The sequence below is a fragment of the Myzus persicae genome, unplaced genomic scaffold (genome assembly GCF_001856785.1).
Source record: "Myzus persicae strain clone G006 unplaced genomic scaffold, MPER_G0061.0, whole genome shotgun sequence".
Lineage (NCBI taxonomy): Eukaryota > Metazoa > Arthropoda > Insecta > Hemiptera > Aphididae > Myzus > Myzus persicae.
In genome coordinates this window covers 73,581-217,759 of record NW_019103967.1, presented here as the reverse complement: position 1 = coordinate 217,759, position 144,179 = coordinate 73,581, and the positions used below count along the sequence as shown (strand labels likewise).

Genomic DNA, 144,179 nt, shown 5'->3' with positions numbered 1-144,179 from the left:
CTCATTACCGGTACTGCACTGCCCCGCCAGTCGACGATCGTATTTTTATTTTTTATTTGATCATACGTTCTATGCACACCACGTTATGTGCAACACACGCGGTACTTAACGTCCGCGTCGCGCAAAGGGGAAATCGAACACAATGCCGCGCCGGCGGCGTCCTTAACCTGGGGCAAGGTCGATTTCCTTGTCCCTGAGCCCCGGCAATGTCGCGCGCGCTTTTCTCTCTGTGTATATATGTGTATTTGTAAGCGCTCTTTTGAGGTCCACGACCCAGCGGCGTGCGGTGTGCTTATAAATAAAATACAAAAAGTCGTCGAAACGGCTCAGATGAGGTGAGGTAGGTCAGGTACCTAGCTGGCCCGACTTACCCATACGTTTATATACGGAGTGATCCATTTGAAGCAAGACACTCGTTGTATCAGAAAACACTAACTTTTTTTAACATTTTTCTTTTACATAATTCCAATAGTTAAAAAACTATATTCTCGAGAAAAAATTATATTTATTACTGTTTGATTATCTTTATCGTTTTCTAAGTTTGTAATCTTTTGAATGACAACATAGACATTTTTAATTTTATATTCTTTAGCAAAATTTTGTTCAGAATATTGCGATCAATAAATATCAAATTTCAGACAAGTAGGTTATTAGTTATAACTTTATAAGTGTTTGAAGTTTAGTTGGGCCTAGTAGTGGATCAAAATTGTTCGGGGTACTGCTGTTCGAAGTAAGTAGGTACTCCAATAAAACCTGTATCGAAGTACTCTGAACAACATTATTCTTCGGAATATATAACTAACAATGTACTTATGTTATCATTAAGTAAAAAATTAAATTAAATAATTTTAAAAACTTTAAATATTGTATGGGTATCTTACATTAAATGGATCACCCGGTATATGTGGCTGCTGCTTGGCCGACTCTTTTTTACAATTCCTCCTTCTTTATTATATTTTTTATTACTTATATAATTGTGTGGCCTACGTGATTCTACATATAATAATATTTTATTATTATAATATGCGTTGTATGTATCATAAGAGAAGGTTTAATAATAATAGCTCTAATAGCTGTATACTTTATGAGAATTGTGTTCCTGTGTGGCTGTGTGAGGACGAACGCGTTGCAGGGATGTATTTAGAAATGGTCCGCTATTAGGAAATAAGAAATGTTCTTCCTGTATTTTTGTGACTCAGGAAATTCTTTGATTACATTATTATAATTGTGGCGGTCAGATCACTTTTGTTGTTTAATACTGCTAAAAAAATCAATATAAATTGTGGCATAACAAATTACAATGCATAAAAATATTTGAATTATAGACATTAAGCACAATGAAATGGCTCGAGGATTAAATCAATGACAATTTTAAAAATAATAGTCGCCCACTCTAAATTAGCCAACCGGGGCCACCTATTCTCCCCCTTAAATACAACCATTGTTGTGTGTATACAACTGTATATAGTATAAAATAAATTTAGGCGAATCCTCACCTCCACTTCTTTTGAAGTATAAAATGATTTTATTAAGCATATTTACTTAATCAACTATATAATATGATATCGATAAATTATATATTATCAACTAAAAATGTTTTTTTTTATAGTTTCGTATTATTACATAATATTATAACTCAAATCTCGAAGAACTTTTCGTACACATCAAAGATCAGATGAAGGATGGAACTCTCCTCATTAAAAAAATTCTGGTTTCGCCACTGGCGTACTTATGATTATTGCGCAGTCATAAAAAAAACATATATATATATATTTATACTATAATACCGTATATACTGTGCGTACTTCGTTGCTTGAATATCTACACACTTTGACACGCGTAACGGTTATAATAATATTTTATATTATGTACGCGTGTGTACCATGTGTGTTTTGTTAATTATATATACGACTTATCTTCATTTCTTAGTCCAGTTGTCAAGTCAAACATCGTTTCTATACGTGCCTAATTGTGTTCTACGATTTTAATAAGCTTTTTAAAATTATTTTTATGGATACAATCTTGAGAGTCCACATATTTCTCGATTTTTAATACATTATTCTACAAATCGCCAATTACGACGGTCTTCAATACTATATATACTACCATGCGGACTGGTAGAGAAATTGTGTTTAAATTTAAAGTGTTAAGTATATCAATGTGTATGCTTCGTATATATATATATATATGCTGTTTAAAAACTCATGCTACGGAAAAATGGTCTAAACTTAACCATTTTACTCGGATACAACAACAATTTTCTTTTGTCCTACTTATTTTCGCTCTTGGTTATAATTTATAAATAATACCTATATTATATTGCTTTTGTTTTAGCATTTGCTCGAGTTTCTTAAGAACTGTCTCCTACCATACACGTCAGAATTTAGTAGTCTGACTAATTAGTCGCGTGTACGTGATTAATATACTTCAAAATTATGTACTTATAAGTATGATTTACACGTATACCTCTATAGTTAAAACGATGAAAACTAACCTGCAAATGATGCCAATAATATAGTAACTAGCAAGTAAACTTATACGTAAATATATGTGTCAGTTTCATTTATAATAACTATATACACTATTTCAAGATTCTGCATTTGACAGCTCAATTTAGATAGATTGCGATCCTTGATCAATATGTGTTTAATAGTTTATACACGTGTTGGCGCTTGTTGTTTTCGCCATCAGAAATATGTAAATTTATGTATAGGAAATATCATTATAAAACTTTGCGGAAAAGTCTTTCTTTTTATTTCCTTCGTAAATTTACCAAGTTAATAAAATCGGATATTTTACACCCGAGTAACTTCTACATTACTGTAGGTATATAGGTAACGTAAGTCCTAAATATAGGACATGATCAATAATAATATGTAGCTACACGTTCCTTTTAACTTTTTTTGCATGAAATAACATAATTACAAGTAATCCATGATATCCTTCATTTATTTCTCTATAACCATAACAAACAAATTATAAATTACAATCTCTCATCGTTTGTGAATATCCAAATTCGTTATTTAATACCATGCTATAAGCTTACTGTAGTTATAGCCATCACATTTTACAACACTGTTTCGTATTTCACTTTGGTTTTGCTTATATATACCTACCTACAATCTACATATTATATTGTAAAGATCAAGTGACATTCAATTTAAAACCATTGTTCCGTTTATATATAGAGAGAATAATTTGAAGAAAACAAAACTGGTCTCTCTGCATGTTTAATTGGTTTTTATGTTGAAGTGAACAAACAAAATTTTGGTGTTACCGTATTATATTTTAATAACGGTACATTTTTTTCCCACGAAAACAATTTTTTTTGTTCATAAATTGACTTAACATTAAAAATACCACTCGTTACGTATGTAATATTTTCGCGTAAAAGCGGCCTAACGTGTTTTGCTAACTCGTCTTCGCAGACTCAGCGTGCCAATCAAATTTCGTTACCTATTACCTGAAACCATCATAGTATGTTATTATACGCCCCCCGACTCTGCAGTAAACCAGAATTTATAATGTTGCATAAATCCTGCAAAGTAACTATATACTGAGGCTTTTATATACTCGTGTCAGAAACTAGTCACCAGAAAATGTATAGTGGTGCAATTTAAATTTTGAATGCACTCGAATGCATGCCTGTAAAATGTACTCCTACATTGAGTACGTTGTACGACAACGGACGAATTAAAATAATGTAGAAGACCACATTTTCATAAAAATAACGAATTTTTGATCCTTCGATAAATATTATGTGGATTTAAGAAAGTTTGTCGCTATATGATATTAACATGCATACACATTATAATACGTCTTAAATTAGTTTTGCCGAAAGACGACAGTAACCCATATGATAAGTACATAATATGATAATAAACAGCTATGAATAATTCTAAAACGATCAATTGTAATTTACGATGCCCATAAGTTGTGTATGACACCATTTTTTTATCATTTTTAAAGCGACTTGGTGAGTTAAGAATGTTCTTTTACTATTTGTGGTTGACGAAAGCATTAGTTGCTACGCTGTGCACGGGCGAGTAGCATTCATCAGAAGTGTTTGTCTAAACACTCGTAATAATTTTGTCGATCGACTGAACACACTACACCGCGATACCGTGTATGTGCTGTGTACCAATAATAATTTATTGGTATGCATGATAAAGGTAATAATACATTATAGGTAATGGATATGTTTTATATTTGTCCTATACAAGATCATTCCTATTGTGGAATAAATCCGTTCACCCAGATAACATTTTTGAAATGTTTCCAAATAATATAATAATTAAGTTTACCTCCTAATAATATACCTCTATTGAACCTATTGGCTATTGTATAGGCCGGTTTGGGTGATGCAAGACGTTTACAATAATTGATTAGAAATAAAGCCTGTTATCGCACTATATAGGTTAAGTCACTCGATTTAGACGTTCTACGCCTAGCGAGTGTATAGCAATTATTTGGGTACAATGCGTTTCTTTAACAATGAAAAAAAAATGTCATGTCATTTCAAATAATATTAACTTTTTAAAAAATGGATAGCAGATACATTATAATGAGAAAAGCGACTTGCCAACTTCACACGTCTTAACTTTAAAATTTAAACACTGTTTAATTTAATATTAATGTACAATTTATTTAGAAAATGTACTATACTTACACAATTATAAACACTTACACCGAGTATTAAACACAGGTTATTCACTATATTAATTTTAAGTAAAAAGGTGGTTTTAGTGTTTTACTTCTAGTCAGAGGTCAAGTGGTGTCATTTCAAAATGTTGTACAAAATGCGGAATATTTTACCATAAGACAACCATATAATCAGAGCTAAACGCTTCGCCTGCAATATCTTTTCAGATTTAAAAACCATTATAATTTAAATTGATGACATTAAGATTTGAAATTTTGACAATTATTAACAATCGGCTTTTCTTTAATACAACTAAAAACAAGTGCACACGTACAACAAACAGAGTATTTTGAATTTAAACTTATTTAGCAGAAAGAAATTCAGAAGATAATTTAAGGGAACTAATGTTAAAGCACAGAATAAATTTAACTGTTTACTATCAATAAATATATTGGTGAGGGGCATTTTAAATTTTATAAATAACTAAACCATCCAACCTTGAAGTATATGTATATGTGTTTGAAAAGCATCCATAGATTTCATCTTTAAAATATAAAGAAGATCCGTGTGAGTTAAACATTCACGCCACTTTTAGCGGAGACAAAAATCGTTAGAAATGTTGAAAAAAGTTCACGGTTAACCTGTCTACGTATCGGGGTGAACTGGATGAAATGGTAATGAACGCAGAGTGACAACTGTTGACCGTTAAGTTTAATGCACCTACCAGTATACATCGCCATTGAGGGGCATGTCTATACTGGAAAAAAACCGGGAAAAATTCAAGTCATTTGCAGCAATGATGATGTTTAGTGTTTAGCATTGGTAGGTACATATAAACAGCGTGTGCGTGAATTGGATGGATTGTAATTGTATATTATACAAAATATAAAATAACTAATAGGAATATATATTACACACACACATAATATGTATATATGGTTGCGCATGTTCAATACTTATAATACGCGAGTTGCAGACTGCAGTATATATACAGAGAGAGAGATGCATCGTTTTAACCGACCACAGTCGCGGTTATGCGGCTTTACATTTTTTTTTCGCACAATTTCGAAACGAGACGCGCCCCCACCACATGCACGCATAATATGCACTATGAAGCCTCCACGGTCTGAGAATGCGAAATCGTTTGGCGCGCGCACGACGCTTCGGGGGCCGGTGGTTGTTATTTCGTATTATTATTATTATTATTTCTTTCCTCGGTCCGTGGAATTATATTATATTGTATTATTATTGTATCTGATCGGGAAGAAACCAGTTACTCCTCCTCGCGTCATCTCACCGAGAAATATAAAAAAAAATACCCCGTGCTTCTTTCCTCCCCGTATACAATGTAATACGTCTCTGCTGCCGTACAATTTTTTTTCGTTATCTCTTGTTTTATGCACGTCGTAAATCCGGTAACACTGTCCCCGCGTTTTATGTAAGTATACTTTTTTGCTATTTTGTATATTATTATAATGTGTACTTATATATGATATCATTATTATATACAGTCGGATAAAAGCCAGCGCCGATGCTGCCTCATCTGCAGTTCTTATCTCCTAACTAGACTGCGTTACTGCCACATGTAACAATACCAAGTATTCTGAGTAGTAAGTATCTGTACCTAAATATCAAACTTTCCTGGTTGACGGAGGGGTGGCTTTATTTCCATTTTTTCTAAAAAGAAATACATTTTCTGCGAATCTCTGAGTTTACGATTATTGCCGCGACCGGTAACGGCGACGGATCGTCGTTTTATTTGTCGAAACGAAATCTCATCACACCGCAAACAATTCTGCGTCTAAAATAATATTATATATACATGCATTATATTATTATATTTTGCGCTCGTAAATTTTGATTATTATTTTATTCAAAACGTCTGCGGTGTCTGCAGTATAATAATATGTAATAATATGTATATGCACGATATACGCACCGCTATTTTATACTTAACAGTCATGACATGTATGTGTACATAACTGTTTTTATATTATACTCGTATGTAAGAATATGCGACTATACTCCTCCGGGTACAGAGAATTTGAGTATAATGTAACTCCGCAAAAAAAAAAAATCGTCTTCGAATAATATTATGTCAAGGGCTCTCGTGTACATAAATTCGAATGCATATACATATAATATAATATATGCGAACGGCATTCGTACACACTTGAAAATTCGCACCGTGGCCTGGAGAACTCTTCGAATCCGGGACTGGCCATCGTGTGATATTATGTTTTTTACAGTACACTGCAGCAGTGGTTCCCAACCACTGCAGGTCACGACCCGAATTAAGTGGTCTGGCGCTCCGATTATCATTTTTTTTTTTTGGCTGCACATCCCTTAAAATTATTTCAAATTGTAATCTCCATTTTCGTTTTTGATTAAATTCAAACTGTATACATAAAAATGTCTACCAGACTGCACGGATTGCACGGTTGTCAATAATTCTGATAATTTTTTGAAATTTATTAGTCAACCACTTGTTGGAAACCACTAAATATGTAATATATTCTCTACACATATACACGAATATACACACATCAATTTTATTCTGATTCAATTATTGTGTATATATTGATATATCCATGCTAAATTTTTATGAACGCAAACAAGGCGGGACTTGAAAATTGGTCCTCGCTAAATTGTCTGGTATTTGTATGACCCCACGACCCGGATTGTACCTATAATATAGTATAATGAAAGCGACGGCGTCTTCATGAATCGACCGTGTAGCTCGACGCTAAACCGCATTTAATTACCGTATCTTTTATCGCGGCTTAATGCAAATCGCAGTTTTGTTGCACCGTCCAAAATTTTAGAACGGAATAATGACTTGACGATATATTACTATAAAATAATATTTATTAAACATTCGTAAGGTCTGCTGAACGAGTTTTGAATGCACATTTTTCACACGTACCTGTTATAGTCCGTTGGACGTTGCAATAATTTTATTTTATTGCCGTTGCGCGTACGTACACAACGTAATTCAACATTCTTATTTTTTTTTTTTTTTGAAGACGCGTAAAATATTTTAAACGTGTCCTTCGGCGAATAATAATATATAATATACTGAAACAGTGAAACGACATTTTTCCGGTTAATATCAAACCGCTGTCTCATTATTGTGAATATATATAAAATAAAAATCGCGTGTGTCATTAATAAATGGTAATAATAATTATTCGTCGTCCGTCACTTGGCCTCGGTGCCTGGTCGCATAATTCGTTCGGAAGTGGAAAAATAATAAAAGTAAAATATACAACAACAACATAATATAATGTACATCGCATCAAGTATGCTTAAGTTTGAATATAGGTATACGATTTTCTAAATTCTGGTGGTTGAAGTCGTTAAAAACACAGACACGGACACACCGTGTGTCCGTACGCATGCCAACAACTTTTAGGTACTTACATGTTTTGCGAAAAGAAAAATGTATATTATATACCATTTAGGGTAGCACGCGCACAGAAGGTTTTTATTACCACTGATGAATACCGTTGAATATAGGAATGACACGACCGATTTTGCGTTTATGTAATAACTGGCGATGGCAAGTTTTTTAAAATACGTTTTAGACATAAAAACTCTGCAGCCACCGCCCCCGTCGAGTTCTCGGTATTTGTATGTATAAATATAACGCGTGTATATTTAGGAGGTGTCTATATAAATATATAATATACTCGTATATATTACATATTATATATTTATATATATATATCAGAATCAGTTCACTCGTTTGATCTCGTTGTCGTCGTCGTCGACGAGCAGAGAGGCCGTAGACGGTACGGATTTAGCAGTTCCGACCGGAAATAAACTTAGACGACCGTGTCTACACTATAATAATATATGCGTACGTAGTACGTTCCCCATAGGTATATATCTATTATTATATTATATTATTAGTGCGGCTCGACAAAGAAAAAAAATAATGTCCAATATAGGTATATATGTATAAAGCGTTCGTTCTCGACGCATACAAATCGTGAGAATATGTGTGACGTATGTGTGTGTGTGTGTACTTTCGTGGTGTATTTTTATTTTCGTTTGTTCCACCGGACAAGCATGTGTGAGCGTATTATACGAACATAATAATGTATATACATCCGTTGTTATAGTATAGGGTGATTATTATCCGGCACAGAGCGAGTGGAGATGATGATGTCGTCGATGTCGATTGATCGATCGATCCTTGTTCATCTGAAGAGAAACCAACATGAACGCGTACCTACAACGATGAGGGAATAATTGGATTTCATTAGAAGCGTTTTCGCCAATAAGTAGGATATGTCTTATATTATATTATGAATATGAGTTTGTAAAAAACGATCTTTCGAAATCGGTTTCTAATTTTTTATAATATATATAGTATACACACACACAATATCATATATTATGATAAGCTAGTCCTGGGGCGATTTAAACCTTTGGTTCTTTGATTTCTTTGCTTCCCTTCTCTTCTCCACTCTTCATCACACAGATATAATATATACCCACCTACTCAATATTAAGTGTAACGAAGAAATCCAGTGTGCGTCGTTCAACGGCGAAATATTTCACCGAATTAAATTTAAATAAATTATTACTATTTTTTTAAGAACAAAAAACTAAGCGATTAATTTGATGTGATATATATGTGCCACAGCTATATCTGTTTGTTATAAAAACACGCGTAATATATTATAAGCTTTTTTAAAAAATTTGCAAGTATAATTGCTGAATGGTAACGAAATTTCATTATATTACTATTTTAAATATAACATGCTTTACAAAAAAAGTATCTACATGCAGTTAAGAAATAGGTCAGAACATTATTCGATTCGTGACACTCGTCAGTGTTCTAGCACCTTTTGAACATAAACGAAATTGGTTTTGTATTTATGATAAATCTATTCAATCGTTTCCTTATAAAGGCTGCAGCGTCAGTTTGGATATTGTGTATCGTGCAAATATATTATTATGTAAATTGAATAATTCTGGTTCTGCGAATGCTGCTGCGACACAGTCTTGATGAATTTAAAAATAGCCTTTACTGCAGATTAACATCGTTGTTTAAATTTTAAACACGTATATTTACGCTCGGATATTTAGACGTTATATTACAAATGTATCTGGTGTAACATAACTATACATATTTTAACGGTATTATCAGAAAAAAATTGTCATTAATTACAGTTTATCATGTGATATTCATTTATTTTTTGTACATAAATGTAATAGTCTGACTTTAGAATTGCAATAATTTTAAAAAAAAGGGGGGAAAGTATTCAAGCTATACGTAAGAGGGTAGAGTTGTAGCACTCTACTGTACAATATAGGTGTCTATGAGTGTACCTCATCATTGAGGAGTAAGTCACTGTAATGTATATGTGTTACATATGAATTCAAAGATAAATCACTGCATTCGAGCATTACATTGTCAGCCTTGAACCTATATTAGGTACTATGTATATTTTATAATATATTTATATTGCTATTAAAGGAATTTATTTTACCATTAGATATACGCATGAATTAATTTTTGTCGAAAATACTGCACTGGAAAATGTTATTGTGTGTATAAAATATAATAATACACGTTCAAAGTTCCAAGTAACGAAGAACAATATTTTTAAATTATAACAAAATAACAAATCGTTGTTCTTTGTTTGAATATCTAATTTAAACTTAATTTGAACTTAACATGTTATATGTCTCTCTTAAATGTTCAAGACTTGTTAGTTACAGTATGAAGACATTAAGCACTTATAAGAAATCTTGTATTACATTTTCAAGTTTTTGCTAGATTTTATTTGCTACCAAAAACTGAAAAATTGAAAATTGAATTATTTTGCAACCCCAAAAGATGATGACATAAAAAAAACACATTGCAGAATCAATACATTAACCAATACTATCAGAATCTAAAAAAAAGATTACTGCTGCTAATGCTTATCTATTTACTTTATTATATATTTATTACGACTGTAATTATATTATATTACATTCAGTTTAACAACGTATACATTTTTTCCTCAAAGAACTTTAATCAAATTCATTCGAATTGGTTATAGGTAAGCTTATAAGGTATAACAATCTCAGCAAATCGCAAGTGAGATTTAACGTCCAATCATAACCAAAATTATTTTAAATGATATGGTCAACGTTTTATCTTTTTGACCGCATTTCTATCGGATATCTTCTCATCAATATTTTTGGCAACGTTTGAAATCAGATCACACTGGCGATTTTTTCCTAAGCTATGGAAAAATTAAGACTAATATTTTGTTGATGTTAAGCCAACCGAATAAACTAAGAGAGATTTAACATATTTAATTTTTACAATACCATGGCAGTAAGTCGTTTATGAAAATTCTAATTTTTTTCCACATTTATATGAATTATTTTCATATTTAAAAAAATCTTTATGCTTACGAATAAAAATGTAACTTGATAGTTGCGCGGGTCCTATTAAAAACGACAAGGTCAATGCATGTTTGTACCTATTCGTACATAGTGATCCGTATAAATTATAAGCTAGGAATACAAGTTCGGAGTTATGCGTTTAATTAGTCAGAATCTCTAATTTATAATATTACTATAATCATATTATTGTGGTACACATAATAATATATTGCGCTTAAATTTACTAAGGTACTTTGTCTGCCTGTGCAATAATGCGCCGCTATTTAGTTATCTCAGTGTGGTTATCGTACATTTTCACGTTGAATAATTCAAATATTTCTATCGTTATATAATTTTATTGCTTATGATACGATTTCCAGCAAATTCAGTGCGAAAAAAAACTTGTAGTTTCTCTGTGATGTATCATGTATGGTAATTTAAAAATAATATCGGCAGTTATTTATGCGCATGCGGCATGCATTATTGTGTAATGCGTTCTATATTAAATTTATGAACAATATGACGTGAGGTACTCTGGTGGGGACGTGGGGTTGAAACTCTATATATTATTATTTATTAATAAATAAACATACTATACATCCATAAAGGTATTATTTGTGTTTCAAATTTGGCGTTGTTTGGATGGAAGGAGGGAGTCCGCAAAGTGTCCAGTGACTCCAATGTGTGTATACATAATCCCTACAGCTAGGCCAAAAAAAAGTTATTTTACGTAATCCATTCGTATTTTACTCAAAAGTTATAAAATTAACATGCAAACTGAAATTTGTTTTTTATAATTTGAATTATCTTATGAAACTACTTGTTTAAGATTATATTATACTACTTTTATATATACATTTATTTATTTTTTATTTAGAAAATGTACAGTTCGTATTATAAACATAATAAGTAAAATCGATGACTGTACAAATATATACATAATAAGACAGAACACATGAAACACATGACGTGGGAGTCATCTTGCGATGGAACCCTACAAGATTTAATTTTAAAACAAATATTTCGAATTTTATTATATTTTCTGACATAATAAACAATATGTTAAATTAATTATGTTAGGTTGTGTATTATATATAAATGATTCAACTGCATTTTATGTTATTCAATAATTAATACATAAGCAATAATTGGTACTTATATAATATGTTATATTGTTATTGATAGCACACAACCAACTGCTATATTCTTAAGAAGATCTCAGATCCAGACAGGTACAACGCTTTCACTTAAAATCGTTTTTTATTAATTTGAGTAATCCTAAAGATTAAAATCACATATTACAAAAATTACAAAGGATAATATTTTTGAGGTTATGACATATTGGTTTTATAGTTTATTATTATTTAACTTTGTATTCGACTTTCAAAATAAAATAAAATGTTTGTAAATTTAAATGACGTTTAAATTTTTCTAACGCAATATTTAGATAAATCAATATGTGATACCCACAAAAATATTATTCTCTATCGCTTTTGTAATGGGTGATTTCACTCTAAGATAATTCAAACACATACTTAAAAAAAAATTCTGTTTAGGTTATGTGTTTTATCTTTGTTGCGCGTGGGCCAGATAGAGAAAACAAACAGTGCGCTGACATCCTATTAACAATAATATTTTGTCAACAAATATTTGAGCTTTTTTTTTCAATACTTTTTATATTTATTTTAACCATCGTCGTATTTTCACGTAAGTATGGAAATTACAGATAACAATTTTTCGTAACTAAATGTATCTAGACACCATTGTTAATATTATAAATAAAAATAAAACAAAACGTCAAGTGTTTATGTCCAAAACTATTTTTTTTTTACCAACTCTTTACTTTGGCACCCTACTGCGGCGTGAAGTGTGATCGAGAATTACAAGCCCATTATTGTTCGCTCCAGTTAAATGATGATCGTCACCCATCGGTACGGTGCGGTTTATAAAAATATCGATCGGAGGTGCCTGCGGGAAGCCTTGAAGGATGAGGTGGAAGTGCTTAATGCTATTATACGCATCGACCGATCGCAGAAGGGGAACGAGAAAGGTCGACATCAGCAGCAGGCAGCAGCAGTAGCATTTGTCGCACTTACGCGTCGTCGCAATAATGTGGGACAAGGTCCATTCGGTTGCATTCGATGCGTTTTCAGGGCAAGGTCCTCTACCAGCAACACTACCGTACTGTTTACCTATACCACCTACCAAAACTGCAACGCACCCCGCCCATACTCTAACCGTTTATGTGACGTTATTATTGTTATTGAATAGTGATTAAACGACTGTTTTTAACGGAAAAATTCTATGGCGGTAGGTAGTGTACATGCGCACAACAGTGCGATGCGTCATATAACGCCACTAGGCCGACCTTTATAGCTGGCAAAGGCCGTCGCTGACTGCACCGCCCACACTCATCCCTTACACTAGTCCGCCTGCCATTTTAACCTCGTCCCTCGCATGTCCCCGCTGCCCTCTATAAACGGGCACAACCAACGACTTTATAATAGGCTACACACTGTTATTGTTATAAGTTTGTAACACTCGCCCAAGCGTAGGTACACAGTGTGTCCAAAAACTGTCAGTTTACTTTCAGTTTGAGCATATTATACAACACGCACGAAATGACGTATTCAAATTTGTAATCCCATACATTGAACTGCATATTGTGTTCGAATCGAGTGCAGTAATGATGACTGATTATAGTTTTACTAGCTTCGAAAGTGACTATTTTACTTGCGATTCCCGTTGCGAGATAATAGGTTTTCCAAACTTTCACTACACACTGTGTACATCGTAAATTATATATGAACTGTGCGAGTGTGTTGGACCATACCGTTTTTCGGTTTTTCCGACCTTATATTGCGCGGTGGTTCCCTTTTTACCACCCTAAATGTCACCATAAATGTACCTTGTTTTTAAGTAATCATTTTACTTTTCTTTCATATTTCGTAGCCGGTAGATATCGTTTACCTGGTTTTCTCCAATAACGCGCAAACCGTCGTAAAATGTTTTTAAGTACTCGCACACACGCCATCGATTGCAATATTTTCCCGTGTCATCGTTACCTACCGGTTCGCTATTCTTGTTTTATAAATGAATACATTTATTCCTATATTCAATATTTAAATACTCATACGTAAACATCACGTATAGTGGTTTTACTTGTTAGTTGCCAGGACATAAATGTCAGTGATACCTTTCAATACAATTTCCATTACGAAATTTCGTACCTAATATGTATATTATTATTTTTATATTTTTCTGTTCGGCGCACATTGGTATGTGTAAGCATATTATCCATATACAACCGACTGAACGAAGTATTGTAATCGAAACTTTGTTGATTATAATATTATGTTCTATACTTTTCGCGCTCCACATGCGCCATTTCATCTAATCGCAATTACTGTTTAGTGATTTGACAAAAATGAAAAAAAATGTATACAATGTGTATCGTATAGTCATTCCACTCGCATCAATGTGCATAGAATTATTAGTTATTCTAAGACTCCTCTTTCGGTATTCTTCTATAAATTCTACTTTTCTAGGCTTTTCATTTAATAACACACAAATATTGTTCTTTGTTCGCCAGCGAATAAAACTACACCGGCCTGAGGCTACGAGGAAAACACCAGCGATGCTATAATTTTATTTTATATTCTCAATTCTCACTGACAAATGACAATTGACAACAATGGCAAATGTAATTATTCTTTTAGGTGATTACGATGACGCGTCACACTATTGTTTGTCATCATACTACTCCTCCGAACCAGTTGCTTCCAAACTTTGGCATGTTATGTAATTTTCTGAAGGTATTTTTCTCTACGTCGGTTAATTTTTATGTCAATTCGCCATTTGGTACTACTTATAGCAAGTAAACAATGTGATGGATCGTTATAGCAATTCTATATCGATCACAGAGAAGCTTATGCCTACAAAATACAAAAAAATAATATTTTTGTATGATTAATTATAGTCGCGTCCACGCGGCTGCACAAACTAAAATACTGAATACGGGTCAAATCAATATAGTTAAATATGTAAATAGGCATACGATATTCAACTATGGCATTCTATATTTATAAAACGAGACTTCCATTAAAAGAAAATATGTTTTTGAGAACTACGACCAATTTAGAACCAAATTTATGTAATTTTATTATATTTAACAATTTGCTCAATAATACGATTTATTTTTGTTACTTTTGAGGACTTTGTAATATCAATGCAGTTTTGCTGAATATTACATTTCAATGATAGCATATAATAAATAAATAAATAATCTGTGATAATTATCATAATAATAATTAACGTAAGATAGTTAAATAATAGTAAATACCATGATGGCATAATACATTAATGTTTAATACATATTATAATATTTTTCGTTTAATCTAGTTCTAGTACTTTAATTAATAAATATTGATGCGCAGTTATTTTTTGCTTTCAAAAAATGTCAAATATCATAACTATTAGTAGTTGTTCCATAAAATATTTTCCTGGATACACCGTTTTGTTATTATTTTTAAAATTTAATTATTTATAAAAACGTTGCTGTCGGAAGTGCCTGTATAATGGGTGTCTTAATATTTTATTTTAAGAATAAGCTCGTTAAATTCTCGAAGGAAGTAAAACGGATGTGTATAATATGAAACGCTATATAAACACCTCCCCAAACGGCCAAACCTATACATAGGGTTTTCTTAATTAAATATTTTTCTCGGCGGGGAATCGTCTATAATATAGCAGATAAATTAAGCTATTAAAGACGTCATTATCCATTTTCCATGATCATGTATTTTTAATTCTTAGTCTGTACAATTAAGGATGCACATATTATTAATAATTAATATTTATTATTATGTATAATTATGTTATATGTACACCTATTATTTATAATTTATTAGCAGCATTAGTTGCAATTAATTTGTTTGCTGGCGAATGATCTCAAAAAATGATGATTTACACACAACAATTATAAAAGATTTTCGGGCCGTTTCGTTTTCCATTGTCCTGGGAAAACGTACACGATTTAGTGTGCAATGAAATTTATTATGCCACTAGGTCGATTACTGCCAACGCCGTATGTGCCGTGGTGGATATATAATTCTGTTGGAAATTTATACAACGATCGCGTGAGACTCGCCGAACACGGGTTTTTTTCGAAACCCACGTTAAAAAATAATAAAAATGCTCACAGCACATAAAAATAATACCGAGTACTACAGTCGCTCACCCATACAGTACTTTTGTAATTTGGCCATGCCCGAGTACATTGTTATTTTAGATTTTGAGCCATTCGTAAATTCGTTGATATTGTGTTTTATAGCGTATGTTTGCAATTATCGGGGACTGACTTGATAATTTTGACGGTCAAGTACGGTTCACGGTCGCACGTCAGGCGCGAGCAAATGGGGTTCGACGTCTGGAATTTCGGATTTATGTCGATCGCGTGGTAATTTTAAATATTATAATCGTTATTTGCCGACGTCTTCCAAATTACAATCGCGTGTTAGTTTTCACCTAGTACGTATAATAATTACGGTAAGAAGTAATAATATGTAATGACGACTATAGAAATAAATCCAAATTTAGTAAATCATATTATGTTTTTCTCGTATTGTATTACCATATAATTTTATTATACCAAACGATTACGAAACTAATGAGTGATGAGTAATAAATAATAATAAACCACCTAGACATTAATAATGTATAGGAAAACGATGTTATTGTGGAGCACTGGACAACAATAATAATTTAATATGCGGTGACGAAAATCCATCTTGTGTTAGTACTATTATTGTTGTTTATTAAAAATAACGAGATGGGAACGTCCTGTATTATATCGAATTGATATAAATCGCCGAAGCAGAGTATGTAATAATTAAATAATAATATAAAGTTATAATCGAAATGAAAAGCATCGAGCGTCGTCCGCACTCGTCGGCCCGCATTTTTGTATAATAATATCCCGGCGTGTTACCCCTGTGTAGTACGCACGTCGTTCGTCGTAAGTTATGCCCACTCGTTTACGCGTACGTTCGTGTGTGCTCTCGTTATCATCATAGTGTCATATTTTGTGACCTAAATTCTTGGCTCTATTTTCGTGATGTACTATGTCTGAAAATACGGATCAGTATATATTGTATATTAAAATGTTCGATGAAATCGACGACGCCCACGTAATATAAAATCGAGGTAAAGAAATAGTTTAATAATTCCTATTGAAATGTCTCTTCGCCGAAGCCCACGATGACGGACGATATCATGTCTACACCGTAAATCTTTCATTTCGCGTCGTGATAGTGTGATACAATGCACTTACTCTTGAGGATTTTATATTTATTCAAAAACAAAGTTATAGGGGGACAATACGGTTTTACTTTAATGCTCGTTGTACAATAATTGCGATGTAAACGCCGTCGGAAAGAAAAATACTGTGTACCTACGCATAATAGGATATCAGTACATCGCACAAAAATGTACACTATCATTATTGTTCGAAAAAAAATCGCTGAGAATGGGTACAACGTTGTTTTTCGTCGTTACGTCTAAACAGGTACCTACATTTGATTATTCGAGTTAATTGAATCGAAAAACAATTGTAATTCGGTGTCACACGATTATCGATTATTCATTTCAAACCCCTCCTATACCGGCGTATATATTATCATACGTATTGAACATTGAGTATATTAGTAATATAAATTAGTGATTACCCATATACCTACCGATCAACGCTATTATGTTATCAATGTATATTCTCTTCCTACTAGATATTAATGTTACGGCAAATGCGGAGTGAACTATAAGCAAAGACCTTATACTATAAGACAAATAGGCAATGGGTGTATAGAAAGCGTAACAATATGGAATGCGCTTTTTGATTACTCGATTACTCGTGTGCGCGGTAGTGCGAGCCTTGGGATAGCTGGGTAAGTTATATAGATTTATAGATTATTGTATTTTTTCGTAAAAACAGCCTACATCACTACGAGATGTTACGCAGCCCGCATGCTGTTTTTATACACAGTTCTTGTCTAGTAGTATAAGGACTATGACTATAAGGTATATAACATACTAACATTATTGTTTCAACTTGTCTCTTCCTGATGCTGGACGCTGGTAGATAATATTTTTTTAAGTAGACCGTAGACGTCATAGCCCAACGAATAAATCCAAAACAAAAACCCCTCGACCGATTTGAACTATTTATGTTTCACAAAACATTGTATTCGCACGTGTTATCTGTTGACTGTTGCCTTTATCATCGTGTGGGAATAACATATTGACTATTGTTATATTATCGACGTTTGTATATTGAAAATAAAATAATATTCATCTAAGTAATTTCCTCAAGTTAATATCTGAAAATAGATGTTTACAGTTTCGGTCATCCAGACAATTTCACTGGTCTTGACGAGTATGCATGCTACATCGCACTTACTCGATTACTGTGCAAATCGTCGTTTTGATTGTTTTGAAATTCTATTGTTGGCCTTGGCATAAACTAGAAACTCTGGTACTATGTTTATTTTATGGTAAAATCATTAAATATGCAACCACGATATTAAAACTCTGCCAACTGGTTACTGGTCATCTTTCTAGTCGTTGCCGACTGTTTTCTCCACGCTTCTGATTTTCCGTTTTTATTAAATATTTCTCTATCCAGTTCTACCTATTATCATTGTATACCTAGTACCTACTACCCAGTCTATTTTCGATCTAACCGTTTTCGCGTCACGGTCCGCGAGTGTGCAGTACTGCGATTTAATTTCGGCAAAACGATTCTATATTATAATAGTAGGTACGTAAATAATTTTGGTACGCGAGCCTCGTTGAGTTTGTAGCTCGTATCACCTGAGGATTACTTAACGACTACAGTCAAGGTAAGACGAATTCGGTCCGCCTGGCACTTACTAATATTTTATATTTACAGGTTCCTCGTAGGAATATAATGTATCAGATTAAACTTTATTTATTCGGCTGCATTATATCTATTCTGTATTTCTATAGTAAAACCGTTACCCATAATTTATTGGATTTACACGGATAGTAATATAATGTTGATTAGGTATGAAACATAAGTTTAGAAAATGCAAGTAAAACCTTGGTATAAAATAGTAGCTTATAATAAATTAATAGACATTCACTGTAAAAAATCAATGGATCATAATAATATTACGTTTAGCGTATAGTGGTAGCCGACCACGGAATTGGTAAATAAATTGAGTAATAACTAATATTGGGTATATGGCGATTGGCGGCCAAACTTTTGACGGTAAAATAGCAAAATTTCGCGGTGCCTTTAAACCAATAATTTGCTTTTTGTGCTGAAACCACTAGAAAACATACTTACCTATTATTGTATATTTGTGAATATTTTATGTCGTCACATACATAAATCATAAACATCAGGTTTTCGGTTTTCGAATGACGCATTCACTATGCACTATTGCACCTTACAGCCGTATCGTTATCGTTTTCTATCTGCAGGAGTGCGTTTACTAGTTATTTCCAACTATAATCTTTACGTTAAAATTATTGGAATGCATTTATGGTTGTCTCATATAAGTAATTAAATAACGCAATATCAAATTTAATGTATGTATCCTAGTTAAATTGTTTACGATTATAATAATATATGCGTTTACGTATGTGATTACTAATTGTAGCCGTCGTTGTAGCTTTATCAAACGACATAATAATATAGTGTAAAATAAAAAAAAAACCATAAACGGCAACCTTGATCAACAAGCACCCGCAAAATCGACCGTGTCCGTTTGGTCGTCCATACTCGTACACCACAAACCCACGTAAATAAATAATTATTTTGTAAAGCGCCGCCCCCCAAGTTTTGTATATTTGTTATAGTTACATGCCATCAGTTTTCGCGATCATTATCGTTTCCCTTCTCCTTTGCCGTAAACAGTCGTCACATTCAGCAAAGCCGATGAATTTTTCCCTGTTGACTGGGGACAAACAACTGTCGGCTGTAGGTCATATGAAATGTTTCACCTTGACCGTCCAATTAAATAATTATGTCGTCTGAATGTCCGACGTAAATTATTGCGAACGTGTTCACTGTTTAGTCGTTCAGAGTGATGACGTACCTACATTACTATTATAGTAAAATGGCATGCCTTAATATTATTTATGTCTGTTCCCGATCAAAGAAATCGGTATAATTATTGTGAAATGAAGACTGCGCCGAGTGTCGGTATACTCAACTTACTATGGTGTATCATAGCACTTAAAATTCGTTAGTTTTTAGTAAATTAGTTTAATTTTTAATTTTTACCCCGATGATAAAAATATTGGCGATTAGCCACCGGAATTTACAATAATTCATGGGCCTGTTGGCTGAGTGTAAAAGGAAACTGTAAAAAACAAAGTGTTTTACTTAAGTCATCAAACTGTACAAAAAAAATTAGTAAAATGCATTAGATATACGTTGTTATGGCCTCTATGGGTGAAGTATGGATTTGTTTGCACTATAAAGAGTATCACAAATCACAATAATAAAAAAAAATTAGGTTATGGTAAAAATAATGTACACAATTACATCGAGTGCCAGTAAAAATAGTCAAAAAAATAACCACGAAAGTCAAAACCGCAATAATACAGCGAAATGTTTTAATAGAGATAAGTAGGAAATTCTTCTCAAAGATATATTATATTAATATAACTATTGTAAGAAAACGACGTGCGTACTGTTAATTTCACCTAGAATTATCACAATTTTATGTTATTTTGTATATTTGTAGGTCTCAAACCGAGTAATAAAGATAAGCGGTTGAGCCATTGCCGAAATTGTATAGTCGTCCATAGTCTGAGTCCTATGTTATTATAATCAGTGTTGCTTTTGTAATATCCAAATATGTATAATATCCAAATATGTATACTCCGTCATATGTTAACATTTTGTTATTATTGTAGAGTTTATTTAAACTCAAAAGAACAACAATATTAATTTAAATATTGTAGTAATTTTTATATAATATGTTATATTGAATAAACAATTTATTGTTTTATTTGTATTTGGTATTGATTTCACGAAAATAGGTATGAACTAGGAGACATATTAAGGAAGATTGTCTATAGTTTATAGTAAATTTGTACGTGTACTCATTATTTTTATTATTATTTTTTTCTTTAATGTTAGCATGCAACTCTGCAATTCTAAGGTTCAATATATTGTAAAAAAAATATTATTTTGAAAAAAGGATTAGCTATTATTATTTTTACTATTTATTCATGGCGATTTTCACATAGACTCCTAAAGTCCTAGGACAGCGGTTATATTTTTAAAAATGTTGCATACAAACCGTAACTCGTAAGTTTTAAATTTCGTTAGTATAGTTTGAAAGTTTTATCTGGATCATATTATAAACTATGATCATATTATTATGAATTATGATTGGTAATCAACTTATGACACCAAATTAAATGTACAGGATACATGTGTCTTAAACAATACGTCATAATATTTTGTAATTGTATTCGATTATTTACTTTTTACTTATTTATTATTTAGCTTATTCATATAACATATTGACATGGATGAACTCTTCACAGGTCGCACAAGTCTCATCAGCCTATCCATTCACCATCACTTTCGCTTATTAAAAAAAAAAAATAGCTGATTGTGAAATGTATATTTATTTCAAAAAACATACACACACACCATTGTAAATGTAAAACCAATACACCGATCGTTGTGTTCATAATCTATAATGAAAGTTATGGTTTATAAGTATTGAAATATAAAATGCATTTTATAGTATTAAAAACCTATGGGATTGGATAAATATAGGCAATTTGACGAGTGTATAGCGATTAGGGGTAAAACACTCTTAGTTTTCTGTAAAATTTGACAAATTAACCTGATGTTAAATTAAAAGATACATTTTCCATTATTAAATTATTGGAAGGTATTGTAGGAACACAAATAAATTATAACTATGTCATTAAACATGTTCTGTAATATGTAATTAGTATTTAGTAATTATGTTTATTGGTGTGATTAAATAATAATAATAACCATGATCACTACATGTCTACATAATTTATAATAATTACTATTTATAAGTCATGTAACATTAATATTTAAAATTATTATGAAGTTTAACAAATTAAATAGTTTTTTCATATAATTAACTTTAAAAATTTTCTTTTTTCCTTATTATTATGTCGAGGAAAATATTATTCTCCCTTCGTTTTTAAGTAACTAGAATAGTTTCTATCCGGCCTTGAACTGGCTGTACACAACAGTCACAACACGATAAGAGAGTGATAAGTGATAACCTTCTTTTCTATTTAGTTTCCATTTAGAATAAAAACATAGTAATATGACCCATCCAATATAAATTTAAACGATCAAATGAATTGTGCGTCTGTACTGCAGCAATGCCAACAGTGGTTCACCTATTTTCCACCGGTCTCTGTTCATTTTATTTTTGGCTACCAGTTTTATCAAAACTATAAAAATATTTAAAATACTAGTTTTAAACCAACCTAAAATTTTAAATTGATATTCTGTAGTTATTTTTTGTATTTTTTTTTTTTTTGAATTGTTAGTATATTATTCTTCTTAACTTAGTAATGGATAAAACTTCCGTGATTTATTGCGATTGTAAATTAAAATCAACCAGTATGTAATATTTATTTGTATTTTTAGAATTTCATTAAATCACAATTCTACAATTCTGCAATATTTTGTTTCTTTAAAATAAATTGTGTTTTTTTTGTGAAACCCACTCAACTTTTATTATTTCAATACCACTCATATTACACTTTTCAATATTTAATTATTCACTTTTTTTAATACGCTACAACATTTTATAAAAATGTATTCTGATAAAAATTGTTAAGAACTCTACGTCAAATTATAAGTTATTATGAGTAGATATAATAAATGTTATAACCATGTTATTTTTAATAACTATATTAGGTATATCGAGTAATGATTGCCGCCTAGAATAAATTATACTTTACTTTCGTTATTATTATATTGTAACCTAAAGAATCATTTTTTTCCCTGATTTAAAAATAAATTTACAATATACTAATAATTACAGATATTGGCTTTTAAGACTCAATCGTGTTAAATAATTAATGAATAAATAAACAATCGGGTTCCAATCTATTGTGAGCCTTTAAATATGACCAAAAACTAATTACCGCTATTACACGTATATTCCATTTCAGCATTTAATATTATTAATTCACAAATTATATCATATTATTTTATATTAAGCTGTTTTAAATTGAACAACTTCAATAGGAATAAAATTTCATTATTTTGATATTTACATAATACACGCATTACCTATAACCAATTAGTTTCAGTAGTAATAATTAAAATTTAAAACTGATAAAAGTATTTAACCCCGGTATTACACAATAGATAATACATTAATATTGTGCTTGGGTGTAATGTTTTGGCAATGAACCTGATGATACTTCATACTGTGTTAAATCTTTTCGGTACATTACTAACACTAATACATTTAACTAAGGAGTATCAATATACTCATAAATCTTGCACAATAAAATTTATATTGCGAAAAAGAATATCCATTTCGAAATATTATTTTGTGTAATATAGCGTATCGTGTATAAACTACATGTACAAATAATCAATATAATATGTAAACTAATATAAATAAGGTTGTTGAGTTTGAACGTAGTTCAAACCATTTTCAAAACTATTAATTATTAAATGTCATTAGATTTTGTGTTTTTATTTAGTATTGTCATAAATCATAATGCTCATTCCGTTATAAAAATATAATTAAATATATTGTAGCCATTAATAGAAGTGCGTCTATTTGCATTGCTTGACCAATGTGGGTCGGCAAATTTATAAATCTTAAAATTATATTTTTATTATTAAATTGTGATTTTTATTTTAACGTACATCCAATAAAATATTAAATTATACATTACATTTCTCCTATAAGCCAAATTTAGTACGTAGATCTTATACAGAGGTGTGTTTGGACTTTTGGAGAATACAATGTGTGATACAATACCTACCTATAAAAACTTTAAATTGTATTATTTTTCCATCTATTATTATGTGTACCTATATTTATATCACTATATATACAGGGAGGAGGAATAGATTAAAATAGATTGTCCAGTAAATACTAAATACACAATATTCGTGTCTAGATTTACACGATTTATCGGTGGATATTTACATAAAATAACAGTTGCGGTGCTAAATAATTACAAAGATTAAAGCGCACGCGCTTGTAAGAGCATAACAAAATGAGTTGTAAAAGGTGCGTCCCGAAGTAAGTATACTTATCGGCGAGCCCAAAAGAACAACATTTATATCATAGTAGTCATCGAGAAATTGTCGAGGTACAACATGAGCACCCCGAGATACGAGCAACCATTTTATTATAAATATATGTCTATATAATAATATAAAAACTATACCTACTGACTACTACCAACTGACATAAATGATGAGTGGAAAAAAATGAAGTTTTGTTGAAGTACTCGACATAAACCGTTATTGAATACATATATATAATATTTTATAACCTACATATACCCTTTTTGAGGTCGAGACAAAATTGAAGTTTTGTAGTTTTCTAATTGACTATCATTTTCGGAAGGCATATAAATTATTGAAAAATATGCATAATAATACATATTACTAACACATTTTTGACGTAGGTCGTTGGAAATGTCGCGGTGGCCGTGGTGTTATTATTATGTTTCCTCGGGAACGGTAATAATAATAATATTGTCGCTTGCACAATTAAACCTTTACCACCCATCTCAGAGACATTGCTTCAGTGTAGTCGATGCAAGAGTACCTTCATTTAGGAAAGGCCAAATAGCACTCGGACTGACACATTTCTATTTTCGCTCCTATTATTTTCAAGTATAAAATATTGTGTACGTCGCGTACACTGCTGTTGTTGTATTATAAATTATAACACTAGTATACATTCTGTTATTCTGTTCCTGATACACAATGGCATTTTTCGTGGTTCCCCGTTATAGAACTAGATGATTATTGAAATGTATAAATTTGTTGTTTACAGTCTTATTAATAGTACATTAGATAATAGATATCTCTAAATAATTAGTATGTTAGTAAACACTCGTCTTTCGGAAACAAATACCATAAGAACAGATCCAGTTGACTGAAAAACGGCCAATTTCATTCAACACCAAAGGTTTCTTTTAATATTGAGGCACGTAGTTTATTTTTAATACGAGTGAAAAGCGAATAATATAAAGAAGTGTGGAGATTAAATAAGTGTATGTATATAATAATATACATAATATATTAATATGATTAATGAGTAATAATTATAATTAATTTTAAGATTGTGACTACAAGTGCTTATGTTATTATTTATTTTATTGTGATGTATAGTTATAACTTATAAGTGACATATTCGTTAACACAACACACGTTTAGGTACCTACGTTAAAATTTAAGAATGAATATTTTGGTTTTCACGAGCAGCTTGACGGGGATAAAAAATGTGGAAGATTTGTCGATCCCAGAATTACTATTCGTTTAAATTTTGAAGAATAGATAATATTAATTGATCTTTTTTTCATATTTCAGAATATGTCTTAGGAAATAATAAAACCACGTATTTATTTGTATACATTCCCAGTAAAATGATTTTCAGACTACTTATACGAGTAATAACTTCTTAATTATATATGAGTAATATATAATATGTATTATTATACATGATTTCATCATATTTGACGAGTACCGAATATTTTCACGTCGAAACATAATTTCTAGTATATATTTCACCAGTGTGTTGAACATAATTCATCTGCAATAGAAATCTTCATATCTGGTTAGTGTGTGTCTGTGTGATAACATCATATAATGATATTATACTGAACTTGCCTTTTGACAAATCTAAAAATCAGCCGTCTATTAAAGTATGGCCATGGTAGAAAGTCAACCGGTGCAGTTGGCAGAGTCCACGGCCGGTAGCCGTGTGTAGGTACCTATTATGTGATGATAGTCGTCGAAACTACAGACGTTTCGAGCACCGATTCCATCGCCCACGCCGTCTCACCGCGTAATATCGTGTGTGTATAATTGTTATTGTTGCGTGTGTGCACACGTAACGTCCAGGTTTATCTCTCTCACTAATTAACGGCCGACCGACCGGCGCGTGCGATTAATTCACACACCGGCCTCGCACGGATTGGGGGGGGGGGGCGGAAGAGTCGGATATTGTGTGTTATATTATTATTATTATGCGTATCATTATAATCATCATTACTGCCGCGATACACGCTAAGAGAACGCGTCATATGTGCAGTATAATATATTATTAATTATTATGTTGTTGTTGTTACTTCGTTCTATAGTGAATTTTGCATCGTCGCCGGAATGACGTTCGACGGAGGAGACCAGAGGGACGAAAGTGAGCGAGCGACTGCTGCAGATATATGCGTGTGAGCTAGTGTGTGTGTGTGTGTGTGCAGCGCGAAGGGAAAATCGATACCACCGGGTCCCATACTCCTATATTATTATATCGTGTGCATGGTAGTTCTCCGGCTGTATACATACAATATATAACTTCGTATATCGACGCCATGGCCGGGTGGAGATACGAGGTTTATCCCTATGTACCTACGCTTGTATCGCCGTTGTTGTCGTGATGCGATGATGGTTTTGAATGTAATAGGTATTATTATACTGTACATAATATATAGGTTTAATCGGCTCAAAAACGAATTCGTTGGCATAGCGCTGCTGCAGTCGTCCCGCCAAATCGCACCAGTGCAACGGACACAGATAGAATGTTTATCGCATAATATATTTCATGTAGGTACCCATATAAAATTTAAATATTATTATAGTGTCGTCGTGTTTAACACCGCATCGAGCACAGTGTCCCCCTGCACGAGTTTGTTGCATTTTGATTGGTCCGAAAAATATAACCGTAAAAAAATTCAAATTGCTCGTCCCTGTACTCCATATAATAAAATAACTCGTTCAAGACACACCGACTGTATTGGCTATAAAACTATATTTTTGACATTTTCAATACATCTATAGGTATTTTGTTTTGATTCAATTTTCTTAAAGTGTCCAAGTATATGATGTAAGTCACGAGATTCATCAACCAAAATGGAAATGCTTTCGTAAAACGTAAATAGGTAGGTATACCTAATAATCCGAAATCCAGGCTATACATACATTCAAACAATATACGAACGATTTCCATCTCGATTTTAAAAACTCTGTTTTGAACAGCGTGGCTGCTCATAAATATTATAATAACACAAAAAGATTAATGACACGAATTATCGTCGTCTTTATACACTGACACGACTGATTGTAATATTTAAAGAGGATCAACGATGTATTTTCGCGGTACACAGATTAGCAGCCACCAACCGGTATTCAGCTCGTAGCTTTATGATCAATTATAATTTATAATATGGTTTTATTATTGTAGGAAGTCTACACGTGGACGCCGGTCGTGAAAATGGCGAATTTTCGCTCGTCGGTTTTTAGTTAAAGCACGCGCGGGCGTTACGACTTTGTGGCTATGGCGTCGCAGGCGGTGGAGGGTTGTTGTACACACGCGCGTATACGTATCGGTCGGCGGTCTTGTGTGATTTTTCTCAAGGCAAACGAGTATGGAGAAAAAAATAATAATAAAATAACAACCGATACGGTCGTGTTTGCGGGTTAGGTTAGGTTTTTTTCCGTGCTCCCGCGGGGATATACCTATATACTATTATTTATACATGCATAAAACATATATGTATATATTATGTGTTTGTACGCGACTGAATTCAGAGACTCGGTCGAATATAAAAACATTTATTCGTTTTTTACATGAAATACGTGAAAATGGTATGCACGTAAAATACCGGTCGCCGCCGCTGCAATGGCGAGATCGACGTGCGCACACGACAGCGAGTGAGATTAAAGCGAGGGGGGCGTTGACGGTCATATTAGAGGTGAGCCGTCACGAGGAACGTATAATTATTAGCTTTCCCCGAAATACGTTCGATATGATAACATTATGATTATTATATGGGCCTGTCGATCGGTTTTTTCGTCAAACCGAATTTATTTTTAGTCTTCAAGTGTCTGCAAACCATTCCTAAGCGGCTACGCTGCACAGAAGGTATATAATGATATGGCCGTCGCGGGTCATATTGGTTATATTTATATGCATATTATGGCCTGATTGTCCGTATAGAATTTCCCTACTGGAGTGTCCGCGCGGGTTCAAATTATGGCTTTCGTCCATCACGGTAGAGATACCTTTCAAAGGTCCTCCTCGGCACCCTCTTCTACACACACCGGCGGCGCGATGTACATCAAAAATGCTCCCGCCGCCGCCGCCGCGCGCCCCGTAGTTTGTATGCCGCGTGTGACCTATACAATGTGTGCCAAAACCGGTTTCGGTCGTCGGAACATAAAAATAAATAATAATGCACTCTCGGCCGGGGGTGGTGGCGGTGGTTGTGGCGGCCGAGGTGGTGGCGGTGGTGCCGGCGGCGTCATAGTTGCTGCGCTCGGCGGTGTGACTGACCCCGTCGTCGTCGTCGTCGTCCGTCGACGCCACTGCCGCATTTGTATTATAGGACGTGATACACATCGTACCTAACATTATTATCATTCGTTATTTTATTCCTCATCCCACTTTGCTGCCGTCTGCCGGTTAAGTAACAACGTCGTGGTCGCTATTTGTATGATATTAATAATAAATAATACATATATATATATATAAGCATGACCGCTGCAGCCGTGGTTTTGAGAGAAAAACTCCGTTACGGTTTCGTTCACATCATCATCATCATCATCGTCATCACCGTCACCGTCAAATCGTATAATCGTCCTCGTCGCCGTCGTTGTTGTTACTTAAGACTCTTCCATGTGCACCTACCAATTCGTTTTCTTTTTTACTCGTCGTCGGTTTCACTTGTTCGCGACTTGCAGCTCGTCGAGAGCGTGCGCGCGCACGATTGATAAATGGTTTTTTCGACAAAACTAAAGTATTATAATTTGAATAACAAGTCCTCTGAGATGCTAATCGTCGCTCTTGCGTCTATAAATGGCCCACCTTAACTCGATATGATAAACAATAATAATATACGGTGTCCGACGCAGCACACCGGAAAGGTCGCCGCTGCACAATAATATTATATACCTATACAGTATACACAAGCGGATCCGCGGAAAATCTAAAGCCTATAAACAATTGGAACAATATAAATATCGAGCACACAATACGACCACCGCTTTTTTATAGGAAATCAACATCATCTGTTTTGCAGGTTCTGTGTGTTAAGGTGTCAATATGCATTCCGCGGCGATGGATGTCGAAACAAAAGTCGTTTTCTCCCAAGAATGCCTCATTTTGCGTACATCTACGTTATACTATTATTTATTTAAAAAGAATTAATGCCATACGGATTTTTATAACAAAATATTTACAGTTAAAACTGGTTTGACAGATCTTACGAATAAATTACGATTGAAAACAAAGTATAGGTATAGGTACCTACACGCTATACAATTAAAAATAATTTAACAGATGATACGAATACATATAAATTGTTATACGCATGAAAGTTGGCCAGTGTACGAAAAGTTACTAAAATTATCATTGGCTATCGACGTAGTCTTTATTAATGGATAATTATTTGAAAATATGTTTAACTCACCGGTAGATAAAACCATATAAAAAAGCTTAAGGCTTAATTTTACCAGGAACGCGAATGCTGAGTTGTTCTTACAAACGGGGTTCGTCAACAGTTCTCTAGTTTTTTTCCAAATAAAACGATGGCTGGTAGGAGACGTTACCATAAAGCTTTGTTGTAATCATGCGAGGTGGATGATCAATATTTAAGCTGTAAATTGTAAGACCCAGATATCTTGTCGCCGCATGTCACCTATATAGTTTACTAAAGCACCGCATTCTAATCTTTGTCTTCATTGACGCACTTTATAGTTTATAGAACTGAAAAACATTTGGGAAAATTCGATGAATGTTGCTGTTGCTTAATAAAACCTAGTATAGGTTTACGTATAGTTTTATTTAAAGGTAATGCTGTGATTTCCGAAGGATTGTTATTATACGAGTATGTAATATTGTACAAACGTTTGATAATTCAAAAGAGATAGCGAGGATACATTATACATTCTGACTATTTCGAAATATCGTGTCATTCGCGTGCAACAATATAAAATATAGTTATGTAGGTACACATGATACGCGCTCAGAATTACGAATTCACATTGACCTTGCGTCGCATACAAATAATGTAGTCTAGAGACTAGAGTATTGGCTTCTGTGTATAATATTATGAATTATAATGCGTATATTAGGTAGGTAGTATAATTTTATATTTTCTTCTTTTTATCATTATTATTATATATGTGATCGTGTTCGTTTGTCCCCCTCAATAAATCGTACGTATAATTTCAGTAGAAACTATAACCACGAACACTATGGCAGTGCAATATAATATTATGCTCTACTGATGTCTGTAAATATTACGTCAAATCGACCGCGGTAGACTCGAAACCGTAAAAGTGAAACAATTAGGCCAATGCGGATATCAATTAATTTGCACATTGCACGGTATCCAACTGTACGTAATTGTTGTAAATGAGATACTGCAACGGTTGTTGTACATACTTGTAATAATGTACCAATATATATACTGCACCGATAAACCGAATAGAAATATTAAGACCAGCCTATAAAGTATTATGTACCTACCTGCGACCTCCTACTTATTAATTACGATTTTACTATTATATATTAATTGTATCTATGTCGTTTATTTTGCGTTACACGCTGCACCTGTTGGAAAAATAATCGAATCCATGTTTTTTTCAGTTATATTTACGGTGTTTACGTATTGCACGCAACTCACTTTACCGGCTGTATTTACATAATTGCAATGCACATCTTATAAGAAAGGTTATAACCTTTGAACAGATCAAACAAAATGGTATACTCTTTTTTTAACAACCCATATGTAACAACCAACATCATATACTGTGTGTCCGTGTTATGAACTCAGCAGACGGTGGTTATAATAATATAGTTAAGCACTCTGAGTAATTATTAGTGTGGTAAACCATGTAGAACTATACATGTACGAAAAATCATTGTTAATATTATACGTACTTAAAATATAATTAAAAGCATGGAATTGTATTGTGTTATATACTTATATACCATAATAATGTAACGTACATAGAGCGGATTTCATTCGCGTTGGTTGATAATGTTTAAACGTTAAATATTATTTAATAGCAACTATAATACCGTGCCCCGAACAACATTCAGCGTACTGTTTATCGGTAAAAAACAATTTCATTGCTATATTGTGTACAACACAAATTACAATATTTCCCGGAAATACTTTTACGATCCGTACTGTGTAAAAGTCGAGATTATAAAAAATATACCGCACGGGGCAGAATTTTTTTATTATCACTTATCGGGTTCTTTATTATTCTGTGTTTTCGATGGCGAGCAGTGGCGTGTTTTGAATTTTTTTCGAGCGACGTGAGGTATTCCGCTCGAAATTTGCATTATAAAATATTATCATATCTATACTGCCATTGCAATTTGGTTTAAATTGTTCATAATATTTCAATATTAAAGCACATAAATAAATGTTTTGTTTTCATCAACTATTGAGCCACGTCGTAATCCACGCTGAGCACTGAAAATTGAAAATATATGATGATTTATAGACTAAAAGAGATTTTTTGTATTTGCGAGAAATCGAAACGAAACGAAAAAATGAATGGCTTATCTCGCTCTTCTTCGCCCGAAAGCGAATACGCACGCACGCTTAAGCAGACGTACTTTCATCATGTCGTCCACGTGGCTGCCGCAGACGACCAGGTATAAGGTAACAAGCATTTCACAACTTTACCGTAGGCGTGTGCGGCAGATTATTATTGTACATTAACCGTGTGTTGAGTAAGTATTTAAAATTATGAGATTTCGTAATCAGACTCGTGTGCGATTATTCATTAATGTTGATAATGCTCGTTACATAGAAACTAGTGCAGTTTTATTTGATGCGTCGTGTCGTGGGGCCATGGTTCACGTCATCGTCTCGTCGCCGCGGCCGTGACCAGCAGTCGACGAGAGTGAGTGGTCAGAAATCAGGATCTCTGATCACCGTTGAGTCGCAGGATCTCCTTGTACCGGTTTTTCCGACCGACACCTCTTACCGTATTTTTCCTTTCGCGCACTGCCGCACGCGCAAGCTCGGTTCACGTTGGGAATCGCTCGCGCACGTTTCCACGTCCGTCCGAACGAACGATCGGGCGGCGGCGGTCGCCACTGATTCCCCCCCGCCGCACTGTAACCTAACCCATCCGTCCGTCGACCGTTCACCCATTCGAGCGGAGAGCGCGCACGGGAAACGCCCGGCGCTCCCCTCCGTCCTACCGACACCGGCGTCGCGTCCCCGACCCCCGGACGACCGACTTGCACCGGAGCCCCCACTCAACCCCACCAACGCAGTGTGAAAGACGTCGGCGACCGACCGCTAACGACGAGCCCCGACCATGCGCGGCGGCCGGGCGGCGTGCGGTTCGCGTTACCCCGTCGCGGCGTCGCCGGAGCAGTACGCGCCGTCCGTTAAGTACTGTCTGTTGGTCTACGCGCGCGTGTGCCGTCGACGACTTGGACTACGATCTATTCGATCCGCAGTGACGCGAGTGAAAATCGCCAGTGCATGTTATATTATTATTGTTTTGTTTTAACGTCCGATTTTTCGCGTGCCGTTACAAGTGTTGTGTCAACTGTGCGTGTGTCGTGGTTTCGCGTTCGAGCCGCTTTCCGTGAACGGACGTGGTTAGTTTTGCCTACTACATATTAATATTACAAACATCGTATTATTAATATTGAATACATTATAATTTAATATAATATTTTCTCTCCCAATAGCACAGAACAATGTAACTTTTCGTTAACAGTTTTGTATACTAGTAATTTTCGCATCAGTCTCTGTAGATGGTTTGTAGGTGTTCGTGTTTTCCTTCGCTCGATAACCGGATACGCGTTTCCACAGGTCATAATACTGAGATCTGATCAGCCCGCGTCGTTGAGGTGTTGGTCGGTGTGTGGGTCTGTAGATTTGGGTCATTTTGGCTTTTTACATTAGTTACCCTAACACCGGCCACACGTTTATCATGTACCTATTATTATTAAATATTATTGGTTGTTAATAAATAACAACAACAAGAAACCCTGTCTGAAAATCATTAACCACCCTCCCTCCGTCGCGGTTACAGCGTTTTGAGACTTGAAACGCGTAAAGGATCGTACGAGGATTCATGGGACGCGGCACTCTGTGTTCGACATGCGGCAGGCATCTTTCGCGGGTGTTGTGTTCCACCACCGCCGTGACGAAACTTCCGCCCGCGAGCTCAGTGGTGGTGACACACATCTGCACGACAGGACGTGGAATTCGTGTCGTCATCATCGTCGCGTTTTCGTAAACATTCATAAACTGCCGTTACCGCGTCGTCGTTGTTTACACGTCACGGACAGCACCTCCAACACCCCCCTCCCCACCTTAGTCACCAGTTCCGTTTGAAGTGCGTGCCTGCCGATTCTGGTGCATGAGGTGCTCCCCCTCCTATGCATCTAAAACTTGATAGGGTTGGGTTAGGTTATTTTTCTATCCTAATATTATGTCGTTCGAAGACGTGATCTCGAAATCTATTTCAATGAAGCCCCCCCCCCCCCTAGAGAGTGTACAATCATATTATCCATGTGCGATGATAGTAAAAAAATAAGTCTCCGTTTCCAGACAAGTAGACACGAGTGCGGTGCCCCTTCGTCATTGGCTATCGTTTTAAGACGTTTGAATGCGAATTGTAATCATTGTTCGATCGACTATAAAAAAAAACGTAACCAATTCGTTTCAACTGGATTTATTAATGAGCTGTGTTGATTGTCGCTGAACGCGGGTTTTTGTTTTTTTTTCGGTACCAATTATTATAGTTTTATTTTAATTTAAAAAAAAAATACATTAAATGCTTGTTGTACTGCCTTCATTTCCAAAATAAACCCGTATCGATAAGCTTTGGTTTTATTTTAGTCCCCATAAACTATATTATAGTGCATTTTGTGTGTGTGTGTTATTTATAGCGGTAATTCAATTTAAACGAAATTATATGTGTATTTGAGATTCGCGTTATTTACTCGAATTACTCGTCGTTGGTAAAAATCTTAATTGGCTCGAATACACATGTTTTTTAAAATTAAAAACGCACATGCCAAATAATTAGTTCGCTTCTTGTCCATTGTTAACGACGACAATATTTTTTTTCGCTTTCCAGGAACGGCTCTGTTATTATAATTTCTGCGGACCAAACTAAATATGTCTATAGTGCATAAATCGTTATGAATGTAACGGATCGAGTCCGGCGAAATGAATCGACGGTGGCGCCGATAACGAAACCCAAAAACCGCCCTGCAAGGGTGAATGTTTTCCTAATTGAAATTGTATTGTGATGCAAAGATATCATTTTTAACTCTTTTTAAATCGGTTGAATTTTAGAACACTTTGTTTTGTTTTTTTCAAACATGACTGAGCTCTTTGTGTTATATGTATTTACTACTTAGTAATTAAAATATTTTTTATTTTATTAAAAAGGTGCACTTAAACTCTTTCTCATTAAAATATAGATATTACCAAGGCGGACTTGGTAGTAAACTGCCAAGTACTCTATAACGGCCCCCAACCAGTTTTATTCCGGGCTTTTTATCTATTGATTTTCCAAAGATATATTTTTTTTCTGAATACTTACGTTTTTAGGTAGCTTATCAAATACATAATATAGTTTATTGCGATTACAATAGTTATTATACCATAAACCCAACATGTTGGTTGTTATATTTAGTATATGTTTACGAAAAAAATAAAAACTATATTAACAATTAAGTACCCTAACCCTTGTTATATTGAATAAATAATTCTAAAATCTTTATTACTTACTATGGTTTATACGAACACACTTAAATATACAGATTGTAAACTGGGCAATAATCATATTTAATTACTTAAGAGGAGGCTACACCCGAATGTGCTGTCTCCGTCTTACAAATGCGTACAGCACAGGAAAAACTGTTATGCGTGGGACAACTACTCTCTCTGTATTTATAGTAAAATTACCAAAATTCCACAACTCATGGGGAAGAATTTTATTTGTGTTGAAGTTAAAGGTTTTTGATCGCTCTAAAAGCCACTAACCAATAATTTTTAATAATTATAAGGAAAAAACCTAATGTTTTTAAACTGATAACTTTATTTGTATTTATGTTATCCAAATAATAGAAACGCAGTTACACAGATAAATATTTTCCCAGTGCGTTGTGGAATTTTGGTAATTCTACTATAAATACAGAGGGAGTATAGTTGTCCCGAGCAAAACAGTTTTGTCATGTACATTTGTAAGACAGAGACAACATATGCGGGTGCAGTGAGTCCTCTTAATAAGCACTATTTTCGCTAAATCTAAAGTCCGCACTGGTGCATATTTTTATTACATTACTATTATCATTTATCCACTTATTTTTAATACTTAAATAATGGTAAGAAGTTTAGGAGTATTTTCATTTATTGGGTCACTATAAAAGTTTGTCTTGGGCACTTCTATATAGTGCCTTAAAATTGATCACGAATCAATTAAAACACGAATGATGGACGTATCTTTGATTTATATATAATACATATGCATATTAAAAACTATACTGTTTGATCGTATAATTATGGTATTTAATTTTTCCTAATGGCTCAATATTTGTGGTTTAAAACTGTTCATTATTTATTATTTATTAGTATTTACTATTTAGTAATATCGTCCAAGTCTCAGCGCCCCCGGAACAGTACACTAGCTTACCTGGCAAATGCGCTCCTAATTTAATTTTTACTAATTTTACAATTCTTCACAACTTCAGAGTTCAGGGAATGCTTTATAATATGTTTATGTAAGTGTTAAAATATTCAATATTGTACAGATGTATTATTGCTTAAAATATATTTAATATCTTTCGTCTGAAAATTATTTCTCGTTACACCACTGCATTAACTATTATTACAGTACAAATTCATACGTGTGATTTTAAGTGATTTCTGGTTTGTTCGAAACGAAGCACTACTCCCAGATTTCAAATAACGTAATAATCAAAAATCACGTCAGGGAACTATCAATACGCTTCTTCTGTCATCTATCCAATAACTGACTGAATGACTGTCCTAACAGCCTCGAATTGTTATGTGGTCGTCTCCACGGTGTTTAAAATTAAAGTTAATTATACTTCATTTGTTATTGTAAAAATAAAATTAAAAAATAAATAAAATGATGTGTTTGTAAAAAATTATAAAAATGTTTTTGTATGATTGTAATCTGTTAAATTTTAAAACCTAGTAATCTAACTTTCTACGTATCTTTGAACTGCGTAACCATTGCTTGCTATATCTGATTTACAAACTCTGCAATTGTAATTGATATAGGCATCTTTATAAGTTTAGTTGATTTAAGTCGGGACAACTTTTCAATAATAAATGAAAATATAGAAGTATTAGGTGTATTATTATCACACGACTTGGTGTTCGGCAAAATCACATGGTTTCCGAAAAGCGTCCATTTTTTTTTAATACATAATTTTGTTCATGAGTATTATAGCATGTGTGAAGAACAAATTTGAAATCCGTTTTTCTAACTCTACTCTACGTTTTTGTTCGCAGGTCTGGAAACAGTCACAAGTAGCAGTAACAAAAAGTGACAGGCAACCGTGTCGCGTGTACATACAAAGTGTCGTGTAGATGACGTGCTTGGTGTATCGCGTGAAGTGTCGTATCGATTTTTATAATAATAAATTATAGTGAAATCAAATAAGTGGTGATATCGCGTCGGTGTGAGTGCGGTACGCGTCTCGACGACGACGACGAAAGTGCGCGGCGCGTGTGTAGGCTGCGGGACATGCACCAACGTGGCGACGTTCAAGCGGACGACGAGCAGGCGACCATCGCGGTGTGGAGCGCGTAGCGGCCGAACCGCGGCGGCGAGCAGCACGCCGTGCCGGGCCGCAACAGTCCATGCGTGATAACGCGCGACCTGCACGCGGCTGCAATGATGGACCAGAAATGTGACGTCGGCGGTGGTGGTGTCGCTGCTGCCGCCGCCGGTATCGGTGGCGGCGGTGTCGGCGGCCTCATGTCGTACAACCGTGGCCGTGGCGGCACCGAGGTCATCATCAAACCCCGTAGTCCTGCCGTGGTGCAGGTGGCCACCGGTGGCAGTTACCACGGCCTGCCGGCGGCCTCCGACGCCGTCATCGTGCGCAGCCCGCCAGGCGGCCACTTGCCCGGGCCGCAGCAGCAAGTGCCGCCGTCCCGCAACGGCTGTTCCACCCTGTTTAGCGACATCGCTGGCGTCAAGCGACTCAGGCCCGACGATTGGTTGGCCGTCAACTCGCCGCCCGCCTCTTCGCCCGGCACGTCGCACATATCCTACACAGTCATATCGAACGGCGGCGGCGGTGGCGGCGGTGGCGGCGGTGGTTACAACACGTCTCCAATGTCGACCAACAGCTACGACCCGTACAGTCCGATGAGTGGAAAAATCGGTGAGTGCTTTTATAGCAATTTAAAAAAAAAAATGATTTTAGGTCATACCTATTATAATATTATAATATGTTGAGTAACACGTCTCTTGGGCCATCCAACCCTCCACCCACACACACACACACTAACGCCGCAGCGAGTGTCCGTCTAACGGTGCCAAATTGAAATCGATCGCATTTCACCGCCCCTTGTGGACAAAACCCCCCCACACGTTCTTCTTTAATCGTGTGCATACGTGTGAGGCTATTGTAAAAATACAATTATTACAAACCTATAGATTTGTTTTTATGATTTTATCGTCAAAAAGGATTTTCATATTTCGGTCGAACGCGTTCGTAGCCATAGCGATAAAGTTATTTTAATGTCGTCACAGTTTTTCGACGTGTGGTCTATTAAGTTCGATATGTGTAATAATACAACAAATATTATGTGCGTCCGTATTTACTTGGCCTAGTTAGCAAATCAAACACTCGAAACGTCGCGGCTACCGGTCTATTATTATTACTATTATACGTTTTTATAATTGTAATAATAATATCATATGGTCGGCAAATAACGCGCGAGGAGAAAAACAAACCGAATGACCGCGGTGTACCTACCTGTTTAGAAATGAAAAAAAACGGAAAGCCTTGCAATTATTATTAGGTAGGCGTTCCTGCACATAGCGTCTCGATACGATTTTCGCTTTTTATTGCCGGCGTCAATATTTTCACGAAAATTATTATAGTAATCATTTTTTTATACGCGGCTCGGATATGAATAATAAGAAAAATGAAAAAATGAATTTGTTACTCGTTGAATTGGCTACGCGAGTTATACATGCAACTATAGGCATACGTTTGTTGTATCTCTCCGACTACACTTATATATTACAATTACATTATGTGCACGTACATATTAACGACCTTGGTGGAACTAGGAATATTCACGTCGTCGATTGCGTAATAACCGAACGTTTATGTGTGTAAATGCAGCAAGAAATAATAATTATCTCTAAATTATAATAATAAAAAAACTTATTTAAACGATTACTTAGTGTACGTATATTATATATAATATATTATTATGTGTACTATATATACGCACATACATAATATTGTTGTATTATGGTACACGCTGTATGTACTATTATATAGTATAAGCTATATACATATTATAATATTATTATTATATACGATGTGTACACTCAACGGGATATCAATCACGTAATTGGGTTACGGAAATTTATTCAAAGTTCGACGGTTGACCTCTGCGGACCTCTGAGTGCCAAAATGTTTTTTTTTTATTTTTACTCTTACAAAAGAAAACATTATTTCGTTACAAATGGCAAAAGAAATAAAGTAGTATCGGGAGCCATTATACGTCGTCGTTGTCGTCACCGTTCCCGTCGCCACCGCTGCCGTTTTGTTGACGTGAAGGTGGGGATTATTAATTTTGGGATAGACCTTGTGTGTTTATACACTACACAGTATATATAATGTACATATATCTATACACCACACTCCCGTGGACTGATACGAAAACAAATATGTAGGTCATTGAGCCTCGCGTGTCTGTATATCTCTTTCTTTTCCCCTCCCCGCTGCTGCAGTCTCCCACCGCCCCTCAATAATATATATATATACTTCACTCGCTCTCCGAGCCAACGGTACAATATATATTTTTTAGTTGTGGTCTTTCATTTTTTCTCGAAAATAAAAATCATAAACATAATATTAGAAACCGGCTGTGTGTGTTCGAGACAGAAAATAAAAACCTCCTAAAACAATCCTAACAACACGGGTAAAAATAAAAAAATAAAAAATAATGAGTTACATCAAACCCAGAAAGGGGAATATATTACATTATTATACAGCGAGTTCGTCGCCTGCTGGTGTATTTTCTTTTATTCTCTCGCATCCCATCATCATCAGATAATGATAATAATAATAATAATACTAAAGCATATTTCGAACGTAAAAAATACCTAACGGTACCTACAATAACGACTATGTACTCTGTAGTTTTCTTCTTCGCATCCGTTGCGGTGTGTGCTCGTCGGAGAACAATATCGCCCTTGGGTAGCTTAACCTTGGGCGGCCGCGGAACGGTGGTACATTAATATAATATAATAATGTTATATACGAGGGAGAAAGAGAGGAGGCCTTTCTCTTTGTCCATACATAGTAAAAGAACGTTTCATGTAGACCGTCCGCTGTGACAATCACCATAGTATGCGTTATAAGGTATAACGGATCACTGCATCGAACTTTTTATCAATTTTTAATTATTTAACATACCGCGGTGTGCCCGATGAGTGTAACATACGCGCCGTCGTCGTCGAGGTGATTGGCTCGTTATTACATACATTATTATTACTATTAATACTATGTTAATCTGTATATAATGGTTTACGCTCGTTTTTTTTATCCACGACAATAACTCCTTGACCTTGCAAACTACGGCGGAGGGTTAAAACACTCGACTGATAGTAATATGTAGGCCAAACTTTAACGAGGAATAGAATTTTTCGAGGTGTCCATGATAATGTAATCTCGGGCGTACTATATATTATTGTACAATATAGGTACCTACTGCATAGTATGGTACTATCTACTATACAAACGAATACACATGACTTTGTATAATATTTCTTTCGAAATACATCGAAAATTGTTACACATTTTAGTAGTGTAATGACATGCAGTATAGGTAACGTTTCTATTTTATTAATTGTGGTTAGCTAGTTATACGTAGCGTTGTAGTGATGTACAACATGGTGACTGTTCGGCTGCAATTTATAGTGTGCTGTATAGTTTTGTTCTCCCGTTAAAATTGAATCAATTAAATCAATTAAGTCGATTGGTTTACGTTAAACTAAAAATCGTGTCTATATAAAAATCGCATCCAAGTGTATACACATCTAATTGAGCGTGTTTTTGAAAGTTAATGATAAAAAAGTTGATTTATCTTTAATTGAACGCACGTTCGTCTGCGAGAGAGAACAACTCAAATGCGGGTTGATGTGGTCTGTTTTTTATATTGTGTTTGTTATGTATACGCTACCCGTATGTGCATGACACATTAATTGGTTGAATTTGTACAGCTTATAACGTTGTGTGTTATAATATATTATGCCTCTCACACACGAGCGTCGTTGTATTAAAATTCATAATAATATTATTTTTCAATTCTTTTCGGCGTCCTAACCCCCCCCCCCCCCCCCGACTTATGCGTGTGTGTTGGCACATACCAGTGTAGGCGTCTATTCGTTCAAAGGGTTGTGCGAGTCAAGGACTTTCTATCGCGAACAGTCTGATCGTGACACGACAATAATATTATTGTTGTTGTTGCGTTGTTTAGTGATAATTATTTATCATTATAAAGGGAAATTGACGAGGATTTCATGAATCGAAAGAACGCGCGGTGAATGGACCGAAACGAAACGCCGACGACGATAATAATCGGACCAAGGTCGTCGGACGATGTATTTTCTCTGCGGGTCGATGATTTCAGGAAACGCTCGTTGTCTAAAGGGATCGTGGCAATCGGTTTTACGAGTTTCGTGTCTCTCAGTAATGTACCTCAAAGGTACATTTTTTATCGTGCACGCATTACCTAATACGTAACGGAGCATCGTAACGCAGGAGGTCGGTAGTAGATAAATCATTTTTTTCCTACGACGGTGACGAATATTATGCACGGCTGTTCTGTATTGTCACCCGGTAATGAACCGTGTGTGCTCGGTCGCGGGATCGAAAGAAAAAAAAATAAACGTTTACCACATACAACGACGACTGAGATGAACGAACGACGGTGCGTACGGGTTAGATAACTGCAGTGGCCGACGGACGTGACTACTTTTATTCGAGTAGGTATACAAAATGGTGAAACATCGTCGGTTTTGGGATATTATTATACACCGCGAGCCGGTATACCGCATATGTGGGTCATTCGCAGTTTAATATATTATATTATTATTATTATTATTATAGAAAGGGAACCGACATTTGACCTACACCCCGGAGCCGGTTAACCAGTCGGATTTTTCGTCGTCGTCGTCGTCGTCTATGCGACTGAATTTTTTCTCTTAGTCATCACAATATAGTATTATATTTGCTGGAAATAATCAAAGTGAAATCTCTGTATTTTTTTTTTTTTTTTCATCCGTTCGTCAACGAAGTTTATTTAATATTGTCGTTACTATTGTCATTACTACCGATATCCGGTCCGCTGCAACAGCCCACCGACTTTTTTTTGTTCACGAGTAAAACCGTACCGGCTTCTGTGTACCATATGTAATATACATCATCACGGGAGTTGTGTTCATTTATGTTTATACTTGGGTCGTTCCCAGCGATCGAACTGGACTTGTCTTATGTTAATAGTAATATTATATAATGGTCGGGAACTCAATATAATAACCTATTGCCTGGCGAAATTCTACATCCACCACCACCAATTTTCTTCTGGATAAAATATAGTCTTAAACGCGATCGAATAACCAATATTATTCACTCACCATACTAACCTACCGACTTTTGCATATTTAAACGGCTCGTTCGACTATACCTATCTGTCGGCTGTTGTAAATAAATAAGTCTAATACCATATCACAATAATATTATACAAAAGCGTTTTGCTTCGCTGCACGCACACATATTTTCATATTATACATGATATTATATACGTATATAGGTCCGTCTATTATAGAGCGGGTCCGGCGTTTTCTAAAATTAAAATTTCTACGACCCGACTAAAAATACACACACACACGTCGTACGCGTACGTGCCGAGCGGGCGGTAGGTTCCAGTCTACCGGTACTATCGTGTTATGGTGTTGTGGCGTGGGGAAATGCTATCAGGAGGGGGAGAGATGGATCTTTCACTTTTCGAATGGGGACACGGCGGCACTGAAACCAACAGTCGCCGCCGCGGTGGCGTGAACAGCGTTTTTAATACTTTCACTATATATAATAATGTAAAATAATATAATATACGAGTTCCAATAATGTCGCTAGTCTTTTATAACAATAATATACTCTCCACCGTGTAGTTCGTAATTGATACGCGTACCCGTCAAAAGCATCGACGGAATAGCGATTATTACAAAAAATTAAAAATTAAACCGTTTACCAGAGCAGTTGATTGTATTTATTGCCGAAATTCGTTAAAAAGAGGATGTCTGCCCATCATTTGTTTTTCTTTCTCTGACCCACGCTCAACATATCAAATGTTCGATCAGCACAACCACCTCTGTGTTGTTATAGCTTTAATAACGTTAGGGTGTTGGAGTTCAGAACATTATCTGTGTTTTACGTTAGCTTATTTTTAGAATTTTTAAATATTTATGCAAAATAAGGGCACTTTGACATTGTAATATTTTACCTACTCATAACAAGCTTAGAATATTTAAATATCATAAAAAAATTAACTCACAAACGCAGATGATGTTCTTAACTTTAAGTTTAATAATTGGTCAATTCACTGTAACAATAAAGCTAACAACACAAGGCTGATTATGCTGAACGCAAATTTGCCATGTTTCAGGTGGGAGAGAAAACTGCAAATAGACAATAGTGCGCTGTAATCCTCTCAATAATATTGTACGCTACACATTAATGGCCTGGAAACGGGGCTGGGCGCAGAGAGTTTGTTTTGTTTTTTTTTACTTTTTAGCAACCGTTGGTCGCGTGCTTACAGAAAACGCATTATCTCATCAAATTTGTTGTATTAATTAATTTTGTTCATGACTGTGGCACAGACAAACAGACAGTGTGCGGTGTTAAAATATGCATACCCCGAGAGAAGACTCGCCGTCGTTGTGTTCCTTTCGTTTGTTCGCGTAAATTAGTAATCGTCTTTCGATTAAAAAATAAGAATCTCGACGAGATTACGCGTTTTGTTGTTTTCACTGGTGCCGGTCTGTTCACATACTATAATATTATGTATGTATGGCGTATACCGTAACGACAACGAACTAACAAAAGAGAAATTAATTTCGGGAATCAATTGTTTTTCTATTGATTTCTAGTCTGCATTATTGTTCTCCGCGCCAGTGTATTTTTTATTTGACTTAAACAAACCAAAGCGTTACAACCGTTTTGTATCAACCTCGTGTGTTTAACCGAATTAAGCGTAAATCGTTAAATTAAAAAAATTAAAATCGTTCAAGCCCCTATTCAATATTACATGTTATTATGCAGATGCGTCCATTATGATGCAAGGTTACTTAGTATATTAAATAGGATATTACCCGTGTGGAAATTGTTTTGGGTTGCGAATATTAATTTAAACTTACACTACAAATACAATAATAATAATACCAGTGGCGTACCTGTGGGGGGGGGGCAACAGGGGCATTTGCCCCCCCCCCCCCGAGAAGTTTTTTGATGTCATAATGCAAATTCATTGTCCAGCTTAAATAATGTAAATAATAAATATTTTTAATTTTCACTGATTTTAATCGTGTTTGATATCAAAAGTTTTTGATATCACTTATCAATGTATTATAAAATAATGATAGTATATTATCTATGTATAAAATGTCAATATTCGACTAAATTGGGATTAGGAGTAATGTTATGGTCACAATATATAGTCACTTAGTTGGGTTAGCTCTGCTTAATATTCATAGACACAGAACAGTTGAAGTTGACGAAGTTATTGATTTATTTGCTGGCAGTAAAAAAAGAAATTTAGATTTTGTTATATAATTCATATTTTGTTTCAGATTATATTATAATTTATAACCATAAAAAATTGTGCAATTAATTTATGCCCCCCCCAAAAATGTTTCACAGGTACGCCACTGAATAATACAATAAAAATACAATTTTAAAAAAACATGTCTTAAATAATACTATTTTTTTAAGTGTCTGTAGTCTCTTTACGACTGTACGCGTATAAAATTATATGCAATTTTATCCACTAGAACAATTTACAAACTGTACTCATTTGTATCATAAATATTGAACAAATACCTTGTACGATGCCAGACGTGTCGGCGTGAGAGTAGTCCAGTGTGTCACCTTTAAAGATTTTTGTTTGGGAGTCTAATATTTTAATTTTAACGTATTTTAACTTGTATTTGACCGATAATCGCATATAAAGTGGAACCTGATGTATCGTGCATTTCAATATTTTTGTTTTCGTTTCTATGTAATTTATTGAGTCGATTCAAAACTCATTTTTATGGTTTTTTTTTCTCGTATCATACACGTTTGTGTTTTATGGTGATTGTTGCTTACAGTTTTCCATCGACGACGCGGGAAAACACATTGTACCTATATAGATTTCAACCATAATATAATCATACTACGCGTTTTGCGGCTATAAAGTCGTTTTATCATCCGATCAAATGCTTTATAAATGTTATAGGCAGCAATATTAGTTATTAGTCGTTATTACCTACCATAACATGCGTGTATCGGCCCTTATCCCACGATCCATCGAAATTCTTCTCCATAGTCCATGGACGCGTACACCATTAATTTTCCTTAATAACTAGGTATTATCCGGTACCCAACCCTCCCATGATACCTAATTAAGTATATAAACAATATATTTACCAGTATAATAAATAATAATACGAGATTCGATTGTAAGAATAATAATCAAACGCCTTTAAACACGTTTCAAACTTTAAAAATAACAAATTATTTACTCTTAAACACGTGGGGGTTACATTCCTATACATCAATATAATATTATGTTGGTTATATAGTACTATTATAGACTTAATTGTCCTTAGTTGGTTTTATGTTGGATAAAACACACCAGAAAAATAATGTGCACGAGACTCCAAATTTCGATTCAGTCACATCCATACAATAATTATTTAAACTTTGTTCACAAGGTGTCTAGGTATTTATGTATAAACATTAATATACAGTCATCCAAATATTAAGGTTCTGTTATTGTTTATTTGGCTTTTTTTTTCATTGATAATTTCTATTGATCCATAATCGTATTGATATAGGTGTTATAAAATATTATGTTGTTTGCGTTAACCTTGGCAATAATTCTATATTTGTATGATAATTTATCGTGCTATCATCGACGGTTACATTTTTTATTTTTTTAATAATTGAGTTTGTTCCGTGGAGTATAATTTTTAATTCTTTGGAAATCGATGTCAATCTCTTCTGAGCTAATTAAGCGGTGCACATGTTTTATGTGTTCGGCCTAAAATCCTTGTACACGTCACACACACGTGTTTCACACGGAAGAAAAAATTTTAAAAAAGCTGTTCGTTTTGCAATAAATCGATGTATTGGTTCTACAGTTTTTGAAAATCGATGTGTATTTCATCTGAGAGAATCTCCCCACACTCCGGCCCTAAGGAGGGGGGGGGGGGTCGAGAAAAATAAGAAGTATCGACGTTGTGCTGGTGATGTTATTGTTGTTTTTGTCGTCTGTTGTTGACGTTAAGATTTTTTTTGTTTTGGGTGGTTCCGACGAGCTCTAGTCTGCTATCTAGCGGACGGACGACACGTCGACATCGTTCGGCTTGTGGTTCGGCCGACAGATAGCGCCGGATGGTATGCTCGTTCTGTCCCGACGACACAGAAACTCGTCAGTCTGTATTCTGCAACGTGATGTCGGGATTTCGTATTACCCACCCGGTTCTTCGTCACAGACAAAATTAATCGAAATATAAAGGTCGAGAAGACGAGAACAGTTGGTATTTCCATATCTGGTTCTCGGGACATTAAATGTTGGTGATACTAAAATTGTGGAGTGCTCGACGAGTTCGTATAAAGTTGCAATTTTAGTTGCGCAATTGAAGGAAATATCGTGCGTTGCGATACTTTTAGATATTATGCACTTCGTAGTTACTATTTTGGAGATAGGAGAGTGCTGAGTACTACAACAGCGATTCGATCACTTGTAAAGCGTTTTCAATGACATCAATATTATAATCACAATTTCATAGCTACAACCTCATATTAATATTAATTAACAAACATATCTTCTATCAATAAACGTTTTTATTTTTTGATGGTGGTTAGGTCTGTTTTACTCGGGCGTTCAAGTTCCCCCATCTGCACTCCCCCATAGTCCCCCAGCTATACTCAAACAAAATATATACAATATAACGACCGTGTGGCGCGATAAACGACAACGGACGAAAATATCCTATTCCATTGCACCCCCATCGGTATATTATTTTATTATGCGTAAGCTAGCTCGAACTATAGGTGCCGACTACCTATATATATTATTATGTGCATGTGTTTTTTTTGTAAACGATTTATTATTTTCAACGACCCGGCCCAAAGGTCAATAATATGTTTACGATTAAACGCACCGGTCCCCCACCCCCCACCCGGACATCAACACCGACGTACTCGCGCATACTCATTGTAGGTCAGCAGCAGCTGCCTGCCAACGCCACCGCGTTTCCCGCATTGTATAATATATAATAATATATATAATATAATATCATTACTATTATTATTATTATTTCGTTTCATTGTCGTCGTAACGTAACCGTGTACCTATAATATCATAGCTGTGCAGCGTATTACCATTATTGTAATGCGCTCCGCTCGACGTTCGTCGTCGTCGTAGTCTATAAATGGTTAAGTTTTTTTTCCTCTCCTATTGAGGTACCTACCGCTGGCGTCGCATATATAATATTTATACACATACATGACAATATTGTATTATCATGTACCTCGTACGTGTACGTTGTCTCTGTCTTATTATACTATTTATATAGGTAGAATATTATACTTGTTACACTGTAGCTCGCAGTCTGTACGTTCGACCGATTAGATTGCGTTCGGCCGATTATCAACACCGTATATACCACCGGCTATGCAGTGTACAAAATTATTACACGCGCCGCCTTATTTTCGATGGTATTATATTATTTAAAAAACCATGTACCCACCGCCTAGCGTATTACAATAGTGGCGATATACACAATATATGTCGGTTTGGGCCGAGTCCAATCAACCTGTCAACCCGTGACAACCGAAACTGATTTTTTTTTTTCCGTTCTGACGAAATTCCCCTGCTTCACCCGCCTCCACAGACTGCTGCAGTAGTCACGAAATTATCACCTCCACCAATCCACCGTCATCATCATCGACTTCGTCGTCGTCATCATCACGGTTATATAAATTATATTATGTGCGAGTACACACACACGACGACATTGATTTTTCATCGAATCGTTTATTTTTCCACGATCATTTTCCCGGTCTCTGTTTTTTGGGGGTTTTTTTTATGCCAACTCAAGGACACCTTTTTCACGAGAAAAATCAACCATCATCGCTTTTACTGCTCCCCGCAGATCCACTCGCAGGCATTGAAACAGCAGCGTCGACCAACCGTCAGTATAATGTTATTGCTCATTATATATGGGTGTACATATACAGTACTTTTGTATACATATTTTTCAAAACTATGGAGCGTTCCTCATGTTCCGTACGTGTAAGTGTTATTGTGTTGCTGTCGCATATCGTGTGTGGGGAGACTATAGGAACAAAAATATATTGCGCCAACGCTTACCGATAATAAAATATTTTGTATACGTAAATAATTATTAACTCACGCGCGTACCTATATCTCTGTACCGAACTACCGAATAATACAAATAAAAAAGTGCTATCGAGGCGGTTTGTTAATAACGCTCTTACAATGCGTATTGTTTTGCTGGTTTTTCGGGCGGACCTACCCACGGCAGCCGTAAGGTACATACACGTAATATTATACATCGCGCGGGCGATATTTTATGATATTGCAATTGCACAGCCGTGTTTACCGGCCGTGACGGTCGACACTGCAGCAGTAGCCGTGTGAAATGGCGGTCAATAGACAACGGAGGTAGAAGAGTGGCTACGGTAACAAATGACCAAGTAGTAAAAGAGAAGAGAGAAAAAAAATGAGAGGAGAGTCGAAAAGCGGACGGAGCTATCACCAAAAGCACGGGCGAACGACGAAATAACAGCCAACTGTGCAGCTGTGGTCGTTCTTATATTATTATTACTATTATACGCGTATACGTCGAGAATCACGGAGCGTGTGATAATACCTGCAGCCTGGCCTAATAATGCGTAATAATATTTTTCCGTTTAGTCATCGCCGACTCACTCTCTACATAAGACATTTATTATGTAGGCATATATATGTGTCCTGCAATATGTTTACGCGTTGTTATTATTATCGCGTGTGCGGTTGTCCTTGGAACGGACACGCGCTCGTTCGGGGTGTGTGTTATGAACGTATTATTTATTATTATTATTATGATTATTAGTTTGTGCCGATCTCTCTTGCCGGGACGCGTATTTTTAACGCGTCGGTGATTTGAACGTCGGCGTTGTGTGCACACAGCATACTACAGCTGCTGCAGCCGTCGGTAAATCGCTAATAATATTTTTCATATCTGACGTAAGCAGCCCAACCAGGTAACCCGCGTGACCCGGTTAATAACTGTGGCGATTTGCGTTCGACGACTTCGGAGCGACCGAGATGTCATGTTTTGCTCGACGAACAATTCGGCACGTGCGAAGTTCGTCTTCGATATTAGACGATAGATACCTACTACCAGGTATATTATATTATTACACCGTCGATCGGCGCAGCAGGTCGGACGAAAAGTTCATCCGGAGGCGGGCGGACAAATACCTCCGGTCGTATGCGTCGTTTCTTTACAATAAACACAATAATAGTATAATATTACAGTTTCTCGGGACCAAACACACTCGCCGCACAATGGCGCCGAGGCCCAGGGCACAGATATCGCGCATTGTTGAGACGCTCCAGTCGTACAATATAATATCATTACGGCGTTTCGTTCGTTCGATATGACTGACGTGGACCGACAAAAACGTTAAACACAACCGACCGCGAAAAAATATATGTTCTATGCGCGTGCGACGTGTTGCTGTGGTATGATGTAAAAAAAAATTGTTTTTGACAAATTTTAATGGATAATAAATAATAATAATTTCATGGGAATACCTACGCCGCTTAATGGTCGTGCAGGTGGGCGCACATGCTGCAATTTTCTGAAGGTTACCGCGTTCGGATTTGACGCCGAGAGGAGAACGTTTGACGTCGTCGATATTTGGCGGAGGCCGAGAAAAGATTTGAACGCATAAAAAACGCCACGTTATCGATCGAAATATCTCGTGTTATAACAATGCCAGCGGGAGTTGCGCTTATATTATATTATTGTTATTATTACGACGTTAACGCATCCGTGACAAGCAAACAGAAAAAAAAATAATCATGGCGGCGGCGCAAAAACCTATCGACGCTTGTGAAACGTTGCCAAAGAATAATATATATATAATAATATGTGCATATTTACGAGTTCGAAATAAGAAAAGAAAATCTCATTTTCAATCGATCGAACGAAGATCCACTGCTCAATATCTCGAGTCTTTTCTTGGTGGAAAACGCGGTCAAATTACCTGCGGTGTTCGATGTTCGTTTTTGTTATGATACGATAGAGACGATAAAGCATCTAAATCCGACGGTCGTGATTACACCCGGTGAATTAATTGGCTGCCTGCACATTATGCTTTTTTATTGTGCAATTTATTGTCACGTTAATTACTTTATATTTTTTTTTATCTTCGTTCGATCGCTATCCGTTCGTGTTTTTGTGACGTGGGCGTTTTGTCACAACACGATCGTTGCAATATACTTCGTTGTCCTCCATATACATCGATTTCGAGTTTTAGTAAAGGTGTGCACACGAAAACACGCATATATTCAACTCGTATTTATAGTCTGTATAAACCATAAATGTGGAGGAAAAAAACGTAATTGTTTTTTTCGTGCCCGAGCTTTTAAATAAATTTCATTAGAAACAGTCATCACAATTTGGGTAATTTTTAATATGAGTAGAAATAATTCTTCTGAAACCATCTTCATCTAGCGGGCATCTAGATTGTTCACGAGGGGAACAATGTTTTGAATGAAATTGTTGTTAATGACAGCGCGGCCGTGTTGCGCTGTTGTGTTGCCTATGTTTGCGTTTTTTAGGCGCATTTTCTGATTTCCTTGGCTCGAATTACTTGGCTGATACCGGAATATCGTTTTAAGATTTAGGATAACAATTATAGGTGTCTTATCCTGTTCTATTTCGATTTTATTTTGAACTTTTTGGCACACAATATGCGTTAAAATTGTATAAGCCACATGGTTATAGTTGTTTTTCTTTTACGGCTTTACTCCAGCTGTATATTATGTATAATATAAACGTTTCCATTACATAAGTACATGCCACGTATCACGATTTAAGATAGTATGATTGCCCAACGGTCTGTTATAAATATGCATACGACATACGACTGTATACTGACGATATGAATTCAAAAGTCTCGTGATTTGGTGATCTTTTTTTATCTACAGCGCTATCGGCGGTAGGGTAAAATTTGTTAAAATGCTATTTTTATTAAATAGTAATTAATAATTATGGTTTTTTTTGTTATTTACTTAAAATATTTGGTAATTAGAAAACAGACCTTAATAATATGTTTGCATGAATATAAAAAAAAAAAGTCCACTAAGAACGCTGGAACCTGCAGGAATCATTGCTCGTTGGGCAACCATACTATCTTAAATCGTGGTACATACCTATATTATATACGTGTTAGAATTTGGACGTATTTTACTGATTTGTCTGAGGCTCGACATCATATATTAGCAAAAGTTAATATAATGTAGACTGAGTATTAAACGCATTGCGTAATCAGATGTCAAATTCTTATTTAAACCACAATGTTCGAGCAATGCAAAGAGAATTGGTTCGTAGTCTTATAAAAAAATAATGATATACCTACTTTTCCTATAACTATTATTTTTTTTTATTACAATTCCATTTTGAAGTCATTATTTTTGTTGCGGTTTAAATTTAAGAGTAAAATATTAACTGGATGAAATTACCATTGAATTCATATTAATGGCTTTATTCTGTATAGTGTGGCATACGTATGTAGGTATATTATATGATCTATAATAAGTAGAAGCGAATTAATAATGTTATAATTAGGGCTTAGATTTTAAATCCATACATTTTTTCTAAAATATGCATTTATGACCCAAAAAAAATGCAAGTATACATTGGAATCTGAGCCTTAGTTGTGATACATACAGATATTCTGGTATACTAATATAATAAATACTACAGTATTTAACGCGTTACCTCATCAGTCATCACGTACAAATAGTATTATAGTTTAAACGGGTATATTTTTATTTTTCGAGCAATAAGCATGTAATTAGACCTTAAAGTATCTCGGACTCAGCGTACAATAAATGTGTGCATTCGCAGAATATTTTTTTCTATTTCATTTCCACATTTATAAACGCAGATATTCCCTTTTACGATCGTAAGGTACGCGCAATCTCCAGATGGTTTGACCAAGCTCGTAAATTGAAATCGTTAATATATAAAAAAAAAACCAACTCGGGGAAACGTAGGTCGTGCGCAGACGGCGTATACAGCCGTTGTGCTGCAGTATAGAGGACCTACTATATATTAATATCCCTCCTGATAACTATAATAATCTTTTTTTTAAAACCTGCAAGAAGAGACGCAAAATCAACAGATGAAACTGGTTCTTCTCTCTCTCTCTCTCTCCCTATCTATACCTGTTGTACATACACATACTCACGCAACGCGTATTGCTTAACGAGTTTTATTCACCGCATGTGTCTTATATTACAAGCACGTCGTAAAGAATGTCTAAGGGTTGAGAATACCGAGAGAGGGTTGTATAATGTATAACACCTGCTGTACCTAGTGGGGGTTGCTGGAGTTCGGCTTTTAACCCCGCGCACTGCAAGGTGTGCATTGAAACCCGCTTTTAAGAAACCCACCGCCGCGGCCCGCGGCCATCCCTTGCCGCTGCTGTTGTTTGGGTTTGTCTTTATTTGACCGAAACGCATAATATATTATACAGAAGAAACGAAAACCGTTTCGATAAAACTCTATAGGTAAACTATAGAAACTACCGCTACCAACATGTCTCTTCCCGTCCTATCCAATAATATTAATATTAAAAAAAATCCTGAAGGAGAACCGTTTGTGATGTAGAGAAGAGGACCGTGTGCGTTAGTCACGGGTTTTCTAGTATGAGATAATATCCATTAATCATTCTCGTATGATACGAACAAAATTAATATTAACCCCTTTAGACATTAAAATGTATGACCACGTTTGAAAAATCTCCCGACAATCGGCCACGTGATCCGATTATGTTATAACTTTTTACGTACCCACACGTCGTATATTATATTCTGTAATATAGAAGTTTATATTATGCGTTTTGCTTTTTCGTAAGACATGTTTATCATATAATATAAAAACCATGATTACTACCTATTTGGCGTTTCGCCGAATAAAAAATATAAACTATATCATCGCGTTCTATACGATATATCGTTGAGAAATATTGTCAAAAACGAAGATCGTTACTTGGAACCGATTTTTATTTTAATCGTGTAAAAAATAAAACAACGATTTTCCTGTACGACAATGGTCGTGCTGCGGCTTGGTAGGTAGTAAATTATTCTCTCCACATACGTCGAGTATAATAACCGTATCGTAAAATACGGTGTCACGGGTAGAACGGACGGATAATGCGTGTATAGGGTAACTAGTAAGAATTTGAAGTGCATCTCAATAATATAATAAATAATAATATACTATAACGGGTTACCTATCGGACGTAGGTATATTAAATATATTTTGAGATTGTGTACTACGCGTACTGTTCAGTGTTGTGATGACGGCGATCACCCGAAGGTACTATATATATAATACTACAACTACGGGTTCACCGGTTTCGGGTATATACAAACGATAAATAAAAAAAAACATTTTTAAACGTCGTAGTCGTCGTTGCTGACGCCGCCGCGGAGAGAGTAGTACTTTCACTTGAAAACGTCGTGGCCGAGAGAGTGTGTAATCTCGCTTGTGCCGTAATATCAACATAAGACGTTAAGACACGTATAACGTTAAATGTAGGGGCATTTTGTATTTTCTTGATTTTCGGTCGATTCGCTCGCCGTATTTTTTTTTGAATCATTACGATTTTACGATTTTACGATTTTACGATTTTACGACATTATAATGCTATATTATTGTGCTTTATACATAGTCGACCGCGGTCGCGGTATAATAATAATACAGTCTTGGTATAGTCGTCATCGTTCGTATAGTGGTAGTGGGGGCGGGCGGAGGTGTATCGAGCGGGCGGGCGGGCGCAAAGTGTTGGCCCTGAACTTATCCCCACCCGGCGGTCGTGACTACGGCGGCGGCAGCACTCGCGTGTTGTGTTGATATCGGAGGCCAATGCCGCCGCCGCCCGGACGTCGCACTCTCTCTCACCTGCAGCCGCCAGTTCAAGTTCATCGTTCCGGCAGTGTCATCCCGTCGCGCGTTCAAGTCTCCTCTCGTCGTCGTAGTCTCGGCCGCCGCGTGTGTCATTTTTTCCTCTCCGACGCTTTTTGTTTGTTTTATACTTTCCGATATTATATCATAGTTAATCGTTTTTAAGACGTGTGCGTGTGATTAAATATTTTTATTACGTTTGTGTTCGTATGCGTCAATAGTTTACAAAACTTTTTGTGTTTCGGTTCGGTGTTGATTTTATTTCTGTTTCGATACATGTCGTCTCGCTCGCGGACGGCTAGCTGTATGAGGTACGAGAATATTATTTATATAATTATGGTTTACGAAATGGGTGTCGTGGTGATATGTTATACATACCAGATTGTATGCGACTAAAGACAAAATTCTAATAACGACCGAGCTGAGATACGTCACAACGATTAGGAAAAACACGGGTTACATTTTTGGATTTCTATAATTAACATTATTTCGGAGTTTTTCTAAACGAATGTTCATAATAACCCTCAATCTAGTCAATGCACCTGTGTTTATATTGCGATCATAAAGTGTGTTTTTTAAAGTCAAGTTGTGCCCTTACAATAATTTATTACTGCACTTGTAATTATTTTGCTTGTCGATTATGTATACCTACTGATAGTGTGTTAGTATCGGTTGATTAAACAAAAATCTCGAAGATGATAAAAAAATCGATGATAGTAGAAATATTATTATATCTCAGCGCCCGGCTCAAATCCTACTACGTTTGCAGTGGAAAATCTAATATAACATATCGAAACGACAACCCGAGATTACCTGTATCAAAAACAACATGTTTCAAAGCCGTTTTCGGATATTCGTTCCCAGAAACATCGGAAATCAGGCGCAGCACATTATCTCCACGTCAAAAACTTTTGACGACTCGAACGGTGGGAGGAAAAAACAAAATAAGACCTTCCGTCGCATAAATCGAACACTAATTAAAAGCGGGTAAATGTATACGTTAATGCATTATACATATTATGTATATAGGCTTACATTATACACATATATGTCGTAGTGGGTACCATATTATAGATTTCTATAAAGATGACATTGTAGACGACGTCGCTCGTATCGCACCTGTATATATAACGTGCGTGGAATGTGGTTTTTTTAATGGACTTTTTTGAACAGTCGTCGCGATGTGACACACAGACGGGCTCAACATTAACGACCCTACGCCTATAGTTTAATATTATACATACATACATACGCGTGTTACAGATAAACAAATAATCGCTTAGCGGCTAGAGCGCTTAATGGGTCTGTGAAAAAAAAAAACATTTATAGATTAATATTATCAACTTCGTTTTCAGCAATACGAAGTACGTCTCGTATAATATTTCACATTTACATATACTATATTGAATTGCTATCTTCGCGCGTTTTCGAATAGGTTCTTGTCTCTGATTTTAGAAACGAAAACAATTTCGCGGCGTAACTGTCGATCGTTCGTATACGAACGTACTTTCCCATACTTAGGAATTTTAGAATATCGCGTGTGCTTAACGTCTGCTGAGATATGTACGGACAATTGTCCTGACATCTGCATAACATAATAATGTTATTATGTTACATCGCGGTGTACGGAGAAAAATAAAAACCGTATTTGATGGGCCAGCGTCGGAGCACAAAAGATTCTATTGTGCGCGCGCAATGACGTCACTTTATTATTAAATCGCTGCTGGTCCCTCGCGTACATAATATTATAATAATGTATAATGTAATGATATAGTATAGTATAGTATAAGAAACACATTCACGTGACGTTACTGCTGCTGCTGCGTCGTAGCGACGTCGTAGAATAAATAATAATAATAAAAAAAAAAAAAATCAACTAAATATCATCTTTACTCGCCGTCCGGGGATGGACAAAACTGGAGGGTGGCTACGGATGCCATTCGCTCTCCAGATGGGCTTAAGGTTTTATTTCCGGTACAGAATTCTCCTCCTCCCTGTTTGGAAGTCATAATTATAATAATAATATAATTTCATGACAAGTCTTAGTTGGGTGAAGTTATTGGTATAAAACTGAAAAACGGTGGCGAAACACGTTGACGGGTCTTATCACATATACGATATACACATAAACAAACACACACATATGTATATATAGTGGACGTTTCCGAACCCGTTTCAGAAGTACAGCTACTACTACCCTGGTTATTTGGTCGTACGCCCGCGGTCGACCGCGCAGCCCCGATCGACGGCCACAAGTTGGCCGCGCCTCCGCTGCTATTCACATGTAAGCCAGCCGACCCGGCGACATGTTGCGACTCGCATCGCAGAACGACGGGGCCATGACTTCGTCGTCCGAAGTCACCTCGTCGTCATCTTCCTCGTCGTCGGCAGCAGCCTCAACCGGGTTCTCGGCCACCAGCATGTTCATAAACGCTTTCTTCAGCACCAACATCAATAGCCCGATGACTCGGGAGAGCTTTGAGTTCCTGCAGGACCTCGATGACAGCTTCGGAGAACAGCCCACCTACACCAACCATCAGCAGCGGTACCACCAGGACACCATCATGAACCGGTTCATGACACAGCACAACAACAATTCGTCCACCGTCCCCGTGATAACAACAGGTATATGATGGCGGTCACCTGTGTTTATGTACCAATGGAATAATTGTCGAGTCGTCAAGTGGTCGAGGTTTATTTATTTATTTTTATAGATATCGTGTGCTCTCAAAGTACGATGACTAGCAGGGTTAGTTGTTCATTACCGACTGGTGGGGGTTATATGTATTGTAATTATATTATGTTCGTTCGTCATGTATTTATTATCGTCGTCCATGATGTCGACATGTCCACTGTTGCTCCAGTATTACCGGTTTGGTTCTGTTAATAGAAATGTTCGTTTCGATTCGTATATAATATATATAATATCTTGACTCTAAACATGGTTAAACGGTTCGGTAAATTTGACGAAAAAAAATCTGTAGGTGTACTGCATAATATACGATATGGCTGAGTGTGCAATACTCAACGAAACTCCATCAGCTCAAGTTTCCCCTCAGGTCTGTCATCTGTACTCCAGGAATATAACCACCCCACCGATGCAATATATAGTTTTTTTTAGTGTTGCTGAAAAAATAACTCGTCCTATTGTAAATGTATGTACAATTAATCTTCCATTGAGTTTTTTTAAGTACATAAACACCGCCCCTGCGAGTCGTCACCAAATTACAGAAAGAGACTGCTATATTCTGTGTAAAAAAAAACCGAAAAAAAGTTGAATCTTATTTGCTACATACTGCAGACGTATATAATAAATGGTGAAGTTGTTGGAATATCTCGAGAAGGATCGTACAACAAACTCGTTGTGAACATACATTATACAGCTAGTACGCCTACGTTTTGGCCCACAGACACAATAAACGCACACACGAATAAATCCGCTTGAATTCTTCGCGTGTTTTATTATATTTTTTATTTTACCTTTTTTTCGTATATAATATATATATTAAAAACACACTCGTGATCCGAAATGTCCCGTTTCTCCCCGTACCAGACAACAAATTTTTTTCCTGTGTCCGAACAATTATTGAGAAACGACTAGTACTACTATACATGGTGCCAAATTACTTGGCTAATGAATGCACAGCCAGATCATACGAACGGATTATACAGCAGTGTTATAATATTTTGGCGGTTATTTGTCCAGGTATTTTAGTATTTTGTGTTCAGATTTACCAAATAAAATAAAAAAGGTAGACAAGTAGGTACTAACTTTTTTCATCAAAATTCTAACTTTGAGACGCCCATAAATAATGATTGTGAATTTACCATCAGATTTTTTTTATTTACATTAATAACAAATTATATAAGAACCTCGTATTAAATTTTCTAGTTTTTTGAACGAGTGAAAAATAATTTATAATGTTCTAAATAGCTAGGTTATTTGGGTGACACCAAAAATCAAAATCGATTTTTCGAAAACTGGTTTTCCTTGATTTTCGTTTTATGTTTTTCCATAAGCTTTTGAAAACTATCGAGAGATTTTACTCCTCATAGTACCATCTAGGTTCACTATCCTGCCAGAAAAGATGCTAAGTAGGAAATTGAATCATTTTTACTATTCCAGAAGGTGATTACGGACACATAAAAATAACATACATCGTTGTATAATCAATACTTATCTATCGCTTTAAAACTGATAAATTATATAATATGATATTCTGGTATTCTGCTCATTTTGTGTGGTGTAGTCAGTAGACTTACTTTATTACTTACCTGAGTGCATTGGAATCTTCTACTCACAGTAAAAATAAAATATTGTATTTTATTGGTATAGCTGTCGACTGTCATTCATTTTAAGGCGTAATATTCCCGCGTGTGTTTTATTTATCGTGGGTTTTATCTAAACAATCGCTGTTACGTTAGCGAGTTATGATCATTAGCACCAGATTATTTTTAATGTTTGTTGTGGAATTATAAATTCGTTATGAATTACGTTAACATTTTTATGTCCCGAGGATGTTATACGTCCTACAGGCTATAGTAATTAATATGTTCGAAAAAAATTGTTTACTAAAATAAATCACAATTCGTGTCAATGACTGATATAATTTATTATATGCTATTATGGTTATTAATTTTGTATCTATTTTTAATGCACCTGAAAAAATATTTTAGTTTAATCTATTGTTTTTTTTTTTGTAAAAGAATACCTAATAAACCGGTTCCGATAATTTCAGTTAAATCGCACTTATGAGCTGTGAGTCACAAATCACAAGTGCATTGGTTGTGCGCCAATACGCGACAAAATTTCTTAACACGTTCGTGCAACTTCCTTCCGCTCGGGCAATTTGTTAAATCCTACAATATGTTTACCGTTATGTCACGATAGGTTTTCCGATCAATTGTTAATTTGTTTCCAATTATTCATTATGCTCATCCGGTTGAGTACTTTGAAATACTACATTATTAATTAACAATTGTATTATTTTTTACGATTGTATTTTTCTCTAAAACTCAAATATTTTTTAGGCTACGGCTCATCACTTATATAATTTGCATTTTTGTTTTGAGACTTCTCAGAGTCACCTATATACAATGTTATACTGAAGTATAAATTTGTATCAGTTCACCATGAAGTAAAACGGGACATTTTTGTTGTGTATCTGTGTCTATAGGAGTTTTTATGGTATTAAACTGTCTTAGTGATTTTAGCGATATTAGACTCTTTTATGAACATTCCATAAAAGTTTAAGCGATTACAAATTTACAGAAAATGATACAGACTTATAGGCATATAAACAGAAAATTAAATATTTATAAATTTAAAGATTTTTTATGGTCGGTCTTAATTAGCATCGTCAATAATGGCCATTAGTTACAATTTTTTTTTTTGTTTTAAATTGAATTATATAATTAGTTTTGTCTAGGAATTTCAACTTATTTTGAGTTTTTCACAGTAAATAGGTACACCATACTTGTCTATTTTTTCAACATTTTTGTTGCATATTAAAGCGCTCCAATAAATATTTTTAATTAGGTATCTAAGTATAAACTTCTTTTAATATTTATCGAATTACAAGTCAATTACAAGCCCTGTTTATTACTTTTAGAAGAGTATAAAATTATCTTATTATGTAATAAAATGTATAATTAACTATGTACCTTATAATGTACTGCCTATATATTTTAGTGTTAAATTAATGTGTATGAGTTAATATTATTATAGCGTTCAATAGCCCCGAGTCTGCATACACATTTTACGTTGATATACTGTTTAATACGACTTAATACGAGAGTTAAAATTCGAATATTAATTTTGTTCAACCTTGTACTCGCAAAAAAAAAAAATGAATAAATGCCATTTAAAGTACTTACAAATTCATATTGTTAACACCACACGTTAGAATCGATAAATGATTGTCAGTCATGCGTATTCGGGTGATAGTAATAATATATTACTTTATCAAACTGAAAAAAATCGACGGTGAATACGGGTCGTGCGAATACAGCCAATCGTTATATCAACATTAGTCAACGACGTAAGACTTAAAATTGTTTTTTAAAAACCTACTGATCCGAAAAGTGAATTTAATGAATTAGTTAATAGTTTATATTATCATACTTTTTATATTAATATTAATATGTATTATATAGGTACTTACATTGTTTGGCGCCTGTTGAAATCCTAAACCGAAATAATTGTATAATTTATTTTTTATAATATATATTGCGTATATTGTCGAGTTTATAAAAAAGGCTAAAGCTTATAATTGCTGAGAGTGCCCTGTAGATACGCCGTTCATACGGATACGTTTACGTAAGCATTGTTCTTACTCGCACCGCCGATTTTACCTGCACGTTAATTATTTTTCTGTTCATTATTTCTATATGTTATTGCGAATAATATATTATACTTTATACACATTCGGAAGTTTTTTTTTTTACGTTTCTGAAGATTCTCACCATGGCGAGCAACATGACATCACCAGCAGCAACAACAACAACAATAATAATAATAATAATCAGTGTTCACTTGACCGTGGCAGTAGGAATGAACCTTAGTCGTCTTTCAGTTCTGCCGAATGCACGTGCCTTTAGTATTAATACGCGTGTACACGTTTAAAACGGATATTATTATCACCGCCGTCCAACTGAGAAAATATACTTATAGACGGCAATAATTATAACGATTAACATATTATTATTATTTTTTTTCATTGGTCTACGTATGGATATCTCCCACAAAGTGCAGAGTCTTAGTGTGTATCACAGTGTGTGTACTTTTGCGTGTATAACTCTTACTACCTTTGGCCGTGTGCCCTCCACAAAACCGCAGTTTAGCGATTACTTTGATTTTCACTATTAAAATCCTCCGCCGCCACTACATCCAGCACCTTTGTAGCCGCGTGACCATTAAAACCTATTATTTTGAAAATTGTCACCTCATTTTCCACACTATCTCCCTGTTGAATTCCAGACGAAGCTCTGTCTGAAAAAAACTCGTTTACTACTACCCGGTAAGCCCGAGCACGTTTTCAAAAAAAAATCCAAAAATAGAAATGATTTAATTCACAAAATTAAAAATTTATTTATATAATGATATTATGTGATAATATTGTGATTAATAAATAATAATATTTATTACCTATAGTTTATTCAATCAAAGTATAATATTGTATAAGAAAATTAAATACCAGGTATATATTTTAATTATACCCATTTTAAAATAGTGATTGTGTGAACTAAATAATTTGTATTTTTAGATTTTTAGACTCTCCCAGTTCCACCCGTATATTATTGTAGTTAAAACTTCTGCTGGTAAATGTACAAGTACTGAAAATGTGTTATTACTTGTTATACGTGTGCCGAGTACTGCCGACTGCCGAGAATATTATATTGAGAGAAAAAAAACTTATTATGACGGAAAACTATGTAATAACAACAATGATAAAAGAAAAAACCAATCTTGTTTTCCATTTTTGTCTTTCGTTCTGGTTGTTATCTAGACCGCAGATCTTCGCGGTTTTCTGATTCTACGGCCTTCACGGGCTTCGAGTCTGTTTTTTACTCACTTCATACGTCGTCATCTGTTCCGCTTGCCGACCGCACAGATTACCCGGCGAACGAATAATGTAATGTGCGCACAACCGTTTCCGTCGTCAATGTCATGTATACGTAAAATGTAAAACACTAGCACGTAACTGCGAGTCGAATTTCCGTCAAAAGCTTTCGATTTTTTCCCTTCGTTTTTGTCGACGTTGTTTCGTATCGGTTATAACGACGGCGGTGACGTTAGTTTTCCACTTTTTCTCGCTTCCCTCAACACCGTAAACACTATCGTAAAAATGTTTTATTTTTTTATTTTAACGAGCGCATTACTACTTTCAGCTTTTCATTCTTTGCGCGCACACAATACACAATCGTCGTCGTCGTTGTCGTTAACCGGTTTCAGTTCCTCGAATTCTTCTTCGCCGCCGCAGTGCCGCACTCCATCACCGAGCACATATTATTACTATTATTATTATTACCTCTGCAACTGCTGTGCATCGCGCGCGTACTTGGGACTCAATATATTATTATACACACAATATGATACGAAATAATAGCGTTTCGTTCCTGTGGCGTTCGAGATCGATTTTTTTCATACAATAGGCCGCCGACGATGCTGTATTATTTTATCATTATTATCGTGTGTGAGTGTATATAATATATATATGCTTTAAATATTATAATATGTGCGTACAGAGATAGAGAGATTTACACTCGATAAACCGGTCTAAAAAGATTGTCTTCTCCCTGCTGCAGTTGTAGTCGAGCCGAGTCGCAGAAATTTAAATATCGTTTTCGCGCATCGGAAACCCAAAAATCGAGCGTCGTCGACGTTTGCGTACTCTGTGGCGACGCCTCCGCCGCGGTCATGCTTACGTACCGCGGTGGTTCCGGTAATTAGTGCGAAATATATTCCATTTGCCACCGGTGCACCGGTGTGTGGAGAGCTGCGCGTTTGATGAATATTCATTTGGTTTTAACGTCGAATAATTAACATCTGTCCCAGTACCTCTACGGAGTACGTCCGGTGTGCGCGAAAACCGTGAACGAAATATGTGAGTAGCTATACGCGAATTTTATTTCAAATTCATGTTCGCTCCTTAGCTCCTCCGACATCATCGGTGGCGGTGGTCGTTTCTCGGGTTGGTTGTTTTGTATACAATCCACACGCTCGTACATGCGACTTATCCGATCGATTTATCATCGGAATGCGCTCGTTTTTATTTATTTTTATGTAAATGTGTGTGTGCGTGTCGTGTGCGAGGTCTCTCGAGAATTTCTGTTGGGCTAGGTCGTGGGGGGAAGAAAAAAATGCGCATCTCGCCAGACGTTTAAAAACAACGCACACACGAAAGCAATTAATCTCTCAGGATTTATATTTTTTTTTCCTACTAACCATACAACAATAAGGCAGAAATGCTGTGTGTACGCTCGCGATATCTATTCGTTTCTATTTCTATATATAATATTATATATTATTATACTTATTACTATTGCGAGAGTGCGTCCGTCGTGTCGGCGACTGTTGCGAAACGCGGACGGCCTTGAACATCGTCGTCGTCGTCGAGCGATTTTTCTTTGGAATAATAATAATAATAAAAAAAAAAACTCGTATATTATATATTATTATTACTATTTACTCATCCGGTCAGTTTTGACGTCGCCTTGTATAGGCTTGATCATGTCCGTTTTCAGATTTCGGTTGAATGAGAAAAATAGCAATAAGGTATAAAGATACAAAAAATGTACATTATAGTAGCCAAATGGTGTTAATCGTAGATTTTAAACAATTTCTCGTTGATTTCACTAGAAATGTTTTATTTTTAACCAGGAATATAACAAAACAAAATCATATATGATGGTAAAACGAAAAAGATGTTTTTTGGCGGTTTTTTAAACGTAGTTTACCGCTGATTACAACATCGCCCGCATTATTATACGGGCCCCGTGTAAACGAGTCAACCAGGCCTTCCTCGTCAGCGGTGGTTCCTCTGCTGCGGGTTACTTGGGCCCACGTCTCGGCTGTGCAGGTCGCAGTCGTCATTCTAATAAATAATATTATTATGATGGACACCGTTCGAAAACGCACTGCTCAGCGACAAAACATTTACAACGACACGATACTATCCGATTCGAGGGGCATTAACCCCGCGTGACGCAATGCCGCACATGGTATTATTATGTTATTATATTGTATACAACAAATATATATATATATATTATAATAACATAATATAGGTATTCGAAAAGATTTTTGGAGGGAAAAGATTTGTGTATAATAATAATAATAATATATAGGTATATTTCGTTCTCGATCACAAGGTCACTGGGTTCGTCCACTCCACGACGGTGTCGGTCGTTCCCAAACTGGTTTTCGGGTTCTGTTTACTTCCTCTTCTCCCACACCCCGGCCCCTTTCCACCACTCGCCCGAGACGAAAGTAAAACATATAATATTATATAGGTACCTACAAATTATACTGTAATAATATACCATGTTTATGCGTTATATCGTATTATATTGGTATATGCAATAATGTTTTCGTTTTTGTTTAACCGTTGTTGTTTCTTCTTCTTCCATGTGCAGTCAAAGAAGAGTTGTCTCCGCCAAACAGCCTGTCGGGAGTCAGCAGCCATTCGGATGGGTTGAAGAAGAAGAAACTCAACCACACGCCCTCGACCGGTGTCGTCAACACCTCGGCATCGGGCCCCGGGGGTGGCGTTGGTGGCAATGTGCTGAACAACCGACCTCCCGAAGAGCTGTGCCTGGTGTGTGGCGACCGGTCGTCCGGTTACCATTACAACGCTCTCACATGCGAAGGATGCAAGGGGTTCTTCCGGAGGAGCATCACCAAGAACGCCGTGTACCAGTGCAAGTACGGCAACAATTGCGAAATCGACATGTACATGAGGCGGAAGTGCCAGGAGTGCCGGCTGAAAAAATGCCTGACCGTCGGCATGAGGCCTGAATGTAAGCGTTACACTATTCGTGTATTTATAATAAAATAGGAAACTGATAAACTTATACAGAAAAACAAAATATGTCGAATTTTTCCAGACTGCTTGAGTATACCTAACATAAAACAAGTCTATAATATAGGTACACTCGCTGGTATTAAATGTATGTAGATTAAAATGTAGTAATAGTTTGGTTTCCTGGATTTCACAGGAAATACGCAATTTTGGTCCTCAATTTCACGTTAATTTTATGTTATGGCATGTTTAGGCACTGGTTTTAAATTTGTATTTATATTATCAAAATCTTAATTTATATGTATCACACAAGATCATAACTAATACAATAAATCTGACCAATAAGTACAAAATCGGTATTTGCTAGTTGCATGATCCCATCACCCATTTTTGAGTTTTTTTTAGATTTGTTCTTGGTGTTTGCATTGAATCTAGAATCATACTCTGCAAAAGTGCCACTTGAAATATATTTTTTCTCCTGAAATCTACTATTGTGAATTAGTATGACGTTATTAAAAATATATGGAATTTTAAACGATAACTTTACGTTGATTATTTATAAATAATATTTAGAGATTTATTCAAAAGATCTAAAATTAAATTATATTTTTGATTTCTCACGAAATTTCGACATCGATACTTTTTTAGTAGAGTTCACCGTTATTTAGTACAAAAATAATTATAACCCGCAATTTGAATGCATATTGACAATCTATTGATAATCATATTATATTTTACTAAAATAAATTATATACCACGAATATTTGAACCAAAATTTTATAATAATACATTATTATTACAAAAATACAATTCCTTCTTCGGTGGCCATTGCGTTACTTGAATTGTTTTTTCTAATTATAATATTATGTTATGTTTGGAAAATGTGTTAGGAATGTTGAGTTAAGGGCGTGACAAACTACGTAGCCCAGAATAAATACTGAAAATAAGTTCTGAATTAAATAATTTTACAAACGTTTATTTAATAAAATATATTATTATTATTAATTTCTACATAATTAATGGCCATACAATCAAGTACATTGTCTCGTTAAATATGGTACCTATTCATATAGGTATTAGGTATAGTACAACTTCACAGTCGAATAACCATAACATAACATAACTCATAATAACACGGAGTCACGGACATTTAACTATAAAAAATATTACATACTTTCATGAAAACACGTATATATACTATACAGTATACATATTACATAGTATTGTATAGCCGCGATTAGTTTAAAGAGATAATTAATGGATCATTTTATAAGTTTTAATTGTGTGTATAGAACAAACATTTTTATATTTTGAGTGGGGCCAAGAAATGAGGAAATTACCACAAGACCATATTGTATTTATCAATATTATGTACAATTAGTGACTTTTATTTTTAGAACATATTTCTTAGGTGACATTGAAAAAACTAAAAATGTTTTGGGCACTTTTGAGAATGGAACAGGTTGTATATTAAAAACTTTTTATTATTTTTAAATTTGAAACTTCAATCAACATTTTTTAATAAAATTCGTTGGACAAATTGTGTACAGACATAGTCACCCAAAATCTTGATCATACAATTTCGGTAATATTTGTTTAACAAAATAATAGTTTTCGTCGAATTCCATGAGACTTGAATGGAGGTCAGCAGCCTTATAGGTTGGTGTATTGTTATCTTACACAAAGCAGCAATGTCTGCAGCAACGTGGACGATCAGAAGTTTTCTTTTTTTCCTGTGGTACTTATAGGCATAATAAGATTTCCACATATCGTCGATTTGTTCGATTTTTGTCCGTCGACTATTGATTGTTGTGTAAGTGTGTATGCGTGTGTGTTTGTGTGGGGGAGAGGGGGAATGGCCAAGACTGTGTGGTGATTTGGCGAGTTCGGTTCTAACCGCAATAAACATAGAGATCACCAGTTACCACTATTAGAACACCAATACTCGTATAATTTACAATCGAAAAATATTACTAGCTACGATTGCTGCATAAAATATTATGACGCCAAGTCCTCGTGGCATGCGTGTTCGGACGGCACGTATCCGCAATACCGAGGATTTGAATATTCACTCGGTAAACGATGACAGAAAATCGAACTTGACCAAATCCCCGCGCCCTCGTTATAATAGGTAGTCGTGTAAGCAACCTTGACCGGCTGTGGTAGTTATGGCACTATAGCGAGCTTTTTTTTTTTTGATGGTAGGTACGTTGACCTTTTTACGCCGTTATTATACTATATTATTACACTGATATCGATCGACTCGCTCAGCATTTTTACTCGCGATTTCACACCGCATACTAAATTACGGTGGGTCTTGAATTATTGTATCTTGAATAATAAATGAATTTCAAAGGCAAAACACGTAGAGGTTCACAAAACGCGTTTCGTGTTGCCATACTACTACTACCTGGCGCGTGCTTGATTAATTTGTGCATTTTACCGTGTCCGACGACGGTACTAAATAAATGCTCTTCACTAGTCCGGTGTGGTATGCATGCGACCTATCTGCCGTTTTCGACATGGCCGCACACGCACAGACACTCATCTGTCGCCATTTAATGCGTGTTATCGGAGCGACTTCAACTTTATTGATTTCGTGACTCCCTAGTGTTATACGAAAATGTTATTTTTATTTCGAAACGTTCACTGGGGTGAATGGTTAAAACCAAATCGTCTTTTACGATTTTTCACGTACTCCGTGTAATAATAATCATACATTTTTCGATTAATTGGTCATTTTAGAACATATTTCTAACGTTTAACAAATAATATTTTTTATTAATTTTTATGAGCTTTTTCTCTAAATGTTGACGAGTTTACACTAATTATCATAGTCGACACACTCAGCACACCTTAGAAGTTAGATCGTATACATTATAATGTTTATGTTTAGGTATTATTTGAATGTGTTGCACTGCTATTAATAGTATCTTAAAATTAAATGTTATGTAATACAAATCTTGTTCGACTTTTATTAGGTCCTGCTATAATACAAGTATTTTTTTTTACTCATTTAATTGTAAATGTTGTTTTTATAGTTTTTTTTTTAATGATTATACTAGATAATGCAGGAGTGTGTTTTAACGTTTTGAAGCGTTTGCACGTTATAATAATCATTAATTAGACATTATGCCTTCGAGTGAAGTCCATTATTTTAATGGGCAATTCGGTATTTATATAAATATTTATCAAATAAATCTTTTAAAGTTGTTACAATATTTTCATTCATTGTTTCAAGGTAATATTAACATATTACATCTATAAATTGCGCATTGAATAAATGTAATAGGTCATTAATATTCTATTAAAATGTATACTAATAACTAATAAGTAATAAACATACAATTTTAATTGTTTTGAATTGTAGTGTGCCACAACATGTTGTTTTTTGACCCACGAATATTTGTTTAGTTATACCTTAAAATGAAATCAAATAATTACCATCTTACTTCAGATATTTATGCATAGTTTTTAAATATGATATTGTTTTTAGGTGTTGTACCTGAAGTTCAATGCGCAGTAAAAAGAAAGGAGAAAAAAGCTCAACGAGAAAAAGATAAACCAAATTCTACTACAGACATTTCTCCTGAAATAATAAAAATAGAACCTACAGAGATGAAGGTAATTATTATCATAATCACTTCTATAAAATTATTTCATAATTGTATCTATAATTTTTGTTTTTCTCTTAGATTGAATGTGGTGAACCAATGATAATGGGCACACCTATGCCGACTGTACCTTACGTGAAACCTTTGAGTTCTGAACAAAAAGAACTGATCCACCGACTTGTCTATTTCCAGGATCAATATGAAGCTCCTAGTGAAAAAGACATGAAACGTTTAACAATAAATAATGTAATTACTTGATTAAAAAATATATCCACAATCCACATCAATAATTGTTACTAATTATTTAATTAATTTTCATAGCAAAATATGGATGAATATGATGAAGAAAAACAAAGTGACACCACATATCGAATCATCACTGAGATGACAATACTCACAGTTCAACTGATTGTTGAGTTTGCCAAACGATTACCAGGTTTCGATAAACTTGTAAGAGAAGATCAAATCACTTTACTCAAGGTAATTATTTTACATGATGAATACATTTTTTCTGTATGATTGTCTTCGTGTTATTAATTTATTTTGTAAAAATAGGCTTGCTCAAGTGAAGCTATGATGTTCAGGGTAGCAAGGAAGTATGACATCACCACTGACTCAATAGTGTTTGCTAACAACCAGCCATTTTCAGCTGATTCATATAACAAAGCTGGATTGGGAGATGCCATTGAAAACCAACTGTCATTCAGTCGGTTTATGTACAATATGAAGGTGGATAACGCAGAATATGCCTTATTGACCGCCATCGTCATATTTTCGAGTAATTATATTTTAATAATTTATAAATTATAATTAACCTATAGCATAATATTTTCAGTGTAATTATAGATTTTTATTAATTTTTTTTTTTAACAAATTTTTAGGTAGGCCAAATTTACTAGATGGTTGGAAAGTGGAGAAAATCCAAGAAATCTACCTAGAGTCCTTAAAAGCTTATGTAGATAATCGAGACCGTGACACAGCAACTGTACGATATGCGCGACTTCTCTCAGTACTTACAGAATTGCGCACATTAGGCAATGAAAACTCTGAGCTATGTATGACACTGAAACTGAAAAACAGAGTAGTACCCCCATTCTTGGCCGAAATATGGGATGTCATGCCATAGTAAATTGCTTCAGCTAGTTACCTTGTACCTGGTCACACCATTAGTGTCACTTGGTATTATTTTGAAGACTGTCAATATTTTTTGTTCGTTCAGACTCCTGACAACCACTTGGCAAATATGTGTAGCTTTGAACATCAATTTGCTATTGTTCTACTTCTTGGATGACTATTTAATTACAGTTTACTAATCTTAAAAAATAGACATATTTAAAATTAACTATCTGTCTAGCATGTCAGGTAATAATATTAGTTTATGTGTTGTCTTAAATGTGCTTAAAAATAGCTAAATATTTAAAGTTTGAAACTGTAGGTAAATTAGGAGTTGTTTTTAAACACAAGGATAGGAAAATGTTAGCACTCTTTGATTTTGTATTAGTATGTTTGAATTCACTCCTAAATTAAGACAGTACTGTTAATCAGAATTTGTTTTTAACTAAGAATTTTTAACTATGAGGGTGCTATATTGTTTCTCTGTTATCCTCGTGTGGTTTTTGAGACTGTATGTTTTGTACCTGCGTGTTGGATTTTTTCTTTTTAAAATTATATGTTTATAAATATATATATATTTATATATATATATTTATTTATAAATGTTTATCAATAAGCCAATTAATTTTATTATAACAAATTTATATAAATATATTTTTTTTTTTATATGAAATGTAAGAAACATCATTTCTATTCGCGAAACTGTGATATTAGTTTATAATAAATTGTATAATATGATAAAAAATATATTGTGTATACTAACATCTATTAGTTAATAATCATAGGACGTTTGATGTAAACGTGTACAAACATAGGTTCAGGGCTTTAGGTAAATGTGGCACTCTTTTATGTACATAATTATAATATTATTATTTTTTTTTTATTACTTATTATTGTTATGCTTTCAAAACCTAAATAAACAATTCTGTTAATGGAAAGTATTTTATAGCAAGTGTATTTAATTACAAAATATTAGAAACAGTTTTAATTAGATGAAATTCTATATATTTTAAGTACAAAAACAAAATTATAAATAGGAAATTAAAATAGCTATTATTAATGTGTGTTTGTGTGTGTATTGAGATGAAGACTGTAAACATCAACGTTTAGATATTTATATTATTTTATTATTATTAATATTTTAGACCAATTGTCTTCTAATTGCTTTACTGATTTCTTTCTTAATGATCAATAACTTTTAGGCCGGTTATCGTTTTCCTTTTTTATTTATTTTTTTTTGTTTTCATTTAATATTAATTCAGAACATTTTTGGTTTGGTTCAATAGCTTTAATGATAGCTTTTAAAATTACAATTTCAGTATGATAGATACTCATACATTTTTCTTTACTCTTATAACCATATATTATATTCTTTTTTTTATGTTGTTTTTTGTTATTGTCAGTAAAACCAAATTGATGTATCCTACCAGTGCAATAGTTATCAAGTTTATTAAATGTTGTCCATAGTTTTGTTTTCATGGAAAAGGAATTATCTGGTGGTATATAATTTTATATAAATTGATTAAATACCATAATTTCTTGGGTCATAAGTGTAATTGATTGTTTTTAAGTAGATGGAATAATTAAAATATTTATAAATTAGTGTGTACTTGGTGTTGTTTTCTATATTATTACTCCCTACTAGATATCAGTTATTTATCACAAAATATATAGTGAACATTTTTAAGATCAGATACATTTTTTTTTAAACAATGTAATATGTATTTTAACAACTCAAGTTAATTTTGTTTTGTTTTTCCTCTCTTTATGTCTGTCTGTATCAAGATTTGTTTTGTTTGAAATAGCATTCAAGTACACTCTAAGACATAATCTACTAGTTGAAGGTACCCACTGTTATATTTCCTTAATATTGTAATTTATTTTAACAACACAAAGAAAAAATTAGATTACTGAGAGGAATAGTTAAATGTGTTAATAAAAAGCTCTTTACCGACCCATTCAATTTGGAAATTCCTACCTGATATTATAATATTTTTAAGAGATAAATAGTTTATATAATTTGTAGATGAAATGATGTTTTTTACATTCTATTTATTTGAGTTGATATCTTTAGTAAAAACAATTTCACTTGTAAACGCAGAAAAAAACCGCCACTTGTCAGTTTTAATACAATTATATATTTATAATGTTATGTACATTTTTATGATTACGTTTGTGCAAATGTTAATTCTTAGAAAATTGAGTGTAATTTTAATATTTTTTTTTGTAAACAATTTTTTTTTTTAAAAATACCATTGAAAAATGATCTTGTTCTTTTTTTATAGATATAAGATTGTGAATTGTCATAAAAATATTAATTTGACCATAGAAAATATAAGAATCCAATGTTAAAAATTATGTGTTACGTACAACAGCCTCACGTTTGGTTCCAAATCTTCGGTATTCTATTTTTTTTATAAAATAACAATGATTTCAAATATTGTATTCCATCAGAATATGTTTATTTTATGCAAGTTAAAAAAGTGGCCTTAATTTGTAGCAAGTACCTAAAGGTCAAACATTAAACTCCTATATTTAAGAATCTCTTAATGACCACTGTTGTGAACTGCATTCTGCACCAATGACACAGTTTATGTTTAAAATGTAACTCGTTTGATTTTGTGCGTACTGGTAACTTTGGGGTGTACCGTTTAATTTTATCATATCTGTATAAAAGTAAATATAAAATATTTAAATGAGTTAATTTTAACTTAGACGTTTTATCACGCATAGGATTTCTAAATTCACTGCCCTTCGAAACGATTATGCCGTATTTCAGCGCACTTGTGCAGTTAAATCTCACATGTCACTGCCATTTTTCTTTTTATACTTAAAAAAATTTGTATAAAAAAATTTGTTTATATTACAAAGGTTTGATATTGTCTCAAGTAACACGTTAATACTCTCAACTGTGTATCATTGTATGTAACCTGTGTAGTTTTTTTAGAATGCTAATATTCTGGATAAAAAAAAAATCGTTCTATACAAGTATCAGCGGTATTTAGAATTTTTTTGTACTTTTTTGTTACTATATTATATTTTTTACATGTATATAAATACGTCAAGTACATTCTTTAGTTGCGCTTTTTTTTTTACGAAATTTTGATATTAGCTACAATTCGGGTTTATAGTAATAAAATATAGTTATAATACTACTACTACTACTACTACTACTACTACTACTACTATTACTATTACTAATAATAATAATATTAATAATTATAGTAGGTACTCGAAAAAAAATTTGTACTTTTGTAGATCACGATTATAATATATTTACTTATTTTTGAATGTATATTCTAGCGTGACGCATTTGTAAAATATTGTGTAGACAGTTTAGAGTGTTTAGACGATAATAATTTTATTGTAGTAGGTATACAGTCGTTAACGTTTGCCGAGTATGATATAAGAATGCAGAAAGCTGCTGTAATCTTGATAGTGAATACCCACGACATGTTAAGGTCTTTAATATATTAATTGGAACTACTATAGTAATAATGTTGCTAGATGCACAGTAAATTGCAACAATGATGGTATTTTTAAAATTTTTTTTTTTCAATTGGGTGCGCATTAACTCCTCAATGAGACTGAAGCGATGAGAATTATATAAAAGGCGGATGAAAATATATTAAATTAATATATTATCACATTCGTTGCAGCGGTGAATTAAAAACCGATGTCCATCGATTGTACACAGGAAAAAAAATTCTTAACATTATGTTTTTTTTTTTTCAAACACCTATTCAATTATGATGTTCTACGACATAAATAAAATATTGTTTTTTTTTCTACATATGACCGCGTTGTTGTGTCTAGACGTTACACTAGATAATTTGTTTTGATATGTAATCAAAGACGAGAAAACCTATTGGCGCGTGCGTGCAAAAAAAAAAAATGTATACTCGTACAGAAGATTTTGAAATATTATAATACGGAAAAAAACTGTTCTACGAAAACTATTAATTAACATTATCTATTTTCTATATATAAATAATGAACATATATTATATTATATTAGTACTGAAGTACGGAAGAGCTGTTGTTAAAATGTACGCGGAACGAACCTTGAACACATTTTGTAAAAAAAGAAACATGATAAAAAAATAAAGGACTATAATATATAATAATACTATTTGTTATTTTTTTGATGATATTATTATCACAGATTATATAAAATGTAAATAAGTAAATACATTTTTACTAGAACTAATATATCAAACATAAAACTAGTTGTGTTTTAAATGTATCTTGTCATACTCATCATTGGTGTACAAAGATGTCATTCATTTAGAGTTAGGGGGATGCTGGTCGCTATGCTATATTGACTCTTAAAGTGTTTTGCACCTAGTGAACTACTTCCCTGAGGCCGTCCCTGGATCCATAAATTATAGGTTAAAAATAACCACTTTTTAATTTAAAGCATTTAATAAAGGATACATGTATAATGAAATATAATTGATGCAACAATAGTTTATAATCTTAATTCTTCAAAAATATTCTAATATGCAATTATACAATGCAAAATAAAAGACCCCTACAAGAAAATTATAGTATTGAATAGAAAAAAGTTGGTTTGTATCAGGTGAGTTTTTTAAAATGCAAAAGCACAAATACAATTAATACAATTAAAAATCGAAACTCCATAATTCGTTACATAGGTGCTCAAAAAATAAAAATAAAAAATTCTATAGTTAATTAATTTTTTTTTAAAACATAAACTTTAATATCTTAAAAAATTTTAAGTCAAATTTTTAATATCATGAAGTTCTTACCAAATCCATTAGATTCCATACTTATTGCAAAGTTGTAGTAAATTTATCATCGATGCCTAACTGATTATGAAAATAGTTAATATGATACCACAATTTATTACAAAAATTGATTAGAACTATACTTTCTTACCAGTCTTCTACTAAAATTTATCTTTGGATATTTGTACAAGAAGTACATAGTTAACTTAAGTTCATCACAAGATTTGACTGAATATGAAAACAAATGTTGAGAAACAAAACAAATAATGATGTTGAAAATAAAAATTGTACATATATTTATACCAGTGCAGTAGGTACCCAGTAGATAGGCTCTACAATTCTTTTAACGTGAATCTGCCAAAATTAAAATATGTAAATACATGTAATTGTAATCTATTTCATGTATAAGGAAATTAATATTTTTGTCTACAAAATAAGTTACTAGTATACTAATACTATTGTAAGTATATCACAATTGGGTCGGTCCACGTATAAACCTGGAAATTAAAAACCTGGACGTTTCAAATTGGACGGTACAATTCTGGAACGTGCAAAACTGGATTTAATATTATCAAATAAACCTCATTCATTACCTATGTTAATTATTTGAATATAATTTTAAACATATGAAACTTATAATTATATGTTATCTTATATAAAATAGAGATATTTTTTTTTGAAAAATACTCAAATAGTCAAGCAGTGGCGTAGGCAAGATTTTCTTAGGGGTTGTTTTTTCTGCTATAAAATGTAACTTGTGAAGGATTTCACACTCCCCACAATGTGGTCATAAATTGTCTTAATAAATTATAATATGCTTTTAACTTCTAAATATTTATTTAAAATAAATTGTTTTACTTTTTCAAAAAAAATTTTGTTATGCAAATATTAACAATAGTATTTATATCAATGTTATTCGGCGATTCTTTCTAGCCATATTTTCTATAACTTCCTCAACAGTCACTTCTATGTCACGGTGAATGTTCAATAATGTTAACCCGTTACGTCGATTTTCATTTATAGTATTTATTCGCCGGATACGTTTTCAACCGTCTAAGCGTCGAAAATAATCTTTCACGAGTGTAAATAGACAATAGTAACTGGCAAAGAAGCTAAAATAATGAAAAATCTTATATTGAAGTACCTATATATGGTTTGCATTACATTCAGCTAAACCAGTTTCAACATATTTTGTGGGTTTTGTTTTTATTTGTTCTTTCTGTAATGTAAATTCTCCCAAAGCCGAAAAGTCATCAGCTTCAATGTCAATTACGCAGTGTTTCAAAAGTGATTTGAAACATTCATCATAATTTTCTTTGTATTCTTAACAGAATACTTATTAGTTATTACCATGATCAAATGATTAAGTGATTAACACCGTGGCACCCAACATGTTAATAAAACATTCGTAATTACGTACGCACCTATCACGGGGTGGATTTCTAATCCATAAATATACTGCTCACATAATCACAAGCGTGTCTCGCCAGGAATGCTAAGCGGGATGGCTATAATGTAATTATAGTATGATATTGAACGTATATGATAACTGATCAACGTAGAGCCTAAATAATGATAGGTCGAGCCTTGTTATTTTCGCGGTACCTTCGTACCATGATGTAAATGTGTTCTAACTGTTCTAAGAAATCTTTCAAGATGATCTATTACATTTTTTATGTTTTGATCACTACCTATATTACACTGAATATTAAATAACGAATTAAACAAAGTTGATTTCATATGAAGTTGGTATTTTAAACAGGCGACCGTAGTCCGTAAATCCTTGGCATGGGCAACGCCGAGCTGGACAGATAGAATTATTAATAATATTGAAACTGTATTTATTATTTGATGGATTTTAAAGTTAAATATTGAACAGTGTTATTATACTTAAACATTAAGTGTTGAAGGAGTTTTCTATACTAAATTTGCAAATTCAATATTAGATTACTTGATTGATGCTTATCTTACTATACATTATTTAGTAGATAGATTTAGACAATATAAATATAAAAATATTCTATTTTCATTAAACAAATAAATGTAATTCATTTTTCATTTGTTATGTAGATATTGGTTAAGAAATGTAGGAGCTGAAGTACTTTCTGTGTATAAAAAAGTTTTTAGGACAGATAATAATATTGAGTCTTTCCTCAACAAATTAAGGCTTACTTTTCAAGTAACACATCCTACAATTTGGGCATTTTTAGGTAATATGTACTGAAATAACTGAAAAATTATATTTTTTTGAACACACATAAACTACATTATTAGTTAACCACAATATATTTATTAAGGAAATGTGTGTAAAACAAACTACTCGATTTTCTATTTCGGTATCTTTTTCCGGTAAGAAAGTGAATCTGGTACTTTGATATAGCAAAAGTGAAGAATTTCCAGTAGATTTTAAAAGGTTCCGGAAAAAGGAGGGTGTGTGAGTAACTCTTTGCTATGCTTTGAGCGTCGTGCGAGTCGTGGGATGTGGGTCACTGTAAATGACTGTGTTAGATTTGAACTCAATGCTCAATGATATAAAATAATTGTATGCGAAAAACGGTTCTGGACAGAGACTGTATATTTTTAAATAACAAAAAATACTAAAACCATTATTATTCTCCGTTTAAATATTTAATTTCCAAATTTGAACTTAAAATATATTTATTAAAGAAGACTGTTTTTATAATTTTTAGATTTTTTGGCTACACTATGAAACATTTATGATGAGTTTTGAGAAATCTTGCTTTCGAGTTCCAATCCCTAGTTATAAGAATTCAACATAAAAAAAATATGGAACTATAAAATAGTTTTCAAATTTTTGTGATTTTTATGAATTAAGTCGAAATTTAAACTTTAAAAGCTTATAAAAAAATCATGGTTATATGTATCTTTAATAATATTGAATTACTATTATAGCAACTTATGACGAATATCGCATTACATTTTCAAGCTTTTTGACCTATAGTGAAAACTTTTTATTGTGATTTATAGAAAACTAAAATAAATTGAAAATTTCAAAAAAAATCAAAATATTTTGACAGTTGTCTCAAATATGGAAAATGATAAAATTAACATTTGTCGAAAATTTCAAGTATCTAATGTTATTTTTTTGAATAACAACAAAATAAGAAAATCATTACATGAGAAATCGTTAATTTATGGGTGAATGTCCAATGTCGTACAATTTGAAATGTTCATAAAAAATGAATTTTACTTTCCAATAAATTTTTTCTGTGTAACGGGTTTCGTCATGAAGCTGAATAAAAAATTAAAATATGGAATTCGTCAGTCAATCAAGAAGAGAAATATCGCATATTTATCTATGTGAATTAATACAATATAAATATAAATCAATCAGCGACCAACACCTACATACAGGTAAGATATGCGACGGTTCGCTTAATTCATGCGCACATGAAGCATTTCAGCCGGATATAAAATCACATATTGTGTGCTTCAAATTATTTACAAGGCCGAGATAGACACGTCGGGAATCATAGTATATCATCTAAGGATTAATCCAATCAAATTATTAAATTATTTATTAAAATCTGAATATGTGACACATTTTGTTGGCTGTTTGTTTTTTTAAATTGTAGTTCTAATCGATTACCATCGAAATTGTGGTAGCTTACGTTTAGTTTCAGTTATTTTGTTTCGAGTTAATTAACAAATTATACAATTTAAAGGTGATAACATTATAAGTGCTCTCTCAGAAGTCAGAGGATATTTTCAATAGTTTAATTTTGAAACGATTGATGATCATTTTTACACTGTAATATCTTTCAAACGCATAACTAACGTATCTTTAAAATTCAAATAATATCGGAAGAAAACCTCAGAAAAAACACAAAAATGTCAAGTATCTAGAAAATTGGAAGTTAAAAATATATAGTTTGAGTTATAATCATTGAACGGCAAAAGAAATATTTACTCCCTCCGATTTTTATTTCACCGCTGGGGAATGTGTTTTTATATTTTAGAGAGGTTTTCCGCTATTCACATCTTGTTAAATTGTTATCATTATTTGTATAAAAATCATAATATTAAAATACTTTAAAACATGGAATGTCTGATATTAAAAAAATAAATATGATCTACTGTAACTTTATTGCCAAGAATGTACTATGTAGGTGTATAGTAAAGTATTGGCGAATTGCATACACCTAAATCGTATGATTATTAAATATTTTAAACTACTACAATGAATTACGGTTGCAATTCAAAATACCATAATAATAGGCCTATTTTATTATTTCAATAGGTACTTGTTCTAGTCATTTTTTTTAAACATATTCTGAGTTATCAATAACTAATGATACATTCGCCTTCTCGATCATTACACCATTCTGGAGTTATTCTATCTGGGCCGATTCCCAGTGATACAAGTCGTTCGCGGTGTTGCAATAGTCTAAAATGTTAAAAATATTTATTATTATAGTTTCGTATTATTTGTTATTTTGGTTGTAACGTAATTATAAATTATCCGTTACCTATACTCGGCTTCCAAAGCTTTAGTGGACGGATCCGCCCATAATCTCTCGGCTAAAGCTGCAGCTCTTGGCCAAACTTTAACATCCAAATTAAAATCATCAGCGAATTCGGAAAACATACAGGTCTAGAAAAATCGGTCGAATTAATACATTAATGAAAGATGAATTATATTTTAATACTATTGGCTATTACGTACTTCTGCCCCCAAAATGAGATTAGGGTTATTGGTTATCGGCATTTGGTTGTTGTAAATAACCTTCCACGAATGGTAAGTGGTCGGTGGCCGCAATCCGTGATCCAGATAATAGACGTCTTCTACAGCCACAATTACTTTATAACCCAAGTTTAATAAATTTACGGCATCTGTGTTTCCTTCCCAAACTTCAATAGTATATCGGTTTTTGTCGAGATGCTTTTCTATGATATTTGGATCAGTCAATCCACTAGACCAAACAATTATGTCCGAATTTGAATTGCCTACTTCGTTGTCGTATACAGTTAATGCTTTATTATGGAATTCGGACCATAATTCCATATACGCGCTTTCAGTTAAGCTTCGATTATTGGACTTCATCCAATCAACAATTTCGGCTGTTGTGTTCCAACACCTAACAGCAACCTATGTAAGGAGCCGGATTTTAAAATCTAAGTGTAAGTTATTTTTATTTAATTAAACGAATTTGATGATGGTAAAAAATATAATAAATTACCTCATCGCCACCCATGTGAAATGCTTCTCCTTCGGGAAATACGTTGACCAAATCTTTGTATATTTTTCCTAACCACGTGTATGTATGATTGTTTAATGGATTAAGTTGTCCACACGGAGGCTGTACACAATAATCCCACCATGGGTGGTTACCCAGACAAATCACCATGTCTCCGTAACCGGAATCTTTGCCCCATTGCCATCCATACCCAGCGTGCGCTGGTGAATCGATTTCCATAATAATTCTAACACCTCTAACTAATGCATACCTCAGAAGATCTTTGATTTCTGCGTACGAGTATATTTTTTCGGGACTATATGCACCATATCTATAACATACACAACGCAATTGTCTCTTTATATATTTTTCATAACACATAAAGTTGATTTTTGATCTCAGCTGAATCCCCAAATCACTGCTTTATTATCTTTAAATTTATTTATTCATATATTGTATTGGTATTCAATTATTGTACTCTGCTATAAATATATTAAGATTACTGTCCCCATCGGGCTTACAAATAAATAATAATAATACAATAAATCGTATTACCATTGATTTAGTTGTGACTAGTGTTGTACCGTTATGTTTTAAATATTTTAAAAGCGCGTATGAAATAATATTTGTTATTATACCTGTTAATAATAATTTACTTAGGGACATTAATCTTATTTCATTCTTTACCCGCATGTTCCTTTTTTTAATCTAAATATTGAGTTAAGGATTTTTAGTGTTTAACTATTTTAATATTATGATATCCTACAATGATGTTGTTCGGGTTCTACATACGTCTTTCACGATACGCGTCGATACCATTTCATTAACTTTACAGTTATAGCATCAATAAATAAAATATAGTATATTATACAACATTCATTCGGTATAGCTATACGCCGACAGATATAGTTGTAAAATATTATAATCACGTCTCACCTAGCCATTTGTGGAGCACTAGGCAAATCTAATGGAAAACTGTGAGAGTCGGTGGCGTGCCAATGGAATACGTTGAGTTTGGAATGACCCATAGCATCGATTGTCCTTTTGATGGCCGAAAGTGGGAAATAATTCCTCGAGGTATCCAGCATGAATCCTCTATATGCGTATACTGGCTCATCGACTATTTGTACCTCTCCAGCTATCACCAGTGTCTTGCCGTCAAATTTAGGCTTGCCGTACGCTGTTATTAGCTGTCGTAATGTTTCCAACCCGTTCCTAGCACCATACACGGTTTGTGCTGTAATATTTGCCGTTATTTGGTCCACTAGAAAAAAAAACATATTTTGCATTGTGAGAGTTATCATCAGAACCGAAACAATTATTATTACATAACACATTCTCGTCTTACAATAGGTGAAAATGTTTAATTCATAACTTTCGTCCGTCGACAACTTAATATTAGTAAAAGGAGTGTCCGTGGTTATGAATACAGTCAGGTTGTTGTCGTTTGGAATACATCGTGGCTCGCAAATTTTTCTTAACGATGACATTAAAACTTGAGATACTTCAACCATGTATTGTTTTCCTAATTCGTCGGCCACGGACGTTAAGTTAAACTCAACTTTGTCAAGTCCAAATTTAAAAACTGAATCTCTAAAATTGTTTATTCAAATAAGTACATTAATACAATACTAATTTGTTTACATTTAACTGTTTGTTCATTTTAGTAATATGAAATTTAGTTTTACTTTATACTAGTCATTTTAGTCGGCCTCGGCCATAGTGAACCATATTGCCCGCAGGTTAACCGGCAAACGTCCATTGACTCATTGACTTCATTGATTTCCTTCTTTTCGTCTTGAAATTCGCTAATTATACACTTATTGTCCACGCATTTGTAAATTTTGCTTTAAATAAAAAGAAATATATAAGTAGGTACTCTAGGTACATAATACTATGTGTCTATGTATATGATATTAGTATTGCTATATAAAAAAATGAAAATTGAAAATGTCCGCAACAGCTTAACACGAGCAGAAAATATTTTGAAAATGTGATCAAGTATATGAATTGATGAAATGAACATTTTTTGTAAATTTCAAGTGTCTACAGTAATTTGTTTTTGAATTACAAGTTACAACAAAATAAGAAAATCGCTACAAGAGAAATCAAGTGAATATCCAATATTGTAAAAATGCCAACTTCAAACTCTCATAAAAATTTAATTATTTGACTTTCCGGTAGAAACTTTTTTTTATATTAAGGTAGGCAAACTTGTAAGGAATCTTGTATCAAATTTATAAATCTTAGATATAAATAGAACATTTTTTTATGAATATCTAACTAAATATAAAACGCTAATTTTTGTTTTTTTTACGAATTTTGTAAAAATTCTAAGTTTAAACTCTCATATAAAGTTACTGTGGATTTACGTTTGATTTATTTTTAATTTCAAACTAACAAGGAATCTTGTATTACATATACAGGTTTTTTGACCGAGCAAAAAATTTTTTATCGACTAGTTAAAAAAAGCAAATAATAATCGAACATTTCATATGCCTATAAATAGTTCAACACAAATCAAAATATTTTGAAAATTTTATGGTGTATAGAAAATGCGTATACAAATATTCAGTGAAAATTTCATCTACCTACGGTCATTTTTGTAAGAGTTACACTAAAAACCAAAATCATTTTTTTCCGTAAAAATTTCCGCTTTTCCTCAATTTTTTATTTGTTTTTCCTGTTGCTTTTGAAAAATATGAGGAATTCTAAATTTTGACCTACCGATGTAATTAATTCTCACTATTGAATATAGTTTAAAATTTTGTCTTTAAAGTATAAGATCATACGTATAAAGCGTTATGATTATCTTCATTCAAAGTTCCATTATAATGCCTATATATAGGTCGGTACCCACCTATTTGTTACCAATTAGTAATTACTATTGTTTCTAGTAGTTTATGTATGGTTGTTAGGTAATTAATAGGTATTTTGAGTTTTAAATTACCTGATGAATGGTAAATTGTTTTCAGCTGTAGCTTCATCAGTGGCAATGAAGTGAAATATAAGTAGCGCACATGTAATATAATATGCACAGCTTCCCATGTTTTGTATTCTATTTAAATATAAAAAATCTGTATATTAAAAATAACAGTAGATGCAAATGAGTATTGACATATGGAATTCCTTGTAAATGTAAATACTCGCATATTGCAATTTTTAAAAATGATAAAATGTTGAAAGCTATTTAATTAAAAACTAAAATATTATTTTAATATTTTATAAAAATAATTGTGTGCTCGTCACTCGGAAACTGTATTGAGTCCTATATCTTATAGAACTATAACCAGTAAAAATAAAATATTAAAAACGATTTACAGTGCTACTCAAAAATCAACATAATATAATAAACTCATTGTTTACATGTATAAGAAGTCATCGATATAGGATATAGGTATTGGGTTGTCGAGGATAGTTATATAAGCAATGAATATCTACTTTTTGGAGAATATCATATTTCAATTAGAATTTAAAAACAATAGTAGTTCTTAATAAGTAATGTAGAATTTAGCTTCATTGTTTTGATTAATATATTTAATAAGAATTTTCAAAGAGTAATAACACAACATTTTACTGTTTAGTAATTATTTAATTATTGTTGTAGTGATACAGGAACAAAATAAAAATAATAATAAAATAAATGAATATATATTTTACCATTTTACTTACGTTTAATGGTACGTTTTCCATAAACTATATTAACCGGCTTCTTCTTCTGTTCATACTAGCTGGTATACTACCTAGGTGCATGGTTTAATGTGAGACGATTTCAGATTGGAACCAGTATGTTATCATACATTAGAAGGTGATTTGTCCACAACCATCTATCTCCCACTTCTACATGTAGCCCACAGGTATCGATTTATCGTATAGTATACAATTAATATTATCATAATAGGTACTATCATTACAAATTATTGCTGTTTGAGAATGTGGTATTGTGGTGTACTTTACAATATGACTAATGGTGGTACATCATAAGCTAATAACTAATGTTCATTTGTTCGTTCAGTTAAGGTTTCTATTCTGTCACTGAATTATTGAACTATGGGTATAGCAAAAAAATTATTTGTAGTATTTAGTAGCTGATGTTATGGAAATATTTATTTCGGCTTATTCAATGAAAACATCTTTGTAAATATGGAAATGACGCACGTTGATCAATAATTATGTGTCAGGCAACAGAGTTGCAGGAATGTTATTATTACAATATTATTCGACATATTTTTAGCTGTTATACTTTTAGTGCATATGCATTTAAAAGAACTGTTTTTAAACCATTGACTCATTGTTATGTAATTCGAAATTTGATTTATTTAAAAGGTAAGTATACCAAAGTAATTAAGTACTTAATTCTTACGCAATTAAAGTGACTAACAAATATTGATTATGAGTTACTACATAGTAGACTTACCCATCAATGATGGACGGGGCATCAAGTAATAGGTGATAAGTAGGTATTCCAGCATTACAAAAACTAAACGAAAAAAATGTGTCCTTCCACAAAAAAAAAATTCTTAGCCTACAGCACTTCCACCATTAGCTTATTTATATATTCTATAACTGAATTTAATATTTACATTTTAATATTAGTGATATAAGAAGTTGTGAAACACATATACGTTACTTCATCAGTTGTAAAAGTAAATGCAAATTATGTACCTACTCAGATGTATAGGTAATATTTATTATGTAAACGAAAATTAATTATTTGTAAAGCGTTTGAATTAATTTATGCCAGGTATCCATTCAACCTCTAAACGCAATCGAAATAAATTATCTAATACAATAGTTCGTTATTTTATACACACTAATAAAGAATTGTGCCAGTAACAACAATAAATTCACATATTTATCCAATTTAATCCCTTGAATTATAAATGTATAATTAAATCCACTATATAATTACATTTTACAAAAATACATTTACTGACTTATCTATTATGTATTGATAATTAGTATTCAAAAGATCTATATAGTCCATTCAATAGTCTGATTCAAAGACGATTGATGATTAGATTATGAAAACGTATTCGAAAACGTTTTCTTCAATATGTATTCCTAGATGACAGTTTTCTCGAAAGATAGATTCACGAAAACCAAAATAGAGAATTAATTTTCTCAAAAAAACAATTCCACGAAAACAAAAATGTACTAAAATTTTTTTTTGTATATCTGCAGGAATGTTTACTTTTATAAAATGCCAAAATGTTCACGGGTCGGGTGGAATAATTATACTTCTGTGGGCCGTAGGTTGGGCACTTCTGGTGTATAGTATAGGTCAATACTAGTGAATACCACTCATTTTCACTAAAAACATTAATTCGTTTTATGCGTAGCTAAAAAGAAGGTATGTTCGTTCTTTGCTTCCTTAAACATTTTACAATTAAGACTTAGTTTAATTCATATATTTTAAAGACACGACAAATGTTAAAATTTGAATTTAATAAAATAAAAAATATCAATCAAAATAAACCAGTGTATTAAATTTTGCATGATAATAATTATTTATTTTTAACATTATCATAGTTACAAATTTTTTTTTCAAATCATATTGCAATATCTAATACGATTTAAAAAAAAATAATAATCAGTATTACAAATCGTTTTTTAAATTATAGGTTATAATAGATAATAGTACATATTTTTATAAACTATAATAAACTAATATATTTTTTTTCAAATAATAATTAATTCTAAAATTTGTTTAATCTGTCTAGGCAATGATATACAAAACCTCAAAATCTATAGACTTACAAACATAACTTTATTATAAATTATAACGTATGTTGCGTCTTTAAATATTTATAAAAAAATATTGTAAAATGTTAACGAAGGTAATTTTGGTGCAAATGATCTGTACCCAAAACTGCTAAAACGAATTAATTTTTTTTGACTCAAACGAGTAATTCCCATCACGGAAGACTACTGTAAAAGCATACCAGCGGCGTCGTCGGTTAAGAAATTTAAATAATTTTTGAAAAAGTAAGTGTATAGAATAGTGGATACCTACATTGTAATGTTTAAATTACATACCTAGTTTATTTGATTTTATTTCCTACACTTGTCATGTGAATATTGGACCACGCTACTCCGTAATGACACCTATGAGTAGATAACAATAATTAATCGACTAGACTTTAGCAAACAAAAGCATGTCCTACTTGAGTTTTACTAAATTTAAATCATGTTTTTTCAAACATTTAACAAAAACGATGTAACAAGTATAACAAATAACTAAAGTAGGTAGGTAATATAAATATTACGTAGGTACCTATCGGCTATCAGCTACATTTTTGTGTATACCTAGACGTCTATAAATTATAATAACGAAATATTTTTATATAAAGACAAATTTTGGATTATTGTTTTTGAGAAACGTTTTTCGGGAAAACGTCCGGGTGACCGGGTACCGCGAATCGTGATTAATGATTACAATAATATATAGGTAGCTAAGTTGTAGAATGTAGATATTATATAGCTTAGAATACATTTCTTTGTGCAAGTATAATTTTTTGTTTATATTTTACAAACAAATAAGTAATTACAATTACTTTGAATCTAATTCAGATGACGTACATCTGTATTTTAGATGTAAAATAAAAGTTTATTAAGTAAGTAACTATATATCTTCTTACATGATTTTTGGATACCCATTTAAAGTTTAATTACTAAATACCAATTATCTATTACATTATTGTAGTATAACGATTCGTCTATAATAGTATATAAAATTGATGAAAATGAATATTATAATAACGAATCATAAGCAGTAGATTATAATGAACTGTATCTTATGATTTTATGATCAGTCATTGTTTACAATATTTAAGTTATAATAGGAGTAGACTCACTAGTTAATAGAGTTAAGAGATATTTACATTTATTCGTAAAAATAAAAAGAAACAAATAATATTTATCAATTCTGATATTGCAGGTGCACAAGTAATTTGCATAAAACATATTATTAATTAAGTCTCTTTTGTAAAAACCATTACCTATATAAATAAAAATATATTAAGATAATATTACAATTTAAAAGGATTACTTATATAATACATACATATATATATATATATATATATTATATATATATACTTATATAAGTAAGTGAATGATTTTGTCTAAACATAACTCACTTATTTGTTTAATATGTATTTATAACATATACATTTACATTTTAAGTATAATAATTTATGATAATAAAGAGTGAAATACTATGAATAATTTATATTTTTTAAGTATATAATTAATTACTTATTAGAAATTATTATTATTTAAATTGTACATAATATTTTTAACTAGAACTTAAATTTAAAGTAAATTGCATTTTGTCGTTCTTAACTATTTAGTCTGATTAAAACGTATTTAATCATTTACATTTATGTCGTTTTCCTCTTCGGGACTGGTAGACCGAGATTTTGAGCATGTTAAATCCACAGAGCCTACCATCAAAGATAGGTTTCCGTTCATGTCCGACCTAGTGTCCTGGTGATGAGCTGAACGTCTATTTGAAATTTCATTTTCTAAAAAAGTACAATATAAAATAAATAAATATATATAGTAATGCTAGACATAGGTATCTTATTTTATCGCCATTTAAAAAAAAAAAATAATAAACAGAGGACAATAAGTGTATTATGAGTATACACTTATAGGCTTTAGTTTATAATAATATCTATTTAGGTTGGTTATAATCAAGGTATAATATTTCTTAAAAAGAATGCGGATTTAAATGATTTAGTAGCTATTAACTTTATAGCGTATAAAATAAAATTATATCATCAGTAGTTGTATGTAAATACATATTACTATACGCTGTAAAATTGATACATATTGATAGATAATGATTGTATAGCACTATAATAAATTGTAATATTAGCATAGTAGTATTGTATAGTTCTTGTGTGTTCAGATTAAAAGCTATTAATAATTGATCAAGTGGGTGCATTATCAAGTGTCATATTGCAGTTGTTGAACTATAACCAACATTAATTCGAAGTTGTACTAAAGATGTATTAGACAAAATAAATTTTTTTTTTTATTTAAACTTTGTAATTACAATTAGTTTGAACAATTAAAAAAAAAAAAAATTAATTATTATGTTTTAATTTTTAAGTTTTAGAAACGCAGTTTTATTACGTTCTTTACCATATATATATATTTTTATTATTCAATTAGGCATAGTAAATTATTTAATCAACAATCTTACCATTAGAAGAATACGGGCAGAACAATTTGGTGGTAACTGTATTTGTCGGAGGTCCAACTAATGGTGGTCTTTCTGTTACTTGAAAACTAAAAATGCTCGTGTTAATATATTTTCAAATTATTTATTCTTGGCTGATTTATAAGTTATAACCATACTTTTGAAGCATTCGGTAACTTCCCGGTACATGGGTGGGTGACGAGACTACAGTTGATTGGGTTGGAGGCGTTGGCGGAGATTCTTTATCGTCCGCCAAACGAGTTGTTCCCTCTGGTGCTTGACGACCTGAGAAACAATTTTGCTCATTGAACAAAATTAGCTTATAATTGTTAAGTTTTTCAAAAATTAACTTACCCAATAAAAGCGATTGTGTATTCAAACCCATGCAGCGAATTCTCCACGCATCTTGAATTATTTGAAGCCGTGCGTGTTTGCGCCACTTAGCTCTGCGGTTCTGAAACCATACCTATAACAAAAATAATTAACTTAAATTAATTAATACCCATGGTATTAAAGACATAGGCGTGCTCAGACATAGGTCCCAGGGTATGCGACTTATACAAAGTGTCCTCCTAAATAAATGCTCATACTATTTCCTTAAAAATATGTATAATTATTAAGTTCTTATAAGAAAATAACATTTTCAAGTTTTTTTTTCGTTTAAAAATTAAAACATATATAATGAAGATGTGCTTGTTGAAAAGGATATAATTTTATAATTCTTGTCCCATAATATACCTATACCTTTGTCTGCCCTCAGCCTGGAGGGAATACAAGACGGTACCCTATATACCCCGTAAGCACACCTATGGGCTATGAGTGGAAACGTAGGGTAAATAAGTTGAATTAAAACACTATAGGTTTTTCATAAAAAACATACAAATTTTTAAGTTTACTTTACATATTTTTAAAAATGCCGCAATATTTTATTTCAACTAATTAATGCTTGGTGTACATAGTTTTTAAAAATATTTAGCGTTATTTGAAATATTTTGAATAGATTAAATAAATAGAATAATATCCTTAATATTTCAAATACCATTATTTATGATAATTTATAAAAAATTAAAATATCTTCCTAAGTACCTATGCCAAATATTCGATGAATGAAGTTTTCAAAACAATTAATAAAACTTTAAATAATTACTAATAAAAAATATATTATAAATGATTGTATGAAAAAAATAAGTACCTACAGTATACTCGTATATATTATACTAAACATGTTATTTGAAATTCAGAGTCACGATTTGTAAGGGAAAGAAACAAAAAAATTGATAATAATTTAAACGATTGCTGTGAAAGAACACTATAATACTATTTGTATTTGAGTAGATGGTACTATGGTAGTATAAAAAAAAATATTTGATATTGACCTGTACACGAGCTTCGGAAAGATTAATTCGTAGAGCTACTTCTTCTCTCAAAAACACGTCTGGATAATGAGTTTTCTGGAAAAGGCTTTCGAGTTCTTGTAGCTGTTGTGGCGTAAACGTCGTCCGGTTTCTTCTCTATTTATAACAATAATAATTTATTTCTTAATAAATTTAACAATATGATAAGTGAATGTAAAGCAGACTACTCGTAATTTTTAGTATGTAAAAAAACATTTTTCTTTAGTGATTGATGCGAACTTGCCTGTCTTCGTCTACCAAACATGTATTCCGATAAAAGGTCGCCGGGTAACGGCGATAAGTAAGGTCCTCCAGCCATAGCGCACAACGATAGGGATGATTATGATTTCGAAATTTAACTGACAGTGCAAACATCCCTCCGGAAAATACGGACCGACGAAAACCACCCCATTGGATGCGGCCTTCGGCCAATGGCTGCGTTTGTTACGGTCGCGCCCCGTGTTCCCCTCTTGAATGATAATTGCATTGTAAGCGCATATAATAACAGTAAAATACTTATTATTATATACAACTTAAAAGTCGGACGGCTACTAGTATTTTCGTGTAATTTCGTCTGGATGCACATGAATGCACCTCAATGTTCATACATTTTACGTATTAAAGGCCTAACATACATAGTTGATGATACACATAAGACATAATAGTATAATATTATGTATATGTATTTATTAAATACTGTACTTTTGTAAGTACCTATAAATATGATGATAGTTTTAAATTAATTTCTAGTGAAAATAAATTAATGTTAATATAGTTTTGAAATTAAGAATTTAGAAAAATATCTATTGATTGTTTATTTATTATTCTTGTTATGTATAGGCTGATTAAGGTTTTTTTTACTTGTAAATTAATTTTATAAAATGAATATGAGAGAAGGATTCGTAAAATGAATACAACCAAAATTAAAAATAATGTTTAGACATAGCAATATGTTAAGATTATTAAAATTGCTGATAGCAATTTATATCTAAAACTAGGTACCTATGTATTTCAAAAATAAATGTACAACGTATATAGGTACTAGGTAGCCTAAAATGTCTATAATAATTATGTCACAAGCTCACAATCGAACATTTTACATCGTTTTCTGAAAGTAGTGTTTAAAAAATAAGTGTTCAATAAAGTTTGGAAGACTTTCCGATAGCTTTAATCTAATACATTAGAATTCAAATGTGAATTTGATGTCCAATTATTTGTAGTTAATAAAATATTCAATTTAATCATTCCACAAAAGAAAATCATTTGCTTGGAATCGTTCAAAGATGATTAACATATTATGCTATATACACAGAATATAACAATTGTATTAGAATTATTATAACCTATGAGCATAATCTATGCTAAAATGTTACTGTGAAGTATAGAGTAGGTATAATGTTGGGTAGGTACCTAATACAGTGTACAAAGGTAAAATAAAACTTTATTTTGTTCAGCTGTAAGATAATTTAATTGTTGAGCTAAATTTTTTATAAAAGTTAATAAAAAAAAAGGTAAAATAAAAATTTTGATACTCGAGTAAAAATATGAATGTGAGTATTGATTTGGTACTTTTATATTTATCAACGATTGACAAGTTTAATATAATACGCCACACATCGTGTATTCGTAGGCATCTGATACTTAAAAAACATAATGAGTGCATACAGGCGGGTATATGCCTACCTAAACATTTCGCAAAACAATATTATTTTTAATTATTATTCAATTAGTTTAAAAGATAAAATGTTAAATTAAATGGTGAGTTTATTTGATTAAATCAAAATGTACTTTTATAAGTTCCAGTGATTCGCCTTGTGCAGCTATACCCTATTAGTTACAACTGTTGTTTTATACATGTATATGCTATAATACGACGTGGGTAGGTACGTATATAATGCATATTGTATATATATATATCACGTTCAAGTGACCAATTGATTTATTTTTGTACCCAATTCTATTATTACGTTGAGGGTTTCCAGCGCTGCACAGTGCGCATACATGCATTATACTTCTCTATTAAAAAGAGATGAGTAAACGAAATATAGGCGTGTCCTTTGAAAATGTCCACAATGGTCGAAGGGTTGTGGAGTTCTGGTTTTGTTGTCCAAAATTAATAAAATTCAAATAAGGGTGACGCGAAGGAGGGACAGAAACAAAATGTTCAACAAGTAATAATTACATGTTCCGTGATTTTAATCAATCCGTTTTTATAATTCACTCCGTTCTTTAACTCATACTGCTGCAGTTTTCAAATCTGTCGAGGGTGAAGTGGGTATCACGTGGAGTTCTTTGTAAGTAATATTCATAACAAAACAACTCTATTGACAAAAGGCAATGGACATCTGTTGTGTTAGTACGATAGTCATCGACTGACAAAATGTTCTCTGTTATACAACTGTTATGAACGATTTACATACGCGTACGCGCTTCAATAAAATAAACATACTTCTATTAACTATATCATTGAGCTGTTGAACTCGTTAAAAATAAGTTTAAACACTATTAAATGTAAATTATATATTTCATTTACTTTAAATCGATTATAGTTCTACACCTCTACATATTATTATTAAAAGTTATGACATGTGCCGTGTGGGTACTCTCGCGATTTCGTTTGAATAAAAATTTATAATAAATTGTCAACTACTAATACAATATGTTGCCGTGGAATATTCTTATGGAACTCCAATACCATAATACAGCTGGTTAATTTATGATCACAGGAGATCTAGAAATCTATAATGTATTAAAGATGGACATTGAAGATAGATCTGTTTAATTCATTCGTTACTATAATATGATTAAAGTATGGTTATTAATAGTGTTAAACTTAAATTATATAAAACTGATACAGAAATAAAAATTAAATGAAAAGAAAAGTAAATCCCATTTACTCAAATTAATTAATTTAATGTACGTCTAAGGGTTTCTGACGAATTATGTTCTTTGTTAAGTTTATGATTAATTTTTCAATAATATTTCATTTATACCTAAATAATGTCTACAATTTCTATATAAACACAGGAGGCAAATAAACTATTTGTAAACAAAGAATATGATTTTCCGAGTAGGTACAGACATAAAAGAAAATTATCATCAAAAAGGATTTGAGTTAACATGATTAGATATTTTTCAATAGATATTACAAGGGCTCTTAAAAATGTGATTATAGTACGTCTACCACTAAATCTCTTTCTATAAAGAGTTCTTTTATGTGTATGTTAATAATATTATTTAACTAATGAATACAAAATATTAAACGCAAAAAAATGATTAAAATTGTGTAATCTGTGCATTTACTTACTACTGAGTTATGAGTTCTTTATTCTTTTAAAATATTTTTATTTTTTCTCATAATTATTTATAACTACCCTATTGGAAAAAAACAAAAGTAAAATTATAAATTACCCTTTTTATAATTAATTCATGATTAATTTTGTAAAAACTAATTAGAATATTATACATCATAGGTAGTATTACTTTTGCACCTAATTATTAACTAGGTATATAAGTTGTTTAAATTATATAAAAATACAAAAATTATCGGAGGTTTATAAATATTCTGGCTAGTTTAAATAATATCATATTATTCTATACATTTATGGTTAGCTGAAAAATTTTAGGCAGATTTTGTTAAGAATCTTGGTATCTTAAATAAACAGGTAATAATAATAAATAGTTAGTTGCATTTTGTTAAGGTACCTTTACTTTCGCCGTAGATTTCTTTAATTTGATTGTTTGTATATATTTCTGTCGTTAATCTGGAGGTCTAAAATCATTATGTTTTGCACTTCATAGTTTATTATTGTTTACTAACCACTAATCAAAATCACTTTTTAAATTATTTTTTTGTTTTAAATTGTTTTATAACCAACAATATAAATCGATCATCCTTTCAGTCGTTTTGAAGATTAAAAATTATCGTTTTAATCAATACGATACTCTTGAATTTATCACATTACTATACCCACATAATATTAAATTTAGTTATCAGTTATCACCATTATTCATTACTAGCAGTGGCTTCCCCAGGATTTTTCAATGGGTGGGGGGGGGGGGGCTAAGCAAAGAAAATCAGAAGTTAATATCCATTACCTTTTACTAGGTCGTTATTACTATATTCCGTAACCAGCGTTATCGTACATCGTCATAATATGATCCACAAATAATTGATAATACGCAAAATATTTTTCCAAAATCGTTTTCAAAACTATTACGGTTCGTGTATTGCCTTTTATTATATGAGATTTATACCATTGAATTCTCAATAGAGGCGTTGGGGGTTGAAGCTCCCTTAGTCTCCTCATGTGTACGCCACTGATTACTAGTGTCTAATACTATAGTTATATGTTACACTATAAGATTAGGATTTCAAAAAATAATATATTTTTAGTTTTTATTTGTAAGCTATTATCATATTCTATATTATAATATACATTGAATATTCAAGCCAGAAATATTGAGATTGGTGTTTATTTTGTCAATGACTGCATATTTTTAATCATGCTTAAAGCATAGGTATAAGGGATATTATACTGAAAATAGAAAAAAAAACGATTGAAAAAAATTAAGTACCTACCTAGGAATAAAGAAAGTTTTAGGTCAATTAATACTAGGGTATAATATATTCAAATACACGCATTCAAGTGTAATTTTCAGAAGTGTACAAATAGCGTGTATACTGACGAGAATCACAATGTGACTCTTTAACCCCATTCGAAGTATAATCCGTAAAAATGTAACATATTATTATGACACATATTATTGTGACAACAGCGTCATTATTACAAATAATAATATCGCTGTGTCAATGCGTATTGAAGTGTTGTATTTGGATTTACATTACGCTCACGTATATTATATATTAATGCGTACATGTCGTCGCGAATACCCTGCAGAAGGGAGAGTTGTTATCATCTTTAGAGCACGATAAACTCGCGTATTTGGTTATACGAAGGAACTACTTAGCGCAGAAATACTCAGGGTAACTAAAAAAAAACCGCGACGAAAATTAGCGAAATTCCCGGAGGAGGACGTGACGCTTTTATTATGAAATTTTTTTTTTCCCATTTTTCTTTTCTTCTTTTTAGTTATTGTTCGCGCGTCCTATTCGCAGCAGTCTGATGAAACAGTGTTTTACCCGCGCGGGGACTAGACAAACATGCCTTTTGTCTACGCGAGGCTCTTCCCATTAGGCTAATAGACTGGCGCTCCGGAGTTTGCGGTAAGAAATCCGTTTCATATCTTTTTTTTTTTTTTTTTGATTAAACGCGCTCTTACGCCAAAGGGGTGGTGCCTCGGCCGTGGCGGTATGGCTGTGATGGGCGATGGCGTCGGCGGTGGTGGCGTTGGTGTGTTTCGGAGACGGACGGAAATCGTCCGGGGGCTTCATCAAGTCTCCGATGTATATTACGGGGGGAGGTGGCGGCGGTGGCGGCGGCGGCGGCGGAGTGCGAGAAACGTGAAATCATAATCATAATAATCATAATCGTAATAATCGTAATGATAATAAACGAACGAACAACAACGAACAGAGCCGCACAGAGAAAACAACAATGGGAGTTATTGCAGACAAAGACTTTTGACTGACTGACTACGATGAAGTGAATGAGAATATTCGGTTCATGATGTTTTCATAATCTTCTGGCCAAGCCCTTTAACAATGGGCCGCGCGCGCCACCGCCACCGCAGCCGTTTTTAATCATAAAACCCTAAAAACCGATCCCGCCCAACCATTGTACGTATAATATAACAACGTATACACCACCACCACCTCCACCACTACCTCCACCACCTCCACCACCTCCACCACCTCCACCACCTCAACCACCGACACCGCCACCGTTGACGCGTATTTACATATTATATTGTGCACTACGAACGGAACACAATAATAGTAATAATAATAATATGCAAACAGATGTTTACGGGTAGTTTTAAAATAATAATTATCGTTTGTCCGTAAAAAAAGAAGTGAAAAATCGAGTATTTTTATCATTATATTTTTATTATACGCTTTATCTTACTTTTACAATACCCATATTACTATAATACTACGCTGAATTGTTCATCGATTCTATGATTAGAAACCTGTGCGGCTGTGCCTGGACTTCAATTTATTTGCACTGTTGTCGAATATAAATACCTACGTACATTGGCTGGAGATTTAGGGTGGGAGGATTTATCTAGTTGCTGAGAAAGTTTTCCTAACTTAACTTCAATCTTGATTTGCATTTATGTTTATTATCATACTATTAGTTCTTTTCGTGTTTTCTTCCATTGACAATTGCATTATACTTTGAAAAGAACTCGACGTTTTGGACAATTGGTGCCAAAAATAGGGGAATAAAAAATTCATACATTTATTTAAATGTTACTCTATGAGTTGTCATAAAATTCATTATCCAATAAAATGTATTTATACTATCGATAATAACACACATAAGTCTCCATTCATCAATCATAACTAATTTGGCATAATTTTCTCACACAATCTAAGTTTCCGTAAATACATCGAATGCCCAGTACATATAGAGTGTAGCAAAAGTCGGTTCCTAAATGTATGAATAAAATGATACGCAGTTTTTCGATAACAAGACAGAGGGAACCGACGTATGCAGCTCTCTGTATATATACATAGTATGATAGCCGATAGGTAAATAGGTAAACCTTAGATAGATGTTTTGAAGCTTTTGACTCGGCTTTAGTTGGACATATTTTGGGGTTTCATTATTAGGAGCCCTTATTCTAATTCTGAATACAATTCAATTGAACTAGACAAAAATCGCCCCCTGAAATTTGTAGCCTTTAAATTGAATGTTTTTTAGAAACCAGCACCTTTGTCATTACTTTACCACCAATTTAATATAAAATTGAATTTTTCCACTGTGGCCACAAATCGTGAAGCGGTGGTTATATCATTCCTTTACAATCTTATCAATGGCTATATCCACTCTCCGTTTTTTTAGATTATAGCCAGTTTAAAGTCGTTATTAATCGTTACAGATCTCCCATGCTTTTCCATATATTATTTCATAATACTAATTTCATAAAAATTCACCAATGCTGCTTAAAGTTATAGTATGTTCCTCTATCGGCTATCTCTATATGCAATTATTCACCCGACGTTGCTCTTTTTCAATTATATATTCATATCTAAATATAATATACTAGCTGTCCTGTCTGGCGTTGCTCTTGTCAAAGATTTTTTTTTAAAAATATACTAGTAAAAAAGGCGGACAAGTGGGTACTACTCTGTTGCACAACAGTTGTCAAGCATATTGCTGTAATAGATCTGTTTTATTTGAATTTAATGATAAATATTGTGGTATACGAAAAGCGATTCTGAATGGAGGGTTATGTGTCGTCCTAATATCCTATCATACTTGTATAAATAACCAAATTTAACTGTTAAACAATAAAAGTCGAAAATATCGCATGGCTATAAATAGCGTACATTTTAGGTGAACTTTTTTTTGTTGAATGTAAAAAAGCTTTTATGAATTTCTAACAGCAAAATAATTTGAAAATGTGAGTGATTGTAAAGAATTTCGTCAACATTTGAACTTTAAATTGCATATAAAATATAACCATGCGTCTATGTATTTTAATATTTTTGAACTTCCATTCGAGAAACTTGTGAGGAACCTTGCATTCCAAATTTCAAGTTTTTTTTTAATTGAAAATTATCTAAGTTTTATTAAGAATAATTTAAAAAAAAATTTGCAAAATTTGAAATATTTCTCAATAGTTCAAAAAGTCAAAATATTTCGAAAATGTTAACATAGGTATATGCTCTTGTAAATATTTGGTGAAAATTTCAAGTTTTTGAGTCGCACCAAAAAAAAAAATCGATTGTTTCAAAATTTGGTTACGTGTAGTAATGTACTAGTGTGTGTATATTTTTTCACTTTTTGTTTGTTTTTAAAGACACTTTCAAGAATATTATCTATTTGAGTTTTTACCTTTCGAAAGTAACAACTAGATTCAATTTTGTATCAGAAAAGTGCTGGTGTCAAGAATCAGGGCATTTTTACTATGCCTAAAGTTGTGATAGACAGAAAAAAAAATGATCGCAACACTCAAAAATCGCGCGATCTAAAAATGTGTATGCCATATCCACTGATTATATTACCCAGTATTAAATGCAACCATCGAAATAAACAAAAAGAGGTACCTTTTAACTACCTATAATAGCCAATAGGGATTGAAAAATAAGCTATAAGAAACCTACAAGCGGTACATAGGTGTATCTTAGTTTCAATGTACCTCAGTTCAGGGATAAATCAACGTCGGTACTCTTTGTGCTTTGCTTTGTAAACTAATTCGGTCGAGATAGATAATTCTCCTATGAAAGATTGGATGCAGATATATAATATTAGGATTGGTATAAATTGAAAGTGGTTCAAACACTTCAAACTACTCTCTATATTTTCCTAATATACCTCTGAGAAATGAATTTGAAATGTTCACAAAAATCAGTCATGTAGTTTTCGAATATATAACATACAAACATACATACCCTGATAATTGTTTTAAAACATAATTTCTTTATTAGAAGTAACAAAGAAACGATTTGATACATGAATTTACCTCATCTATTCGGGTAAACAATAACAACCGTCTGTAAACAAAAAAATGTTCGATTTCTATCGTACATTTCAAAATATTTGTGTGAACACTTCTTCCGTTCAATTTTTTCAAATTTTCTTTCCACAAAATCCTTATTCCGACAATTAAGAACGTATAATAAAATTAACGAAATCGGTCCAGCCGTTTTTATATGACATCTAACGAATAGCATTTAATTTTAAATTAATTTTATTATATTTAACTAATGGTAATCTAGATTTATGTGAACTAAATTCGACATCGTGACGATGTTGTGTAACTCGCCATGCACAGTTCGGCTGTAACCAATGGTGGAAAAAAAATTATCCTTTCTCGTGAGGCGAAATTTATATTAATCCTTCGTCTACCTATAGGGGTAGAAAAATATTCTATAAACACCTACCAAATATCGAGGAAACTATTGATAAACTTTTTAACTAAATGGCCAATCGGCCAAGGCGTTCAAAAGTTACATGGCAGATAACAGAATGCAGAAAAATTATGTTTTTTATGAAAATTTGGGTACTAGTAAACTAGTTTGTTATAGCCCCGCCATCCATATAACAATATATACAATATACATAGTATAATAAATAAAAAATAATGAGTTTATTTATTGATATTAATTTAATAATTCGCTGATAGGTATAAATTGATATAATATTTAAAAAATTAAAATTGGAAAATGGAATAATAATGTTTATAATGTTAAAAATTATGGTTTTTGTGATTTCCAAAATGCTGCTACATCGTTCATAATGGTGTCAAACGGATCACTATTGTTTAGTTTTGATCGCTTCATAAATTTCGCCATGTAAGAGTTGTCAGTACTCTCGACATTTTGTGTGTGAGCTCCTGAGTTAGGGTCCACAAAATTATACCTATGATTTGATTATGTTGAAATCCATGTTGTATCAAATCATAAGCTTTCCAGCTGTCAGAACAAATTGAAGAACCATGTCTAATACATCGGTTCATGATAGATATCAATGTAACTTCCGAATATAAACTCATTATTTTATATTTATACTATGTATTTATTGTTATATGGATGGCGGGGCTATAACAAAAATTAGTGGCGGGGCTCTAAAGTTTTCACTTGCCACGGCGGGGCTATAACAAACTAGTACCAAATTTTGTTTTATTTAACCCGTTCTACTTCAATGAAATGTTAAAGTAAATTTATCTGTTCAATTGGGTTTAATTCTGCTTTATTCAGATGAATGAATATTAAATTTATCATAATCATTGTATAGGTATAGGATGTAAATATATAATATACGTATATTGTAGATATTGATGTTTGTATATTCTGATGTATTCGCTTATAATTAATTTCATAACTTATGCGCGTTTACTGAACGTTCAAATTAATCCTCAGCTTTAAGAGAATGGTCCACTGATACAGCTTTAAAAAATAGTACAATTATATGATAGTTTACAGATTATAGATATATACTGATAAAACAAATGTTTGAGTAGGGCACGTAACAATATATAGGATGTGTCATGTGTAGCCGTATAGGTGTCAGATACATTATAATATTACCTTATAGATTTAGTGCAATGGATGAATTATTTAACAATTCAGTAGAAATTAATTCATGTACTTACGTTTTCGTGGTACCTGCATAGACTCCGTGTGTATAGTTATAAATTTATAATCCATAGGACCATAGTGCTATGCTTGTGTCATATATCATTATTTACTGATTATAATTAATAATTATCAATAAATAATAATTAATCAGTACTGGTTGTATGGGTCCTTAGGAAACAAAATATTTTTTTAAATACAGAATAATAATATTTTAATAATTTTATTACTGGCATACAATAATATTTAGGTTCTAATGGTTCTATAAACAAACTGAAACTTAAGTTCATTGAAGAAATTCAAGCATTTATTAAGGCGCTAAAGATTTAAAGAAATCAAATGTGTTTTACTTTGTTATAATAATAATAATATGTAGATATTAGATACAATGATACATACTTGTATTTTTTCAATCAATTAAAAAAACTTAACTAAAAAAAGCGTTTACCTTTACACATATTAATTTATTGTGTCAAGGATATAATATTATAACAGTATTATAAACGACCAAAATATTCATAAATATACTATCATTAATGCCAATTGAAAAGTCATTAACATGACAATACATGAATGATATTATTGTTTACATCCATCATGTGAAATAAATATTTAATATACAAGTCCTACTACACTATTCAAAGTGGTGAATTATATGAAATTATACAGACATAACTTTTTCTTAATTGCATTATCCTTGTTCCTTAGTTCCAGAAAAACTTGGTGCATCATGTAGATCTAGCTGCGTTGGTATTATGATTTGAATGCATAATGGACCGTATTGACCAGGTATATGGACTTCATTCTATCCATATAAAACTGTAGTCCCATTATTTTTATTAATTGATTATCAATTAGATACTACGAATGCTATGAACCGTAAAATCTTAAATATTTGTTTTATAAAGGTGTAAATAGGGTTCAAAACCCCTATTGTTCCCAATTTTATTATCAACTTAAATTAACCATTATAATTTATTTCTCGTATAAAACAAAATTAATATAGATCCATTATAATACACATAAAGGTTTAAAAAAGCTTGCTGGTTTTATACTAACAGTTACCTAGTTGGTGCCCTTAAAAAAATTTAGTCATTTAGTTCGATGTTTTGAAAGTATTTCAATTGTTTTAAATGTATTAAAATAAAATAATTAGCTATACTACATTGATTACATAATTTTTATATTGATACATATTACATTCTTATATAATACGTCTGTCGTACACCTACTTATATAGTTTATATACATAAAGGAGCTTTAATTTTACAATAATATAAGAAGAAAATTAATCGTTGATTTATGTATTACATAATATTAATAATGAGCTAATCTTATCGATAACGTTGGCTTAGTGTTTATATAAAATATAAGTATGTTTAAATAATGCTTTACAATCCGTAACCTTGTAAAAATAAATAATAATAATATCCTAATATTATATTAATACTTATAAATATATACGAATTGATGTACAATTCATAAAATACCCAAATGATAAATGCCATAACGGTGTAATAAATCAATGACAATGTAAAATATTGTGTCTATATATCAATGTTAATTTAAATGTGTTGTAATTCTTCTTAACTCCCTTCACAAAAACATCAAATACACATATTATATTGTAGATGATAATTTCAGAACCAGTGGTATAATTTGGTACCTATATTTGGCCAAATCGTCCTTACCCCGACCACATTTTATATTCATTTATACCGAATACTACAGCTAATTGTTTTTGTGTACATTCAAATTAACGGAATTCATATTTTGATAATATTTATAAAATGTATAATTCAAATCTATGTATTATTTCAAGTGAATGCCGATCCGCAAAGTTTTTGGATTCATTAATTGACGCCGTACTAAACGATTTCGACTGTAGAAATATGAAGTTGTTGCGGGCTTTGGAATCAATACAAATTATGTTTTATAGTGTAAGATTATGTATGCGGTTTTGATGATTTGATTTATTATGGAAAAATTATTATTACAATTTCATATAATATATTATGACTTAATATCTTATTATTTATTTCTAATTATAAGTCTTACTCATACCCTTTTTTCAAGTATAACTTATGGAAATCATTATTTTTATATTGTTTATTTGGCTTACATAATACATTATAATACAAATTACAATAATAGTGTCCGCGTCAATGCGTTATAATAATTATGCTTATTTATTTTGTGTCAGGGATATTTTGAATTATTAATAACATTATAATAGTAAAATAAACAGAATATTATAAAATATGTATACAGTTACCTACCGTTTCAGAGTATCTAAGTAAAATATTATATTTTTCAACACTATTTTTAATTTTTATATTTGAACACAATATTATAGTAAGATAAATAATGCATTTTACCTATGTTATGAACAGTATAAGTATACACACTTAATGTTTTTTTTAATAATTTTTGAGTGAATTTATTATAAAATTCAAACTTCCGTTTTGCCCATCCACTAATGTAACTTTTATAAGTAATGAATTAAATACTGTTTGTGTTTCTATTGTTACATGACTCACGCCATCCGTTTATTCTCTCCATCTACAGTGGAAGAAGGTTCATCGTGAAAATACAATCACCTCTTTTTTCTTTTTTTTTTTTTAATTTGGAATCGCCGACATTTTAATCCGAGTAAGTTTTTAAAATCCGTTGGTTTATTTGTGAAAGGAGTGCAATAATTTTCATTAAAACATTTCCAACCCGCCTTCGTTCTCTCACACATCCCTCTCTCTCCATCCAAGAACCATTTTTTTCTTTCTATTCACTAGAAGTAAAATGTTTAATGCAAATTGAAATATCGTTTGTTTCGCCAGTGTCACTTCCATCCCATCCCACCCGATCTAAACTATTTCTGCGCTATTATCACGTGTATTGTGCAAACTGTTATTGTCATCGTTTATTTATTCTCCCACGGAAAGCAAAACAAAGTCTCTCGAATCCGCTGTTATTTTAATTAATATTTTTGTTTTAAGAAAAAGTGTGTAAAAAAAAAAATATCTAATTTCACCTAAGTAACATAAAAGACTACGGTATACCTATTCATAATACAATATCTTAAGCGCTAATTATTGTGAAATAAGCAATGGTGAAATTAAGTGAAATGCTGGTGGTAGTAGTTCAAAGACTCGATGGACCACGTATATAAAATATAAGATCTTTTGATGATGCCAGTAATGGTGGTTACTGGTTGTAGTTAATTAATACAGTTTCGTGTTTAATTAGCTCTGCAAAAATGGACAAGCATTTTCCGAGTTTATACCGATACACACAAAGTCACAAAAATGTATGGAAAGCTGAATGACTTAAGTCCAAACAAAACTTTCTTCGTTTTTCATATTTTTTTTGTTTGTAGATTTTGGTTTTGAACCAATCCAACACTTATCACTTATGGACTGAGGGTTCGTATTCAATTGTAAAAAACAAGAAACCAACCATGGGTAAGTCTGCATGGTTACATACTTGTATACCTACATCTGACATCTAAAAATATTTTAAAAGCACTAGCCATGTAGGTAATATATTATGTACGCATACATTTTATTGTGGCCACGAAATTGAATATATTTACATATTATGGTGGCCTGCGAGGGTTCGTAAAAAGAACAAAAGTCTAGTCTTTTCACTTTTGAAACATTCAAACTTTTTCTCTATTGAAAGGGTTTAATTTACAAAACCAAATATATATAGGTAGGTACATGAGGTAGAAACTAAACCCAATATTCTGGTTTTTGTTTATCACAAAAGGACGTCAACAAACATTTTTATTTTGTAAGAATTTTTACAACGAATCATCAGCGGGTGATCCATGGTCTATCCAAACATATCATATGTTTCTATTACGATAATACGAGTAATTGTAAGTTTATTTTTTTTAAATACTTTTTGTTAAATAATCGTACAGATTTTATTTTATTAAGTAGGCAACTATACATATAAAAGCAAGGAAGTCGTTCTGCTGTATAGTAGATGTCAATGGAGCACTTAGTCATTGTAAGTCTCTGTATTATATTTTCTATTAGTGTTATATTTGAATTTAATGATAATCTTTGTTCAAAAAAACATATTTATGAGCCATGGAGACTACAATATATTTATATTTCTGCTATTAATTAATTTTGCTTTTATGAATTCAGTAGTTTGAACTAAATTATTTAACTAAAAACAATAATAATTATAACATAACGATTTTAACTAACTGTTATTAATTATAAGTCAATACCTACTCATAATAATAATAATAATAATAATATTATTATATAATAGGTCCGTAGTATAAATAGCTTAAGATTAATGTGAATATTTTTAACATTTAATTGCGTTTATAAAAAAATAATAATATACTAAATTGTTCAAACTTTCAATGATTAATTTTTTTTAAGTAAAAATCATTATTTTTTAGTGAAATATCTAATTTCATAAAACTTTGAACTTTGCATATTATTTGTTTTTGATATGTTTCAGTAACATTAGAACACCATATAAAAAACTTATGAGGATTTTGTATTAATCTGAAGACTTAGATATTAAAATTAACATTTTTATAAATGTTTACATCTAATCCTTAGGTAATAACTTTTCGTGATTTGTATAAAATAGTTGATATCAACATTTGAACTTCTAACATTTACAAAAAAATTTAATTCATAACTTTATTTCATACAGAAAATTTATATCATGTCTAAAAGATGCTAAAATTAATATTTGGTGAAAATGTCAAGTATCTATACCTCCAAAATATAAATTAGACACACAAATAATTTTTATTACCCAATACCCATGTTATTATGTTTTATTATAAATAGTGACAAATGCAACGCTCTTTATATTTTTCTACATAAAGAATGCGTTTATGTTTATATAACAATAGTTTTAGAAAGGTATGAAATGAAAATTGTTTTGGTCCAACAAAAGATTATATTTTCGTCAAATCTTAAGACTTGTCATTTATATTAAACTTATGAATTATTCATCAATGTTTAGGATTTTATAGTAACAAATAAGGATTCAATACTTGGTAGCAGGTGTTTAATTCTACAAAATAAATAAAATATAGCTTTAGTGATTAAAATATAAATAAAAGTAATGTCTCGTGAATTTTAAAAGTGTTATAAAGAAAAATAGTTATTTATAACAGTATTGTATATTGATACTTTAATTTATTTAATTATTTTAGATATTATCAATCAATTTTTAAGCGATTATTCGTTGAATATTATATGTATTGTATAAAATATCTACTTAAAAGATTTTCTTTGCACCTCAGTAACGAAAAATATTTTAAATGTACTGTTGATGTTTTTGTATTAACTATTAAGAGTTTGTATTCACTTTACAAGTGCGCTAGCTAACTTTGCTGCAAGTTAAAAAGTTAAGTTACTTATGTAACCTATAGGCTATAACGAGTTACTTTTTTTTTAGAAGTGAGTTAAATTTGTTACAATCGCTTGACATCAAACATTTATATCTAACAGCATATCTTTGATGTTATATTGATTCCAAAGCCGATGTTACACTTGTTCGATTTCGGTTGATTGACACCTTTTGTCGATCGACAAACAATTCCATACGTACGACAACAAGTTGGAAAACATCAAATTAATGTATTAAATTTGTCAATCGACCGATGATGAACATGAATGTAGATGCCGACTTAATATCACACGCTTTAAAACTATTTATAATTTTTGAATTCTTTTTCGATAACATTATACAGGGTGATTCACCGAACACGCTATTCCCCATTTTTTACTTTAATAATGAAATTATTCAAATTTTGGTTTTCAGATTTCTATTTTGAAATGAGAACCCTCTCTTTTACTGTCAATTATTTATAGCGGATAATAAAGAGGAGTTTTTCAGTTATCAAAATGTTTGAACTATAAGGATAATTGACCTGCAAAATGATTTTACAAAAATATAAAATCGTTGTAATATTGGATATAGTAATTACTAATTACTATACTTTGATCATTTTTAAAAATTATAAGAATTGAAGTATTATTCACTATAATTTTCAAATCACTAGAGCCCCTCATCTTACGAAGTCTTAAGCATGGACCTATTATCTACTATCCGTAGTATACAAAGTTATATATAATAAATCAAAAACTACTCGTACGAATTTTGATTCTGATACATAAAAATGTTCAGATAAATTATTCACTAAACCAGCGGTTCTCAAACTTTTTTTTCTTTAATCTGTCACGTACCACTTATGTATATTTCGATGTGATCATGTTTAAACACAATTTGAAATATTAATTAATTTACTCTCCGTTCTATCATTTACTATATTTTAAACATGAAAGTTCATTAAATCCATAACCATAAAATCTAAAAAATATTTAAAAACTACATGGTAAACTTAATTTTTCAAATGTTTTGATACTTTTGAAAAAAATCATGTTGTATGTTTCAGTTGTTTAAATACTTGAATTAACAATTATTTAGTTTGTTTTATAATAACATACGTATAATGCTTTGACATTTAGAACAATAAAACGGTATTTCACATTAGTGTTGACATTTTTAATAGATAGAATTCAATTGAAATTTAAAAAGTTGACATAAAATTAGTTAATTTAACTGTTATTCAAACCTTTAAGTTAAAATGCTTTATCAGACATTTTTTAAGTTATAAATTCTTACTGAAAATAACTTTTTAAAATATCATTATCGAAATTATTGACTAATGTACATACAAATTACAAATATATGTCAGATGAATAATAAACAATTTCTATTATAAATAACTAAATAAGAAAGTTCGGTTGATAACTCAATAAATATAGGTAACAACTGTAAAAAAATCTCAAATTCCCACACTTGCTACTTCTCCATGTTATACAATCATAGGTAGTTACTACCATTTATTTCGCTACACCTGCAATGTGTTGTCTCAGTCTTATTACATTTCATAATAAGTCAATTCATTTTAATTTTAAAAATAACAAAGTAAAATAGATTATTGTGTAAAAAAATGTTGCCTTGTTGTGCGGTTGTATGACGGAGACAACGCATCCATTGTGTGTAGCGTCTTCTCAATCCTATCCCCATGACTCTGTGTATCAACTTTAAATATGATCTCAAGTTATGTTTATTTTTGTCATAGTAATATTATATCAAGTTTTGTTAAAAGTCATTGTAATCTATACTATTTTATAAAGAGGTCATGGTTGTGACGTTGTTAGTGGTCAAGTAAGGATCTACTGAACCGATTTTGATAATTTTTGTATCAATAGAAACCCACATTCTTTGTGAGTGTCATAGGCATATTAGTCCCATCAAATAAATAAATAATTAGTAACTATTAATAATAATTAAAATAAACGTGTAAATTGTATATACCTATATATACGCACTACGCACGAATAACGTTGCCATGAAACATTCGTAAATTTTTAATCACATTCAACATACACGCGTTAATTTAACTATGTCATTATTATTATTATATGATAACATCACATAATCTAATATAGTATACAGAGAAGTTTTGAACAATAAAAATAAAAATAATTTATTCAATCATAAGCATTTCATTCAAACATTTGAAACCCAGTAATATAGCCCAATTGGCACGCAAATACATAATTTACATATGCAGTAAAAGTACAAAATAAATCATCACACGAACATGCACAATCGTTCTACTAAAGTCTAAAAGGGACAATCCCATATCACCATAGAAATATAAATTTTAAATTGGTCCTTTCACGAGTATTTTGAAATTCGTGAAAGCCGATAAATTTTCCAATGAACATCATTCAAATACATATTCTAATAAATTGAACAAAGTTTGAATCATATAGAGTTGCATTTAACGGAACGAAGTGCACGGGTTCAGCTAGTTCTATATTTAAAAAAAAACTTCAATATAATGTTTTGCACGATATGTACATAATATTATAGTACTTTTACTTTTTAGTACCTAATTATGTTGTTATTGTCCTAAAACAAAAATGGTACATTATAGTGTATCTATATTCTATATGATTGATTAATAAACTTACAGATTTTAATGGTTAAATTTCTCCTAAAATGTATAAAATAAGCCTTAAATAGTTACAAACAATATTGGGTTTTAACAATTCATGATTTTTTAAGTAATGTACATAAACATTGTTATTTTATCCAGAAATAAATATAAACACACATATGAACCAAGACATCAAGTTCATAAAGTGTGCAATTGACAATATCTGTATAAGCAGTCACTACATTATTTGTATAGATATTAGCTTAATAATTATTAAACTACAATTTTAGTTTTGAACTAATAGTAGTTTTTTAAACTAGAGTTCCAATTTTATTATAAACTCTAATATGTAATACAATATACATAATACCAATGTATTGATTGCTCAGCTATAATTTGGTTGTATTAATATTGTATTATCCAATCACTAAATTAATTCGTTTGTCATCAAAATACAGTCGAAATAGAATATTAGTTTGGGTTAAGTTATAACTTATAATAATTGGGACATGTTTGAAATAAATAATAATGTACCTATGGGACAATAATTATATGCCTGATTATATGTCTACATATTTGACTAATTATTGAGAATGTAGTATAATATAATATATAATGGAAGTTCAAAATTTATTATATTAACATGTATTTTTAATAATTAATATTATATTAATTCAAACCGAATGTTTATGATAATCGTTATGATTTTAAGCTTTTAGAATATCTTTGCAAAGCTTAATATTCCGCAATTATTGTATAATAGAAATTACAAAAGTTAAATATTATTATATAACGACAATTTTTGTAAATTATTAAATGTCGTTACATTCAAGGGCATGAAGGAGATATTACTCATTTAGTTATAACTTATAAATTGATACAATTAATAGATATTAATAGTCTAAATATCTTACACAAACCACAATTCATATTTAAGTTGATGAAAGTTATTTATAATTGTTGAATAATTTATAGTAGTAACTGAAATATAATAATTCAAGTTTAATTAAGTCATACATTTAATTTTAATACTTTGATGTATCCAACAAATTAGTTTTTTTAAATATATATAATTTTTATGATAAATAAAATACATTTTGTAAACGATGTAATTGTATACATATTTATATGAATAAATGAAAATACTACTTCAGTAGGTATCTATAATACCACTTACTACCTATAATAACACTTTTCAACAGAGAGATTAAACTTGGAAGATAATTTGTCGTTGACTGTTATGTTCAGGTATTCCTATATTTTTTCTAATTTGCAATTATCGACCATCAAGATTTTAAATTTATAAAGTATTTTTATGCTAATATCATAAAAAGGTTCCTAATAAAACTTAAATTAATAATTACTGAACAAATAAATAAATGTATAAAGTGATATGTTTTTTGACAATAATATTTATAGGTAAGTATCGTTCTTGTTATTTTTAAATAAAATAAATTTAAACACTATAATAGTAAACACGTATCTATTACAATTCAAAAATAATGCTATTTAAATACATTTTGAATAGGTAGTTTATTATGTTAACTGTATTTTTTATTTTTACAACCATTGAACCATGAACATTATAAATATGAATTAACTTATATAAATATGTGTATTGTGTATACATTGTGTAGATAAGTACATGGGTTAAATCAATTTTTAATTTATGTGAATGTAACACAAAATATTCGGGAAGGAACTTTTACTCTACTATACACGGCGCACCATTACAAATAACAATCAATCATGTGTGTTATAAAAATAAAATATACAAAAATCAGTTTACATCGTGGTTTCTATGCCGTGATGTATACATAGGTACATTATGATTTTGTGTTTATAAAAAATAGCGTTATCTAGCAGTTAATTTTTGATTTTAAAATATTTTTTTAAAAAACCTGTACTGTTGAATTTGTGTTAATAAATTTGTGTTACAATACAATATCAGTATGATATTCATATATTTTGGATATAACTATGAATTATAATATGTAAGACTTTTTTTTGTTATTTTCTTAAACATTGCTTACATTGACTACATTGCTTACCAAAAAATAAATACAAACATAAGTGTTGACGCATCGCACACAAATCTGTTATAAAATATAAACCAATATCCAATTTTATGCAAATAACAAACCACAGCCTTTAATTAAATTATATAAAATATTCATACCACATCATAAAAAATATTAACATTTATTTAGATCAATATTAATTAAAATAAACTTAATAAATAATGTATTACTAATAAAGTAGGATAACATAATATTATTAAAATTATATTTATTTAGATTTGTATAATATATTATATTATTATGAATAATTGGACTGTATAATATTATAATAATGGTTATTCGTATAGTTAAAAAGTGGTTACATAAGATGTATTTGTGTCATACGTTGCATGCTTAATAAATAAATATTATTTTTCTTTGAAATGTCGTATGATAATGATAAAAAAATAAAAATAATCGATATCAAGGGCAAACAGTGATTCTTCAAATATAATGCTATTACCGCAAATACATATGGCGAAGATCGGAGATTCCATAAACTCTTTCATCTGTTTATTATTATTATTATTATTATTAAAAAATATAAATACATTTTGCTTATACATATATCAAGGAAAGAATATAATTTTTGTTTGAAGAACAATGTCCAGTGGAACAATTCGATACCATCATACAACATTACCATGCACAAATATAACTTACTGATATTGTTGATAAGTAGTACATTTATAAGTTAAAAAATATTCCTAACAACATTAAACTCTGTGTGGAATAACGAAAAATGAAATGTTGCATCTAAATATAGGACGCTGCCATTCCGTTTACCTAATGTACGACACATAGGTGCAAATTTTGGGAGGGGGGTCTGTAGGGCTTACTCTGTTAGCCACCCTTAAATCACCTATAGCCCACCCAAAAATTATGGACAAATAATTCCTAAAACTGTATAGGATTATGTTTATAGGTGTTATTTGTTAATAGAATAATAATAATAATAATAATAATGATAATAATTTCTTTTAAACATTTACATAATATAAGTAGGTATATTATTATTATTAGAACTGTGAATTTAATTTGTAGGAAAATGCGTTATTTTTTGGTTGCTGTAAAACATACCTTATTTATCACCGAGCATGAATTAGGTTAAATTTTTTAAAACTAATAACTAATTAATCAATTAAATTTTTGAATTTTTGATTTATGTCTTTTTTTTTAAACATTTTGTCGCTGTTTTTATTAATTTTTTTGATATTATTTTAATTTCAGTCTATTAAGCCTTACACACATTTTATGAATAATTCATCTATTTAATTTTAAATGTTATTTTTTAGCTGAAAATATTGTACATCTAATAGGTAGATATTTTTTGAAATAATGATTTTGAATTATACATACCGTAAATATTTTTATAAGGGATTTGTTGAGATTTACTGTGCGTTTTATACTGTATTTTTCAAGATTTAAAATTATTTCAGCATTACATTTTTTCAGTCTTAATTATTACAAACCATCAATATACATAATGTTCCTACAATATTTGTAATCCTATCGCCTATGTTACGATTTTGGTTGTTTACAAAATATATATTATGTCTGAAATTCTGAAAATATAAATACGCAGTAACTAGTAGCAATAATAAGGTCATATTTCTTATGAAACCAGACACTAGACGGAGGCGGTATACATTATATAAGTGTTGTTATAACTGCAGACTCTAAATCTGTTTTGTTTATATTATTATTTCGTAATTACATGTTGAAAATATGTTTGGTTTTGAAGAACAACATTTAAACAATGGATGGGAGGACTAGTCTCTTAGGATTCGCTTAAAATTTTTTTGCAGCCTCTCAAATTTAAAACTGAATTTGCACCTATGGCTAATTGTTATAACCGTACCTTACTTTGAGAGAGGAGATACATGCCGAAAATTCAGCAAAATGCTACTACAAAACTAACCTTTGATCTCAAATATGTATGCTAGACATACTCTTCCTATCTTTTTTTCCAAATTTTCCGAGTTTTAAGAGCATATCAAGTTGAATATTTCAAGTTTTTTTTTGTACATGTAGCAGAAGGTTTTTAAGTACATAAAATATTATATACTCTACTAATAATTGTCAAAATAATAATAATAATAATAATAACGACAATATCTATACTACAACAGTAGGTGTCTACTTAAGGACTCTACACAGCCATTTGTTGTCCCCGCCTTACAAGTGCGTAACATATCAAATTTGAACACTCAGAAGATCATGTTTAACTCCGTTAGTTTAAAAATTAGAGTTAATCGACCTATTACAAAACTTGATGGTAAAAAAATTATCTGTGTTATTACTTATTTGTACATTTGTTTTTTACGATAGTTCAATTTGTTAGTAAGTGTTGCGTATAAAATACAGCGTAAATTAAAAATGATCACTTAAAAATTGAACCATCGTAAAAAAACCCACATACAAACATAGATAAAATTCTTACCATCAAGTTTCACAATAAGTCGATTCAATGTAATTTTTAAACTAACAGAGCTAACGGTGATCTGCTGTTCATAAATTTGCTATGTTATACGCACTTGTAATACGGATGCAACAACTTATGTCCATGTACCGTCTCAGGGGCGTCCTTTTGTTGTGGTGGGGGGAGGGTGAAGGGGCTGGAGACGCCCCTGTACCATCCTCTTAATATACCATTCACGGAACAATACATTACGATTCATTGTTGAATGGAAAAACACTGACTGGCACTTGTGAAAATTAAGTTGTAGCCAGATTATAGCGTATAATATATGATATAGCATAATATACCGGTAATATAACATATTCAATAATATTGCGTTTTAAAATTGCATAATATAGTCTTTCAACTGTTGTCGGCGAACTGGAGCTTTATAGCCGCCGGGTCGGGCTGTACATTCTCCAACGTGCCCGTGATGGGTATTCGGACGGTTTGCACCTTGGACATCGGCGACGGTCGTTCTTCGTCGGCCCGCCGCAGTTTCTCAGCCACCCGATCTTCGCCATTGCCACTGACGCCACTGCCGCCCCTTATCATGGACGCCCAAAACCGGACGACGGTGAACACGAAGCCGACGGCGAACACCACCGAACCGATGTAACGGCAGGAGGCCAAGTGATCGTTGAACGAGACAGCCCTTCGGTCGATCACCTCCATGTGGACGGACCGGCCGACCACCGGGTCTTTGGCCGGTATCAGGTGACCGGCGGCCATTGCTATTGCTCCCAAGGCCATGACGGCCAGCCCGAGTACCGCGTACGCGCCACTGCAGTGGTGATACCAACGGATTTCAGGTTCCACAAAGTATTTGAAGTCGTCATCCTGCACAACAAATAATATTATATAGGTATCGTAAATACGGTCAGTTGATGATAGCCGACACCGCGTGACGGTCCTAAAACAATACGTCCCATACGTTTTTGATTTATTTTCATTCTTTTGGAAACTATCAATATCATTAATATCTTCGATTTTTATCGTTTCCACAGCTATGGGTGGGGGGAGGGGAGGAGTTCTCGAGACATTCTTCGGAATTTGGCTTTATTTTAGTTACTTAAGTCACAATTTTCAGAAAACTTTTGATATTATAATATAGTTTTTTGTAATTTTGTTATTGACAATATACAATTTTTTAGAAATACGGGCTTGAGGTGGGCGGGAACCTTAATAATATGTTCTAAGGTCCTAAAATTATTTGTTAATATTTACGAAAAAATGTGTTTTATAGTTTTTCAATGTCAGCTGATTTTCTCTTTTAAATATTTTTTTCGCAAACGCGTTAGCAGTATCAAAAAAAAGTAGGTAGTGTGTATATTATCTGAGAAGTACAATATAGTTTAATCCGTGATGTAGTTCTCGTGGATTCAAATTTTTGTGTTCATACTTTCTTTGATCTGATCATTTACAAGAAGGGACAATATTTTAGTTCGAAAGAAATAGGTTGTTTGTATATCTTGTTTTTTAATCGTTGTATATTGAAGTTTATTATACTCAGTATGTGTATGTAATTCCAGAGAAAATCTTAAAAGTACTTCAGAAGTCAAATATTAAGCGACAAAATTCGAACATTTAAGTAAATAATAAAAGGATGAATAATCAACATTTATTAAAATGCAAAACGCATACATTTTTCATAAAGGCTAAGAGAAGTTTTGTTGTATAAAAAGATATGGCTAATCTCAAAACGTTTGTAATTAAAGTTAAATATAGTTTACGATAAAACTTGTTTCATTATAATACAGGAAATGGTTTTAAAAAAAGTAAGAGTTAAATGGAACACATTATAGTATAGCTTCACTGAACCACTTAATAAATTATAATATTTATCCATAGACATAACAACAACTAGATAGTCGTCTTTATACTATATAGTTGTGACCGGTGTTGAGTCGGCTGCCATTTATAAAATAGCCGACAGGCAATGACGCAATGTTCACATTTATTTTGCATTTATACTGTGATAACATTGTTTTGTAAACATTGACATTTGACTGCTTTGTAAATGGTGGCTGACTTCATTGATAAGGAGACGGCTAGACGGCCATCTAGTTGTATTGTAAATGTTACGGGCAAAGTGGGGTAGTCGGGTATTGTGCACAGTGCCCATTAGTTTCGGACTGTTTCGGTTAAAGTAATCAGTTGGTAATAATTGTTTACTATAACCGGTCATTCTATAACAATGCCTGGACAATTTCGATTGCCCGACATACTTTTGGTAATTTTTTTGTAAAAATGTACTGTAAAATGAGTGTAGAATTGTTGATACTCAATGACGAGGTACACTCGACACCTGTTATACAGCTGAGCGAGTTTATCTGTATGCTGTAAACTCCCTCTATTTACTATCATAGGTATATATATTTTATTTTTTGGCACAAAAATAGTATCATGTTCGTTGTTCACATAACCCACTATGAAATTGATGTGGAGTAAGGAGTTGTAATACAAGTTCTCCTGTAGTTATCTAGTCTATCAATATTATTTTTATTACTCTGATATTATGATTCCGAAAGCTTTGGTTATGATGTGGGTACTTGTCATATAGACATATAAAACAACTAGATAGCCGACTACAGGATAATATTAAAGTCGGAAGCCATATGCCAACAGGGCAAAATTGCATGATTGATAATATACATATATTTGTAATATATATACCATATAAATATGTATAGGTATCTTATCTATTGAGTTATTTTTTAAACATTACCCTGTTGACATATGGCCGCACGGCTTCAACGTTCCTGTGGGAATATAATATGCAGTCCTCTATCTAGTTGTTGTTTTATACATCTATGGTACTTATCTACAATTATCTGAACAATACTCCAATACTGCAGGTTTTAATACTGTGTTCAGACTGTTTGTTGACGTTTGTAATATTTTATTACATTTTTTTCGAATCTTATAGGTACTATGAAAAACGAATTTAATAGACGTTTAAAGTTCTTGTACAATAAAAAAAATCAGGGGTAGGTTGCTTTCAAGGAAAGAAAAATCGAATGTAAAGTCGTGACCAATTTAAGTTATGCATGAAGTCTTTTATTACGACCGACGAAGCACCTGAAAACATAATTCCATTAACAGAAGTAGTTTGACACAATTCTGATTTAGGTGGTTAAGAATATGATATATGTGGTTGCACGCAGAAGAGTGAAACAAAAAAGTAAAGCAGCAGTTAAACTGTGTAAATTTAAGTGCCCCAGTAGCAATCCCAGCTCAAATAAATAAATATAGCGACTTTCTAATGTTATTGTACTAAAAAAATAAATTACGATTACTATGCAATATGCATACCAATATGTTTCTAATCAATAATAATAAATAAATAAATATAATAGTTATAGTTTTATACATGATAGCATACATTACCCTTCGCGCATTGAGGCATTCGGCCATCGCGATTTCACATAATGTCCGAGCAATGTGTTTTATTTTCACTTTAACCTCTAAAATTAGGCATTGTGCACAACGCTAGACTACCCCACTTTGCCCGTAACATATATATCTATCATCATATCCTTTTGTTTATGGTTTTACAAAATTACACTCCAAATAATAATAATAATAATAATGATATATTATGTATAATCCCTAAGGACGTCGAACTAACAATTACGATCGATCAACAGTATAATCGACAGATCTCCTAGTTTCTACGGCCGGGGGGAATTTATGATACCTAAAACAAATATCACAACATAGGTAATATTAGGTACATATTGTATATTATATTCGGGTAATATGTAGGTAGAGGTACTATTATTACGAATGCGGTTTTTTTTTAACAACAAGGAAGGTTTTTTTAGTGCTAGCACTCACCGCTACCGTCGCCAATATAATATCCGCTATTATTATACATATTAATTTATTATTGTGTTTGAAATGACACCCCATACAAAAACGTTTTATGTACACAAAAAATAACGGTTCGTAATTTCGTATTTTCGGCGTTCTTTGACGTTTTTAAAGTTTGATTCCATGATACCCGTAATACACTTATTTTCAAATTAAAAGTAAAGTAAAAACTAAGTAGGTATATGAAAATAAAATGTATATAGATATAATATGAAGTAGGCTATAAAAAGAAATACACTTTCATTTATACCCTTGTTCAACATAACTTAATTACCTACATTGTATTTTTCATGAAGTGTTTTTTTATTTGTTTTTACGATATAACATTATAACACATTACACTTATATTTTATTTCAATTAAATATGTATTTATGTGCAATGTATCCACTACCTATATTTATAGTGAAATTTTAATGTAGATATCACAGTGAGCTGGTTTATTCATTTTGGGGTACCTACTTATCCAAGTAATGCTTATTTTATCAAAAATGTATAAAAGTACTTACATCAATAGGTTAGTATAGTCAGTAAAGATACGGTTTTATTCACGTACCAGTATAATAATATATTATTTTAACAGCTTTTTTTTGAAGTTTATAACACAAACAGATATTGCAGTAGGTAAACTTACCTAGACCTTCAACCACAAGATACCAGAAAAAATAAATGAAATTCAAAAATATATTAACTTGTATGATAAAAATCAAATACCAGATAAGAATTTTGAACTCAGTCTCTTATAATTACTACAAAAAACAATTAAAAATAATAGATAGTAATAGTTGTATAACTTTAAATAACGCTTTGAAAAAATATTATGTCTTATTTATAACATATTACACAGGGTGTAACAGAAAGAAATGACTAATGCAATAACTTTTGTTATGGTCAATAATAAATTTTGTTTTTCTTTTAAAAAATTCATAAATTATAAAATTTATATTTATAGAATAATTTTTTTAATTTATATTTCTTGAAACTGAAAATGAAAATTCAAAAAATTTGGTTGGTATTTTTTTTTGAAAATATGATATTACTGTATATAATTATATATTTTAATGGCAAAAACATTGATAAGTTATAAAGTATATTATTTTTTAGAATTTTTAAAATATTACATTTTTTTGGAATAAATTTAATCAAGACATAATAGTTTTTTCAAAATATTAGTCTTGAGAAACTTAATTTTTAAATTATTTATTACCTATCGACATAATTTTCACAATTGTTGTCATACTTTTAACTAGCATCAATTTTTTTTTGGTCAGATCTTTTTGTTACTGTTTATTTATATAAGTCATATTAATATAAGTAATTAATGATTAATGATTAATAATAATATTAACAATAATATATAATTATTATTAATAATTTATTTTTAATTTTTAATTATATATAGGTAGATACAAACTCTTAAAATAATTATTAAAATCATTGTCTGTCCTAAGCCTGTAAATGGGAAGGGAACGAGTGTTTTCAAAATGTTTAACCCCTATTCATGCATGACGTTATTGTTGGAACAGCTATGGGTACAACTAAATCAAGTGCAATGAGACTAAAATAAGTGCAATTCGACTTTAGCCGTGTTGAGTGTACCTCGTCATTGAGTAAGTCACTGTTATGTATGTGATATATTTAAATTCAAATTCAATGACAAATCATTGCATACGAAAAACGATACTCAACGAAGATCGTGTCTGTCAGCATATTTTACTAAGTATATTCTCAGATATATTTATGCTTTTATCATAGTATTTTGCTATCAGTAATGCGGTAGGTTGAATTAATTGTTTCAGGAAATATTGCATTTATTATATTATTAATATTTAATTATTTTAAAAGTATGTATTTATATTATGTATTATTGTTATTAATTTTTAAGTCAGTGCCGACATACGGTAAAACGGTGTGGATATAGGTTTGCAGTACAAAATACAGGCAATTAATACCTAGCATAAAACTTAACTAAACGTTTCGAAAATGTCATTGTATATAATATTATAGAATATAATAATTTATGTAAAAGTTTCAAATATTTTAACATTACAACAAAATAATAAAAACCGTTATCCTCCTTTTAAATACTTAATTTCATCAAATTTTTAACTTAAAATGTCAAAAAAAAAAAACAAACACATACCCGAAATGTAATCTTTGTAAAGTCAGTAAATTTGTCGTTCTGCTCAGAATCTAAAATTTAAATTAAAAAAGAATCCTCCATGATATTTTTCAATGTATTTTACTAAGTAATGTCACTAATATCTATTGCGATTCAACATTCAAAATCGCATTAATGATATTTTAATGGTCAAATGCTTTTGGTATAGTATGTAGTTGGTAGGTATCTATATACTATTTATTATAGAAGACGTTTTATTTTTCTATGTCGTTAAAAATTGTACCATCACATATTTTTATCGCAGAGTTTTACTTTTATGTTAAGCTTCTGCAGTCATATATTTTGTTTGAAATTTAATTGGCTATTAACAGTACTGTATTGTTGTCCTGGTTCTGATGTCCAAATGAATCAAACTATGTTTCCACACCATGGGATCGAGATCCACAATCTCCGGACTTTATTCTCATTTAACGACCTCACCCCGATCTTTGACTTTGACAGCATTTCTCAGTCATGTCTCGAGAACGGTTTTAAGACCTGATAATAAGGATCGAAAAAACCACCGGTTCTATAGCAAAAATTCACAATAAACATCGTTAATGCCGTACATAAACGTTTTTTATGCCCTAACAACTATGACCGAAAGATGATTAATGGCGTTTCGATCAAGTGAGTAGTGACCAACCACAAAAGCTATTATCAAGAGTTCCCGTCGTCGCTTATGGTCAAAAAGTATCTATAAAAGAAACTTTACATTTGCAAAAATAACGAGTATAACTATTGTATGAAAAATACAAACCTCATTTAGAAAGAGGACGCGTAGAGTTTGCTCTATACTGTATACACAAACATAATATTATAGAGAATAATAAGAATTATACATGAAGTTTGATGTTCAATGTTCCATGTAAATTGAACAGAAACTTCTCAAACTGTGTAATAATATTCATAGCATTATATTTTGGGAAAGATTTTCCAAATTTGCCTTATAATAATATAATATTAACAAGAGCTTTTGTTCGTTGACCCACAAATGAATTTGCACCTATTTAGAAATGACGTAATCATTAGGTATAACTATTAACTATTAACTCATAATGGATGTATGTAGTTACAAATCATATGCATTTATGTTGAACATTTATTATAGTTATTAAATTTTGAAACATTTTTTTTATGTGTAAACTTCTATAAGCATTAAGCACCCCCTTGCAGAAAATGTATTTCTGTAGCCTGTAGTCATTTCACCCAAACTAACGAAAATGCGTTACCGTTTGGTTACTAGCGGCTAATCACAGAAACTACTTGACCGACTCAATAAAAGTTGTGTCAGTAATAGACTCCTCGAAACCCAGAGATTGTTTCTACTTAATTTTTTTTTCATCCAATATAGGCTACTTTTAAGAAGGATCATAACATAAGTTTCGTTTTGATTCACGAAAATTGAAAATTGTTTTATTAATTTAAATGGTTACGACGTACGGCTTAAAGCTATGTGGTAACGCAAAAATATCAAATCTAAATAAATTTCAACGATTCCAAAATAAAATACTAAGAAAAATTACCAACTCTCCACTATATGTCTCAAATCACTCCCTGCATAAAGACCTACATATGAAAACAATTCAGGAAGAAGCTAAAAATTATTACAAACGATTCCACCTACGCCTTAACTCTCATCCAAACGGACCAAACGTACTTGTAAAAAATCTGGCTTCATTAACCATTCCTGGTAATCCTCCTCGTCGCCTTAAGCGTAAATGGTGTACAGACCTACTTAATCCCTAAATCCCTAACAATAAAAAAAAAAAAAATAATAACAATTAAGTTAAAACAAATAATTTAAAAAACATAAGTGTCATCGGTGGGTGGCTTCTTAGGTCATAATTTCATGTTTTTTATTGTGTCTCAGCTCATACTCTTATTGTGCCGATTGTGTATTACTAATAAAGAAAAAAAAATGGTTGGCCATTTCAGGTTACAGATTATATTACCGTTATGATTATAGTACCTATACCTATAAATATGGCATTTAAATATTTGCCGTTCTACGTGGTCATACAGAAAAAACTATTTGAGTAAATCATTATTATTATGTTGTCTTTGTGTATTATGTTTGCATTTTGTTTTTCATGTGGTTCAAATTCATTTCTACCAATAGTTTCACTCGACGTCTAAAAGTTGTTACTTTAAAGTAACATACAACCATTTTGTATCAAAAATACATACCAGTTTTTATATTTGTCTTACATTTCGTTTCAATTGTTATTTTTTTTACAGTTTTATCATGCATATAATTTAAATGTAATAATATGTAAAAAAGAAAATCTAGTATTGGCCAACATAGATGAGGAACAAATAGACATTTCGGGAGAAATTTATATAGATTCATATATCTCCCTACATGCGTTTATATGATGTTTATGCATAAAACAATATCCAGTACTGACTAGGTCATTACATTGATCTTTTTTTTTTATTTAGAATAAATACAATGTAATTCAAAATCGAATACTCATAAATTGTATGGCCAATGTTTAGTATACGTAGGTAGGCCTGTTACTTATATACCATTATAGAGCGGTATATATTAGGTCATAGTATTGTTACTGCAGTAAGTACCTAACCAATAAAGTCTTTCGGTCAAGTTCTTTCCATTGTTAAACAATACACATACTTTTCAAATAGTTTGGAAAACCTTCGAAGTAGGTATCTTATATAACGATTTATCAAACTATTTCAGAAGTGTAGTGCTACCAAAAGTGACAGTTTTAAAATTGCTTCTCTTATACCTACTATTATTTTATACGAACACAAATACATTTACGCATGTTAACCAGAATAATATTATTTTTGTATCTCGTAAATGGGTTATCCATTTTATTGTGGCTTGGTTCCTATTTACCTATAACGCTTCAGCAGTCTAAATGTAATTCTTCTTTGCATGACTGCTATTGGATGGTTTGGTATTTTTTTTATCAAAAACCTCCATGTACAAACAAAATTACGATTTCAAATTCAATTGTGACTATGTTTTAAAATGTTTATTGTTTTTAAAAAAATATACTTTCAAAATCATATTATTCGTTTTAAAATTATATTTATGTATACGAATAAATGATGATAAATTAGTTTTCAGCTCCAATTCATATTGGCGTATTTATATAACATAATAATACATATTTAAGGGATGCTTTCCAAGAGTCATTATTTTTTTTGATACAATGTATTACTTTAACGAATTTTGTGATGATAGCTGTGAATGAACAGTGAAATAAAGTCTGCAAATTGCTATGAATGTCAGTACAAAATTACAAAGTGAAATCTCTTGTTGAAATTATTCTGATAAGAAATTGTTGGTCTTATATATTATCATACGTTAAAGGTTAAACACTTGTTTTACTTGAAGAAAATGTGAGATTTGATACTTAGGAAAAATATTTACATAGGAGTTGACTTTTAAGTCCGAAATAAAATGTAATCATTTCTTAATCAAATAAGATTATTTTTTATTCCAATACAACTATCCAGAATAACCATAATATTATAGTTATAAATGATTAGAAACTATAAGGCTCTAAAATTAATTGGAAGTGATTTTTTTTTAGATTCTGTGCGGAGCTATGAATGTATTGATTTTACAATGATGTGTGTTTTTATATTTATTTGTGTTTGTCATCATGGTTTCTTGCAGTAAAAGTGCTTCAATTTTCTTCAACAGGTCAAAATTTAAAATTCCCTATAGTTTTTAAAAGCAACAGGTATAACAAACAAAAAATTAAGTAAAAACTGGATTTTTTAAGCAAAACCATTTTTCGAAAAAATTGATTTTGGTTTTTTGTGTAACTAACAAAAATGACCGTAGATACATGATATTTTCACTGAATTTTTGTGTTAGTAATTTCTACACCTCATAATATTTTCAAAATATTTTTTTTTTTTTTTTATTTTTTTTTTGTTTTTTTTATTTTTTTTTTTTTTTTTTTTTTTTTTTAAACTCAAGTTGCTAAAAAAATTTTCGCTCGGTCAAAAAACTTGTAAATATAATACAATATCCCTTGTAAGTTGTTGTTAATGGAAATTAAAAAAGTTGAGTGTAAATCCACAATAATTTTTTATGAGCGCTTAAACTTAGAATTTTGACAAAATTCATAAAAATCAAATTATATTAAGTTAGAAATTTATAAAAAAATTTTCTTTTTATATTTAAGATTTAAAAATGTTATACACGATTTCTTACAAGTTTGCCTACATTTATATAAAAAAAAATTTCTACCAGAAAGTCAAATTAAATTTTATATGAGAGACAGAAATTGTTGACTGAAATATTTATCATATTGAAAATGGAAATGATTGTCTAGTTAAAAATGTATACAATTTTCAATTTTTAAAGCTAAGGATTGAAAATTTAAAACAAGGTTTTACTTAAGTAGGTTTTTCTGTAACTAAAAAATCTAAAAAATATTTAAATATAGTTATTTTTTACAGACATTTTAAGTTAATATATTTTGGACAAAATTGCATATTACACAAAGAATAACGTTTATCATTTTGTTGCAATTCGGTTTCAAAACAGCCCAATTTTACATAAATATATTTAATATTTTTCCAGCATCACTGATAATTTAAGAAAAATATTAATTCAACTTACCTGCTACCATATTAATAATAAATAATAACAATATCAAATATCCTAAACTAACATGCCGCCTCCTCTCAGAATCGTTTTTCGTATATAATGATTTGATATCATTGAATTCAAATTTAAGGCCATCCATTACAGCGATTTCTTAGACACCTAATGTACAGCAAAGCGACATCCACTTACTCACTTTTTTAAATGTCCTTTTACATAAAAATTGGTAGATAAATATAAATATTAAGGTTTTAATCATTACAAGAACACTATATAAAACATTATTCAATACACTCTAAACAAAACGTTAAAAATGACTAGGTAATGAGTTAAAATAATCATCAAAATAAAATACTTGAAAACCTGATATTTTGTTTGTATTTAAAATACAATAAAAACAACTAATTTAATTTTGAAAAACATCAATTTATATTTAGTTTTAATAATGTACTTGAATAAAAATTACTTTATTCCGTTTGTGTCTTGAAATCGTTTCATGGTATTTTTTTTTAGCTTTTACTACATACCTACATTTTACAACCACACATGGAACGTACCTTTTATCAGAAAAAATGATACGAAATACCGATACTATGGGTATATTATATATCATGTACACGTGCATCTGGGAAAAAAAATGTACGCAATAAACACTGAACACCAAGAGACGAAAAAATCGACACCATCGCAGTCCATTGATCACAACTGTCCGATTATCACGGATAAAATACAGTAGAAGTGTTCTCGGTATAATAGGTATATATATATCATGATTGTGTGGTAGCTTGAACTAAAAAAGTTCAGGTCCTTAATATGAACAACGAAAATAAAATTTAATTTCACACTCTTGTTGTAGAATTTTACATTTTACACTTTAACATCTTGGCGTATGTAATTTAATAATTAAATTGCATACGCCAAGATGACAATTATTGTATTAGAGTTACCTGCCTGTAAGCCCATCAAAATCTTAACAAGCCTTCTAATACAATACACAAGCGAAAAACTATATTAATACATTTATAAGTTATTAATACGTTTTTCCCGAGTCCTGATTTTCTATATATATATTATAATGAAGAAATGCACAATAATTTACCATATCATTTATTTTTGTATTAATTCGATTATGTTTTGAACTTTTGAAGGTGTCTAAAAACATAAGACAAATACACCCAATAGTTCTTGAATCGTTTTACAACTTAAAAAGATTATTCAGCATAAATATTTATTTAATAATGTAATGATTTTTAAATTTCTTAATGTCATAGATCATGACTTAATCATGACTCGGATTTTAAAACACATGAAAAGAACTACAATATATGCACTATCTATCTATATAAATCTTGAAAAATGTGACATAGTAACTAATAACTACCTTTGTTCTAACGAATATAATTTTAAAAAATGTGTTTTTTATATTTATTACTTACTAGTCATAATACCCACATGTTACATTTATATTGGAAAAAAATGCTAATAAATAATTTAACAAACGATCTTAAATTGAATTGTTTTTCAATAGAGTACTATTTAAAATTCCTAAATACGGTATTTATCTTAAAAATAAAAACAGGTATATTTCTAATGCTATATTTGTTGTATTAATGTGTCCATTAACTTTTTTTTCTACGTGACTTCTTTCATTAAACTAAAATTTTGAAAAACGCAAAATAAATCTAATTTTAAATGCTAATATTAATACAAATTACAATATAAAATTCTAAAAATATACAATATAATATTTCATATTTGGAATCCTTAAGTGTTAACAAATTATTATTTGTTTATTCTGTTATTTTTATATGAACTCTAAAATAATTAATAATATTAGCAAATGCAATAGAATCTAGGCTCTGGTTATGGCACCAATCAATAATTATAGGTACGATATTATATTTGAATTTAATTGAAATAACCTCAAAAATAAAAAAATTACATTTTTTAAAAATGTACAAATTAGTGCATAGTTGATACTATGTAGGTAGGTTACCTACAGTATTAATATTTTGTGCGATCAAGTACATTTAACACTTATTTTTTAATGGTTTATAAAATAACACCTGTGTAATCATAACATTATTTTGTATAATATTCTTTAATCACGTATAGCGTCCTACGCATTTGCGTTTCCGACACAACCCTAGTTATGGTATGTATTATGTATATTGTAGGTATTATGATTTATGTTTAATATTATTATTTAAAATTAATACATTTATATTAAAAAATGTGTGGTTGCGAAATCCTCTTTGTTTATAACATATTTTAAATAGTGTTCTATATTTATCCTCAAAAGATTCAAGGTTCGGATTACAAAATATATAAGTTCTAAAAAATTACTTATATTTTATAGAAAAATTAAAATGTAACTTTATCTTATAAAACTGTACAAAATAAAAGTTAGTAAATTTATACGACTATATTTATGATCAAGTTAATGACTAGGTAATATGTTACTGATGTCAATATATAGTTTTAGTAATAAATAAAATTATTATTTTTAAATTTATCAATCGATTTTATATGCCCAAGTTGACAACATATGACTTACTACATGAAAAATGACGATAAGCACATCTTAGCCAATGTCATAAACTTATTAAACTTAAATACCATCCCCTAATTTATATATATAATAATTATTTATAGCATGAACTAAGTATATAGACATCAAAAGTGAAAATTATGCATAATATACTATACACTGTTAACTTCAATAGATAGTGGACTCGTTTTTTTAATTTATTTTTGAACGTTGAAGCCGTTGAAGGTAATTATCACAACTAATTAAAATAAGTACAAAACCCCACAATAAAATAAATTTTTGTTTATTAAAATTTAAAGAACTTTTCTATAAATATATATAGAATTTTATATAGCTTAGAGCTGTTGTTCTTAATTTTCTGAAGATGAATAAGAATGGCTGTACTACAGATGTGTATAACATATTCAATCAGTAAATCACCATAACAAAATAATTTTTTTTTCATTATTTTACTCTTATTCTCACATCACTTGTTTGTTCTAATTTTTAGTCATTTAATGTGTTTTTTGTTGTAAAATATGTTTACAATTAATATATCTACATATAATGATGATCTTATATTTTATATTTATATCGTATAACGAGTATAATATAGATCTCTAAACAATTAGAAACCTTTTTTAACAATACTTAGTTTTAGCTAAATACTCTTATTATTTTTAAAATAGTTATTACTATTTGAATAATTTTATTGAGCTGTAAAATCCTATAAAATCCAAATAAGTACATAATTCATAAACCAACATAGATGGGAAGTGGGTACACATAAAATATTATTCTGATGTCAGTAAAAATGATTTTAATTACATTTAAATATAGCTTTTATTTAAATAATTCCTCAATTTTTATTGTAAATTAGTTTAAATAAAATGGTTGAAATTATGTTTGTACTGAAATGGCTCTAAACCAGAATTTTAATTTTTAATTTTATCTATCTACCTTATTTAATATACACTTGTGGAGCATTAGTTGGGGCTGTCATTGTTTTATGTAAATTTACTGTGGTCATTGTTTAAGCTAATGTTTATTATCGCAAATAAATATATTATTTATAAAACGTAAACAGTCATTTAGTAGTGGATAATTTATATAGAACGTCAGTGCCACAGTTAATGGACGATAGTTCTAAATAACATTTTTAAATAAAATATTAAAAATAATTATTATAATAGTTTCAATATTTAAGGACCATTCATTTACAGTTTTAACTGACATAGGTAATAGATTATCTAACCTGTTATCTATAATAACTAAGTTAAGAAAATATTTTTTTAATGCAAATTATTCCAACAAATAAAACAAAATAAAACTTAAAATAATTTATATCTATCAAAGTTGTATATGCAGTTTAAAATCATAGATAATTATTTACAATTTTTTTTGCTCCCATAAACATAACATTAATTAAAGTTTCAAAATTGTTGACCTAATAACTCAAGAAACAGTTAAGAATTATAAGTAAAATTGTAAACAAAATAAAATTAAAGTGATCACAGAGGTCAGTTTTTGAGAAGTCCTGTTTACCTAAATGTATTTAATTATTTTAGTTATATACAGAAATATTAAATTGGGAATGAGTTTTTATAAACGTTCCATTTTAAAGAGAATATTATTTTATACTACAAACAGAGTTTAAACTTTAAACTAATAAATTATTTTTTCTTCAACTCATTTAATATTTTATTTTCTTACTAGTTAATCTTTTTCTTTAGTTCTGGCATCAAAAAAGACATTCTCTCTAGGATAACATAAAATCCTATGAAAAATAAAACATGAATGTCAAGAGACCGTTAAAAACTCATTCATTGTGTGTTTATACTACCATAACAACTTGTATTACGAATTTCAAATAAGACGATTTTATGTTATTATTGCTGTATCGGTTTATAAAAATAATATTTTTTAAATCAACAATAATTGTTACCTTGAAAAAAGTGTCTTATAAAATCAATATCAACTCAAAAATAGTCACAACATCTAATAATAACGTATTATATGTATACAAGTAGTCAATGCCGTGCTAACTTTCATTGGCAGCACAGAGCGATAATATTTGCCGCCCCTATTAAATATACATATTTAAACATTTGCCGTCCTTTCAAATGTTACAACTTTTGTCACCCTAAGACACTTGCCCCATTATTTGCCAAGGCTTTGCAAGTAATTGCATGTATTTATTATTATTATTTTGTAATTATTTTATTTAAGAATTAATGCGTGCATAAGATCCTGTGTTATCGTTATGATTATAGGTAACAACGGTCTAGTATGGTCTGCGCAACTCATATAGTAATTTGTACGTTTAATTATGAGGGAGACGCCAAGCGAGCATTTGTTGTCTCTGTCTTAAAAAAGTGCAACACTGCAAATCCCCCCTCCCATTCCCTCTGAGTAGTATAACAATACTTGTAAATGGTTATTTGTTTTTAACACGGTTATTACTATTGTAGATCGTGGTTTTCAAAATTTTTTTGAATTTTTTTTCATGAAGCCTAGTTAATGATATGATGCCATGGTCAATCCTGTGGCGGTACTCAACGCTACGGTTTTTATTTATTATCATTTATTATTATATTGTTTTTAGTATTAGTAATAATTATTTGCAAAATTAGTTGTGTGATAAACCGAATTACCACAATCCTATTGATATTAAAATATTTTTGTTATCTATTGTCGAATCCGGTCAAAACATAAACTCTTACTCTATGTGGAGTTATCATTTCTTTTTGACGGTTCAGCTGTTGTCTCCTCTCGTTGGTTTATAGTTGCAAAATAAAAGTGCCTACCTAAAGTGTAAAATTGTAGTCGACATTCAACACGTTATTTTTTCTCTAGCAAAAATATATCCCCCCCCCTCCTGTAATAAAGTCCCAGATACACCACTGCGTTCAATTCGTTCACTGTTTCTAAAAATATTAACCAAAATCGTTTAACAGTTGTCGTTACATTTTCCATGGAGCCTTGTTCATTATTGTCACTGTGACGAAAAATAAGTATTCGTGTGATAAAATGCTAACCTGAAACGATTCGAGTCCATCGGGATCGTCATAGAACTCGTGCAAGTAACTCTTGACGCCGAAACCCGTCAGCCGCCTGCCAGTCTTGGCGTGGTAGGCCAACCGGGCGTCGGCAACCTCTTCGTCCGATCGCCGTGGCTGGTTATGTTTTTTCTTTGGCCGCTCGGCCGGCGGCAAAGGAGCCGGTGACGGAGACGTCGACGAGTGCGTAACGAAACTCACACGATTCGTGTTGGCCGATTTCTTGTTGTTGTGCACCAGTATCCCCTTGGCCGCGGTGGTGGCGGGCACACGACCCCTCTTGGCGCCGGGCACTGGACTTGGGCGACCACTGCAGCCCGATGACACCACCACGGAATCACCATCGTTATCGGACGTCATGTGAACGGTCAACACCGGTCGGCCACTGAAACACGCCCTTGGTCATAAATAATATAGCTACCACGATGGAAAAAAAAGAGACCATAAATAATAATGAGTTCTAATAATATGTAGGTATGCTTGTGCATTATGTATAAGCTACTATACAGAAGTGGCACGATATGGAGGTACTTCAGTGCCTCAGAGTTCAAAAATGATGTCTCTAGTTCTTAAATATAATAATTCAAAAAAAAAACTAAAAACTAAAAATAAAAGCTTTTATAATTTTATAAATAATCCACGTAAACCTCCAATTGCAAATAACTGTACCTGTACCAATGGCCACAGCTACCTATATTTTTTTTTTTTTTGATCAACAGAAAAATAAAATAAAAATATTTATATGTTTGACTTTATAAAAATAATAATTGATTGGAATATTGATTTTTGTTAGTATAGGACATGTACATTGTACCTACCTAATTACCACTCTTATAATAGTATAAGACATAACAACTATCGACGTCTTATGGAATACAGGTATGTTTATGCTTATATATAGCTTATTTGTGTATTTTTCTCATATCTATAGAATACATAATTTTTTTCTAAAGGGCTCATCCCACTGGTACCTCAATATTATATTGTTGTAATATTATGGGAATCGATATTTCTGGCTTATTCTAAATAACCTTAAACACTTAATAAAAGTTTGAAATTATCACCGCGAAATGGATGTCCAATCGATTCGACCTATCGTCATTACAATAATATTATATTGCTCTCCGAACATAATAACACGATTGTCCGATCACAAGTACCTGTATAAAATATATGCTTATAACATGAATATATAGCTACCTACCAATATTATAGTATTTAGATATTAGTTTATTTAAATTTACTCGATCACCGTCGTTTAAAGGATAAGGCCAACTGCCAAGTATGGTTATTAGCTATATTTGCATAGAAAAACTTACCCTCACAAACTACTTTACAATTTTGGTGTTCACCCACACAACTTCAATAAACGATATTATAATAAATCAAAAGCAATTTGTTTTGAACTATCATACAGGCACAATCTTCGGCACCTGCCATTGATCTTTTTATTCCAGTTATACGGCATAATATGTGTTGAACCGTTTTAGCCTCTTTTATTCTGTCGTTATATTTTCTTTTTGACAGATTTTACAGATCAATGAGTACAGATTTACAATAATTGAAAACCAAATTAAACGCAAATTGATTTTGTAGTTTGTACTTATTGGAAACGATTCGAAGAAAACTCGACGACGTCGATTCGTGTTATACTAATGTACTCTAGGTATGGTAAGTCGTAGGTGACCTACATATTTGGAATGTATCTGTTGAATTAACATCGTTGAAAATAAATAACCACACATTTACACGTTTGTGAAACTTTCGGGAGGACTCAAAATAATATTATTTACCGAATTCATCCATTCGTAACCGCACATAACATATCACCGGAATATTTAAGCAACGTACGTCGTATAACGTTATAATGTACTATAATTATGGTCTATTGAAGAGTTCATTACACGAAGTAACGAGAAAATCATTTTCTCAAATACCAAGTAAATAAAGAAGCATATAAAAGGCATTCTATTCAAATCTATTCTAGTTATTGGCGAGAGGGGACAGAAGAGTGAGATATGCATCCTGTACATTAATATAGCCAGAAATCAGCAATCCACCATAGATATACTTAAAATAGTGATATCGTACCTAACTATATAGCATGTACAAGTAATAGACTCTGCGGTCAATAGTATAATTTATTCGAACTTGGTGGATTTACCATATCGGCAGTACAGTGGGTATTCAATTAATAATTCAAGTAACAATGATATCATACTAAAATATATGTATTTTGCTTCGTTTGAATTGAACAGTAGTTGTTTTAGTCGAATGTGAGTATAATATTATTTACCAATATTTTCGCAGATGTACGCACCTGCTGTTACTGTCACCACCGCCCGTATTGTCGTCGCTGTCCGATCGTCGACCCGCTGCTGCCGCGGTTGCATCCGCCACCGCCGAAGTTCCATCTGCAGCACACGATCAGGCCACACTCACGTCTCCCGGTATCCAGGAACTACTGGGAAAATAAATCGTAATCATTATTAGCACCCAAAGCGTTAGCAACAGTATACCTAGGCGTAACCCCCCCCCCTCCCCCATTATAAAATAAATCCCCTTATTTGTGTCTTTGATACTACGACCACAATTCATTTAAATGTAATATTCCTTATAACACTCCCCCCTCCTCCCATTGAGAATTCCTGGGCACGCCACTGGCTATAATTGGTGTTTGATAATAATATGTTTCGTTTACCTCGCGGCTCTCGAACACGCGAGGGACGGAGAATAAAATTGAAGGGTGCGATGCAATAACCAGGTATCTCCACTTTTTTACTAAGTGAGTTTTCCATGAAAATTACTATTTAAAGTATTATTTAATAGTAAAATATAATTGTATTCATTAAAATACGCGGCTAGGTGATCCTGCAGCAGCTGATTTAAAAATATATAGTTTCCCGTTTATATAAAAAAAAACCCCATATAATATTATAACAGTCTTGCGACGGATTGGTTGGGCAATTTATTGTTTTAACGGTATTGGGTAAAATGAGGCATTTTCACTGTATCTGCGTACTTGAATAAAATTCTGTTGGCACCTACACAGTGGTTCCACAAATTAGAGGTAGGTACGTAATATTACTAATATTATATCGTACAGAGTCCCGTTAACAGCAGTGCCGTGCGGTGAATATTGACTATTGCACATAATAACAATACATTTTCTCATTAGGTATTTTATAAAAACACGGACTTTATTCGGTTTCGAATGGATATTACGTGACAGTCCGGTTTAATATAACAGCAATAATAATAATAAAATGCACCCTAATAATGCGTATAACGTCGGGCGATAAACGTACGCTAAACGCGTTAAAATGAACCATATAATATTATAAATTATGTATAATATACACGATTCACAATAGAACCTGCGGAATTCAGAAAGCCATAAAAGTTACAGCTGATGTAGTTCTTGAGCTGATGTGGCTATTATTTTTATAATATCTCGAACAATGCCTGACACACATGACGTATAAGATTACTAAAACAGTTAGGTGCTGAAATCGTTGATAATGGTCGCTGTATGAAGAATGTTGCTAATGCAATGCGTTCAATCATATACTAAATGCATTTTTGAAAGATAAATGTTGCACATGGAGGACGAAACCATAATTTAATGAACTACTGACGTGTAAAATGTATGTTTATACGCATGACATAAAATTAATATTAATGAATTACCGGTACTTTACTTAAGTCGTATGAGTATTAATTAATCTATATAAGAAACTTGTATGTGTGTGTGTGGGTGTTTCATTTATCATAATTAAAAAGTTTGAAATAAACTTTTATGCATAATAATAGTACTTATTATTTTTAGATTGTATTTCATTGCGTTTCTTCACTAATCAATGATTCTTATTACTTATTTATTTATTCTAAAGTTATATAAGTATCACACTACATAAGCGAGCTTGGTATTATTGCATGTAACATGTTACAACTTGTTAACTTACAAATGTACTATAAAGCATTGTAATGTTTTTTAAATATTTTTTGACATTTATAAATTTTATAAATACTCTGTAGTTTTAAAATTATAAATTTCATTCTTTCCATGAAATTAATAATGATTTTTTTTATGATGTATATTCATATTAACTCTGCGTTACAACAAATAGGTACATTTTTTTTAAAATTGTTTTTGCAGCACTAATACGTAGGCGTAGGATGATAAAGTAAATCATTATTTTAACAAGAAAATTAATATTGATTTTAAAAACCAATTTAAAATTAAATACTTAGTAGTTTAACCGGAAGCCAATCATTTACTTAACTTATTTCATATATATTATTTCTATAATAAAACTTAATCAAAGTTTTTAAGTAAAATCAATAACTGAATATACCTCATCTCAGTTTATCTAATATATTCTAGAAAACATCTATGTATATAAAACTTAATAACACATTTCATAATTGCACAATAAATTTGCACATCAAAATATTTAGAGGGCGTTGTGCGTCACACACTCTTGAATTAATGTTTTATCTCTGTCTAACACCGAAGAAACATGGAAATTGAATGTACTGGATTCTTAGAACAATTTATTTACATTAAAGGTTAATATTAGAGATAATATATTTATTATCAAATTTGTATAGGAAATATAAATAATTGCGCTTGAGTGAAGGGTATTTTTCATTTTAAAATGAGTTAGTTCAAGGAAATACCTACTTAAATAATTATTTTTTTAAATTTAATATAACTCGTTTTTAAATAAAAATATGAACAAATATTCTTCATTCGAGCATAGTATATATTAGTATAATATTTCTTTTTCAACAAAGTCGGTTATAAGTAAATTTGCTCTAATTTTAATAATTAAAATATAATCTATAATAATTAATAAGCTTCCGGTACGTAGATATTTTGATATATTATTATGTTACGCGTATGTAAAAGACAGATACAACACGTCATTGTCATGTGGGTACGGCGTCAACGTCCTTTTTATCGACAAATTGAATACAATTAATTATTTTTTCCTTAAGAATATTAAATCAAACACGATTCATCAATATTTTTTTAATAAACCTTATTAAAACGATAAATTTTGTTGGATTATCAACAGTATTTGGAACTTTTATTTAATCTTATAAGATTCTGAAAAATATATGGTTTTAATGACTGTAGAATTACAGAGTTAATCGAGAAAATTAGGATTTAAAATTATGCAGATTATTTAAATGTAAATTCATAGTTTAAATTTTCCTGATAATTTTCATTATGTTATACTTGTCTTTTAGAAACAAATCGAACCATTAACCACGTATATTTTGTTGTATTTTCATTATCCGATTATTGACCACATCGACTAATCCGTTTTTAGCAGTATAGGTTCGGTTTAGAAATATATTTTCAGAATTCACTTGGGATGTGCTTGTAATCTGTCCGTTTAGGTCCCTGACAAGTGGCCTACAAGATAGTAATATAATGAGCTTTTAGCCCTATCCAATGAATGCCTTGGGGGCATACATCATCATCGAACCATCCATCCAGTTATGGTACAGCAACTTAATTAATCCTGGCGGGATCGCCTATTACTTCCCGGAGTAAATTTCTTATGATGTATTAAAATGAGTAAGGTATAAAACACGAATCCTTGCGACTCCCTATTATTTATAATTATTTATCAATTAAGTAGGTAAGAGTATTAAGTCATATTAAAGTAAATGTTTTCCAAATTCCATTCGCCTTACAAAATAATATTTAATACATGGTCTATTTGAATCTGTAGATATATTTTTCATTAATCAACATTTCAAATTTTAAATTAAAAAAAAAGTTTTAATTACAAATTTGGTACTTACAGCCTGCACGTACAATTATCTAAAGGTATTTTATAGGTTTATAAGTTTCCTAAATATGTGTAGTAAGTTTAATATACGTATTCGGTTTCTATATCTTTAATAGGTTATTATTTTTAACCATAGGTAACTTAATACAAAGTACTTACAAAATACTAAAAGTAGGTACTGTAAATTGAACTTAAGTAAATAATACAAATTGAAATTGGTGAGAAGATTAAACTTGATTATTTATATTTTATTTAAATCATTTACGCTAGACATATAGTTACTATTAACTAATTACAAATTGAATCTACATATTATACAGTCACGTAAGATTCCATATTTAAGAGTTGCATTCTATTGATTCCTTGATCCTTCCTTGATTCTACATACTGACTACTACAACTACCGAAACTTCTAAAACTGAACTATAAATGAACTAAATAAAAGCCATAAACTACTGAAAAGAAACTATAAATAACATGAAGTTTATCTTAAAATCAATAAATTATTATAATATTATGTAAGTACAAAAAAAGTTCGACATTATTTAAAACTATTTTAGTTGATATTAAACATCGAATAGTTTCAGAATAAGAAATTAAGTATGTATAGAATAAATTAAAGCGTAATTTGTATTCAAAACGCCAAGTTTCCCTGATTTAGTGATGCTCGTATCCTACCCAGCAGATTGCAAGGCTCAAATGGAGTTGCTACACAATTTTGTTTGTAATCATTTTTTTCAACTAATCATAAAATTAAGCTTTATAGTTTTAAAAAATGTATTTTAAAACATTTGTACGTATTTTAATAAACAAATACAAATCTTGTTTAAAATACATGACGTCATTCTATTCTTAGTTATAGGACATTCATTTTAGATAAAAATATTTGGTGCCATTATATTCAATAATATTTTGGTGGTATAAATTAAATACATAACTTGATAGTTAATACAATAATATACATTAATGTTTCAATGCATTGATTCAAAACTTACACTAAATATTTTCCTGATTGATATTTTGTTACTCTACATCGTCTTTTATGATACTAAGTAATGTTAAATAAAAAGAAAATAAGAAAATATAATTAAAAAAAAATTCAAACTGATAGTATGTGCATATTATACTATTATAGCCACTGAATAAAAATCGAATGCATAACACCAGAAAGCGTCTAAATGTTCAATAATTAATCATTTTCAAAAGATGAAAACAAATGGCAAAATAATGTGGATGGGGATACAGATATCCATTATCTTTGCACGACATATATAATATATATAATATATATATATATAATATATATATATATATACATGTAGATATAAAATATTAAAATATTATGAATTATTAATGATACGCTTTTACGGTTTATACTTTATAGCGTTAGTTTAATAACATAGTTTTTGAATTCAATGAGAATTCACTTTACAACAATAATATAAATATATACGTATATGTATGTGAGTGTTATATTTTATAAGAAATAGCAGATAGAAAATGTGATAGGGACAAATGGATTACCTCCATCAGTTTGAATAAAACATGTCGTTCTATAAGCTTTTCTACACAAAAAGTTTTTTTGTTGATACGTTGTAGACAACCAAAAAAATACAAGACATTATTTTTTTTTTTTAGAAATCTAAACAATATCTATAATACGTATATATTTAGTAATGTTAAATCTGTCTACTAACAAATACGATACAAAAATACGATTTTTAATCTTCGAAATATATAAAGCTGAAATTATAACTAAATTTTGATTTTGATCTAACTTAAATATATTTAATACTTAAATACTCTGAGATAGAAAATAAAGACCGTGAGTGGTAACAATAAAAAATAATTTGAGCACAACGGATTAAATGTATTATTGTATACCTATAAATAGGGCTCGGAAGTTGATGACCTAAAAAACATCAAAAAATGACCTAAAAAAATTACAAATATTTGTTTTAAATTTATAAAAATACATTTTTTAAAATATTTTACTCTATTTTACTGTTAAATTCTATATACATTTATCAAAGCTTACAAATTACTTAAAATATGACATAAAAATGACAAATAATGTCTTTAAAAATGAAATAAAAAATATTTGTTCTATAAATTTATCAAACCGTACAAATTACTCAAAAATTTTAAGTTATCGGCATAGATAAGAAACGATAAGAAGTAAACTAGTGTGACTAATAAATAAAATAAAATAAAATGACTAAAAATGTCGAAAAATGACCTAAAATGTCAAAAAATGACTTAAGAGGAATAAAAGCCAAAAAGCATAAAAATGCAAAATAAAATTTAGTTTTTCAGATTCACATGCTAATAAAACACAATTGTGGTCAGGAGAGCATCGTCTAAAAAGTTCCAAAAAAAAAATGCCTCAACTTCCGAGCCCTACCTATAAATAATGTAATGGGTCTATAAGTATTATTGATTATAATTTATAGGTTAATAATATACAATTTAGAATATAGTTTAAAAATGGTTTTTTTCTTATATTACCCAGCAAGGCATATTCGATATTATTATCTGTATTATTTACATGAAAAGAACTATTACAACATTATATATTAGTTATGTATAGATATAACTGTTTACTTATTAATTATTATTCCGATCACCTTGAGAAAAGCGATGAGGTTTTCCCTGAATATTTTTAATAGCGTGTTTGTATAGTACCTAATGTTTTTTGAACATCAACAACAGGCCGAAGGGGTTATTAGCTAACATTAGGTTTAGCAGGGACGGGACCCTTATAATTTTATCGGTTCGGGTTTCCGAAAATGTAAAATGTTGGTTTCGGTTAATATCGGTTTTAATCTTTTCTATAGGACTTGCTATTTATTTATTTTTTAAGAACTAGGGTGTACCTACAAAAAATTGTCATTGTACTAAGAACAAAATTTAAAGATAGCTATTTCAAGTTCTTTTCAAAATTTAGGTTATACGATATAAATCAAATTATCACTAAAATTATCACTGGAATTAAAAAAAAAAACTATGATATACTAAGTTACTAAGTATAAATGATTATTGAAATGCAGTTGTCTTTTTTAATGTAATTATACAAGGCTTATAGCTTCCTTTTTAGCATGGTCTAAGAAAAAATTTTAAAAAACTATAAATTGATAATTTTTTTTTTATTTATTAAAAATTTGAAGATAGCCATCATATAGAGTTATTCGTTTGAAACATTAGGAAAAACAGTTTTGAAATCGGTAGTATTTTGAATAAATGAAAGCAACTTATATATTTTCAAAAATACAACATAATTTTGTAAAATTGTATTATTATTTTCACACTTGAAAAACTATTGCTTATCCAATATTTAAAAAACATTATTTTTATTTGTTTTTATATTATTGTTCAATTTATCCTCCATAAAATGCTATGCACAAGTCAATTTTATAGCTATTTATGATGACATGATTTTTGTAACGAATTTAGTGGTATAATTAAAAATGTGCAACATATACACAGCCCCACTTTAATTTCGTTACAGAGATCATCGGCCTATAAAATTGTCTTGGACCAGTTGTACCCAGCAGTTCATTATGGATGTATTGAACAATATTATAAAAACAAATAAAAAATAATGTATACAATTTCAATGAGTAGTGAGTTCTTATTACAACCTATGGATATTAACATTAGACATTAATTATTAAAGTAAAAAAAATACAATTAAAAAATAATTTATGTAATAACTATTATGCTGTATTTTTGAAAATACTAATACTTTTATTCATTCTAAATTCAACTGATTTCTAAATTACTGTTTTCCCATATTATTATTAGTAAATAATTCTACACAGTGGCTATTTTTTAATTTTAAAAAATGTTAAACTTTTTTTGACATTTTTTTATAAGACATGTAATAAAGGTAGGCTATCAGTTACATTTAAAACACTGCATAACAATATCTGAATATTTCGGTTTAGAGCTATTGACTTTCCAATGAATTAACTTATAGATAGATAGGTACTGCATGCACTTTTACAGAATGTACTTTTACAGATCTAGGATCCTATAATTATCAGTTACTATAGCTGTCTCGCAAAGCGTGTCAAACATCTGCTTTTATTTAAATAGATATTTGTGAAAAAATGTTTATTCCAAATTTCTACTAATTATAATAGTAATATAATATATGACCAATAATGGTAACTATATAAATTAATTAAAAAAATATTCTTTTTAGCAAACTTTAAAAAAAACAAGTGTGAGCTGAACACTTTTGCTACCCATAGGGGTTGAAAGAATAAAGTATAAATACCTTCCAAGCCTCAAGGAACCTATTTACATAACTTTTTATAAAAGCGGTCCAGTAATTTTTTTATCTATTAATATCCGATAAATCAACATCCATTTTAAGCATTTTAATTCGACTTATGTGAGATTTTATACACGTATAAAATATAGCGCTATATCGGAGTATCTCGGTTTTAGTGTAGGTACCTCAGTTTAAATTGATGTTGGTTTACCACGATTTGTGAACAAGTTCGGCTGAGATGCATTCCTGGTATTATCTTTAAGAACAATAAGAAATTTTCACAAAATCGATCAAGTAGTTTTTGAGTAAATAAGCTTCAAACATACATTCAACTTATATTTGTTTTAAGACATAATTGCCTTATTCGAGGCCGTAAACGGGACAATTTGATGCATGGTTTATTTCATCTGTCTGAGTAACCAATGGCAACACCATTTATTAACAAGAAGAAAATAATTTCTACTAATTATTTTTAATACTAATATTACATATAGTACTAATTAAGCATTATCTTATTAATCAGTTAGATGTAACCAAAGTAATAAGCTAGAGACAAAAACAATTTTTCGATTTCTTGCTATAAATTCTGAATCCTCAAGTGAGCACCTCTTCCCGACCACTTTTCCATTTTTTCTTTCTTTTAAAACCTCTTCGGACTATAATGAACATATTAAAAAAAAATGATCCAAATCGGTCCAGCCGCTTTCGATTGAAGCGGTTACCAACGAACAGCTTATAATTTTTATGATATCGAATATCGATTAGGTACTTCTTAGTACTTAGTTATTACCATTAAGTAAGTATAGATACTATATTATATAATTTAGATATAGGTACCCAATGGTATTACTAATTACTATTATGCATCTTACATAGATAAAACATGAATTATAATTTGTAAGCTTTGTCATAAAAAAAAATCCCAATCATCAAAATAAATAACATAATATATTTATTTATTCATAAATAATTATTAATTTTTTTTTATAATTTAAATTTTCAAAAAACTTAGAAATGAGAAATCTAATAATAATCTATTATTTAACCAGAGTATCATTTAATCAGCTTGTAAGGTTACTTTTGAAATTACTCTTTTTCTTCAGTACAATATATTTGTACCTAACCTAACCTTGATTAGAGATACCAATCAGTTGAAGCTTAAAAAAATCGTATACGACATATTATATATACAGCTAATGGTGTACATATAAATAAGCCCCGTAAGAAAAATCACACTTTGTTCCCCCTGAGACTATAAATTTTATCTTGAAAATTAACTACAAATAAAATACATGGATGGCATGAGTGGCATGAGTAAGAAATTCAATTAGGATTAGTATAAAACTTTTCTGTCTGCTTCTCTATTGACATTTCATGTACTTATACCTCATGTATGATGTTTATGAAACTTAACACCTCTTAATAGAATAACATTAAGTTTTTCTTTAAGTGTTACTAGGTAGGGTTTGTTAAATTTAAGAATAAAAGTGAAATAGAAAAATTTCGAATAAAGTAGTGCCTTAAGTAAATATCTTTTTATTTATATATGACATATATACAGACATTTTACATACCTATAGCACTGGAATATTTATAATTTTTTTCTGCAAACCCATTTTACGGTCCTGTTTTAAGAAAATGAGGATGAAGAATGTCCATTATCAAACATATTTTTTTTTATATCTTATGCATCAATTGTATGCCACAATTAATTAATAGTAATAATTAGAATTTAAAATATTCGCATAACATTTTATTTATGATTAATTATTTATAAATCCAATTAACTACCTATATCTGTTCCGACGTATACGAACAAGAACCCGTTTGACTTATAAAACTGAAGTAAAATTATAAATACTTTTTCATTCTTAAGTTAAGTTTATGAAAAGTTTCCTGTGTTTTTGTTAATTAGTTGCGAAACTTTGTTGTATTAATGAACCAAAAATTATTAAATTTTTATTTTATATCGTACAAACTTACAAAAAAACTTTCAATAATATTATCAACAGTTTTTATATTAATAACGTATTAATAATAATAAATTATGTTAAACAAAAAATACAAGAAAGATACTCTGATATATAGGTTGTAGTAGGACTGATGGTATTTTCGGTATATAGGTAATTACCGGTAATTAAGAAATTCAGTATTTTCAGTACTCTAAAATACTGGTATACCATGACTACCGTATTACCAGTGTACCATGAATTATTATGCACATCTATGTCTGTATATAAAGAACAGGAATTTCAGTTTATTTATAGAAGAAGTTATTAAGGAACTCAAGATGAAAGCTAAGGGTGAAAAAATAAACAGGGAGGTATAAAATATATCAGATTTTCTGATAACATTTATTTGGTAACTGAGACAGTGAAGAGCATTCAACAACCAATGGCTATTAGTTTAACGAGATACTACAACGCTACCTTATGACCTTATGAAAATAAATATAAAGAAAACAAAGTTATGGTAGTAACTAAAAAGAGTATCCCTCATTGATATGAAAGTTAAAATCAAATGATTAATACTATACTGTAGTATAAATATTTGGGAAGCTCACTGTGGCAGCGGATACAAATGTTCGTCAAAAGCGCAGCAAGAAAATAGTTATTATGATTGGATATAATTTTAGGCCCCGTCATTTATATTTGATCAAAACATCCCAAATACCCGTGACACAAATCTGCACAGTTTAAGTTTAACTACGGAGTTTAAGAAGAGGTAATTCTACGGGCTTTTCATTTTTACGGGAAATGCCGTGCAGGATCAGCTAGTAATAACTATTTTATTTTCTGTAACCAATGGCAACAATATATAAATTTAAAAAATGATAGTTTTTCGTAAGTCAACTACATTAAGCATTTATGAGTAGAAAAGTAAAAAGTAAGAAATAAATAGTACGGATCTTACTGAATGTGAAAATTGGTCGAAAAAACTGTGGGTTGCAAAAGAGTAGGTACGTTTAGGTCTTTGATTTAAAATCACCTTTTGCGGAAAGTAAAAGTGCTAAGATTTTTTACTTCAACATCTTTTCTGGTCTGTAAATTAATGTAGTTGGTACTTTTGGTTTGAGGAAGGCTGGTCAAAACTCAAAAGTAAAAAAGTCCTAATAATTTTCAAGTGTCGGGAAAAACCAAATACAAATTATGGAACAACGAGGAGTTTTTCGCAAATTCAATTTTCAACAAAATCGATTTAGTTTTTTATAGTGATAGCTCAAAAACTAATAATCGTAGATACATTAAATGTTCACAAAATATTAAAATGACAATTTTTCATACAGTAAGTACCTATACTTTTTTGGGCTGTTGTAGCCATGAAAAAATTTGATTATTTAAAAGTTTTCAACTATTGTCGATGAATAATTTTTGACTCCGTTAAAAACTTGAAAATTTAATATCAATTTTCTTATAAATTTTTATTAAAGTAATATAACAAAAATTAATTGTAAGTAAATAGTCATTTTTATGAACATCTAAAGTTAAAATTATGACGAATATCTACAAAATCGTGAACATTTTAAAATAGTTTTCCCGTTAAAAATGTATAAAATTTTCAATTTGGGGGGAAAATGTAAAACAAGTTTTTCCATAAGTATTTCATACTGTAACGTAAATTTCTAAAAAAATATATTAACACAGCTTTTTTAAAAGATATTTTAAGTTCAAATTTAGAAGAAGTTAGATATTTAAACAAAGAACAACAATTTCAGTTACTTAGTCGTAATTTAAGATATGATTGTTGGGTACTTGAAATTTAAAAGTTTAAAGTATACTATTATAATATTTTATACACAAATGCAATGTTTTCGGCAAAAATTTATTTAACCTACACCTACTGTATTACTTTCACTAAAATAAATTACTTTAATAGCAAATAATATTATAATTGACTAGTAATATAGACTGATGAGTCTTCGCTCAGAATTGTTTTTCGTGTACAATGATGATGTATCATTGAATTCAAATTCAACACATTACAGTGACCCACACAACATTAAATGTACAGCAGAGTGGTTCTCACTAGCCCACCTTCTAAACACATTAATTTAGATGGTATTTTTTGACCAAATATCAAATACAGATCTAAAATTATATCCAATTATAATAACTAGTTTGTTTTCTGTAGCTAATGGCAACATTATACAAACTAATGAAATTTCGTTTTTTGGGGCTAACAAATCCATGTGTGAGCCCTTGTTTAAATTGCAAAATTAAAATAATTTGCTTCGAGGTAGACATCCTCGGGTATAGAATTACCTACATATGTACCATGCTCCATAACTATGAGTGTGACAGACTTGGCTGTGTATCACTTTACTCACACACACACACACACACACACACACACACACACACACACACACACACACACACACATACACAAACTCGCGCGCGTGCATTGAGTTTATCAATATAGATATATACATATTGCCTATTGATATATTTTATACCCTTAACATTTTATTTCTCTTCAACCGTAAAATAAAATATACAAAGTATTATAAAATACGAATTTTCTGCTTTGAAAAGTACAATGGATTTAAATATACTATACAACTATTATATAGCGTTAGGAATAGTATATGCATTTATAAGTTGGTGTACATCTTTTAAATATTTACACTGTGTAGTATTATACACATAATTTCGTAATTAATTCTTCGTTCTATTCATCGTTTCCGGTGAAAACACCGAAAACAAACAACTCACTGAAATATGAAGCTTTACAAATAGATAATACAAAGAACTCATAATATACAGAACTTTTCCGTTGACGTCTTAACCCGATATAATAAAAGTAATATTGCGTATGGTTTATTACCAAGTATCCAAGCAGCAACTGCACATTAACCAATATGAATCTAAGTTTGCGGTTATTATAAAATAGACGAGTTCGAAGTTTTTAAATTGTCAACTAAATTACAGCAAAGGGAATGAATATATTCATCATAATTACAAATTAGGTATTACTAATTTTGTGTCTTGATGAGTTTTGAGAATTTTTAGTTTAAGCTATGATATGTACTCAAGATTTGCTAAAAATTTAAGTATCGTGAAAAACCCATATAATGATAATGTTCTTAACACAGAGTTGCATTATAGGTCGATACTGTATTGAGTGTATTGACTCTAATTTTGAAACTAACGAAGCTAAACGTGATCTGCTGAGAGTAAATTTGATATGTTTGTATGTTACGTGCTTGTAAGACGAAGACAACAAATGACCGTGTTTTTCTAAGTACTGACCTTAATTTCTATTCACATATTCAGTCTAATATAGCTGAAAGACATTTCAAATGTTAGTGTTTTTTAAGTGGTTATCATCAGATTTTCAGCATTATTCTCCACTCAAGGTTCTGGACACTGCTATCTAGTATACTTGAGTATGGTTCCATCTTTGGGACCTTATATGCTGACACCAACTCTTCAGTTTTAACCTTATATACTTCTTTGCCTTTTCTGTTCATTACTGAATGTCCATTAATCCATTCACGTCTACTCACCTAATCTCCAAACTTTAGGTTGACCAACGCTAGCCGATGTACGTAATTATGCTAACTTGTTATAACTACAAAAACATAAAAATAGTTCAACCGATGCCCTCTACCTTATCTATACCATATTAACTTCCGAGTTTCTCAATGTTTCACTCGCTCCATAGCTCCTTATGCTGTCCCCTAACGCTCTACAAACTTTAGCCATAATCGTCCACTTGTCCAACTAATGTGTCTTTATAATCAGCTCACATCCTGGTTCACCAAAATTGCTACTCAATTTTAAATCTATTGTATTTATGTATTTATACTGTATTGCAGGGAACTGCCGTTATTAAATAATAAAATAAAATAATTTGGAAATAAAAAATAAAAAATTAGAATATTTTTTGTGAGGCTGAATTACCTAGGCTAACCTTCTTAAAAATTTTTTTGATGAATATTTTACTCATTGAAATCGCTATTCGTCGATTTATTATTAGACACTAGCTAATAATTTATAATGATTACTACTTTTAAATATTATCTGACCGAAAATTAGCTATCCAACGACTTATCTAATCATCAATCTATGTTGGTAAAACGTATATTTCGATGAATAAAAATCAATTAATATTGGATTTTCGAAATAACCAATATCTTTTGAATTATTTTTTCTTATTCGATTCTCAGTATCGCATACTTATTGCTAGGCCTTGGATTTTATTATTTACTTCTATTGTATTTTTGGAAAGTGATTTATTTCAAATCCAAGTTCGTTTTCATCACTATGACAAATCGGATGCCTAACAAGGATGAA

At 31.3% G+C, this 144,179-nt stretch overlaps 4 protein-coding genes across 5 annotated transcripts; 1 reads left to right on the top strand and 3 right to left on the bottom strand.

The window, feature by feature from the left end:
- The first annotated feature begins 32,671 nt into the window (after positions 1-32,671).
- On the top strand, positions 32,672-69,298 carry LOC111037028 (ecdysone receptor-like). 2 transcript variants are annotated; one of them, XM_022319379.1, is made up of 8 exons: positions 32,672-32,910; positions 36,815-37,695; positions 64,173-64,556; positions 68,055-68,182; positions 68,254-68,418; positions 68,494-68,652; positions 68,728-68,950; positions 69,054-69,298. In XM_022319379.1, exons 2-8 carry the CDS (start codon positions 37,200-37,202, stop codon positions 69,296-69,298), a joined length of 1,800 nt encoding a protein of 599 aa, XP_022175071.1. In that variant the 5' UTR covers positions 32,672-32,910; positions 36,815-37,199. The 2 variants fall into 2 exon arrangements, with proteins under 2 accessions (XP_022175071.1, XP_022175072.1); XM_022319380.1 differs by lacking the exons at positions 32,672-32,910; positions 36,815-37,695 and adding an exon at positions 56,342-56,660.
- An 8,460-nt stretch (positions 69,299-77,758) lies between these two features.
- LOC111037031 (chitooligosaccharidolytic beta-N-acetylglucosaminidase-like) lies at positions 77,759-83,040 on the bottom strand. Its single transcript, XM_022319386.1, has 9 exons — positions 82,907-83,040; positions 82,185-82,292; positions 80,923-81,081; positions 80,583-80,827; positions 80,171-80,498; positions 79,238-79,565; positions 78,724-79,146; positions 78,527-78,651; positions 77,759-78,444 (listed from the first exon to the last, which is right to left on the bottom strand). Exons 2-9 carry the CDS (start codon positions 82,280-82,282, stop codon positions 78,339-78,341), a joined length of 1,812 nt encoding a protein of 603 aa, XP_022175078.1. The 5' UTR covers positions 82,283-82,292; positions 82,907-83,040; the 3' UTR covers positions 77,759-78,338.
- A 3,468-nt stretch (positions 83,041-86,508) lies between these two features.
- LOC111037020 (retinal homeobox protein Rx-B-like) lies at positions 86,509-89,203 on the bottom strand. The gene is made up of 6 exons (XM_022319370.1): positions 89,085-89,203; positions 88,823-88,957; positions 87,801-87,912; positions 87,605-87,731; positions 87,450-87,535; positions 86,509-86,763 (listed from the first exon to the last, which is right to left on the bottom strand). The coding sequence occupies exons 1-6, from the start codon at positions 89,157-89,159 to the stop codon at positions 86,606-86,608; spliced, it is 693 nt and encodes a 230-aa protein (XP_022175062.1). The 5' UTR covers positions 89,160-89,203; the 3' UTR covers positions 86,509-86,605.
- A 21,339-nt stretch (positions 89,204-110,542) lies between these two features.
- Positions 110,543-128,478, bottom strand: LOC111037025 (neurensin-1-like). The gene is made up of 3 exons (XM_022319374.1): positions 128,461-128,478; positions 127,771-128,176; positions 110,543-112,410 (listed from the first exon to the last, which is right to left on the bottom strand). The coding sequence occupies exons 2-3, from the start codon at positions 128,149-128,151 to the stop codon at positions 111,934-111,936; spliced, it is 858 nt and encodes a 285-aa protein (XP_022175066.1). The 5' UTR covers positions 128,152-128,176; positions 128,461-128,478; the 3' UTR covers positions 110,543-111,933.
- Positions 128,479-144,179: the final 15,701 nt, after the last annotated feature.

Excerpts from the sequence above, each read along its gene's own strand:
- LOC111037031 (XM_022319386.1), bottom strand. The coding sequence starts at position 82,282 with ATGGGAAGCTGTGCATATTATATTACATGTGCGCTACTTATATTTCAC. Across the intron at positions 81,082-82,184 it reads AACAATTTACCATTCATCAG|CAAAATTTACAAATGCGTGG; the intron begins GTAATTTAAAAC and ends TTTTATTTAAAG. Across the intron at positions 79,147-79,237 it reads TTCACATGGGTGGCGATGAG|GTTGCTGTTAGGTGTTGGAA; the intron begins GTAATTTATTAT and ends CTCCTTACATAG.
- LOC111037020 (XM_022319370.1), bottom strand. The coding sequence starts at position 89,159 with ATGGCTGGAGGACCTTACTTATCGCCGTTACCCGGCGACCTTTTATCG. Across the intron at positions 88,958-89,084 it reads TGTTTGGTAGACGAAGACAG|AGAAGAAACCGGACGACGTT; the intron begins GCAAGTTCGCAT and ends TGTTATAAATAG. Across the intron at positions 86,764-87,449 it reads CTGCCCGTATTCTTCTAATG|AAAATGAAATTTCAAATAGA; the intron begins GTAAGATTGTTG and ends GTACTTTTTTAG.
- LOC111037025 (XM_022319374.1), bottom strand. The coding sequence starts at position 128,151 with ATGACGTCCGATAACGATGGTGATTCCGTGGTGGTGTCATCGGGCTGC. Across the intron at positions 112,411-127,770 it reads ATGGACTCGAATCGTTTCAG|GATGACGACTTCAAATACTT; the intron begins GTTAGCATTTTA and ends TTTGTTGTGCAG.
- LOC111037028 (XM_022319379.1), top strand. The coding sequence starts at position 37,200 with ATGATGGACCAGAAATGTGACGTCGGCGGTGGTGGTGTCGCTGCTGCC. Across the intron at positions 68,419-68,493 it reads AACGTTTAACAATAAATAAT|CAAAATATGGATGAATATGA; the intron begins GTAATTACTTGA and ends TAATTTTCATAG. Across the intron at positions 68,951-69,053 it reads CGCCATCGTCATATTTTCGA|GTAGGCCAAATTTACTAGAT; the intron begins GTAATTATATTT and ends ACAAATTTTTAG.